General features: G+C 46.3%; 9 protein-coding genes and 11 non-coding genes across 34 annotated transcripts in view; 6 read left to right on the forward strand and 14 right to left on the reverse strand.

Annotated features, from left to right (window-relative positions):
• The first annotated feature begins 568 nt into the window (after window positions 1-568).
• Mefv (MEFV innate immunity regulator, pyrin) lies at window positions 569-10487 on the forward strand. The gene is made up of 10 exons (XM_026385313.2): window positions 569-845; window positions 2696-3322; window positions 5023-5375; window positions 5796-5891; window positions 7042-7272; window positions 7702-7724; window positions 9085-9200; window positions 9364-9396; window positions 9750-9786; window positions 9944-10487. The coding sequence occupies exons 1-10, from the start codon at window positions 569-571 to the stop codon at window positions 10485-10487; spliced, it is 2337 nt and encodes a 778-aa protein (XP_026241098.2).
• A 9845-nt stretch (window positions 10488-20332) lies between these two features.
• Window positions 20333-30807, forward strand: Znf200 (zinc finger protein 200). 3 transcript variants are annotated; one of them, XM_026385253.2, is made up of 5 exons: window positions 20333-20405; window positions 20612-21427; window positions 22042-22133; window positions 22428-22545; window positions 28820-30807. In XM_026385253.2, the coding sequence occupies exons 2-5, from the start codon at window positions 21178-21180 to the stop codon at window positions 29515-29517; spliced, it is 1158 nt and encodes a 385-aa protein (XP_026241038.1). In that variant the 5' UTR covers window positions 20333-20405; window positions 20612-21177; the 3' UTR covers window positions 29518-30807. The 3 variants fall into 3 exon arrangements, with proteins under 3 accessions (XP_026241038.1, XP_026241037.1, XP_026241040.1); XM_026385252.2 differs by having other exon boundaries at window positions 20333-21427; XM_026385255.2 differs by lacking the exons at window positions 22042-22133; window positions 22428-22545 and having other exon boundaries at window positions 20333-21427.
• An 8562-nt stretch (window positions 30808-39369) lies between these two features.
• Window positions 39370-40314, reverse strand: LOC113180413 (olfactory receptor 1f45-like). Its single transcript, XM_026385312.2, has one exon. The coding sequence runs from the start codon at window positions 40312-40314 to the stop codon at window positions 39370-39372; it is 945 nt and encodes a 314-aa protein (XP_026241097.2).
• Window positions 40315-44973: 4659 nt separating this feature from the next.
• LOC113180376 (olfactory receptor 1F1) lies at window positions 44974-45876 on the reverse strand. The gene has a single exon (XM_026385258.2). The coding sequence runs from the start codon at window positions 45874-45876 to the stop codon at window positions 44974-44976; it is 903 nt and encodes a 300-aa protein (XP_026241043.2).
• A 6103-nt stretch (window positions 45877-51979) lies between these two features.
• LOC144257054 (olfactory receptor 1F1) lies at window positions 51980-52918 on the reverse strand. Its single transcript, XM_077803062.1, has one exon. The coding sequence runs from the start codon at window positions 52916-52918 to the stop codon at window positions 51980-51982; it is 939 nt and encodes a 312-aa protein (XP_077659188.1).
• A 7855-nt stretch (window positions 52919-60773) lies between these two features.
• Trnar-ccu (transfer RNA arginine (anticodon CCU)) lies at window positions 60774-60846 on the reverse strand. Its single transcript has one exon. It is a non-coding gene; the product is annotated as a tRNA-Arg (tRNA).
• Window positions 60847-65252: 4406 nt separating this feature from the next.
• Window positions 65253-65324, reverse strand: Trnap-agg (transfer RNA proline (anticodon AGG)). Its single transcript has one exon. It is a non-coding gene; the product is annotated as a tRNA-Pro (tRNA).
• A 536-nt stretch (window positions 65325-65860) lies between these two features.
• Window positions 65861-65933, reverse strand: Trnak-cuu (transfer RNA lysine (anticodon CUU)). Its single transcript has one exon. It is a non-coding gene; the product is annotated as a tRNA-Lys (tRNA).
• Window positions 65934-66578: 645 nt separating this feature from the next.
• Window positions 66579-66650, reverse strand: Trnap-agg (transfer RNA proline (anticodon AGG)). The gene has a single exon. It is a non-coding gene; the product is annotated as a tRNA-Pro (tRNA).
• A 1567-nt stretch (window positions 66651-68217) lies between these two features.
• Trnap-cgg (transfer RNA proline (anticodon CGG)) lies at window positions 68218-68289 on the forward strand. Its single transcript has one exon. It is a non-coding gene; the product is annotated as a tRNA-Pro (tRNA).
• A 107-nt stretch (window positions 68290-68396) lies between these two features.
• Window positions 68397-68469, reverse strand: Trnak-cuu (transfer RNA lysine (anticodon CUU)). Its single transcript has one exon. It is a non-coding gene; the product is annotated as a tRNA-Lys (tRNA).
• A 1181-nt stretch (window positions 68470-69650) lies between these two features.
• On the forward strand, window positions 69651-69722 carry Trnap-ugg (transfer RNA proline (anticodon UGG)). Its single transcript has one exon. It is a non-coding gene; the product is annotated as a tRNA-Pro (tRNA).
• A 5197-nt stretch (window positions 69723-74919) lies between these two features.
• Trnap-ugg (transfer RNA proline (anticodon UGG)) lies at window positions 74920-74991 on the reverse strand. Its single transcript has one exon. It is a non-coding gene; the product is annotated as a tRNA-Pro (tRNA).
• Window positions 74992-75832: 841 nt separating this feature from the next.
• Trnak-cuu (transfer RNA lysine (anticodon CUU)) lies at window positions 75833-75905 on the forward strand. The gene has a single exon. It is a non-coding gene; the product is annotated as a tRNA-Lys (tRNA).
• A 1568-nt stretch (window positions 75906-77473) lies between these two features.
• On the reverse strand, window positions 77474-77546 carry Trnar-ccu (transfer RNA arginine (anticodon CCU)). Its single transcript has one exon. It is a non-coding gene; the product is annotated as a tRNA-Arg (tRNA).
• A 1481-nt stretch (window positions 77547-79027) lies between these two features.
• On the reverse strand, window positions 79028-79100 carry Trnar-ccg (transfer RNA arginine (anticodon CCG)). The gene has a single exon. It is a non-coding gene; the product is annotated as a tRNA-Arg (tRNA).
• Window positions 79101-79696: 596 nt separating this feature from the next.
• On the reverse strand, window positions 79697-85237 carry LOC113180369 (putative caspase-16). 4 transcript variants are annotated; one of them, XM_077803061.1, is made up of 9 exons: window positions 85205-85237; window positions 84728-84868; window positions 84445-84640; window positions 84244-84332; window positions 82163-82385; window positions 81737-81853; window positions 81301-81375; window positions 80469-80572; window positions 79697-79919 (listed from the first exon to the last, which is right to left on the reverse strand). In XM_077803061.1, exons 5-9 carry the CDS (start codon window positions 82302-82304, stop codon window positions 79806-79808), a joined length of 552 nt encoding a protein of 183 aa, XP_077659187.1. In that variant the 5' UTR covers window positions 82305-82385; window positions 84244-84332; window positions 84445-84640; window positions 84728-84868; window positions 85205-85237; the 3' UTR covers window positions 79697-79805. The 4 variants fall into 4 exon arrangements, with proteins under 4 accessions (XP_077659187.1, XP_026241029.2, XP_077659185.1 ...); XM_026385244.2 differs by lacking the exon at window positions 85205-85237 and adding an exon at window positions 84954-85198; XM_077803059.1 differs by lacking the exons at window positions 80469-80572; window positions 85205-85237 and adding an exon at window positions 84954-85198 and having other exon boundaries at window positions 79698-79919.
• Window positions 85238-86313: 1076 nt separating this feature from the next.
• On the reverse strand, window positions 86314-92562 carry Znf213 (zinc finger protein 213). Of its 2 annotated transcripts, none has more exons than XM_026385249.2 (6): window positions 92220-92562; window positions 90355-90854; window positions 89560-89686; window positions 89085-89158; window positions 88788-88911; window positions 86314-87872 (listed from the first exon to the last, which is right to left on the reverse strand). In XM_026385249.2, exons 2-6 carry the CDS (start codon window positions 90751-90753, stop codon window positions 87214-87216), a joined length of 1383 nt encoding a protein of 460 aa, XP_026241034.1. In that variant the 5' UTR covers window positions 90754-90854; window positions 92220-92562; the 3' UTR covers window positions 86314-87213. The 2 variants fall into 2 exon arrangements, with proteins under 2 accessions (XP_026241034.1, XP_026241033.1); XM_026385248.2 differs by having other exon boundaries at window positions 92029-92562.
• Window positions 92563-104704: 12142 nt separating this feature from the next.
• Znf205 (zinc finger protein 205) lies at window positions 104705-116813 on the reverse strand. Of its 9 annotated transcripts, none has more exons than XM_026385591.2 (8): window positions 113244-113361; window positions 112787-112896; window positions 112459-112529; window positions 109652-109841; window positions 109341-109429; window positions 108701-108821; window positions 106265-106378; window positions 104705-105992 (listed from the first exon to the last, which is right to left on the reverse strand). In XM_026385591.2, the coding sequence occupies exons 3-8, from the start codon at window positions 112513-112515 to the stop codon at window positions 104932-104934; spliced, it is 1632 nt and encodes a 543-aa protein (XP_026241376.1). In that variant the 5' UTR covers window positions 112516-112529; window positions 112787-112896; window positions 113244-113361; the 3' UTR covers window positions 104705-104931. The 9 variants fall into 9 exon arrangements, with proteins under 9 accessions (XP_026241376.1, XP_026241372.1, XP_026241374.1 ...); XM_026385587.2 differs by having other exon boundaries at window positions 112459-112596; XM_026385589.2 differs by lacking the exon at window positions 113244-113361 and adding an exon at window positions 113051-113165 and having other exon boundaries at window positions 112459-112596.
• A 20392-nt stretch (window positions 116814-137205) lies between these two features.
• The window catches only part of Zscan10 (zinc finger and SCAN domain containing 10), a 6617-nt gene continuing 5980 nt past the window's right edge, over window positions 137206-137842 (forward strand). The window contains exon 1 of the mRNA XM_026385613.2: window positions 137206-137265. The gene's annotated coding sequence lies outside the window, so the exon portion shown is untranslated. The remainder of the gene's footprint in view (window positions 137266-137842) is intronic.

Consider the following 137842-nt stretch of genomic DNA (forward strand, 5'->3'; position numbering starts at 1 on the left):
TATTTATTGGTAACCTCAATATTTATTTCCAGCCTCACCAGCTTTCTTGAGCACCCAGGGAAAAGCTTGCAGTGCTATACCTGCTACCTCTCCCTCCCTCTCCATTGGCCCCAAAGGGTCCATGAACTCCATGAGTCAGGACAGGAGCCGTTGGCCAGAGATGCTGACCCTCAGCCTGGCTCTTTGTCCCCACCTCTCCTCCATCCTGAGGTCCTGGAGCAAGAGAAAACAGATGTAGAGTCTGGACTCCAACCCCAGAGGCTCCCTGATAGACTTGTCCACCTCTCTGCCATCTATCATGGAGTGAAGCTGAGAGTCTGGGCGCCACATGGATGGCAAGATGGAACCTTCTGCACTGGACAAGTCTTTGAGTCTGCGAGGACGCCATAGCTTAGACACTGGCCACACCCTCATCCTGAATCTCAGTTCCCTCGAAAACATCAAGCATTTCCTGTGCCTTTCGGTTATTTCACAAGCTGCCACTTCCTCATCCTTAGGTTCCAGGTCAGGGGGCTGCTTCTACTACCAAAAACCAGACAGCTGGCTCCAGTCTCTTCTGATCAGCGCCATGGACAAGACCCTTAGTGACCATCTGCTGAACACCCTGGAGGAACTGGTGCCCTATGACTTTGAGAAGTTCAAGTTCAAGCTGCAGAATACCAATTTGGAGAAGGAGCACTCCCGGATCCCCCGGGGCCATCTTCAGATGGCCAGGCCAGTGAAGCTGGCCAACCTATTGATCATCCATTACGGGGAGAAACATGCTGTACAACTGACCCTGAAGGTCCTGCGTGCCATCAACCAGCGCCTCCTGGCAGAAGAGCTGCACAAGGCCACTGGCCAGGGTAAGTGGTCCAGGCCCCATCCTGGCTCAGTGCTGATTGCTGGCTGCTGGCAGGAGCAGGGAAGCTGCCTTCAGACCAAAGTTCTCTGGCCTGAGACTTAGAAGACCCTGATCTACCGCAGCCTAGGCAACTTGGGTCAATCACATCCTGTCCCTCTCTGGCCTCTGTAGCTGGGTTGGTAAAGTGCCCTCAGATTATTAATGGCTCTAAAAAAAGATTGATATTCTGACTAGGTCAGAATCAGGAGAAAGAGCATTGGAGTACCTGTTCTTGGAGAACTCTTCAATCCATTTGCAGTTAGCACTCATGTGCAGACAGGTATCTTTGGGATAGTAGGAAGGGCATGCAAACCAATCATGCTAACAAGGTTCGTGCATAATAGTCTCATTGCTATCCACCTAATTTCAGTTCCTAATTTCTATTTTTTTTATACCAGTGATTGGACCCAGAGCTGCTTAACCCCTGAACCACATCCCTAGCACTTCTTTTGTATTTTACTTAGAGACAAGGTCTCACTGAGTTTTTTAGGGCCTCACTAAGTTTCTGAGGCTGGCTTTGAACTCACAATCCTCCAGCCTCAGTTTTCCAAGCTGGGATTACAGGAATGCACCACAGCACCCAGCTAATTCTTTTTTTTAACACAGGGTTTTTAAAAAATTCTCAAGAGGAATTCATCTCCATCTCTCTTCTTCCTTTTTTCGTTTTCTTGCTTTCTTCTCCTTCCTGCTATTCTTTTGTAGTAACTTTCTGATTTTATTATGATCTAATAATGTGGCCTATTTGAGTTCTACATTTAAAGACTTTTGTGACAGGAGAAGGCCTAATACATGATTGGTTTAAAGAAATACTTTTTGGTGTTTGAATTTTTCCTCTATTTCTAGACTTTAAGACTACATCAGAAATCCCTTCCAGGTATTTCTATGAGGAAGACAGTTTAAATGAAATAAAATTTCTCTAATCTTTGAAAGAGTAATAGAACTTAAACTATAATATGATCTGGTAGAATTTAATGAGTAGAATTTTTAAATTACTTTTTCATGTTCTAAAACCTGAGTATTAGCATCTTTGTGGTTTCTTACCTGTTCATGAGCCAGTTTTGGAAACTTAAATATTTCAAGAAAGCCAACCAGCAAACTGTTATAAAGAACTTAAAATTTGTGTTTGTGCATGTGTGTGGTGCTGGTGATCAAACCGGGCCTTATGGCTCCTAAGAACTTGCTCTACCCCCAGCCCCCAAGAAACTTTAATTTTGATAAAACCTTCTTCAAGCCAAAAGTAAGGTGCTGAGTACATATTATCTTTATTTCCTTTTGTAGACCTTGTAAGTAAGGCTTTCTCATCATTTATAAACAGTTAACAGTATCCTGAAATTTCTAGGCAAACTTTTTTAAAAATCACCATTTATACTTATCTGTGTGAATTAGAATTTTCTTTAATTTATGCAACAAAAGAAAAATACAGACTCTTTTATAAGTTCTGATTTCAAATTTTTGTGCCAGATACCTTAATTCTTTTTTATTAATTGATTTCATAAAGTGAATATTGTACATCTATAGTAACACAATCTTATACCAATAAACCATAGTTTTTTATTTCTCTGTGTTTTGGAGTTTTGTGTAAAATTTTAGTTGAAATAAATTCTTCTGCTTAAAAAGTTTGAAAAGTAGTATTGAGAAAAACAGCAGATCGTGTGAGTGTTCTTACTAGTGGTACTGGACTACTGCTGTCCAGCATGTTCAACACTTTGCCTTCTGTGATGCTGAATGGGATCCCCTCTCTCTCTTCCACCCATTAGCCCTTGGCCCTCAGGGTGGGACAACTTCATTCTTGCATCTGGTTTGTCTTTCCAGAATATCCAGCACAAGACAGTGGCACCGACACATCCACAGGATCTTCTCCTGGAGAAAATAAGCTCAAGAGCCAGAAGGAACCAGATGGCCCAGAAGGTGATGGACAGCAGCAAAGTGGTGGGGGGGCAGCCAGCCTGCCGTCCAGCCAGCATGAGGCAGGGAGGGGGCCTCAGAAGAAGTCTCAGAGCAAAAGGAGGGATCAGAAGGGCCCTGAGGTCCTGGACGTGCAGGGAAAACCTCTGGCCAGGAGCACAGGGCTGCCCTCCAAAAGAAGCCTGGCCCTTGCCCAGCTGCCAGGGGAAAAGGAGATTAGGAAGAGTGCCCAGCTCCGCAGGAATGCCAGCTCTGCAGGAAGACTCCAGGGTTTATCCAGCGGGGCTCCAGGGAGGAAAGAATCCAAGAAATCTGAAGTATATTTACATTCAGTGAAGCCGCGACCCAGAAGTTTTGAATTTATCATTCCTTCAGAAGACAGAGAATCCTCAAATGCAGAAACTATTCTGACTTCTCTTGAGAAAATGAAAAATGCAAAACCAGACTCAGCAGCCAGCCCCAGGGGAAGAGTCATTCTGGATGGAGAGGCTACTGTGGCTCTGGAGAAGGGCTCCACAAACCCAGAGCATTCCAGGGTCCTAGAAGGGAAAACAGTCATGAACACACTATGCAATGCATTATTGGCAGGAGAGGAGAAATCCATATCACCTTGGGAGGAGCGTGGAGTTGAAGGTCCAGCGACCCATGAGACCCTGGAGAAGATGAAAGGCCGTGTGTTCCATGAGTCCTCAAATCCAGAAGTACCTTCGTCTTCAGGTAAAAAGGGATCCCTGGAAAGACCTGACATCCTTAGGAACGGTGGCCTGTAAAGGTATTCCTCCTGAATTTCTTTTTATTCCTCCTACAGTGAATCACTAGAGGATTCATGGATACCTTCTGGGGTATCTTTGCAGTTCATAAACCCTGAAAATGCACATGTATATGCACACATCATCACAAAATGTTGCATCAAATTTCAACTTTTTCTTGGACCCTCACAAATTCTTCTTTAGCATGTACAGGCTTCATGGGCCCCAGATTAAGGATCCAGAGAAAATTGGATAAAAATATTCCCTTCCCACAAATACCCAGGGCTGTTTGTGATATGGCTGGATTCTACCATTTCTCTTTCACTGGGCAAGGAGGAGAGCAGTTGACCAAAACCATAGGTCTCTCTTTCTGAGGAGTTAGTCATCAGGATTATGTTTATTCATGAGTAACAGAAAACCCCAAATCATGGTAGCTTAAGCAATACAGACTTTGTTCTTCTTTCGCACAAATGACACACAGTAACATACATTTGTCTGTGACAGATACATGGGCCAGACCCCCAAACTTTGCCAACTTTGCTCTGAAATTCATGGTTTCAGATAGTGACATCCTCATTCCAAGCAGCAGGATGGAAGGGCCCAGGGGAATAGCATCACTTAGGGAAGGTTTCTAGAAATTTCTAGAGGTTGCTCAGGACACCTCCTTTTCATCCCTTTGTCTAGAATATGTTCAGATCATCACTTCTGACTGCAAGGGAGGCTAAGAATCTGGGGTTATTTGGGTTGGAGGAAGTCATCAATTCTATCACAAGGGGGGGTGTGTTTCCTGAGGGTCACTAGAAGTCTTGTTTACAGATGTGATGTGAATTCCTGGGACAATGAGTGCAGGGAGAGACAGACTTATGTATTGCATATGTTCCTATTTCTTCTTGTGTCTCCTGTCATTTCTGCTTTTATGGGGTTACTGCTACTGTCTCAGAGCTACTTATAACTTATTCTTCATGGTGAAATATATGCCCCAAAGTCTTAAAAAGTCCCCTTCTTTGCTTTCATTTAGTGCTTCTTGAACTTGAGTGTGAGCAGTGATCTGTTTGCTCCTTCACACAACACATTCCAGCCTCCAGGCACTCTGCAGCAGATGTGGAGTCTGTCCTCAAGAAAGGCACTACATCCCCCACAAGTTACAGGCAGCTGGAGAGGTTTCAAGTAACAAAGCAAATACTGTCCAGAATTTCTTGCTCTCTCTTGTTTCACCCACTAGACCCATATCTGTGCAGAAAAATCTGTAGCAAAGGGATGTGGGGCTTTCTTAGAATGAATGCCCAAGAATCCCAAGAACCAGAAAGAACCTAAGGCCTAGCCCTTGTTCTCAGTTCCAGGGGTCTGTTGGTTGCCTCACTGAATGGAAGGCAGGGCAAGATGTGCAAGGAAGTGGACAGATCTGAGAACTCAGGCATCCTCGGCACAGGTTCACTCTCTCATAAACTTGGATTGACCACTCAGGAGATTTTTCCATTGCCATGTCCCCAGGGAGGCCACAGGACAAGGCTGCATTTCCCCTTTGCCACACACCAAAAGGAGATCTGCTTGCTGGTACCTGTGTGCTGGATTCCTGCAGCTGTCCAGTTGCTTCAGGGGAGCCTAAGACCCCTAGAAGTCACTTGCCTAGCTGCCAGCAGTGCCAGGCCTCACTCAACAAGAACAGCTCTGGAGGCCTGAGCCCTGAGCCCCTGCCACAGTGCCAGCGCCACATGAAGCAGGTGCAGCTGCTCTTCTGTGAGGATCACAGGGAGCCCATCTGCCTCATCTGCAGGCTGAGTCAGGAGCACCAAGGTCACCGGGTACGCCCCATTGAGGAGGCTGCCTTGGAATACAGGGTAGGTGCTTTGTACCTGGAACTTGGACATCTTGGGCCTTGCTTCATTTTCCTAACCACTCAGGGATATGGGTGCATAAGCCAGTACTCTTGGGCTGTGTGCGGCAAAAACTATACAAATCAGGACAACAAAGAAGGAATCGGCCTGTTTATGTCCAAGGGGATCTTTTGGGATTCAAGTGTGACTGGATCCAGGGGCCTTCTCAGGGAGTCACTGGGACTCTCTGTCACCACCTCTTGGCTCTGTTTTCCTTGGCAACAGGTTCAGTCTTCCACTTTCCTGAGCACCCTTCTTCATGTTCTTGATTGCAGCACCCTTAGCTTGGCCCCTGGAAGCAAAGTTGGCACCCTGCTAGAGTTGGTACCAGCTAAGGATGACGGGAGCCAAGTGTAAGTATCTCAAGAAGTACTCTTTCTCCAGGAGAAAATTCAGAAGCAGCTGGAGCATCTGAAGGAGCTGAGGAAATCTGGAGAGGAGCAGAGATCCCAGGGGGATAAGAAGACAGAGAGCCTCCTGGTAAGCCAGGTGCATCCTATGGTCAGCCCTTGCCTCTTCATGTCTGCAGAAGGAGGTAGGGGACAAGGAGTGAGCAGGGGTCCCCAAGATTCTGTTCTGCTTCACAGGGCAGCAAAAGTGGGCAGTCCTGGGCTGCGGTTGTGGCTCAGCGGTAGAGTGCTCACCTAGTACATGAGAGGCCCTGAGTTTGATCCTCAGCACCACATATAAACAAATAAAATAAAGGTATTGTGTCCACCTACAACTGAAAAAATACTTTTAAAAAATAAGTAAATAAAATAAAGGTATTATGTCCATCTATAACTAAAAATCACATAAAAATAAATGTAAAAGGATGGGCACTCCTCGGGGGCAGGAAGGTAATGGTATTCAAGGGAAAGTTTATCCCTAGAGAGGTAAGACAGAGAGGGACTGTCTCCACGGATCCTGTGCAACAGTCATGGAAGCCAAATTCACCTACATCCAAACAGATGGATACCCACATTCAGAACCACTGTTGAGACTGCCTATGCTCCAGCACTTTGGAGGAGGGGAGAGGCCCCCACCCTGGAACAGGTATGGGGGTCAGTGCCTTAACCATTTATGACCCCACAACCTATGCCATTTTTGTGCTGGCTTTCAAGGCTGTGGTGTCCTAGTTTCCCATGGCCACTATACACAAGTATTTATTGCCTCGTGCAGTTGTAGAGGTCAGAAGTCTGGAAACAAGGTTGGTGGGGAACATTGGTTCCCTCCCTCCTCAGCTTGTAGATGGCCATCTTCCCACCTGGTGTTCTATCTATGTGTGTATCTGTGTCCGAGTGTTCCCATTTTATAAGGACACAATCATACTGGATTAGGGGCCCACCCTAGTCCATATGATTATATTTTAATTAAGTACATCTGCAAGGACCCTACCTACAAAAAAAAATCATTCTTTAGTACTTTGGGGTTAGGACTTCAATATATAAATTTAGAAGGGAAACAATTGAACCTATAATGTTCGATATAAAAGCACTTTACAAGAGCTAGCCCTTGTTCTAGAAGGTTCTGGACGGTTCCAGATAATATTTCTGCTCTGGTCCCCAAGGTGGGCTTCTAGGGACACTCTGGATACACATGTTCACCCATAATATAGATCTCTATACCTCCCTCCTTCTCTGTTCCCCAGAAACAAACTGAAACCCAGAAGCAGAGGATCCGGTGCCAAATGAAGCAGCTGTGCCAGTTTCTGGAGTGGCAGGAGCAGCTATTTGTGACCTGGACGGAGGAGCTGGGCCAGACCATTGGCCAGGTCAGAGAGACCTTTGGCACTCGGGTATCCCAGCACATCTCCCGCCTCGATGAGCTGATTGGGGAGTTGGAAGCCAAGCAAAGCCAGTCAGAATGGGAGATCATGCAAGTGAGTGCATCTGGGCCTGGCCTTCCCCTGTCCAGTGTCCAATAGGAATGTAGGCTCCCATAACTCCCATCTGCTCTGCCCAAGCCAGGGAGTAAGGCCCTTGAGGCCTGGGTGGGACATGGTCTTGGTGACCCATGATGCTATGGGCTCCCCTCTGTCAAGGTCTCTCAGGAGCCCAGAGTAACCCTGGCATTGCCCAGAAGAGATGAGAAAGGCTTAAGTGCAATTCCACTGCATTGCAGTGGGGCTGCCACCAAGTGATTAGAATTATGACTGAGGAGAAATATTCCAGCTTACTGATACTCCGGAGCTGAGAGTCTGGTAAGAATAGGGAACAGCTTAAAATCTAGGAGTCCAGAAACAGAGGCTAGGAGTCAGCACAGCCTCTAGGAGACTGGTAATGGAGAGCTTCCCTCTTTTTTCTCCTAGGACATCGGAGTCACCTTGCACAGGTACAGACAGGTTCTGTGGTGTCCCCTGGGGTACCTTGCAGGAAGCTTTTGGGCAAGACAACTCTAGGTGGGACCTGGGAAGCCTGCAGATTCCTGGGGCCTTCCTGGATTTGCACAGGGGCTACCAGAGCCTGGACAGGAGGGAAGGAATGGAATGGAAGACTGGGGAGATTAATTGAGTCTAGTCCTGATGAATCAAGATTGTGACTTCCTGAGAAAACTCCCGGATGAACTGTGCCCCATGAAATCCACCTTACATAAACTGCCCCTGCAGAGCCACCTATGACCTCAAGGAGGGAAGCACTTTCCAAGAGTCTCTGAGGAGCCACTTCAGAGGTGGGCAAAGCCCATCAGGCAGGGGAGGGGAGAGGAACAAGGAGGAGGCTGCATTTTGGAGCCAGCCTGGGAGCTTTATGAGATCCTGGTATCCACAGCCACACCACTTAGATCCAGGTGTCTGAGAGTGGGACCAAGGCATTAGAAGGGTTTTAAAAAATCTTTTGTGGTATATAAAATTTACCATCTTAACCGCTTCTAAGTGTACAGTTCAGTGGCATTAAGTGCATTTGCATTTGCACACACAGCACACCATCTATCTCCACAATTTTTTCACCTTCCCACACAGAAATGCCATGCCATTAAATACTAACTCCTCACTCTCCTCCTTAAGCCCTGGACAACTACCATTCTGCTTTCTGTCTTTATGAATTTGACTATTCTAGAAATCTCATGTGAATGGGATCATATGGTATTTGACCTTTGGTGTTTGGCTTCTCCCCCTTGAACATAGGGCCTTCCAGGTCAATCCATATTGTGGCATTTGTCAGAATTGTATCCCTTTTAATGCCAGAATAATATACCATTATATGTGGGTATCACACCCTGTTTACCCACTTGTCAGTTGATGGTCATCCTATTTAAATGGTATGACATTTCTCCACATCCTCGACAATACTTGTTATTTGCAATTGTTGATGTTTCTGTAACAGCCATCCTAATAGCTATGAGATGGTATTACATTATAGTTGGGTTTTTATCTATTATTTCTATTTCAATACAAAACATATAGAAATATAATTAATTTGACTTAGCAGTCTGAATTCTGGTAATATCAATACCACTTTAAGGCCTCTATTTACACTTGTGATTTTGATATCAGTTGTTCTTAAACTTTCCAGTAGATATTAATTTGCAGCCAAAATTGAGGACCAGTATCAGAAATCTAAGTCCAAGGAGGACTCTGCATAGCACAGATTGGGCTGGGTGTGCCCCATGAAGATTGCACCTCACTTCCAGCTCATGGGGACCAAGGCCACCCCCTTGCTTCAGTCCTCTCTGCCCAACAGTCTCTTGTCTCTAGGGCCAAGATGATGACTGACCCTGAGCCATGGGATGCTCCTCCAGAAGTGAAAAAAAAGATACAACTGCTCTATCAGAAAGCAGAGTTTATGGAGAGGAGCACACGGTACTTCACAGGTAGGTGGGCTTGGAGGAAGATGAAAGGGGCTCCACTTCCTTCCCAGATCCTCTCTTCTCCATTTCCCAAGGCCTTTCTGACTCTGCCTTCAATTTCTCCTCATCTGTTCCTAGACAGCTGACCTAACTGAAACCTTTCTCTACTCCCATTCCCCCTTTTTAGAAACACTGCGATCAGAAATGGAAATGTTCAATGGTGAGTGTGGTGGTGGAAGTGTGTGCTGACCAGGGATTATTGTGATAGTTCCTTATGCTGCCAGCTTAGGGGCATTGTTTAGAAGAGAGAAAAACACCTGAAACAAAGGTGGGAGAAAAGTTGTAGTAGGCCTCACAGCTCTGCACAGTCCTTTGTACCTGCCTCATTGTCAAATTAGCTCACCAGACCAGTCTCCCAGGTGGGTATGGGTGTCTGGGAGGCCTTGGGTTACACCCAAGAATAGGATTCAGAGCTTGGAGCAAGGGGATACTTGTCTTTCCTGTGGAAACAGTGTAATTCAGGCCCTCTGAATGGGGAGACTCAGGACGCTTTCTCCTCTTTCTCCTCTGTAGTTACAGAACTGATGGCTGCTCAGGCACATGCTGGTAAGTGTCCAAAGTCAAAACCAGTGGCCTTGGCCTGCTGAGTCCCTGTCTGTCCTCCACTACAGTCTAGAAAGTAGCCCTGTCCCTGTTTCCTGGAGTTGTGGAGAACCTGAGGGGATGTTGCCCACACACCCCCAGCTTAGTATTCTCTCCACAGCTAGTGTAATCCTGGATCCAGCAACTGCCCACCCCAACCTTGTCTTCTCTGATGACATGAAAAGTGTGAGACTTGGAAACAAAGATGAGCGACAATCTGACAGCCCAGAAAGATTCGATAACTGCATCACCCTGGGTTCTCCCAGTTTCTTCTCTGGCTGCCATTACTGGGAGGTGGAGGTTGGAGATAAGACAGCATGGATCCTGGGAGTGTGCGAGGCATCCGTGTGCAGGAAGGGAAGCATGACTCTGTCACCAGAGAATGGCTACTGGGTAGTGATGATGAAGCAAAATGAGTACCTGGCCTCTACCTGTCCTCCAACCCGTCTGCAACTGAGAAAGCCCCCCAGGCGTGTGGGCATCTTCCTGGACTGGAAGAAGGGAGATATTTCTTTTTATAATGTAACAGCTAGATCGCACATCTACATATTTACTGGCTTCTCTTCCTCTGGACCCCTTCAACCTATCTTCTGCCCTGGGAAACATGATGGAGGGAAGAACATGGGTCCTCTGACTATCTGCCCAGTGAGTGGCCAGGGGCCCCACTGACTGCCCAACACTGCATTTCAATTCCAGCTCTTGGCCTGTGTCTTGCACTCATGCACTCAATAGTCACTAATGATATACCCACTGGGTGCCAGTTACTGCAGGGAATGTAATGAATTTAAAAAAAATAGTCCTCTTGTCCAAGTTGCTTGCCAAATCACAGCAGAACTAAACTAGGAATGCAAATACTGGCAAATCAAGGATGAAGATATCAAAGTACCAATGATGTACAGAGGATATCAGAGAAGAAAGTACATGGCTATTGCATGTTAAGTCCTTGGATGAATTTGCACTCTAATATTCTTCTCTCCTTTTCCTCCTCATGGCAAGGATATGTCCCTCTTTCAGTCTTCCCCTGTCTTGAGAACATGGAAAACTAAGCAGACTGGATCGTTACAAAAGTACATGTGTATCTGGGTTAATGAACTATGTATGATTCTTAAGAGTATTGAGTGGACCTAATAAATTAATTACATCATAATTGCATCTGATACTCAGATGATCACAGTGGGGTCCCATTCCCCTACTGCATACCATAAAAGAGATAATGCTGTTACAGTAGAAAAACACTTAATACATATTCCAAGTGCTAAATTATTCTGACTGGTTTCTATCAGAAAATCTGTGAGCTTATGTAATAGTAGATGTTCTGGTTACATATGTCCCCCAACTCACCCCCCATTTAGAGAGATGTAAAGAAAAAGGATTAATAAGAAAAATGGTGGCTCACACTTGTAGAACCAGATTTTGGAAAACTAAGGCAGGAGGATCACTTGAGCCCAGGAGTTCGAGGCCTGGCTGCTAACAATTTGACCTTGACTTAAAATAAATATTTTTTCTTTTTTAAAATTTGTTTAAATAAATAGTTTTAAAAGAAGAAAAACTCAAATGAAGATCAAACTTCAAACTCCTCTTATCTCAACTCCTCTATCTTCACCCTTACAGTCTAGACTGGACCCACAGGTTCTCCATCATTAGGACCCCAGCCTGCAAGCACACCCTCTGCTTTCCGCGTGGAGTTTATTCCACCTATGGAATCCACGTGCCCACACAGCTCACGAGCACTATGCTGTTCCCCATGAATGATATAATTTGTGACTGGTTTCTTTCACTTAGGATAGCATTTTCAACATCCATCCTTTTGTAACATGTATCCGTGCTTTATTCCTCTTTATTGACAAATTAAAATCCATTATATGTATATACCACATTTGGGTCATTCCCACTCTTCAGCTATGATATAAATTATGCTGGTATTTGTTTACATTTTTGTGTGGACACATGTGTTCAATTCTCTTGAATTTATATTGATATTGACAGATGAAACTGCTTGTTCTGCCAAAGTGTTTTCCAAACCTCTGGACCATTTTACATCCTGCCATGTATGTAACATACATATGATGCAACATACATCATCTACAGGCTGTGAAATAAAACAGACCCCATTATAAACATTGTTGTCTTTTTTTCTGTTGCAAAAAAAAATGTATTTGATTACTTGAGTAAAATTATAGTGTCTCTGCTGTTAGTAAGTATTAAATGTTAAAGAAAATTGGTCCCTCTTTCTTTTCAACTTTCCAGGAAAGTGCATGTAGCAGTCCAGTTTTTTTTCCATACCTGATACAAAATAAACAAACACTATACCTGCTCTCTTGATCAAGAATCAGCATTTGCTCTTCTAATGAAAGTGTCATTTCTTATTGTATATAAAGAGCATCATCATTTTCTCCACTGAAGGTTGTTCAGATGCCATACTTGGCAGCACTGTGAAATTTCAGCACACATTTTCTATGGTGAATATACCTACAAGGCAAAATGTTAAGTCTCAGTTTCAACTACCAAAACAACACTCCATTTTTTTTCCATAAAGAATTCTGCATGAGGGCTGGGGATGTGGCTCAAGCGGTAGCGCGCTCGCCTGGCATGCATGCAGCCCGGGTTCGATCCTCAGCACCACATACAAAGATGTTATGTCTGCCAAAAACTAAAAAATAAATATTAAAAATTCCCCCCCTCCCCCCTCTTTAAAAAAAAGAATTCTGCATGCTATTATATTACAGAAACTTGTATTAACACTGAAGAGACTCAAGTAAAAAGCACAATACAAAGAGCAGTTCAAAATGGAAATGATTAAATCTACAAACCAAAAAAAGGAGGTTGAATTTTAGAATAAAAAAAATGAATCAAAACAAAACCCAAACCTTTCGAAGAACCAGACTGTTCAGTCTGTACTTCCAGTTCTTTCCTTAAATTTGTTTTAAAAGATTGGACAATGTGTTTGCTGATAAAATTTTGCAGCAGGATCAAAATGTACATTTATATACAGACTTTTGAAAAGACCTAAGGCATCACAGGCATGGCAGGTTCATAGTAAACTAGATACATAAATTAAGACGGTTTATCAGGGAAACTTGCAATTGCTATAAATGTTATAGCAAGTTTATAGCACTCTTGTCAATTAGTATTTAGTTCAAAATACAAAGGACCAAAGTTAATGCTTGCATTCTGTTCTCAAAGCAATGTTATATCACTAATAAATAAGATTTCTTAGAACTCTAGAAGTTGAACAAGGCCCAAAAGTACGTCTTCATAATTTTGTAGTTCATAATCCTCGGGGACCAAAAGGTAGGGAGACAGAACAAGGGGTAGGAGGCCACCATAGGTCGCATTCTGAAAAGGAACCCTATGTCTCTAGTACCCAGCTGCTTTAACTTGTGACAGCGTCTTTGCTGTCCTTCCCAAAGCCGGTGAAGCAGAAACTGGTTCGGTTCGGTTCTTGTTGCTTGCCATCTTCTCTAGGGAGGCCAGGGGAGCACTGGTCTCCCGAGTTGTGGAACTTCTCCAGATCTCCCTTCAGTCCCCTAATAAGTGAGCGGCTCCTGATGCCACCTTTCTGAATGACGGCTTTTGTCATTCAGAACAGTGGTAGGAGAGCTGCATACAGATTCTAGAAATCGGAAGGATCTCCGATTCCTGACCTCACTGCCAGATCTGGAATGTTTCTGGGAGCTGACAGGATTGCCTGCTAGAACTGTCAGGGGCCATCACAGAGAGCGGCGACCTGACGCACAGGGGTGACGCTTCACCTGTGTGCGCCCAGGTGTGCCTTCTCGCAGCAGGGCGAGTCCACTTCGGGTCGGATTGGAAATGTGGAGGCTTCGCCTGCTTCCTCCGCAAATGTGCTGGCTCAAACATCAGCTGGGGCGGAATAAAAAAATCAAGAATAAATCTCAAGATTTATTCAAGAAATCCAGGAGCAGCAACTCCCCGGCCCGCCCAGGCTCCCGGGCTGCAGCGTCCAGGTGTTCTGCTGTAATTCTGTTGTCTTTGTAAAATCACAATCATTCCAGTATGTGTGAAATGGTATCATTGTGTTTCTGATTTGCATTTAATATATTTTATTTTTTATTTTAAAGAGAGAGAGAGAGAGAGAGAGAGAGAGAGAGAGAGAGAGAGGGAGGATTTTTTAATATTTACTTTTTAGTTATCGGCAGACACAACATCTTTGTTTGTATGTGGTGCTGAGGATCGCACGCATGCCAGGCTGCCAGGCCAGCGCGCTACTGCTTGAGCCACATCCCCAGCCCTAATATATTTTAAATAGAATTTCCTTTCTTCACTTTTACTGCTGGATGATTAAATATTAATTTCTTAACTCGCCTTCAGATATCTGGGGTTTTCCAATGACAAAAGTAATAATTTTAAAAAATATTTTAATTTTTTAGTTAGAGTTGGACACAATACTTTTATTTATTTTTATGTGGTGCTGAGGATTGAACCCAGGGCCCCACACTTCCTAGGTGAGTGTTCTACCGCTGAGCCACAACCCCAGCCCCTCAAAAGTAATGCTTGTTATTTGGAAACTTACAGATTTATAAAACAAAAAGTAAACAAACAAACAAACAAACAAAAACTCTAAATTGGGCACAGTGGTGCACACCTGTAATCCCAGTGACTCGGGAGGCTGAGGCAAGAGGATCACAAGTTTAAGACCAGCCTCAACAACTTAGCAAGGTCCTAAGCAATTTAGTGAGACCCTGTCTCAAAATAAACATAAATAAATAAAAATGATTGAGAATGTAGCTCAGTGGTAGTGAGCCTCTGGGTTCAATCCCCAGTAATGGGGGAAAAAATCCCCTCTAATCGTACCCTTTAGGAATGACCACTATTAATTCCTACTGTATATTCTTTCAGTTTAAAAAATGCATTTTTAAATTTTATTTTGGTGCTGGAGATTGAACCCAGGGCCTTGTGTATGTTAGGCAAACACTCTACCAACCGAGCTATATCCTCAGCCCATTTTATTTTTAAATGACATTATGTTTTACACAGTTATGTAACTTGCCTTTTTTAAAAATTTCTTTCTTTTAAATGGTTGTATTTGGGGCTGGAGATGTGGCTCAGCGGTAGCGCGCTCGCCTGGCATGCGTGCGGCCCGGGTTCGATCCTCAGCACCACATACCAACAAAGATGTTGTGTCCGCCGAGAACTAAAAATAAACAAATAAATATATATAGAATTATATTTAAAAAAAAATAAATAAAAATAAATGGTTGTATTTGAATCCACAGACTAAGCATATAATAATTTAACCAATATTTTGACATTTTAAACAAGGTTTTATCATCTCTATAGGCTTCTTTTTTAATATTTATTTTTTAGTTGTAGCTAGACACATTACCTTTATTTTATTTATTTATTTTTATGTGGTGCTGAGGATCAAACTCAGGGCCTGGAATGTGCTAGGCGAGGGCTCTACCACTGAGCCACAAACCCAGCCTCCTATAGGTTTCTTTAAAATAAATTCTGAGAATTGAATTTTTTTTTTTAATTTTTTATTGACAAACTCCAGGCGCCCTGTGCAAAGAGAGTCAAGACTGGAGCTGTTAGGTGTAGGGCTGGGTGGGTGATCCTATAATTGGAAGACCTGCCTGCACACTCCAGCCTCAAAGGAAAAGAAGGCGCACTTCCTGGCCAGTGAGCCAGATTTGGTAAAGAGGGCCCTTGCATCCCAGGCTTCCCTCCCCCACCCAGCCCTAGCCCCCCTTTAAAAAAATTTTTGGAGGGTACTGGAGATTGAACTCAGAGGTACTTTACCACTGAGCCACATGCCTAGCCCTTTTTATTTTTAATTTTAAGACAGGATCTCACTAAGTTTCTGAGGTTGGCCTCCAACTTGCCATCCTCCTGCCTCAGCCTCCCAAGTGGCTGGGATTACAGATGTGTACTACCCCCACCTGACATGGCAGGCTTTTCAGAGCCACTGGAGGTGGGGCCTTGCAGGATGCCCAGGAATTCTCCAATTAGGCTGGCATGGTAGCAGCCCATGATCCCAGCTACTCCAGAGGCTAAGGCAGGAGGGTCAAAAGTTGCAAACCAGCCTGGGCAACTCAAGGAGACCCTACCTTAAGATTTAAAAAAAGGGCTGGGGATGTAGCTCAGTAGTAGAATGCCCCAGTACGACCAAAAGAAAAAAAGAGTTCTCCAAGTTAAGGGATTCCAGGCTGGTGAGACCACATGACCCACAGCTTGCACCAAGCATGATAAAATCTCAGACACCAGGTTTTCAAAACCAAATTGAGCTAAGCTTCCTCTTTTCACTTCCCTGGGGTAGGCTTACCCTGACGCACCAGATTCCTCACGACTTCCTGTGTTGCATTTGTCTGTTGGTGCCACCAACGAGAGAAGAAAGCAATTTCCACATAGATGAAGCGACGGCTGGGATCCGCCTGGAGAGCGGAGATCACCGAGTCTAGGATGTACTGCACACCCGCGTGCTGGATTTCATTGTGGATGCCATAGAAATACTGGTCCACGGTCTTGAGCCAGCCCACGTCGTCATGTGTGTGGGCCACCAAGTGTACATTGAGCTTGTTTGGCTTCACTCTCGGGCATGTCTCGTATCCGGCGGCTCGAGCGCCCGGAGCCGCCAGCAACAGCAAAAACAGAAAGGCAGGAGCCGCGCACGCAGGGCGCGGGAGTTCATCCAGGGCTCGGCGGCGTCCTGGCAGCCGCCAGCGCAGACCCACGAAGCCTGCGCGCGGCGACCCATCGAGAATTGAATATTTGACAAAAATTATGGACATGCTACTTTTAAGAATAGAAAGGGCCATAGTTTCCTCTTAAATAATTGTATTAGTTTGCTTTCAGAACACCGAATATTATTATTGTTGCTATTCGGCCCTTTTCTTTTTTCCTTTTTGAAGATGTCCTCTCTAAATTGCTGAGGCTGGTCTCAAATTTCCAATCCTCCTGCCTCAGCTTCTGAATTGCTGGAATTACAGATGTACACCACCACATCCAACCTGAATGTTATTTTTTATGAGGAAATGTGACTTAAAATAAAATAATAAAATACAAGATTACCAAAAAAATTAAATAATTCACTTTATTTTACAAAAAAGATTTTTCCATTTATTATTTTAACTTTAATTTCTTTAATTGTATATGACAATGAGCATCATTTCATGTTAAAAGGTTAAGATCTGGTGTTATTTCAAAACCACTGATGGTATATATTTTACTGATCAGTTTTTAAGAACAGGATGCCATTGAATTTAAAAATATTTATCATTCTATTTATCTTTTTTCATTTTCAGATTTTTTTATTTTTAGTTACTGAATTGATAGTCATTAAATGAGACAATTTTAAAAAGTTTATTCCCCTCTATTTCTACCCTCTACTTACTAGTAACCATATTAATAATAGTCCAATGTGTATCCTGCCATACAAACATACACAGGGTATTTTCTGTTTGTTCCAAAAATGTAAATATGTGTTATATACATATTTCTGAACTTGCTGTTTTTCATTTAATATTCTTTTATTTGGGGTACTGAACCTAGAGGCACTTTACCACTGAATTATACCACCATCCCTTTTATTTTTTGTTTTAAGACAAGGTCTCACTAAATTGCCCAGGCTGGCCTTGAACTTGTGATCTTCCTGACTCAGCCTCCTGAGTCACTGGAATTTCAAGTGTGTCCCTCATTTAATGTCCTGTGGCCACTCCTCCAGGTCTATCTGCAGTTCTGGTCCATTCTTATTCATAGCTATAGTTTCTGGGGTATGAATACTCCACTTTATCCAACTATATCCTTGCTGATGAACTTGGATGTTGTTCCAGTTTCTGTCATTACCAAGAATTCTACATGAAATTTCTTGAGACTAGATTCACAGATGAGATCGCCAGAGTCAAAGGGCACGTATCTGTACTTTTAGTTTTAACGTATACTACAAGATGACTTCTCACATCTCACAACCAACAGAGGGTCTATTTTTTTCATCTTCTTCATTGCTTGATAGGTGAAAATGGCTGTCCCTTTTTAAAGTGATAATCTTGACTACTAGTGAGATAGGGAATAGAGGAAAATAGGTGTGGAGAAACAGTTCAGGCAGACAGCTTATGAGCTAGGCTCACGCAGAGGATGCTTCTGATTCAATCACAAGTATTCTTTCATTGTCTGACTGGGCAAACCATCAGTCCACCTAACCACAAGGTGTCCACACTCTTGAGGCAGGTCCAGTTGGTTTCTCTCACAGGCACACTACAATCTCCTGACCTTTTTTATTTTTGGCTCATTAAGATGGATTAGCATGTATATTCACACACCCGTTAACTGCTAAAAAGCTGAGCAGGGTTCTACTAAGGGACCTCCCAATTCCACAGAACTGATCCATATTCAATCCCTACTTAATTTCTTTCTTTTAAATGGTTGTATTTGTATTAATTCCCTTAAACAACATAAACCACCAGACCATATGTCCTAAAATGTAAGATGTCACTAATAAACCTGGTAACAGCTGATAGGAACCAAAAGGGCATGCAGAAGCCCCAAAATTTAGTATAAATAATGGAACAAATGAACAGACATTCAAGCCAGCTGATACCCATATGCCCACATGCCAGAGAGCATGAAGAGGACCTGGACTGGCATCCCCACTCTTCTCATCATCTGCCTGATCCTCTGCAACCTGCTCACCACACTCAAACTCTACAGCAGCCTCTTGACCCTGGTGAGAAAGGCGACTTCTCCTCATCCAGCAGTCAATTCCACACCAGAAGCCTCCATCCGTTCCTGACATGATCACTGCGATCTGAGTGAGTGTGCATCTGTTGGACTTAAGGCCTAAGACTTTAAATCTAGCACTTAATCTTAACATGCAGAGGGAGTGTCTGTAATAGGTCTGTCATGATTAAGTGTTTGCAGTGCTTAGAGTTAGCACTAGAATTGTTTGCTTTTAATTGATCATGTATATTGAAGTGCCCAGCATTAAAGACTATCATTTCCTTGATTAAGAACCTATACAGGGGCTGGGGATGTGGCTCAAGCAGTAGCGCGCTCGCCTGGCAGGCGTGCGGCCAGGGTTCGATACTCAGCACCACATACCAACAAAGATGTTGTGTCCGCCGAAAACAAACAAACAAAAAGAACCTATACAAAAAAACAAAACAAAACAAAGAACCTATACAGGGCTGGGGTTGTGGCTCAGCGGTAAAGCACTCCCGTAGCACATGAGGCCCTGGTTTTAATCCTAAGCAACACATAAAAATAAATAAAACAAAGATATATATATATATATATATATATATATATATATATATATATTATAATTACTATACAGTAAAATTGTATTGAGTAATTTTGAGTTTTGAGTGAATAAAACACTGAAAAGGGCAGAAGCACGTGGCGATTCTTTCTCGCTCCCCTCAACTGCAGATATCGCACTTTTGCCCTTGGCGACAGTGAGTCAGCTATAGCTAGCTAAGAAAAGCACTGGTTTTTATTTTTACCTTCATCATCCTGCTGAAGGCTTGGTGTGACATGGAAGTTGTCCTGACTCTGCCCGGTGCCTCACCGGGAATGAAATGATTACGGAAAAATGCAGAAAGAAAAGTTGCTATTCCACCTCTATGGGAGGCTGAAATTGAGAAAGGAAACGGAAACGGCTTGAGAAGGAAGGGCTAGGATTTCTCAAAAGGTGCAGGTCCAAAAGCAGGGTAAAAGTTGGCAAGCCAGGGGCTGGGGAAGTGGCTCAAGCGGTAACGCGCATGAGCGAGGGGCGCTAGGTTCGATCCTCAGCACATTAAAAAAATAAAATAAAGATGTTGTGTCCAAAATATTAAAAAATTCTCTCTCTCTCTCTCTCTCTCCTCTCTCACTCTGTCTTTAAAAAAAAAAAAAAAAGATGTTGTGTCCACTGAAAAAAATAAATATTAAAAAAAAAAATCTCTCTTAAAAAAAAAAAAGTTGGCAAGCCGGGATTGGGGAGGGACGTCCAGCTCTGCTCTACTGGCCCCACAGCACCAAGACACTGCCAACCCACACCCGCCACAGCCAGACCGCCTCCGCAGTTCCCGGCCTGCCCGGAAGCTGCGGAGCCCCCGCCCACACCTTCCGGTGCAGAAGACAGCCGGCTTCCGGTAGGACCTCCGCCCTGTCCCGCCCCAAACACCGCCTCCTCGTGGTCTCCCATTGGCTGTGTGGCCCAAAACTACGTTTCCCAGTAGACCGTGGAGTCATGCTGGCTGAAACGGGAGGGGTGTACCCCGTCATGGTGGATCGGAGCTAGCCCCCTCCTTTCCGTCTTCTGAGCGGAACCGCGGAGAGAGCGGCTCCCGCCGGCCTGGCTCCGCCTCGCGCCCTGAGGACTCTGGCGGCTGACCTCGAGTCTCGCCTTACCGGGCGCAGACTGCGCGCTCCGAGCGGGGAGACCAGGCTTCCCCGCCGGAAGCGAGTCACCGGACGTGGCGTCACAGAGCAGGAGGCAGCCGGCCTCCCAGAAGGCACCGCACTGGGCTGTCCTCCCAACTGAAGGCGGCGCGTTCCAATAGTTGCCGGCGTCTCCTCTTCTCTTGCTGGTTTCCTGGTCTGTCAGCCGTCCTCAGCAAGCTCCTGGGGGCGAAAGGGCTCCGAGAGGTGAGGGCTCCGAGGGGCGGGAGGCAGGCGGAGGCACCAAGTGCGATCCATTGCAAAGATCTAGGCGTGTAGGAAGCCGGTGCGCGCCCCCGGCAGTGCCGCCGGCCGAACTTGGCCATCGAGCTGTTCCTCGGCCGGTGGGAAAGACCCCAGAGTGGGCCTGGCCCTGTCGGCCCCGGGGTGATGTTCCTCGTCACTCTCAACAGGGATTTGGCAGAGCAGTCATGTGGCCTTTCGTTTGCTCCCTGGGAGACATCAGCCACCTCCAAGGGGTACCTGAGCTGCGGCCTGAGGGGCCAACCATCAACCTGCTTCTAATCATTCGCCCTCGGGGTTGGACTCCAGATTTTTCTGTTCCAGCCCATATTTCTCTGAGCAAGCATAAGTTAAACTACTTCCCAATGGATTTTGCACTTCATATTTCTGGGGAAGATGTCCCTTGGCCTGCCGGCCGCCTTTACCCACTTCTCTTTGGTTCTTGAGTTTTGATTTTTAATTTTGGAGTCTTCCTTTCAGACCGTCTTTAAAAATATGCTATTCAGGGACCTTCTGTTTCAGATACGACTTCCCTTTCCGGCTGTCTTTGCTTTCTGGTTTAGATCTTGTGTGTCCTCGCCACCCAACCTGTATATTGGAGCATCGTCATGCCCTGCTTTGTCTTGTGGGTAATCCATGGTTTCTCTGTCTGCAGCTTTGCTCTCTGGCAGATTTTATTCCGTAAGAGGTGGCTCTAGAATCCCCCAGAAACGAGTGTGGTCTTTTATTGCAAGGCATGATGACTGCAAAAGTGGTTCCCATATCCCCAAAGCCAAAGCAGTCCTTTATAGTGAGAGTTCCTCCAGACTCCAAGCTGGGCCAAGACCTCCTTCAAGATGCCACTAGTGGGCCCAAGACCATCCACCAGCTGGTACTGGAGCACTTCCTTACCTTCTTGCCCAAGCCAAGCCTGGTCCAGCCCAGTGAGAAAGTCAAGGAGACCTTGGTTATTATGAAGGATGTGAGTTCAAGCCTTCAGAACAGAGGTGAGGAGCATGTGCTTGTTTCACTAGAAGAGACGGTGGGTGGTACGGGGGGCTGAGACAGACTTCTATATTAGTCAGAATTAAGAAGAGGATGATGGGTGTTTAAAAGGGAGCTAATTTTAATATGTTGGGGTACTTGCTTTCTTCTCAAGCTAGAGATTAAGTGATATGACAAATGTGTGTAAAACCACAGAGTATGAGGTGTGTATATCTTTCTGTATTGTCAATTTCATCCAAACATTCTGGGGGGAATATCTTTTTAAGAATAAGGAAATAAGATGAATTATCAACTTAACTTCAGTTTATGTGGGATTTTAGAGATTTTGTGCTTTCTTAGGGCATCTTTTCACTTTGCTGAAAACCCCAACCTCTTCTGTAGTGACTCTCTCTTGGAGATTTTGAAAGGTGTTTAAGGGAATTCTTTTCATAATGAGAAGACACCAAAGGTTCAAGACCTGGGGTTTATGGCTTAACTTTTTCAGGGCTCACTGGAGAAGAGAAGGCTGTGGATTGCCTGCCAAAGGAACAAGGACAACTTGGCTTGAATGTGTAGGCCACATGTCTGTATTAGAGTCACTGAGTTTTTCACTAACTATAGCTTCCTCTTTTCCCAGTGCAACCTCGTCCCTTAGTGAAGCTTCTGCCCAGAGAAGGAGTCCAGCAGAAACAGGAGACAGTGTCTCTGTGTTTTAAAGCTGACTCTGAGGTGGGTTTAGTTCTACCACTCACTGTCTGAGTGCATCACATTCTCTGCTATTGCAGCCTTCCCTTCTTGGCCAACCCATGCATAACCTTCTTGGGAGCCAGCCTTCTTGGATGTTTCTTTTCTGCTTTCTTCTGGCTCCTCTTAGTCTGGCTGTCCTATCTCTACTGCTCTGTGTGGAGTTTATAGATCCCTTTCGCCATCCTTTTCTTTGATCTTTGTACCTAAGTCTTCCTTGCCACAGGGCTGCTAAGGAGCCTCAGTTACTAAGAAGAAGGGGGCTTCTTGTTCTTTCAGGAGCTGGTGGTCTTTGAGGATTTGAATGTATTTCACTCCCAAGAGGAATGTGTGAGCATGGATCCTGCTCAACAGCCCACATCAGAGAAGGACAGTGTTGGAGAGATGATGTTACTAAGTAAGAAATCAAGTATTTTGTGTATTCAGATTGTGTGCTATAGCAAAAGTGTGTCCTTCATTTCTGGAACCTTTGAGGTACTATTCACACTTGCTAAAGCACAAGCACATTTATGTTTTCCTTTGTTTTATTCCTTGTGGCAGATCCTAGCCACAAAATTCCAGCTGTGGGTGGCCATTTTCCCTGTACTTGAAGGCACTGAGGGAAGAAAGGATTTCTTTTAGTAAGCAAGATCTGCAAACCAATGGAAAATGTGGGCAGACTGTTTTTGAACCCTTTTTCTGGAGTTTGTTCTCCCAAGTATATTTTGAATTAGTGTTTTCATTGGACACATCACTATTTTAAGTCCCTCTCTTCTCTCTCTTTTTTTTATGTTTAGTAGGTGTGAAATCCACTAGTATAAGTGAAAGTATACCTCACTTTCAATAAAAATAATACCTAACACTGTACTGAACACTTATATGCTAGGCATTGATCCATATACTTTGCGTGCATTTATTGTTTTATGTACTTCTCACTTTATTACTGTGGGAATTGTTATTACTATATAGATGACAAACTGGAGTAAAGAAGAGGTTAAGAAACTTTCCAGAGGCTCATAGAGCTATATCTCCCACCCTTTTAAAATGTTTTTATTTTGAGACATTCTCACTAAGTTGCTTTGGTCCTCACTAAGTTACTGAGGCTGGCCTTGAACTTGCAATCCTCCTTCCTCAGCCTCCCATGTGGGTCGGGATTACAGGCGTGTGCCACCACCCACAGCTGAAGCAGGGATGTGGACTAGGGGAATCTAGTATCAGAGTTTGTAGTCATGACCCAGAGCTGTGTGGCCTCTTGGCCACATTCTCATAATTTTATCAGTTTCCTGTAAGGTCTGTGAATGGGACTGCCTTTATTTGTCCTTATTTTCCAAATATCCCCAGTGCTACATGTGAATTGATTTGGAAGCAGCCTTGCTGTAACCTGCTTAGACATGCTTCAACTTTCCTCTAGAAATATGTTGCTACCCTAGAAGCAGATGCCTTCTGTTTTTCTGAGTGCCTAATACTTTTAACTTTTCCCTCATCTGAGGCTGAAGTTGAGCAGAGAGTAAGATGGGGGAGTTGCCTGGAGTCACACAAATAAATTATTACTGTAGAACCTTCAGCTGCATTGAACTGTCTGCTCAGAGCGAGTGATGTATAATGGGCCTCCCACTGGATGCTTTCTCAAATATATTCTTTATTGTAGAGATAAGTATAAAAAGATTAGATTTATTACTCTGGGTTTTTCCTGGGTCTTGGGCAAAGCTAATATTATTTTGTATGACTGATTATCAGGTATGTTGACAATCCTTTAGCCATGTACTTTGGAGCCCTAAAACCTAATCTTCATCTTTCCCACCTCCATTTCTCTGCCCATACCTTGAAGGTTTAAACTTAGAGTCATTCACCAACATTTCATAAATGCTACGTGCTTTTTCCTTAGGCAGGGTTGGAGTTGATATTCAGCACGTTACAAAGATATGTAATGCTCCATTCCTTCCTTCTACCACCCTCCTCCAATGTGGTTTGTCAGACAAGTTGATTACTTTACTTTAAAAGATAAGCAGTGTGGAATTTGTATCGATATGAAGAGCTGTCACAAGGTTAAGGCAGGATTTAGATCTGGTGATGGAATTTGGAAGATGCATTTGATTTTAGATGAGATTAAATCTATGGCAAGAAATAAAATGATTGTCTTCTGTATCTTTGTAAATTGGAAACTGGAAGACAGAAGGATATAGAGAATTGGAAATCAATCAGCATATAAGTGATGGTTGAGTCATATTTAATCATTTGCAAAGGGAAAAGTATAATGGTTGAATCTCATAGAGACAGGAGCCAAAGGAGAGTCCTTAACATAGGAAATCAGAGAATATGTGTATCAGTCCAAATGAACTGCATAAAGGGGGTTGGGGAAATAGCTCAGTTAGTAGAGTGCTTGCCTAGCATGCACAAAGCCCTGAGTTCAATCCCCAGCACCACCAAAAAACAAAAACCACTAACCCCAAATGAACCGCATAAAAATAGGTGAAAAAAACTGTTAAGCAAACTTGGGTTAAAGAGAGAAATACAAATAAGAATTGCATAATTTTTCTAAAAGATACTATCAGAATCTATGATGTAACCTAAAATGATGTTCAAAAGAAAATTCATGGCCACTAAATGTGTATTAATTTAGAAAAAAGACAATAGATCAGCCTCTGATTTAAAGTTATAACAACAGTAGGGTAAATTTAAAAAGAATATAAGATTAGAAATTAATGAGTTAAAATGAGGGAAAAGCCTGGAAAAATAGAGTAAGTAGAAAAATGTAAGGGGTTGGGGATGTGGCTCAATTGGTAGCTCGCTTGTCTGGCATGCGTGCGGCCCGGGTTCGATCCTCAGCACCACATACAAAAACAAAAGATGTTGTGTCCACCAAAAACTGAAAAATCAATATTAAAAAATTCTCTCTCTTACTCTCTCTTAAAAAAAAAAGAAAAATGTAAAATTTTCAGAGGAAATTAGAATTATCAAAAATTAGCCCCCGATTCAAGAAAGAACACCAACTTCCAACAGTTTCACAGAAGATTTCAGGCAGTTCAGTTTCACTAAAACTTCCAGAGTACAGAAAAAGAAGGAAGATTTACAAATTCTATAAAATTAGTAGAACAAAAATACCAAAACTTGATTTAAAAAAATTGCTGTAATCAAGTAATATTTAGTCTGGGAATGCAAAAGTAACTTAATAAACTATTAAGAATTGAAGAAACAGCTGAGTATTGTGGAGAATATTTGTAATCTCAGCAACTCAGGAAGCCGAGGTGGGAGGATTGCAGTTTGAGGTCAGTTTCAGCAATTTATCAAGATCCTAAGCAACTGTCTCCAAAAAAAAAAAAAAAAAAAAAAAAAAAAAAAAAAAAAAAAGCTAGGTTCAATCCCCAGTACCAAAATAAATAAATTAATTAATTTTTAAAAACTACCTCTATTTATATGGTATAATTATGTAACTGGAAACCTCCAATAATGTCTAAAAACTTACTACAAATAATAAGAGCATTCAGTAAGGCAAAGGAATGTGAAATAAATGAACAAAAATCATCAGATTTTGAAATGCAAAAGAAAAAAATCATTTGAAAGGTGTGGTGGAAGACTCTACTAAAATAGTAACATTAACTACCTAGGAATAAAGTTATTTGCAAAATATATGAGGAAACTTGGAAAGGACACAAAAGTAGAAGAAAAAATAGGTTCATTTTGGCTTATGGTTTCAGAAGTGTCAGTCCATGGTTAGCTCTTCTCATTGTTCTTGGCCCTGTGGCAAGGCATCACATTGGGCAGGGAGTAGAAGCTGGAGCACAGCTGCTCACCTCCGGGCAGCAGGAAGCAGAGAGGAAGAGGCCGGGGTGTCAATATTCCCTTCAAGGGGACACTCCCAATCATCTAAGGTACTTCCACTAGCCCCCCTCCCAAAGGTTCTGCCACCTCCCATATCACCACAGGCTGGAAACCAAGTCTTTAACATATGGGCCTTTGAAGGATAGTTAGTTAAGACCCAAACCATATCACCCTGTCAGATATTAAAACAGCCCACAAAGTCTCCATAATTCAAACAGTGTGATATTGGCACATGAGTAGATGGATTCCAATGGGATGGAATACAAAGTCCAGAAATGACTGCAAATACATGTAAAGTCAGATCTCATGTCAGCAAAGTAAACAGAATTTTATTTTATTATTTTTTTATTTATGAATTTGTTTGTTTGTTTGTTTTGTAGTATCTGGGATTGAACCCAGCTTCACTTTACCACTAAGCTATATCCCAAGCCCTTTTTTATTATTTTGAGACAGGGTCTCGCTAAATTGTAGGCTACCCTTGAATTTGCAACCCCCTTTCCTCAGCCTCCCAAGTAGCTGAGATCATAAGCATGCACCACTGCCCCCAGCAAAGAGGGACTTTTGGGCAAAAGGTATTGCGACAGGTGAGAAGCCACTAGTGAATCATTACCTTACTTAACATTACCAAGAACTCCAAAGGGATCAAAGGTCTTTCAAGCAAACTAACACAAAAACAAAACCACAGTTAGAAAATATGGATGAATTCTTTTGTAACCTTGGGATAGTAAGGCTTTTGTAATTAAGGTTCAGAAGTCTAGCAGCTTTGAAAGAAAAATAACAAAATACATAAAAATTAAAACTTGTGCATGGCAGAATAAGAAAAAATATATAAATAAAATACAATATATTGGAGACAGTGTTTGCAACTGAGGCAGAAAAAAAAAGTCAGAAGAATAGCCAGCAAACAAAACTGTGAAATCTTGAAAGACTGATGTATTTTTTTTTCTGGTTTTAATGTGGAGTTATAGAGGAATAGTTCAATTTTTTAAAATATTAATTAATGATGATTGACAAATTAATGATGATTAAGTTCTATAATAATTAATGATGATTAAGTTCTATAATATATAAAATGTATATATTTATGAAATTAATAATAAATTATTTTGTAAATTAAAATTACAGTGATGCATTGCTTTATAACTGTGAAACATTTTAAAATTTTATATTGGCAAGATGAAGTAAAACTGATAACTCATACAATAATGGTTATATTGACATTGATACAGTGCTGGAAAGTAGTATGGTAATTCATATCAAGAGCAGTGATGAGCTAGATCCTGTGGGCGCATGCCTATAATCCCAGTGACTTTGGATGCTGAGGCAGGAGGATCACAAATTTAAGGCCAATCTCAACAACTTAGCAAGACCCTGTCTCAATTTTTTTTAAGAAAAGCTGGAGCCAAAGCGTGGAGCAGGTGGAGCTGGCAGCGCAGGCCAGAGGCATGGAGTGCGGGTGGTCATAGGGAGTTTTTTGGGAGGGGGGCTGGGGATGTGGCTTGGAGGTGGAAAAGAAAGAAAGAAAGGGTGGGGGAGGGAGGGAGGGAAGTAAAGGAGGAAGGAAGGAAAGAAGGAGAAAAAACAGTGTTAAAAATTGGCATATGCAGGGCTGGGGTTGTGGCTCATCGGTAGAGCACTCACTGCACATAAGGCATTGGGTTCACTCCTCAGCACCACATAAAAATAAATAAAATAAAAGTATTTTTAATGTTTTTAAAAAATGGCATATGCTTTAACCCAGCATTTTCATTATTCTAAGATAGTAATTTAAAAATAATTAAAAAGAAAAAATCTATTGAAGTGAAACTGCTATAATGTAGCAGAGATTTACATCCCATCTTGTGGATCAGTCACATGAAGGGGTTGGTTTCAACCTTTTACTTTATCCTCCATCTGTTCTCCAGAATTTAGAGCTTACTTGTCACCCCACCTATTCACAACAGACTTTTCCCACTTTGCTACCTACTTTTTATAATCTATTGTTTTATACAGACATTATTTTGAGCTATAATATAAAAAAAGAGAAGGCTATATATCATAAGTATACAGCTCAGTTTTTCACAAAATGTACACAGTTATCTAACACCCACAATTATTGTTCTTAGCACCCCAGAAATTTCTCTTGTCTCCTCCCAGTCATTACTCCCCTTCCTTCCCAAAGAAAAACTGCTGATTTCTAATGCCATAGTTGCATTTTATTGATTGTAGTAAATTCTTTAATAGCCAAATACCAATCACTTGTGTGAATATGCAGTGCCTTCTTTAATTTTGGCCATTTTGAATTGTTTCCAGTTTTTTCTTTCTTTCCTTTTTTTTTGATGGTGGTGCTGGGGACTGAACCCAGGGCCTTGGGCATGTGGAGCAAGTGCTCTATCAACTAAGCTATATCCTTAGCCCTCCAGTTTTTTTCTTGTATATGATATTGTAAAATTGGTAAAATATTGCACTGTTTAGCACAGTAAAAACCTGAAACACTTCATTCTATCACTAGACTCCGAAGATTATGAACCGTGCCCTTTATTATGCATATCCTTTACCCCTGGGGGGGGGGGCGTGTCCTTAGCTGAGTGCTCCTACACAGAATATAAGGTCAGTATGAACTTTGTGCCAGTTGAGAAACAAATATGTGAAATCTTTTAGTGCATTCCCACTCACTTTTTAAGAAAAGTGAAAAGAGGACTGTGGGAGACAGACTGACAGTCATCTATCATGTGCTCAATAAGAGTAGAAAAAGAGGGTTCATGATGGTTATCTGCCAGACTTCAAATATCTGACTTTCAAGGTTATTGTTTCATAAGATACCCAGCTTGTCTTTTCCTGCCTGGTATTGTTCTGTCCCTCAAATTTATTACAGTTTCTCTCTGTTTCCACAGCCAATGACAGTCCTACAAGTGAAGATCTTCAGAAGGGAAATTGCGGAGAAAAGTCTTTGGATGGTGATGGAGTGGATTGTTCCTTGGTCTCTGAGCAACCTCCAGGTAGCCAAGAAGAAAGACTAAATACATCCATTCCACAGCAAAGGAAAATGAGAAATCTTTTAGTTACTATTGAAAATGACACTCCACTAGAGGAGCTCTCGAAATTTGTGGACATCAATGTTATTGCACTTACTCGGAGTCGGAGAACAAGGAGATGGTACACTTGCCCACTGTGTGGGAAGCAGTTTAATGAAAGCTCTTACCTTATTTCCCACCAGAGGACTCACACTGGAGAGAAACCCTATGACTGTAGCCACTGTGGGAAAAGCTTCAATCATAAAACAAACCTCAATAAACATGAGCGAATCCACACAGGAGAGAAGCCTTATTCCTGTTCTCAGTGTGGGAAAAACTTTCGTCAGAATTCTCATCGGAGTCGCCATGAAGGAATCCATGTAAGGGAGAAGGTATTTAAGTGTCCAGAATGTGGGAAAACCTTCCCAAAAAACGAAGAATTTGTGCTTCACCTGCAGAGTCATGAGACTGAGAGGCCATACGGTTGCAAAAAATGTGGGAGAAGATTTGGTCGGCTGTCAAACTGTACCCGGCATGAGAGGACCCACTCTGCATGTAAGACCCCAAAGCAGAAATGAGATTGGGAATCATCCTGCCTCAGCCTGAGAAGTTTCACAAGGCTGCCTAAAAACACACAGATATGTGAAAACCTCATTATAGCCAAATTTGGATAAATACCCATGTTGGCTAAACCTCAGTTGTTAGAAAATCCACAGAGAGGGAAATATCTTCAAGGGCTATACCTCAGTTAGCATCCAGACTTCCTGGACTAAGGAGCTTTCTTTGTGAAGTTGTACAACAATATATAGGTCACAGATCCTTTTCCCAAGAATTTAAATTTGAAAGAGTCTGGGGCTGCTTACATGCAAGGTGAGCTGGACAGTCACATCTATTGAAATAGATCTCTTTTCCCTTGCATGGGAATTCACACTTGAGAAAAGAGAACACAAAAGTCTTTATCTGGAATTGATCTCCCAGAAAGAACCAAACTACTGGTTTGTTAAGTCAACAGCTTCTAATAACAGTTCCTATAACGCTTGCATAACATCCTGATATGGCTTGAGTGTTGAATTGTTTACTCTTTGATATAGGAAAACTAAAGCATTTGAATGTCAAAAGACTTACCCTCATTTGTAAGTGATCTAAAATAATTATAAATTTCAAAAACATTTGCAATTTGGGGCTAAAATGGGCTGTTTTATAGAAATCCTTTTCACATCATAATTTGAAGGTCTCTCTACTATTCTTGATTCTTTACAGCTGTTAATCTCAGACAGCTGCCTCATGCCTCTCCCTTGCCAAAAGAGGTTCAGATCACTCAGGTCTGACCATCCAGCACCACTGCTGTCTGGGAAAGCTCTTTAGGATCTTTTCCCTTTGTGATCCAAGGTCTTAACTGCTAGGAAGGAAAACCTGGAAGCTAAAGAAAAGTAACAGACCTACAGACAGGAAAAAGTTGGCTTGGATCCACAACTAGGCATAACCTCCCTTAGGCTTAATTCCCCTTTACACAGTCAACAGACCTTTGAATGGTCACTACCTCACAAGGCAAAGTGTTTAGAGACTATGCCTTTAGTGGTTAGCTCCATTGTTTCTCAAGAAATGGGATTCTATGGGTCTTCTTGTAGTGGATGGTCGTCATCCTTCCTCCTGATAGCCAGGCCCTCCTGTGCGACCTGCCTGGAGTCAAGAACAGTGGTGCCTCAATGGAACTCGTCTCACATTTTGATTAGGGATTCTTGGTCAGTTTTGTTTTTTTTCCCCAAAGTTTTACTTGGTTATTCTGTGTGGAATGGGTTCAGCCTATAAGCCATTTGGGAAGATTTATTAATTTTCACAGATTTTTGTTTTATACCCAGAAACATGCCTTCTTACTTAGTTACAGTATTCCTGTGCAAATTTTTCTATTTTTTTCACTTAAATTCTATCCAATTTTGTTATTTTTCATTTTTCAAATTGGTTAATTCTCTTATATAGGAAAGTTTTTAAAAAATATTTGTGTGCCACCTCACTGAATGGTTTTTTTCAATAATTTCTCAGGAAAAGTTGTTTAGTTCTTTTGTGGTAAACATTTACCATCTACAAATAATAGTTTGTTTCTTTCTGCCTATTGGTATTTTTTTGTTTCTGTTTTTATATTTTTAACATGATTCTAAGGTTTGTTGGTACAAAGTATTCTGAAAAAAAGGACACTTTATGATTCAGTTCATCATAGGAAATCATAATTTCAAAACAAAAATCCTAAACACTTAAAAACAGAAAAATTGCCCTTTATATACTTCCTATATCAAGTCAACAGTGATCTTTAAAAGAAGGGACAAAACTGGCTACCCACACATTCTAGTGATTCTTTGGAAATCCCCACACACTAGGATGGGGTCTCCAGGCTGGTTCTGCCTGGGCCATTGTTGCCTGGTGCTGGTGGGGCAGGCCTGCTGAACCTGGGGCTCCTCCAAGGTGACCTGGCCTGACACCTTCCAGTATTGGCCTGGGTCCCTGGAAATCAAGCAAATTAGCTCAGTAAGGAGCTCATTAACGCTTGAGTAAAAAAGGTGAACACAGCCATGTCAAGTTTCCCAATATAGCTGCAAGCACAAGCACTAGAGAGTGTGAAGAAACAAAGATCCAATTCCAAATGCAACTACAAATAGAAAACATCCATTCCCAAAGATGCTGTGCTGGAGTGTCCTGTAAGGCAGAAGTGGGAGGACAGACCAGGAGATCTAACAGTGCATAGGTAGCTACAAACTGATGAGCACTGGATTCTAGCAGTTACAGGTGGGTTTTCCAAGAGGAAAACAGCTACAAGACATGAAAAAAATGTTCAGGCTTACAAGTAGCCTAAGAATTACAAATTGAAGACAAGATGTCTTGGGGGGGTGGTTTTGGCAAAATATAGCTGACAGCTGAATCCACCCACACTATGATAATGTTAAAAAACATTATTCCTTATCTCAGCCATTTATCATCTGTGTCATCTAAGAATAATAATGACATATAACTCTAAAAAATTAGAAGCCTAAATGATTGGATAAATATAAAAAGTTAACAAAGCTAATAAAATTTTCACTAACCTTAGTTGACAGGGTGGGTCTCCACTTTTTCCATTCTCTGTTGAGTTCACATCAGTTTTACCTCCAACCCAGCATTCCCTGAGCAGCTTTTGTCAGGGTCACCAAAGATATCCGATTTCCCCAAGTACAACATCCAGATATCAGTTTATTTTAGACTAGCAGTTGACATTCTTAATCATACACTTTCTGAAACTTCCCCCACTAGTTTCACAGGACCCTATTCTCCTCTGGCTTTGTTTTTTGTTTGTTTTTGTTTTTTCTTGACTAGGGATCAAATTCCCTAGCCCTTTTTATTTTTTATCTTGAGGCAGGGTATTTCTTTTTTTTTTTTTTTAAATATTTATTTTTTTTAGTTCTCGGTGGACATAACATCTTTTGTTGGTATGTGGTGCTGAGGATCGAACCCGGGCCGCACGCATGCCAGGCGAGCGCGCTACCACTTGAACCACATCCCCAGCCCGAGGCAGGGTATTTCTAGTGGCTGAAGTTGGCCTTGAACTTGTAATTCTCCTCCCTCAGTCTTCCAAGTGGCTGGCATTACAGGCCTGTGCCACCACACTCGGATTTGTTCTGCATTTACTGAAGCCTTTAATCTGTGGTTTCAAACTTTGCTGCCTATTGAAACTACCTGGAGGGCTTTTAAAAAATATATGAAAGCTCAGAGAACACACTAGACCAATTAAATTGGAATTTGATGGGCACAGACATTGATATTTTTTAAGGCTGTATTTGTAAAAATTAATGATACTTGCCAAAGCATAGTAAGGAAGGCTATTTAGGATCATCATGATAGGGGAGAGAAATGGCGTTCAACTCCAAATACAGCACAAACAAGTGGAGATTTATAGCCAAGTAGTATGGTCAGGTTCAGTAGATGAAAATTCACTAAGAGGAAGTGTCAGGGGCAAGGGACATTCTAACTAGACTGACTTGACAGGATTCTTGCCAAAAACAAACCAGGGTGATCAGACATCTCCTGGGGATGGTGTAGAATGAGGGACCTGATCACATTCAGGATAGGATATTCTTGGTAAACTGACTTAGCAGGGTTCTTTTGTTGAAACAATTTTACCAAAAAAAAAAAAAAAAATAGATGGGCCTAGGAGAAGTCTGACTAAAGTTTGGCTAATCAGAGAGTCATTGTCAGCTTCCAGGTGATACCAGTGATCAACCAGGAGACACAATTCTAAATTTTGAAGGGCCCCAGGGCTCAGTCCTTAGCCCACTTCGTGTCTTTTCTGTGAGGTTTTCAACACAATAGAATTATCAAAATAGTTTCCAAAATTACCAATGTCTGGGTCAAAGCCCAGAGGATATTATTCCATTTGTCTGGAACCAGACGGAGAATTGCTGTCAGTTATCTCACCCAATTTCATGGTGCCAAGGACTATACATATAATTAACATTCAGAATACTTCATCTAAGAACAGCAGAACAGTCTTCTCAGGCTTACGTGGAACATTCACCAGGACAGACCACATTATAGGCTGTAAAACACACCTTAGCTAATCTAAAAGAATAGAGGTCATCCAAAGCATACATTCAGATCACAATGCAATCAAACTAAAAAACAATAAGGGAAAGATAACTGAAAATCCCAAAATGTCTAAAGATTAAACAGCATTCTTCCAAATAACAAATGGGTCAAAGACAAAGTGTCAAGAAAATTTAAAGATATTTTGAACAAAGTCCAAATGAAAGTTGTGAGATACAGTAGAAGTAGTGGTAATAGGGAAATTTATAACAAAGAATATACATATTAGAAATACAAAGTTCTAAATTTTGTTTGTATGGTTTTAAATTAAAGCTTTTGTCTGTGACAAAAGACCAAGAAAATCAACTTAAAAGTGAGAAAGGTTTATTTTGGCTCACTTCATTCCATGGTCATTTGGCCCTGTTTCTTTGGGCTTGTGGCTGCACAGTATATCATGGTGGAAGGAGTATATCATGTGTATATCATGTGCTGGAGGAGACCTGTTCATGTCATGACAGCCAGGAGGCAAAGAGGAAGGGACTGAGATCCGATCCCAGTACTTTAACTTTCTTCTGCCAGGCCCCACCTCCTAAAGGCTCTGCCGTCTCCCAATAGCACCACAGGCTAGTGGCCAAGTCTTTGGGGTACACTCCAGATCCGAACTATAGCAGAAAGCGTCCACCTTAGGAAACTAGATAAAGAATGGCAAATTAAAACCAAAATAAGTAGAAAAATAACTATTTAAAGAGCAGAAATAAATGAATTAAAAACAATAGAGGAGGATCTGGGACTGTAGCTCAGTGGTAAAGCACTTGCCTAGTATGCATGAGGCACTGGGGTTCCATCCTCAGTACCACATTAAAAAATAAAATAACGGCATTGTGTCCATCTACAACTACAAAAAATTTTAATAAAAAAAGAAGAAAGTAAATAAAAATGAAAGCTTGTTCTTTCACAATAAAATCAGATGGTATAGAAAAAAGAGGGAAGATTCAAATCACAACTATCAGAAATGAACTAGAGACAACTACTGATCCTTTGGAAAGGATGAAAAGAAAATATTATCAAAAAACTTGATGGCTATAAACTTGATAACCTAAATGAAATGGAGTAATTCCTTGGAACACAACCTACCAAAACTCAAAAGGAGAAATAATCTTAATAGGCTTATATCTATAAAATAAATTTAATAACTAATAGCCTTACAAAACAAAGCACAAGGCCCAGATGGTTTTACTGATGAACTCTACAAAACATTTAAGGAAAAAAATCATGCCAATTCTCTACAATCTCTTCTAGAAAGTAGAAGCAGAAGGAATGCTTCCTGTCTCATTCTATGAGGCTAGTATTACCAAATACCAAAAACAGATGCAGACCAATGTTTTCCACAAATGTGCAAAAAAAATTCTCAACAAAATATTAGCAAATTAAACCTAACAATGTTTAAAAGTAATTACATACCAAGACAAAGTATTTAGTCCATGTTTGCAAGATTTATTCATTATTCAGAATCAATTTTATCAGGCTGGGGATATAGCTCAGTTGGTAGAGTGCTTGCCTTGCATGCACAAAGCCCTGGATTCAATCCCCAGCACCACACACACACACAAAACATCATAACAGAATGTTATCCATCCCCTGAACAGGCTAATGAACAAAAATATTTTTATTAGTTGACAAAGTTTCAAAAAGAGTTTTTAAAGAGATTCCTGTAGTTATCCAGGCTAATGAAGACAAATAACATGATAATATTAATAGATGTAGAAAAACATTTAATAAAACTCAACATTCATTTGCAATTTTAAAAAATGCAATCCAGACACAGAGGGAAACTTAAATGGATAAATAACATGCACAAGAACTTAATTCTGACATGATACTGTGCAAAGATCGGGAATGAGGATATGCCTCTCACCACCCCTATTCAACTGAATATAGGAAGACTTATAGACATGCAAGGACAGTGAACCCTTAATGAATTCAGGAGACTTAGCCTTAAGCATCAGTGCTTGCTAACATTGGAAAAGACAGGACCACCACACATTATGTGCCTTCTAGTTGAAGAACACACCAGCCTCTGTCTTGTCAAAAAATTACAGTTGAATCTGATCAAGCCTCTAGATCCAAATCCCATTTAAAGGAAATAGAGTGGACAGAGAGGAAAGATTTATGATGAAGATGCATTTATTAAAATCCAGACTGTGGGAGATTCTACAGAACAAATAGATCAGTTTCTTCAATGAATGTATTGCAAGGATAAAAGATAGAAGGGTAACTTGTAGTTTAAATGAGAATCTAAATAATAGTTAAGGGACATAACATATGATTGTAATGTGCAGGCTCAAAATCTGGATTCAAAAATCTGGAAGAAGACTTTTCGTGAGAAAAATTGGAAGTTTTTGATAAGGTTAAATAGTTGCTATTATTTTCTAAGGCTTGATAAGGCTATCTTTTTTTTTTTTTTTTTTGGTGTAGATGGACACAACACAATGCCTTTATTTTTATATGGTGCTGAGGATCAAACCTGGGTCCCACCCGTGCCAGGGAGTGCTCTACCACTGAGCCACAATCGCAGCCCCTGTTGTTTTTTTAAAGAGAATCCTGTAGTTACGGATGTAGTAGTAGAGGACTTGCCCACTCTGTGCATGGCCCTGGGTTTAAACATCAGCCCTGCAAGAAGACTGGAAGGGAGAGAAATACACAGAGAAATAATTATAATTATTAAAGATACACAGATAAATAATTATAAATGAAATGATGCCTGAGATTTAAAAAATGGGGGGAAATATTAGTAAATTAAACAGAGGTAGAAAGGAAACAGTATTTCTGTGAGTGGATAATTACTGCACTTAAGTAATGTGTATGTGTGTAGATCAACTTATCTATGCTCTCTTGTGTATATTTTAAATTTTCCACAATGAAGTATTTTTGTTGAAAATTCAGTACTTGCCTAGGAATGTAGCTCAGTGTTAGTGGCTTGCTAGCATAAATAGGGCTCTGGGTCCTGTCTCCAGCACTGCAAAAATAATCAGTACTGTTTTATTAGTTGACAAAGTTTCAAAAAACTTAAAATGCCCAGAAGTTAAGAAAGCAACCTCACTCCCTGATAGAAAACAATTGATCAAAACTTTTTGGAAGGCATTGTAAATATGTATTAGTGTCAACTATCACCCGTCTAAGAATTTATCTCCAAGAAATAATCAAGGACGCCTGCAGGAATATATTTTGAAGACTGGACTAAGGACATATTATTTATAAATGTTGAGAATGAATGGGAGGTTGACAGCCTGAAGTGTGAGGAGCTCTGCTGGCCCACTACCCAGTGAAATTGGTGCAAATTAGCTTTAAAAGCAGCCATAGCCTCTGAAAATGGTCCTAGTGGCAAACAGCAGCAAAAGAAAACATCTATCAAAAAAAAAAAAAAACTATGAAAATTCAATGAGAAAGGTGAGACTGGTATTGAACCAAGACCATTCCAGCCATCTACATTAACAGCTCCGGGAGTCAAAAACTCCATCCTGAGCTGCAGCATTTAACAAAGCAGGACAATCTCTCCTGCCATCTCCAAGCTAGAAGGTTTCATTCTTAGAATGAGCTCTGCTCTATAGCATTCCTCCTCCTTCCCCCAGCTGCCTGCTGCTAAGTCCCTGGTGAGCACAGTAAACAGTTCCCTCCTTCCACTCAACTCCCACAGGCACATGGCATGCTGAGAATACTGTAGCCCCAAAGGCCCTTCCTTTGGATCAAGGGACTGGGTTTCAAGCAATGAGAGGCAAACTAAGAAGACCCCAGGCTGCTGCATCTCTCTCTACCCACCAAATTCTCAGTGCCCAGAGGGAGTGTCACTCAGAAAGCATCTTGTCATTGTTCCCACCTCCAGCTCCAGAGTTCTGACTTGGAGATTTTTGACTGGGAGGAAAAGCAGGTCATAAACAGCTCCTAATCTCTTTCCAAAGAAACTATCTTAATTTACAACAGTGCATGAAGTTTAAACCTAAGGGCACTCTCAAGAGCAGTGGAGGTTTTGTTGAAAGAATTGGGAGGACATTCTTGGATCTAATCCCAGACTGTATAGGCTAGCTAGTTTGCCAGGGAAAGCTAGAGAATAAGATAGCTGGGAGGAGCCTTCCACAGGGTCAGAACAAATATCAAAAAAGACCACAGAAACTATTCCTTTAAATGAGTCTAATTTGGTTAAACTCTTTTGTAGAGGAATTTATGCTCTATTAAAATAGTAGTGCAATCATCTGTAAATTACTGCATTTAACAACTAGTGTGGTCATCAAGAATGTAAGAGAGCCCCACCCAACTCTAGGTCATCCCAGGGTGATTGGCATGCCCAAACTTGCACTTCCATGAGGAGTAACATCAGAGGCTCAGTGCTGTCAATTTAGAGGTTGGAAGATTAGATTTCGTAAAATAACCTAGCTGTTGCTAAATAAATAAACAAGCAAATAACAAGAACAAATCCCTGAGGAGAAGGGAGAAGTACCCAGAGATGCTACAACATATCTTTCAAAATGTCTAGTTCCAACAACAACAACAAAAAAAAAAGTAGAAAATATGCCAACAAACACCCCAGAAGATTATGACCCACACACCAAAAGAGCAGGACCAGAAATTGCCTGTAAGAGTGACCTGATATCAGATTTACCAAAAATATTTCAAAGTAATAATTATTAAAATGTTCACAAAACTAAAGGGTAGTGTGATTAAATAAGTAAATAAAAGTACAATGACAATACCACATGAAATAGGGGATAAGGAAATAGAAAAGGTGAAAAAAGAGCCAAATGGAAATTCTGGAGGTGGAAAGTATAATAAATTAAAAATTCAATACAGGGCTCGACAGATTTGGACTATGTATTGGATGGTTTTCCATCACTATGACAAAATACCTGAAAAAAATCACCTTAAAGGATGAAAGATTTATTTTGGCTCAGTTTCATTGGCTTCAGTTCGTAGTTGTCTGGTCCCATTGCTGTGAGCTTGTGGTAAGACATAACATCGTGGTAGGGAGCACATGGTGGCGCAGAGTTGCTCACCTCATAGCAGCCAGCAGAGGGAGAGAAAAGAAAGGGGCCTAGGACAAAATAAACTTCCCAGGTGTGTTCTAGAGTCTCTACCACCTCCTAATAGTGTCATGAGCTGGGGACCAAACCCTCAACATATGAGCCTTTGGGGGACATTCCACATCCAAACCATAACAAACTGATGGAAGGATTAGCAAACTTGAAGGTGAAGTGATAAAGATTATGCAAGATGAAGAACAGAGAAAAATGAACAGAGCCTCAAAGAAATGAAGACAACATTAAATGCACCAAATACGCATAGGAGTATTAGAAGGAGGGGAAAATATTTAAAGAAATAACTACTGAAGCTGGGCATGATGGTGCACACCTAATCCCAACAGCTTGGGAGGCCAAGGCAGGAAGATGAAGAGTTCAAATCCAGCCTCAGCAACTTAGAAAGACCCTGTCTCAAAAAATAAGAAGGGCTGGGGCTCTAGTTCCATGGTAGAGCACTTGCTGAGAACTCATGAGGCCCTAGATTTCATCCAGTATTGAAAAAGGAAAAAGAAAAAAGTCTATATCAAGGCTTTTTTTCTTCCAAGATAGTCGATGTTTCACTTACAAAAGACAAACACTAAGTTTCCCACAGTAGAAAAAAATGGAAAAGATTTTCTTACAAATTTGTTCCCTCCATGATTTTTGAAGCTATTTTTTTTTCAACCAAGAGATTTATTGCGGGGGGGGGGTGCCCAAAGGGGAAGAAAAGGAGAGGAAGAGAGTGCCAGGGACCAAAAGGGAGTTCTGACCAAAAGGGAGTTCTCCTTTGAAGAACTCCCTTTTGGTCCCTGGCAAGAGAGCAGCCTGAAGTTCTTATTTTTGAGTAGATAAAAGTTTCATGGTAACCACTTTTTTAAGGGCCCCTTTCAAGTCCCTGTTCCTCAGGCTGTAGATGAAAGGGTTCAGCATGGGGGTCACCACTGTGTACAGCACGGTGGCTGCAGGGTCTTTCTCAGCTGAGTGGGAGGAGGAGGGGTTGAAATACAAAGATATGATGGTGCCATAGAAGAGAAAAACTACAGCCAAGTGGGAGCTGCAGGTAGAGAAGGCTTTCCACATTCCCCTTGTGGAGGGGACTCTCAGCACAGCGTAAACAATAAGAATATATGACACCAGGATGCAAATAAATGGAGCTATCATTAATAGCCCTGCTTCAAAAAGAATTGTCAGTTCATTGAGGTGTGTGTCTGAGCAGGAGAGTCTCAGGAGGGGAGTCACATCACAGAAGAAGTGGGGGATGGCATTGTCTGCACAGAACAAGAGCCTGGCCATCAGCAGAGTGTGCAGCAGAGCATTCAGGTTGGCGATGACCCAAGATCCAGCCACCAGCAGGACACAGAGCCCATGGGTCATCTTGGTTGTGTAATGTAAGGGGTGGCATACAGCAACAAAGCGGTCATAGGCCATCACGGCCAGAAGGAAATTGTCCATGTCAGCAAACACACAAAGAAAATACATCTGTGTGAGACACCCAGAGAAGGAGATGGTCTGCGTCCCTAGGATGTGATTGGCCAGCATCTTGGGGACAGTGGTGGAGGAGAAGCAGATATCCACAAGGGACAGGTTGCTGAGGAAGAAGTACATGGGGGTGTGCAGGTGGGAGTCCGTGCTGATGGCCAGGATGATGAGCAGGTTTCCCAGGACCGTGGCCAGGTACATGATCAGGAAGAGCAGGAAGAGGAGCCGCTGCTGCTGGGGCTGCCTGGAGAGTCCCAGGAGGAGGAACTCGGAGACGCTCGACTGGTTTGTGCCTCTCATGGTCTGAGCCCAGCTGCAGAGAAGAGAAACAGGTCAGAAACAGAAGCTGAGGGTTAGATATAACAAGTCATGCTCCAGCCTTGGTCATGTTAAGGAAACCTGTATTAGAATTGCTGATTCCGGATCTTGTTTCTACACCCTGAGCTTCCAACTCTCAGTCCTACATGGTGCTGCTCCCACTGGACTCTTCCTTTTGTTTACAAAATATAACAAAAACAACATTCACAGCCCTTCTCTGCTTTTAGGTTGGTCTCTGTTAATGTTCCCAGGCTTTCTCCCACAGGTTGGTAGCTCACAGGGACAAGAAAAAACAGCTGATTGTTACTGTGTTTACCTCAAGTTCCAGACAATGGACACGTGGTCCTTGCTATTTCTCCCTAAATGGAACATTTAGCAAGGGAGGCCTCAGAGAACATCACTCATTAGTAAAGAAATATTAACATCTTCCCTGTTAGGCTAGTACCTAGAGGGGTCAAAGCGATTGCTATCCCATAAGTCACCTTGGAGTTGCTGGTCAATGTTTCTCTTTATTCTAAGAATTAGAAAGACTGAGAAATACAGGCAGGTTCTGGGTGAGTGAGGAGCAGATATTCATAGGCTTATCCCTCCATACAGGAAGTCTATCTGGGGAAACCAGACAGGTATTTACAGTAGCATCCATGGCCACTGGGATTAGACTCCCTGAGAGTCTCATTAGAGACAAACAGAAAGTAATTGCCCATCTACTTCCTGGCCTCTGTGGACCAGAAACAGTGACAAAGTGTACCATCTAACTCCTGAAACTTGATAAAGCAATCTGGGTGGGAAAAATTCCCTGGGACCTCAAATTTCATCATCTTGCTGAAGAGTCCATAATTAATAGATTTTTCTACTTATTTTCTTATCTTGAATAAGATATTGCAACGTTGTCTGAATTAAATTCCCTTTTAAATTTTTTTCATATCTGGTTCTTTACTATGTAAAGTTGGTGACACATTTGCAGATAAGGGACTTGAAGGAGTGGGAGGGGTAGCATTACAGAATTGGGCTTGGTTCTTCAAAGCATTTGGGATAAAGGGTAACCTTTTTGTATTTGGGGGAGATTATCAGGAGAGCATAGCATGCTATAATTGAGGAACCCCAGGCTTGTGTTAATCAGCTTTTCCTCACCAACCAAAATACCTGACATAAACAGCTCAAAGAAGGAGAGGTTTGTTTTATCTCCTGGTTTCAGAGGTTTCAGTCCATGGTTGGTTGACTTCAATGCTTTGGGCCTGAGAAGAGGCAGAACATGGTGGTGGAAGGGCATGGGGCAGAAGAAAGCTGTTCCGCTCATGACACCAGGAAGCAGAGAAAGAAAGAGAAGAAGGGGCTAAAGATACAAAATACACTTCCAGGGCATGCCACCAATGACCTACTTCTTCCAAAGCATGGCCCAACCTTCTAAAGTGTCCATTGCCTCCTATTAATCCATTCAGATTTAATCCCCTAATGGATTAATCCACTGATGAAGCTAGAGCCCTCATGATCCAACCACTTCCCAAAAGTCCCACCTCTGATCATTGCTGCACTGGGAACCAAACCTTCAGCATATGAGTCTTTAGGGTTCATTTCATATCCAGACCATAGCAATGCTCCTGGAGTAAACTTCTCTTGAGATGACTTCCCAGCCTAATCTACAGGCCTTCAGAGGCATGGACTCCAGCAGCCTGGTTTATACTCCCTCACACCCTCCCCAGTGACGATTGATGATTGGACTGGGGAACCTTGGACTTGGACTGAGGGCTGCCAAATCATGATCAGTGGAGTTTGGGCTGTACATGTAAATCCAGAGGCTTGCAACTTTCTCCTGGCTGACTCACAGCTGAAGGAGCAAAATCCATGGATAAGAGCAAAATACACGCATGCATGCACGCACAAACACACACACATAATACACGTGCACATACACACACGCATGCATAATATACATGCACATACACACACATCAGAATAAGAGATGAGAATGTGGAAGAGTGAGGCACAGCACACGAAGAAGAGCTCATGTGGTAAGAGAGGAAGCAAGACAGCAAGAGGAGCCCTTACTCCAAGAAGAGCCCAACAACCTGGGTTCATGCACTGCCAGCTCCTGGCCAATTTCACCCATTTAAGGATATCCAGATTGGACATTGGGCCTTCAGTTCCTTTGGAACTATTCTGGAAAAACAGAAAATAGGAGTCCAGAATACCTCCAAGACCTGTCCTAACTAGAAAGGGCAGATACCTAAAGGACCCAGAGCAGTGGAGTGGGGAGGACTCCTGGGACCTTCCAGGTGCCTGGGTTTGGTGGGCACCAGCCCCATGGTGCCTTTTCATGCCTCTTCAGGGTAAAAGAACCAGAGCCACCAGCTGTAGAGCAGAGGCCCTGCTCCATGTTGGGATTCCCAGGCAGCAGTACTGTGAAAGATGGTGTTATGTGTGGTTTGGATGTGCTTTGTTTCCCAAGGTGGAGGAATCTTATTTTCAGAAAAGGGTCTGGACTCCAATTTTACCCCTCTAATAGAAGTAGATACATTAACCCCCACACCCTGGGAAAAGACCAATTTCTCAATTCACACAATCTAGCAACATTAGATGGAAGAGGTAGGAGAATGCCGGGCAAATCCAAACCACAACAGCCCAGGTAGAGACTTTATTATGAAATATTAGAATTCCAGCAGAGAATGGACTAAAAAGACAAAGGCAGTATATGCACAAGAGAATGAATATATGACATTTGTGAACTTTGGACATGGCTGACACCATTGGGTAACTGAGATCCTCTGTCAACAAGAGGAAGAAACAGGACTCTGTGATAATAAAGGCCAGTGTGATTTCATGGAAATAACAGGAATGTGACCCAATTTCCTCCCCTGCTGTTGAAGTGGATCACACCAGTTATCTGTGGAAATAGTAAAGGAACCAGATTCCTGTAATTCCAGCTACTCCGAAGCCTGAGGCAGGGGGATTGCAAGTTCAAGGTCAGCTGGGGCAACATATGGAGAGACCTCGTCTCAGGGTAAAAAATAAAAAGGATTGGGGTTGTATTCAGCAATAAAGTACTCCTGGGTTCAATTCCCAGTATTCGGAAGGAAGGAAATGTTAATAGATGCAGAGTTTTGTAAACCTGATGTTCACTGCAGTGTAATTTACACTTGTGGGGAATTGAATCTGCTCAAAGTTGGGAATTAGCCAAACAAGTTATAATACAATCCACCTTGTGAAATACCAGACAACCAAACACATCACATTATTAAGGTGTTAGATGACTTGGGAAGTGATCAGTGGTGAAAAATCAGAATGCAAGACAGTAGACAATTTGTAGCCAACTTGAAGTCAACTTAAGTGAAAATTATTTTCATGTGCTTTTAACAGTATTTTACAAGTTACTTTAATTTTCTTCCTTAAACTTTCTGAAATATTTTACAATGTGCAAATATCATATTTCAATTGCCACATATAATTTTAAAGCCTCTTGCTCACTTAAGTATGTCAAATTGAAAGATGGTGTTTGTTCATTCATCTATTCACTAAAAATAGGTCGCATGTGTGATTTGTGTTGGAGCCACGCGTTGCATGGGGCACCCATGGTGCACAGTGTGTCTGAGTCCTAAGATTACATCTTTGAGAGGACCTTGAAGATGAAGCAGGAAAGGGAAGAGGAAGGAGCCATAGCAGACTAGATGGCCTCACATGTACAGTAACTCAAAGAGTAGTTTTCTTGGGGAGTTGGAAAAGGGAATGAAAGTCTCAGCCCAGGAGAACTGGCAAAGGCTTCAAAGAACAGGAGACAGTGGCTTGGGTCCTGGAGGTCCAGGGAGGGTTTGCTCCATGGAAAGGAGCAAAACAACAAATGATGCTTTTCCCCTCAAATCAAAGGTGTATATTTTGCTAAATATGCCCCCACTGAGTAAGACAGTCAAATTGGAGGATGAGACACTATTGTGAGGTGGCTTCAGATTTTAAGTGAGAACCGCGATTGTGACTATGGCCAAACTACAAGTCTTTCAACACAGTGTTTTGCCCCACAGAGAACTTCTAGGGGCTCTATTTTTTACCTCTGTTGGGTTCACACACATCAGACCTCACCTTGAGGGTTTCCGGACTCACTCTTTCTCGCAAGCAAACCTAAGAAACATCCACAGCAGCATGATGATCAACTCAAAAACCATGTTAGAATCTCTGGGGAACTGGAAGGAAAACACTATCACCAGGACTCACCCAGAGATTCCAATCTAACTGGCTGAAGTTTGGCTAAGCATCAAATAAATATTTTCAAAGCTCCTCAGATGTTACTAACATGCAGCCAGGACTGAAAACCAGTGTTGTCGATTCTGAGAGCATTTTCAAAAGGGAGTAAAAAAATACGTGTGTGCTGTGTAGATTGTCAGAGGGACAGCATTTAGCAAGGAAATGCTTGACTTTTCTGTAAAAGCATTTAAAGCACAGGAATTAGAAACAAATATCTTTACCTATGTAGGATAGCAGTGTTGAAGTTAAATCAGAACTCACTGAGTGTATTATACTAAATTCTTTGAAAAAACTTTGAGAAATAGATCACTACATTTTGATGAGTTGACAAAGATCTCTGGGCCTGGGAATGATAGATAGCTCCATGGTGCTTTCATCAGTAAGACCCTATCCTCCCGCCCACTGCTTTTCTTAGAGCCCCTTCAAGTCCCTGTTCCTCAGGCTGTAGATAAAAGGGTTCAGCATGGGGGTCACCACTGTGTACAGCACGGTGGCTGCAGGGTCTTTCTCAGCTGAGTGGGAGGAGGAGGGGTTGAAATACACAGCGATGATGGTGCCATAGAAGAGGGAGACCACAGCCAGGTGGGAGCTGCAGGTGGAGAAGGCTTTCCACCTCCCCCTTGTGGAGGGGACTCTCAGCACAGCACAGGTGATGTGGATGTAGGAAGCCAGGATGCACACAAACGGGGTGATCATGATCAGGGCGCCCTCAGTGAGAATCATCAGCTCATTGAGGTGTGTGTCTGAGCAGGAGAGTCTCAGGAGGGGAGTCACATCACAGAAGAAGTGGGGGATGGCATTGTCTGCACAGAACAAGAGCCTGGCCATCAGCAGAGTGTGCAGCAGAGCATTCAGGTTGGCGATGACCCAAGATCCAGCCACCAGCAGGACACAGAGCCCATGGGTCATCTTGGTTGTGTAATGTAAGGGGTGGCATACAGCAACAAAGCGGTCATAGGCCATCACGGCCAGAAGGAAATTGTCCATGTCAGCAAACACACAAAGAAAATACATCTGTGTGAGACACCCAGAGAAGGAGATGGTCTGAGTCCCTAGGATGTGATTGGCCAGCATCTTGGGGACAGTGGTGGAGGAGAAGCAGATATCCACAAGGGACAGGTTGCTGAGGAAGAAGTACATGGGGGTGTGCAGGTGGGAGTCCGTGCTGATGGCCAGGATGATGAGCAGGTTTCCCAGGACCGTGGCCAGGTACATGATCAGGAAGAGCAGGAAGAGGAGCCGCTGCTGCTGGGGCTGCCTGGAGAGTCCCAGGAGGAGGAACTCGGAGACGCTCGACTGGTTTGTGCCTCTCATGGTCTGAGCCCAGATAAAGAGACAACAGCAAATTCAAAACCTACATAAGGATGTTTAGGATGTGATCAGTTTCCAGGCAGGCCCACATTTGCAAATCTGTTCAGAGTTGCCAAAATAGGGTGAACCCCACCCAGCATGTACAGTTTCCAACACTCCACTCCAATGCTCTTCCTATTTGACTTGCTGATTCTTGTTTTGTATAGTTTTTAAAGAATTTTTTTCACAATACCTTTCTTTCTTTATTTTTATGCAGTGCTGAGGATCGAACCCAGTGCATCACAGGTTCTAGGCAAGCACTTTACCACTGAGCTACAGCCCCATCCCCTTGTTTTGTATATTTAACGCCAAAAAAGCACAGAATCTCAGACCGTGTGTCTTTGCTTACATTTCTCATTCTCTGTCCACCACCCTTCGTAGCTCATAAAGAAGCAAAAGAAATGGCTTGTTATTAATGAATTTCTCTCAAGTGACAGCTAATGAAGTCAGGACGACTCTACTACTTCCTTTTTCTGTCAGATGTGACAAATGAGGTTCCTGAAAGAAGTCCATGTCTTTAAACAAATATTTATGTCTCCACTGCTGCAACCTTACCAGGGAGCTTGGAGCTATGGCTACCTGTTTCTCTTTACCTTGACATGACTGGCTAGTGCTGCTCTGTTTTGTAGGGATTGGGGTCTTGGAAATGTCAGCAGGTCCTGAATGAGTGAGGAGCAGATATTCGTGGACTTAGTCTTCCCTGCAGGAATGCTGTGTGGGGCAATCTCAGGGCAAGCATTTACAGGAGCCTCTTGGCCACTGGGACCAGATTCCCAAAGAGTCTTGTTAGAGACAAGCAGAAAATAATTGTGCCACCTACTTTCTCAGCCCCTTTGGACCCAACAATGATGACAAAGATTATCATCAAAGTTTAGAGGTAGCCTGGCACGGTAGTGGTGGCACACACCTATAATCCCAGCAGCTCAGGAGGCTGAGACAGGATTGTGAGTTCAAAGCCAGCCTCAGCAAAAGCAAGGCATTAAGCAACGCAGTGAGACCCTGTCCCTAAAGAAAATACAAAATAGGGCTGGGGATGTGGCTCAGAGGTCAACTGCCCCTGAGTTCAATCCCCAGTATCAAAAAAAAAAATTAGATGTAATTCTTTGGTCAAAAACTAAAGATATTAGAAATGAATTCATAAGATATAGACAAATCTGTATGAAATCCCTTGGGACTTCAAGCCTCATTACTTGGGTGATGTGAGTCTGTGCCCACTGATGTGCAAATTAGTTGTTTATCCCCTTTCTTCATTCAGTCATGGGTGTATTCCTGTTTTCTTGCAATTCTTGTTTCCTATGTCTGTACACCTTCAGAGGAAGATTACTGACACCATATCTTCTCCACTTGGAAAATGGAAATAGTAAGAACACATGACTTAGATGGGCTTAGTCTTTGAACATGTTTGAGATGAAGGGCAGCCTAACCCTGACAGGCTGTCTCTGTGATAAAACAGCACACTATAGTTTACAAACTTCAGGCTTCTGGAGTAGATGCCTTTCGGATGTCTCATAGTTTACTCTTTACTTGTAATGGAAACCCCTGGTCAACACCGGCTCAGTGGAGTGAGTGGGGCACTGTGGAGTTGTTCAGCTGGGGTGTTGAAAACTGGCAATTGCACCTTGGCATTGATCTACCTGAGAAGGAAGTTGTGAGCTTAGATTTTGCAAGATGATATCCAGATAAGTCTGAAAGCTGAGAATCGTCTACCACTAAAAATCCTAGCATCTAGGAAGAAAGTCTTTCATGAAAATAGCTTTTTAAAATATTTTTAGTTGTAGATGAACACAATATCCTTATTATTTATTTATTTATTTATTCATATGTGGCTCTGAGGATCAAACTCAGTGCCTCACATGTGTTAGGCAAGTGCTTTACCACTGAGCTACAACTCCAGCCCAAAAAGAGATTTTTTTTTTTTTTTTTGCTATACTAGTCAGCTTTCTGGCACTGTAACAAAATACCTGATAAAATCAACTAAAAGGAGAAAATATTTATGTTGGCTCATGGATTCAGAAAGGTCTGTCCATGGTCTTTTTGTCTTGCTGCTTTCAGCTTATAGGACAGGGAGCATGTGGCAGAGTAAAGAGAAATAGAGAAGAAGAGGCCAGGGTCCCAATATTTTCTTCAAGGACATGCCCCTGGTGACCTAACCTCCATCTATGAGGCCCTCCCCTAAAGATTTTACCACTGTCCAACAGCGCCATCTGCTGAATCATGCCTTCCCCACATGAGCCTTTGTGGATGTTTAAGATCCAACACATAATAGCGTTGCCCAAGGAATCCACCCAGCAGCATTTTTCCGGGCTCCTCCTTAGCAAAAAGCAAGGGTAACTGTCCCCACTGGGGGTAAGTGCAGAAGGTTAAGAAAGGACTTGAGTGGAGTCTTAAACTTGAAAGGGAGATTTCCATACAGAGGAGATGAGGAAGGGAGAAAAATGGGGGAGGGTGTTCTAGGCAAAGGGAAATAGATGAGCCCACAAAATAGCCTTGCCTCTTTGGGGAAAAGCAAGTAATATATCTGGAATTAGGGTGGAAAAGATTGAGCAGCTTAGAGGCTCCGCCACGCTCTACTCACTGCACAAACATCCTTAAAGAGAACATCTAAAAGCAACTGTTGCCTCTGTTCACAAAACATCCAGAAAAGCCAGAGAACCTGGAGAACTGTCTCCCACCAAGTATGTAGCAATTTACACTCACAAAGTGTTATGGTTTTTTGTTTGTTTGTTTGTTTGTAGTAGGGAACAGAGGCATCCATTACAGACTGATCTTTCTAGGAGTACGGTGTATTCTCATGCACTGAAAGCTTTTTTTTAATCTTATTTTTATTCTTTTTAAAAAAATTTTTATGTGGTACTGAGGGTTGAACCCAGGGCCTCACGCGTGCAAGGCAAGCACTCTACCACTGAGCTACAACCCCAGCCCCTGAAAGCTTTTTTGAAAAGAAGATCCTGATTCAGCAGGAAAGAACCTTTCATCCAAGTAATCTCTTTCAGAAAGTCTAAGAAGCAACACAAGCCAAAATGAGGTAGAGCTAGGAATACTGTCACTAAACAAAGCGTGCTTTCAGAGGAAAAAAAAGATGACAGAGGACAAAGATCTTCCACCACGAGAAGGTTAAACCCAGAGTGAGTGTATAGCATTCATGAATTCCTATGCCGTCCAAAACCAACAGTAACTCAAAAGGTAAAAGCTATGAACACATAACTGAATGTTAGTTATTAGAGTTTACAAATAGGGCTGGAGATGTGGCTCAGCGGTAGCGCGCTCCCCTGGCATGCGTGCGGCCCGGGTTCGATCCTCAGCACCACATACCAACAAAGATGTTGTGTCTGCCGAGAACTAAAAAATAAATATTAAAAAAATTCTCTCTCTCTCTCTCTCCTCTCTCTCTCTTTAAAAAAAATAAAAATAAAATAAAATAGAGTTTACAAATAAATGAATGAATCAAGAGAAAACAAGGTCTCTGAATCTTCCAATCTTCATAGATACCCATTTGAATTCTATTTTATAGATATAGATTTATTGCGGGGGAAAAAAAGTTTGATAGATGTCTGTTCCACATAAAGAGACCCCCAAAAACACAGAGGAGGTTGCGAAGGAAGAAAGGCAACCCTGAAGTTAGCACTCATGGGGAGAGCTGCCAAGACCCAGTGGGGTTATCCACCATGGGTGGGTGTATCCACCATGGCCCCTACTTAGTTATTAATAGAGGATAAAGGGAATTTGAATGCAGATAGCAGTAACCTGAACCTTAGGTGGGTCTTGTGTAGGCTCCTAGGAATATAGGTCATGGACATCAACACTGCACTGGACAGGACACAGCAGACCCAACAAGATCTAGCTTCAGGAGCTGCCTTATGTGCTACCAGCTCATCAGACCAAACCAGTAGGTGCACCCAATTTCCAGTGTTCTCTCATTCATAGTGTGTCCCTTTCTCTTCCCCTCCCTCCCCCTTTCCTACCAGACTTTCTCTCTCCCCCTGGTGGGATAAAGCAGTGCTCTTGACTCCCTTGACTGAATTCTGGGTGCTTTAATTCCAAGAGGGAGGCAAATGAGGTTGGGCAGAAATAAAGAACAAGCAAGAAAGGATGGTGATGTTTATTTTTGCTCCAAGCTGAAGAAATAGGTCGCTCAGGCTTCCTGTGGCAAATAGGAACACAGAGATCTCACACAAGGAAGCATGCAGCAGCATCATGATATTCCAGAAACAGCTGAAATTGTTCCCTTGGGGATGGAGAGGTTTCAATGTGTCCAAGCGAGGGAATACCATGTCCACCAAAATCACATTCCTAAAGCTTTACTGAGGAAAGAAGAAGGAAGTGGAGAATAAGAGCCCAAAATTATGTGGATAAATTGCATTCGGCTTCCTTCAACTATATTCCAGTATAGAACTTCAGTATTCTTTGAGCAATAGGGGCCAATTTAATTTAAATTCATGTTATGATCTGTTGTTTCAGTGTGTGTTTGCTTCCTCCTTTCCTCTGTTCCCTCCTCCCTCCCTCCCTCCCCACCCCTCTCCTTTCACTCTCTCTTCTCCTTTTTCTTTTCCTCTGGTCTCTACTCTTTCCATTTTTGACAAGGGGTCTTGCTAATATTCCCCTGCTAGCCTAGAATGCTCCTGGGCTCAAATGATTCTACTGCCTCCAGCCTCCCAAGTACTGGGACTCCAGCCACTGCCAGTGAGTATTACCTTTCAAATATCAAAAATTCTATTTTCAATGAGGAGAGTTTAAAAACTTTTAAAGAATGTCCATTTTAAAAGTTAAGGCAGGGGGCTGGGGATGTGGCTCAAGCGGTAATGCGCTCGCCTGGCATGCACGGGGCGCTGGGTTCGATCCTCAGCACCACGTAAAAATAAAATAAGGATGTTGTGTCTACCGAAAACTGAAAAATAAATATTAAAAATAAATAAATAAAAGTTAAGGCAGGCTAAGCACAGTGCCTCGTGCCTGTAGCCCAACTGCTCAGGTTAAGGGTGGAGGATTGCAAGCTTGAGGCTAGCCTGGCCAACTCACCAACCCCTGTCTAAAAATAAAAAGGGCTGGCGGTGAGCTCAGTGACCTGTCTAGCACATGCCAGACCCTAGGATCCACCCCCAGCACCACAATAAAAAAAGTCAACAATACTCATTCGTTCGTTTTTGTTTTTCAACTGAAGATGATCATTGTCCTTGGTCTAGGAGCCGCGCCAACGCTTGGAGAGATCACGGGCGCAGAAGGTGCATTTGGGCCTGGGGGAATCGGAATCCACAGGAAGCCCTTGTGGAGGAGACAGAATAAGTCAAAGAAAAATTGAGCTGGGAGAACCGAAAGAGGGAGTCAGGGGGCTTCACAGGGGAGCAGGTGCCATTTGACTTAGTTCTTGAAGGCGCGGGTTGCAGTTGCTACTTAGAGAGGAGAGCCGGGCTGTAGGGCCGCGCAAAGGGAGCAATAAACGTCAGCTTATTTCCCCGACATCAAACACAACACAGCACCCCTAACTAAGGTCGGGCAGCCCTTCAGCAGGTTCCTGAACACACAGCTAAACCCGCCTCTAAGGTCAGGCAGCCAATCAGGACGCTGCCTGGGGTTCCCAAGAGTGTTTCTGCACCCCTTGAAGCTCAAGCCACGCCCCAAATCAGGCCTCTAAGTCTCATCCAAAACGCTATCACCCCCTTTAGTCCTAGTACTTCACTCCGCGGTCTTTGTTCTGTATCTCCGAACTAATACTGTGACCGTTTCTGTGACCAACCTTTCTGATTGACCATTATAGAGGACAAATCAAGGACGCTGAGGTAGACCCTCCACTCTGCCTGCATTCTAGAATCACAAGAGATTTTTTTTTTTTTTTTAAATCTCACTGTTGGGCCCCATCCCAGACATTCTGGTTGATTGGCACAGTTTTGGGTTTGGGATACTGTAAAAGCTTCCTGAGTGATTTCAGATTTCAAATGCACATGTAGCATGACGTTCCAAATAGACCATCTAAAAAGGAAAAGCTTGGCTTGGGCGCCAAACCACCGCTGCATCACACTCAAGTGGTAAAGAGCAAAGTTGCTTGGAATGAGATTCATTCTTGATTCTCTCATCACAAAGAACATGTCCTCCCGCCCACCGCTTTTCTTAGAGCCCCTTTCAAGTCCCTGTTCCTCAGGCTGTAGATGAAAGGGTTCAGCATGGGGGTCACCACTGTGTACAGCACGGTGGCTGCAGGGTCTTTCTCAGCTGAGTGGGAGGAGGAGGGGTTGAAATACACAGCGATGATGGTGCCATAGAAGAGGGAGACCACAGCCAGGTGGGAGCTGCAGGTGGAGAAGGCTTTCCACCTCCCCCTTGTGGAGGGGACTCTCAGCACAGCACAGGTGATGTGGATGTAGGAAGCCAGGATGCACACAAACGGGGTGATCATGATCAGGGCGCCCTCAGTGAGAATCATCAGCTCATTGAGGTGTGTGTCTGAGCAGGAGAGTCTCAGGAGGGGAGTCACATCACAGAAGAAGTGGGGGATGGCATTGTCTGCACAGAACGAGAGCCTGGCCATCAGCAGAGTGTGCAAGAGGACGTTCAGGTTGGCGATGACCCAAGATCCAGCCACCAGCAGGACACAGAGCCCATGGGTCATCTTGGTTGTGTAATGTAAGGGGTGGCATACAGCAACAAAGCGGTCATAGGCCATCACGGCCAGGAGGAAATTGTCCATGTCCACAAACATGAAAACAAAATACATCTGTGTGAGACACCCAGAGAAGGAGATGGTCTGCGTCCCTAGGATGTGATTGGCCAGCATCTTGGGGACAGTGGTGGAGGAGAAGCAGATATCCACAAGGGACAGGTTGCTGAGGAAGAAGTACATGGGGGTGTGCAGGCGGGAGTCCGTGCTGATGGCCAGGATGATGAGCAGGTTTCCCAGGACCGTGGCCAGGTACATGATCAGGAAGAGCAGGAAGAGGAGCCGCTGCTGCTGGGGCTGCCTGGAGAGTCCCAGGAGGAGGAACTCGGAGACGCTCGACTGGTTTGTGCCTCTCATGGGGCTGGAAACCTTGACCTGGAGACAGAGATGGATAAATTCCAAAGCTTGGGACGTGGTAGTTAAGATGAGGCAATTAAGAAGATTGCAGGGCTGGGGCTGGGGCTCAGTGGTGCAGCACTTGCCTGGCATATGTAAGGCACTGGATTCGATGCTCAGCACCACACATAATAAAATAAAGGTCCATCCACAACTTAAAAAAAAAACACACAGAAAGAAAGATTGCAGGGAGAGAGTATGGAACTTAAGTAAGACATTAAGAGTTTTGCTCCCTGGGTTTTGTCCAGTGACCACTCTCTTTGGGCCTCTATTCCTTTGTTAGAATAATGAAATAATTTCCTTGTGAATCAGTAGACAGCATCTCTGGAAGGACACCAGGGGGTTGTGACCTTAGGTTTTTTGTGAAGCATTTGTACTGTTTGAACTTTCTACCAACACCTTTTATTTCTAAGAAGTGAGATAAAATACTATAGAGGAATATTAATAGAATCTCTAGTATTTATAATGAGTTCTAGAGAAGATGTAAAGTGGTTTCCTAGAGAATGTCATGTACCAAGCTTTTAGCATTGAGTATTAGTGTCATCAATATCATTAGTGATGTTGCCTTAGAGAAAAGAACTCCATTTTATCTTCTGATATTTGAACATTCCTGACATGTGCTCTGAGGAGTTGATAACTGCTGCCGGAGTAATAATGATAATATTGCTACTTCTTTCTGAACTCACATTTACAGAGCACTTTACAGAGGTCTGAATCAGGCTTTCTTGGCTATTTCCACTGATGTCCCTGAATCTGACTTGTAAATTTTAAGTGGAAATGACCCAGAGGTATGGGCATAAACAGCCCATTTCTATTCCCCAGTCAGGATCTCAGAAAAAAACAATAGGGCTGGGGATGTGGCTCAAGTGGTAGCGTGCTCGCCTCGAATGCGTGCGGCCCAGGTTTGATCCTCAGCACCACATACAAAAAAACAAAGATGTTGTGTCCGCCAAAAACTAAAAATAAATATTAAAATTCTCTCTCTCTCTCCCTGTCTCACTCTCTTTAAAAAAAAAAAAAAACCACAACAGACAGATATTGATCATGATGGGTGATTATAAGGTACTGCCAATGATCTCAGGGCTATTTTTATGGCTCCACTTTTTAAAGAAGTGGCCAAGTACAGTGGCACACACCTGGAATACTAGTGACTCGGTCCAGAGGCTGAGTCAGGAGGATCACAAGTTCAAGGCCAACCTCAACAACTTAGCAAAACCCTGTCTTAAAACAAGAAATAAATAGGGCTGAGAGTTTAGCTTAGTGGTAGAGTACCCCTGGGTTCAATCCTCCCTAGTGAAAAAGGAAGGAAGGAGACAGGATTAAGGAGGGAGGGACAGAGGGGAAGGAAAGAAGGAAACTGAGGAGTGTCCTGTGAGGCTTCACTGCTGACAAGCAGTTATTGATGAAGGTCCACTAATCTGACTCTTACCCAGAAAGAATGGTGGTCCTCACGGTCACCAGACGTCCTGGGCTTGCTTTGTTTTTTCAGACCTGGACAGAAGTTACTGGTTTGAGGGAGGGGGACTTGTCCTTGGGGTTTTCAGGCTAAGTTTGCATGAACAAGCTGCTGGAGTGCTTGCACTCAGTCCCAGTGCAAGAAGGACATGCAGGAGAGTCACAGGGTAAGTGCTTTACAGGAACCTCCATGGCCACTAGGGCCATATTCCCTAAGAGCCTTGTTAGAGACAAGTGGAGAGTAATTGTCCCTTCTCCTCTTGGGCTCTTTGTGGTCCAACACCGTCAATAAAGACATGTCACCTGTGTTGGGTAATTTCTGCCTCATAGTTGGCAACATTGAAAATGATGCAATCTTGGAGGAAACCCTTCTGCTAAAGAAAACTCACAGTTCTGTATTGTATCTCCCACTCAAGCTGGGATGGTGTCCTTATTGGGAAATGTACCGTGAGATTAAAAGAATATCCTTTGCATTTTCATAGACCTGTGTGCAATTTCCAGATCCATCATTACCAGTTATTACATGCCATTGGGCAACCAGCCTCTACTTGCACAGGGGTCCAAGGAGGTCCCTTCCAGGAGGCAGTGGGACCTCAACTTGGCCCAGACAGGTTCTTGACTTATACCACTGAAAAGAATCTCAGGATGTGTCAAAAGCAAGGCAAGAAAGATGTATTCAAGTTCAGCTAAGCAAAGGTATACACACCTGTTGGCTATATAGTTTTAAGTAAGTGATAAAGAAGGTCTATATACATTGGCTGATAGAGTATAGAGCTGATGTGGGTAGAAAACAACACACACCCCAAAGGCAGGGAGCAGATGCCCCCTTGCCTCTTAGAGAAGAGGAGATGAGCATCCGGCCCAGCATTGTGCTCTCTGACTCCACATGGGGCTTTCCCAGGATGTAAAGTGCAGATTCCCAGGCAAGCGTTCGTGAAGATCAATCCCCTGTCAACCACTTCATATTGGGGGTTCAGGTGGTTTCTCTCTGGTTAAGCAGTCCAGCCATAAGTCAGCACAGGAACACTGTGTAACTCTTTGAATCTGGTGACTTTTAAACAGATTATGTTTTTGTCCTGCTTGATCTGGTGCAAACACATGCTCAGGTTTTGTTCAGCTAACTGAAGAGACAAGCATGGCTGGTCATGCTCATAGATCCCATCTCCATCTGATAAAGATTTCTTCCTCTCTCTCTGAGAGCCCACCTATCTCATTCTTTTAGGGAGGGGTACTGAGTATTTAACCTAGGGGCAATTAACCACTGAGCCACATCCCCAGCCCTTTTTTTATTTTTTGAGACAGGGCCCCTCTAAGTTGGTGAAACTGGCCTCAAACTTGTGATCCTCTTGTTTTAGGCCTGAGTCTCTGGAATCACAGGTATGCCCTGTTGCAGTAATTCACTTGCAGGTCAGCATGGAAAAACAAAGAAGAAGAAGAAGCAGAGCAAGCAAAGCAGCAGCAGAAAAAAAGTCCTTTATTGTGTACAAGCGATCTTTTTATAGTAGTGTGAACAAAGAAGGCAGCCTTCCAACATCAATAAATCAGGTCTTTCAGCTAATTAAACATAGCACATAGAAGTTTTACTTTCTAATCAGAAGTGACCCGCTTCTCATGGTTAATCTACTCTTGGCCCGGAGTATGCTGAGCTCTGCTCTTTGTTTAGAACAGATAAAAAAAATTTTTCTCAGCGCCCTCCTAGCCCCCTTGGCAGAACATCCCGTTTGCAGGCAAGTTCTCCCAAGGTCAGCAGACACCTCGCTTTCAAGCATGTCTGTTGTTACCTAGCTAAACCTTGAAGAAGCCTCTCGTTTGCGAGCAGACTCTCCCAGGGACAGCAAACATCTCGTTTTCAAGCATGTCCGCTGTTGCCTTCTATATCTTGACAGAATATCCTGTTTGCAGGCAGACTCCATCAAGGACAGTAATAGTAACGCAGTCACGTCTGATTCTCTACGATGCCCCACCACATGTGACTTCACCTATTTCGTTCTGTATTACAAAATCTCACCACCTGTAGAGGGGAGAGACAATATTTACCTCAGAGAGTTGGGATGACTCAGTGAGATAATTTTTGTTGAACATCTCATAACTCCTAACCTCATCAATGTGATGGGCTAGGGCCCAGTCACTAAGCAGAGACTGCAGATATTAAATCATATATGTATCCTTTACTCTCCGCTAAATACGTACCATTTGGGAATAGTGCCATATATTTATCTTCATATGTCAACAGTCATTTTTATAAGGGGTCATATGATAAGCCTTTTCTTCTATATCTTAAATTGGGATAAATGAGAAATGGGAGGGCTGGGGATGTGGCTCAAGCGGTAGCGCGCTCACCTGGCATGCGTGCGGCCCGGGTTCGATCCTCAGCACCACATACCAACAAAGATGTCTGCTGAAAACTAAAAAAGAAATATTAAAAAAAATTCCTCTCTCTCTCTCTCTCTCTCTCTCTCTCTAAAAGAAAAGAAATGGGAATCACTGTTGGGTCTATTTATAAATTGGTGGAACATGGACTCCAATGAAGAAATGAGAATTATTGATTCCAATAGGTATCAATCTTCACAAACTTTCCTCTACAGTTGTTTAGAAGGCAAGATCTGACTGTAAGCCAGAATGATACAGGAAAAGGAGTAAAGAAACAACTTATAACAGCAGGAATTAGAGTGATAGTATTATTGTGGATTCTACAGAACTTTTGAGTATAATAAGGGAATAATATGAACAACTTTATGCCAATGAATTGGAGAGCTTAAGGGAGATGAGCAAATCTCTTGAAAAGGGCAAACTATCAAAGCTACCTCAAAAAAAAAAAAGAATCAATTTCTTATTAAAGAAACTGAATTGTTCATTTAAAAAAACCCTTCCCACTATGAAGACTCTAGGCCTGCATGGCTTCCAGGGTGAGTTATACCAAACATTTAAGGAAGAAAAAAATACTAGTTCTACACAAACTGTCTCAGAAGACCAAAGAGGAGGACAAATTCCTGTATCAGCCTATGAGGCCAGTATTACAAAAGCAAACAAAAACATTACAAAAAAGAAAACAAAAACAAAACTATATACCAATATTCCTCATGAACAGTGATGCAGTAATTCTACAAAATATGTTTAGCCAATCCAGTCTATCTTATGACAGAGATATTAACCCTTCCTTCTTTGATTTTCTATTTGTAAATTAAAGTATATTATAAAATATAGTAAAAGGCATCAGATCCTAAGTGTTTGATTAGATAAATTTTGAAAAATGCATACAGTCTTTTAACTACAAGCTAAATCAAGATATAGAACATTTTTTATACTTTTGTTTAAAATGTTTCTAATTAACCTCTGAAAATCCCTCCCCAGTCAATACAACTATTGTTATGATTTCTATCACTATAAAAAAAATCTGACTGTAAGATATCCGTAAGACATTTGATCTTATACATCATAAATTTCTGGATTGACAAACTACAGAGTCAGTCATAAAAACCATATATCTGCTGTGGTGCATTGGCACACTCCTGTAATCCCAGCTACGTAGGAGGCTGAGGCAGGAAGATCACAAGTTCAGGACTAGCCTCAGCAACTTAGTGAGGACTTAAGCAATGGCAAGTCCTCGTCTCAAAATAAAATCTAAAAAGGGCTAGAAATGTGGCTTAATGGCTAAACATTCTTGGGTTCAATTCTCAGTACCAAAACACACACACGCACACACACACACACCTTGAGTCAGAAGTAGCAATCAAATCCTTTAAGTAATGTCTTCTGAAAACCATGTGTTCCTCTGACTAATCTTCTGTGGTGGCTCCCGAGAACTCAAGACTAAAACCTCAGGGTTTTAATGAGCTTTCACATCTTCATCAGACACAAACTTTTAGACATCAAGTTCTGTCTATCCTGTCTCCAGAATTGGCCACAAAACAAACCCATAAAACTAATTATGAAAGATAAAGTGGGGAGAATAGCAAAGGCATTATTTGCAAGTGATAGAAAACCAACCCATATCAGCCTTAGGAGAAATGGAATCTACTGGTTAATGTAATTGCAAAGTACAGTGTCTTCTTAGAAAGCCTTTGTGTTTCAGGAAGGGCTAAATTCAGGGACCTGAATAATGACACCAAAACCCTGCATTTCTCTCTCTCTCCACTTTGTTTTCTTCTGCTCTAGTTCATTCTGTAGACTCTCTCCATGTGGCAGCAAGATAGCTGCTCCAAATTTACATCCTCCTAGACTAACAATCACAGGGCACGTAGAACTTCTCTCTACCAATGTTGACCTATTAACCTCAGGTAATGCTGTAATCATCTCTTCTTGGGTCATGTGACCAACCCTGAATCAACCATTTTGAATGGGAGAGTGGGATATTCTGGTCCTCCTGGGTCATAAACCCAGTCCACACACTGCTGCCATGATGTGCTGCTCCCTCACCACAGCCAATACATCATCAACTCCAAAGCTGTGAGCCTTTTTTCCTTGTAAGTTGACTATCTCAGGTATTTACTCTAGAGGTGGAAAGCTGATCAACACATATTCCATGTGAAAATACAGTTCATTATCACCAGAACTAAATGGGTGAGGATAGGGCCTCCCCAAACAGGTCTGAAGAATGGATATGGGAAGGAAGGTCCATGAACCCAAATTCAGAACCACAATCCACTAGCACTAGTTCATCAGCAAGGCTGAGCAAAGGGGTTGGAGAAGGAACTTAGCACAGAGAGATAAACTAGTAAGGTGTTTTGAAAGTTGTTCAGGGAACTTGGAAAAACCTGTACTGAAAGACAACTCAACATCAATGAATACCCTCAACACCCAGATCTTGGTTTCTAAATGTCATTCCTTGAAAAATGGTGTCATGTTGTGTCATTAGCTACAAGGGAACCTGGAAAAGCACATAGTTAGCTTGTAAGGGTCCACAGGAAAGGCAGAGAAGGAAGGAGGGCTAGACTGAATACTGACTGAGACAAACTGTAGCCTGACATGTATAGTCTGCCTAATTATAATCTGGAAAAACATGTCAAAATGATCATGGCAAGACTGTAAGTCATTGGCCAGAGGAAATAACTGAAGACCTTCAAACTGAAAAGGAAAATAATATCAAAAGAAGTAGCTATGGGGCCAGGCATGGTGGCACATGCCTGTAATCCCGGCAGCTCCAGAGGCTGAGGCAGGAGGATTGTGAGTTCAAAGCCAGCCTCAGGAAGGTGCTAAGCAACTCAGTGAGACCCTGTCTCTAAATAAAATACAAAATAGGGCTGGGGGTGTGGCTCAGGGGTTGAGTGCCCCTGAGTTCAATCCCTGGTACCTCCCTAAAAGAAAGCAGAAAGCGGGAGGGGGCTCAGTGGTATAGCACTTGCCTAGTGAGGGGTGTAGAAAGAAAGGGGCAGGTTCCAGGTCAGCGGCCATCGCTGCTTGTCCTTTCCATTCCTTCCCACCTTGAGCTCCAGGCCTCCAGGTGAACCTAGCAGGTGGCTTCACCCAACCTTCACCCAACCACAAGCTGCACTAACCCTCCTTTTAGGGTTGGTAATTCTTTCCCCTATTCCAAGAACTACCCTGCCCTGTTTAGAGCAAGGGAGGGTGGCCCAGAGGCACCTGGTCTAAATTTGGTCCTAGACTCTGTAAGCCCCTTCCTAGAACCCCAGGAGCCTCTTTCAGGGAGGACTCCTGGCTTTCCCACACCAGAGTGCTCACTGAGTCACATGCCAATCAGGACAGAATTTGCTAGGCCCCAAATCCTGGACTGCCACCAAGACTTCCCCAGGGAAGTTCCTTCCCATCCCACAGAAACTATGAAGTCCCAGGAACAACACCTGCTTTCCACAGATATTGGCCATCTTTGACCTCCTTTTCCACATGGCTGGAGTCTTATCTCCACTCCACTCCCCTCATCTGGCAGGGAGGTTTGAGAGCCTTTCACAGCAAGCACTTACAAAGAGCTGGGACTTTGGAGTTACTTTTTGCCAAGTCAACCAAGATGCACTGACACTTCTTTTTGAGGCTGAACAATGTTAATGAAACAAAAGTTACCCACCCCACTCAGGAAACTAAACACTCAGCACCACGTTGGCCCCCAGGGTGGCCTTCCTGCCTCAGTCTGCACAGTAGCTGTGGACCTGTAACTGCAAGCACTCTTTTATTATTTTCTGAATTAAATGCTTTTGCCCCAGCTTACTTTCTTGCCATTGTTGTGATTGGGACATCGTTTTTTTTTTTTTTATTCTTTCCTTTATTGCGTTTATTTCCAGATTAAAGTTTTCCTTTTTAATGGTCTTTTGGTTTAATCTGCTTTCCCAATCCATTCTCGATGGAATATTCTTCACCTTTTTTGTAAATCAAAACTTCAGTACTCCATTAAAGGAACCAGGAACTGGACTACCCCAGGTGGGACTCGAACCCACAATCCCTGGCTTAGGAGGCCAGTGCCTTATCCATTAGGCCACTGGGGCAGCTGGCTAAGGATCTTCAGAGTACACTGAAAGGAGTAACCCATACCGATGGTTAAAACGGCTCAGGGATTGGATATTTATTGAAAAACATCTGGCTGAGTCCCTACAACATTCTAGCCTCAAATCAAGTCGCCAGGGATGCAGTAGAGAACCTGACATGAAGCCGGGCGCCCGCCGAGCTCCGCTGTAGACCGCGATCTCCTCTCCCTGGGTGCGTTTCGCTCCTCCACCCTACGGACACCCGCCGGACACCCGCTGTCGAGGGCCTCCCAGGCTCCCGAGCCCATTGGATTTTCCTTCGGATGACGAGCCGGCGAGCAATGAGAGTCTCTGCCGGCTTGGTCGGTGGACATTGGCCCTTAGGCTGCCCTCGGGCGGTGCTCCCCAGGTCCAGCGCTTGACCCAGACCCAGCAGCGCGCCCCGCTAGGAAGGACGGGCGGAACAGAAATAGGGAGGCGACCCCACCGGATCCCCTGAGCCTCCAGCACAGGCCAATGCCGGCGCCTTCTCAGCCGCGGGGTGCGCGCAGCCCCAGGCTGGACGCCACACCCAGAGCTTGACCCGGGACACCGGGCGGGGGAGTGCCGAAGGTTCACCTCGGACCTCGCTGTAGAGGCACCCGCGCTCGAGGGGCTGCGGAGCTCCAGACAAAAGCCCTTCCCCTTGCGGTTGCCCGGAGCGATCTCCTCGACATCGTGGGCACGACTCCTGAAAATGTGCTGGAAACCTGCCCTTCTTTGCTCTCGGTGGCTTGTAGTTTTCCAGTGGTGAAAACCGAGCAGAATCTGGAGCTGCTCGAGATCGCGTGCCTCAAGGGACTTTTGGGCACCTCAGAGGGACCACTCCTCGCATCACCCCAATATCATTAACGTTTCTGACCCTGGGGAAGCATCAGCCTTGGCGGTTTAGAACCCACGCGCCTGCGAGGCCGAGGCGCGTCCTTAAGGGGACCGGGGCCCTGGCTTCTTGTTGGAGCGCGCTTCCCTTTCCTATGGGCGAGATCTGGGGAGCAGCAGCTCACCACTTAAAACCCTTTGCGTTTCAGCAGAAGGCGGGAGAAAAAGGAAGCTCGGGTGGCTGAAGGTAAAGCTGAGCATTAACTGGTTCAAAGTCGGGGCCCTCTTTTTCCTGTCCGGGCCTGGAAGATGGAAGAACCACCAGCGATCCCTGAGCTGACGGGTCACTACGGGTCACTCTGAGACAAAAGAACAGGTGACAAAACAACTAGAGGCTGGCGATCGTGAGCCAGATCTGCCTTTACAGATTATTGAAAAGAAAAAAAAAAAATGTTCCGGTTTGGTGGCTCAGAATCAGGGATTCCAGGGCAAGAAGATCGCAGTTCATAAGCCAGCCTCAGCAATTTAGCAAGACTGTGTCACAATCAGGAATGGTTGGGAGCTGGGGCTGTGGCTCAAGTGGCAGAGCACTTGCCTAGCACGTGGAAGGTGCTAGGTTCCATCCTCAGCACCACATTCAAGGAGAGAAAAAAGGTTCTACTTAAGAATCCCAGTTGTCTTGAAGACAAACAGCCTTATAATCAGAGGGATCCCTTGGTTAAGGTGTACTTTCAAGTGTCCTACAATACTTTTACCAGGTTGATTCTTACACATTTGTTTTCTCTCCTTCTTTTTTTTTTTTTTTTTTGAGGGAGTGGGGGGGTGGGGTGGGGATGGGGCATGGTGAGGGTGGTGGTTTAGCTAAGGATCAAACCCCAGCTGAAACATGCTGGGCAAGGAGTTCTCCCCTGGAATCCATTGGGACAGTGCAGTGGAGGTGGGCCTGAGATGTGATTATGTTCTGCATATGTCCTAGAGAGACACTTAAGGGACCCAACGCTTTAGGACACCCCCTTTCCCCAGGCGAGACACTTTCCAGAAAAAGCTGGTGGCCAGATCCTAATGGAGTGTATTTCTGTGGACACTCATCTTTTCTAGGCACCTATTCAAGGCGACCCCGGCCACCTGGAGCAGGTCCTGGTCCACACTCTTAAGGCTTTGGGTTTGTTGTTGTAGTTGTTGTTGTTTTTGGTTTTTGTATTTTAATTTTTTTTTCAAAGATATAGCCAGGTGGTTTCTTTCTTTCTTTCTTTTTTTTTTTTTTTTTTTTTGAAAGTAGATACACATTTAAGGAAGAATGCTGGCTATCTCCAGAGGGAGAGACAGCCTTTTATTTTATTTTTTTAAATATCCAGCATTTTTTATTGTTTTCAGCAAGAGGATTGGTCGCAATAATCCCACCCATTCATGTCAATGAAAACTTTGAGACTTTCTGAGAGTGCTTTCTTTTGTGGTTTCCTTAAAGCTGTTAACAATTTTTTTTTTCAGTACTGGGAATTAAACTAGGGTGCTCTACCACTAAGCTGCACCCCCAGCCTTTTTTATTTTTTCTTTTGAGACAGGGTTTCACTAAATTGCCCAAATTGACCTCAGATTTTGTAATCCTCCTATCTCAGCTTCCAAAGTAGCTGGTATTACTGACATGAGCCACCAATATTAACATTTTTTTAGAGTGTGGATCATTGCTTTTTATGTAGTTTTATGTTAATTATATATGCTTTATTTTTAAATGATACATAGTAATTGTGCATATTTATCAGGTATGCTGTGACATTTCAATACATGTATACATTGTATACATGTGTAATGATCATGGTCATTGGCATATCACCTTAGACATATGTCATTTCTTTGTATTGGGGACATTCAAAATTCTCTGCATTAGCTATTTTGAAATATCCAATAAATTGTTGTTAAATATATTTACTCTGCTGTGCTGCGAGTATTAGAACTTAGTCCTTCTATCTAGGACACCCCTGTGCCCATTAACCATCCTCTCTCCATCCCTTCCTCCCACACATCCTTTCCAGGCCTAGGTAACCTCTATTCTATTCACAGTTCCTTTGAGAGCAGCTATTTAGCTTTCACATGTAAGTGAAGATGTCTTTTTGTGCTGACTTATGTCACTTAACATAGTTTCCTCCAGTTCCATCCATATTGCTGCAAATGACAGAATTTCATTATTTGGCCAAACATACTCCACTGTGTATATATGCCACATTTTCTTTATCCATTCTTTTTTTTTTTTTTTTTTTTTAGACAGGACCTAGGTTGCTGAGGGTCTCACTAAATTGCTGAGGCTGTCCTCAAACTTACATGCAGCTGGGACTATAGGCATGTACCACTAGACCAACTCCATTCACCTTTTGATGGACACCTAGATTGATTCTAAATCTTGGCTCTTGTGAATGGTTGTGCAATAAATGTTGAGAAATACTGATTCCAGTTACTTTGGATATATACCAATACTGGGATTGTTGATTCACATGACAGTTCTATTTCCATAATGATTGGTGATATTTTTTCCCCAGTTGAGTTGTTTGAATTCCTTTTGCTAGTCTGGAAATTAATCCCTTATGAAACAAATAATTTGCAGATATTTTCTCCCAGTCTGCAGGTAATCTCTTCACTGTTTATTGCTTTCTTTGCTGTTCAGAAGTTGAGCCCAGGGGGGTCTTAACCACTAAGCCAATCCTTATACTGAGACAGGGTCTGGCTAAATTGAACTTGTGATCCTATTGCCTCAGCCTCCCAAATCTCTGGGATTATATGCTTGTGCCACTGTGCCCAGTGTGTTCAGAAGGTTTTAATTTGATGTAATCCTCTGTCACATTTTGCTTTTTGTTACCTGTGCTTTTCACAACCCGCCCCCAACCTTTGCCCAAACCAATGTCTTGAAGCATTTCACGTATGTTAACAAATTTTATTTGGATTATTTATTTGGCCCTGGGGAATTGAACCCAGGGTGCTTTGCCACTGACTTACATCCCCAGTTCTTATTTTTTTTTTTTTTTTTTTTTTGTTGTTGTTGTTGTTTTGAGGCAGGGCTGACTAAATTGGCGAGGCTGGCCTCGAATTTATGATCTTCCTACCTCAGCCTCCAGAGTGGCTAGAATTACAAGCGTGTACCATTTGATTTGTTGACAAGTCTTAAAACCAACAACTAAAAGTTTTTAAGAGGAAACTAATTTTAGAACGGAAATGCTTAATCCCAGGAAGAGTAGCTCGCTACGGTCGGAAAAAGCAGAGAGCCTTCGCCCCTTATGGAGAGTAGCGTTGGGGTCGCTGGACTCCACACACACACACACACACACACCTCGACGCGGGGCTCTAGGACTCTCCCCAGGACCTGGCTGCGCAGACCCTTTCAGGACTTGGGGCGCAGACCGAGCAGAACTGGGAGGCGCCAGCGATGGGCGAGAGGGGAGGGCAGGGACTGGAGGGCGGCCACCCCTGCCTGGGCGCCCTCCTGCAGGTCCCAGGAGCACCAGTAAAAGTCCAACTGTCAGAAAACGACCTGGGCCTTCGAAGGAGTGCTCCGGGATTCTGCATCCCAAAAAGGGGACCTTGGGCTCGTCCGGGATTTGAACCCGGGACCTCTCGCACCCTAAGCGAGAATCATACCCCTAGACCAACGAGCCACCGGGAGGGCATCCTCTACTGCTCCTTAAAGCCACAGGTGTCCTGGGGCAGCCCAGCCGACAGCAGGGTTTCAGATTCGCTTAGCGGGAAGTTCAAGGTCACGGAAGAGCCCAGCTCCCCGGACGCTCCCAGTTACACAAAGTGGAGTCCCTCGTGTCCCCCCGCAATCTCCACCAATCCGATGTCGTCCAGGCCCCTCGCAATAGCTGCTACCGCAGGTGCGCCGCTTCGGAGTCGGCCCTTAGGTCACTTCACTAAACTCGCTCCCTACCGCAAAATATTTCACCTGTTCGGGGTTACAAAGGGACTCCCAACTGAGAACAGAGGAGTGACACCAAGACACTTGGGACATCTGCCCCCCAGACTCTGGGGATATAAACTCCGGGCTGACTATTTTAGGACTCCAAGGTAGTAAGCATGCAAAAGAGAAGCCACCGCCCAACGTGGGGCTCGAACCCCCCAGACTCTGGGGATATAAACTCCGGGCTGACTATTTTAGGACTCCAAGGTAGTAAGCATACAAAAGAGAAGCCACCGCCCAACGTGGGGCTCGAACCCACGACCCTGAGATTAAGAGTCTCATGCTCTACCGACTGAGCTAGCCGGGCTTCCTTAGCAAACGTTGCTGGCTGTAGAAATTGACCCAATGGCCTGAGGTTGCTGAAAGCCCAGTTGGGTTAACAAGTCGATCTGAAGATTTGGGCCAGTCTTCTCCTGAAGTCCACAGCTGCATTCGCCTTGATGTCCCCTCTGCACCTTCCAGTACCTCCCCTCAGCCACCCACCACCAAGATGTAGCTCTGAGGAAAGGGACACAAGGGTGAAAACTAAGATTGGGAATGTGCACAACCTGTCCCTATAAGCCCACGCTGGGCCCTACCTGGGGTAGGTCCAGGGGTAACATGCCAAGATTTCCCCTTCCGCAGAGCCTGGATTTCACCCCCAGGATCCCAGCCCACACCCACAATCTAGACCTCTACACCTCAAGGGAGACAAAAGTCCAGAAGCCCTGGACCCCACCAGACCACAGGAAGGAAGCCACCAGGCAACAGCGCTCTACCCCGGGAGAATCCAAGAGACAGCATGTGGAGAGGCGGCCTTTAATGGTGCAGGAAGGGCCGCTTCTTTACTGCCTCGAACTCAAACCAAAGGCAGTGGGAAGGTTCAGTTTCAGGTCTTTTTTTAAACGACTTTTCTAGAAGTCCTATTTTAATATCCAAATCCAGCACTGGGCTCTCAGGGCGTCAAAAAAGTGGGCTCGTCCGGGATTTGAACCCGGGACCTCTCGCACCCTAAGCGAGAATCATACCCCTAGACCAACGAGCCACGTAAGTCCTTTGGTCAGATACTCTATATGACCCTTGTGCGCCCTGGGGCCAGGCGAGTCGAATTTCAGAGCCGCGAGAAGAAGCAAGTTCAGCAGAAGTGGCGACAGAGGGCGCCCCAAACCCCAGCCTCTCTTCGCTCTCCACCAGGTGGGGAGCAGCCCCTTCGCCTAGGGGTGTCCCCTAGGTCCTGGCGGATCCGCTCAGAGCGAGGGATTCGCGCGCCCCCGCGCCGCAGCCCTCGCTCCAGTCCCGCCTGGTATCTACGCTGGGGAAGACGCAATTCCCGAGAGCGGGAAGGCTGCGTGGAGGGTCCTCGGGCCGTGACCACCCGGACACCCGCCTCGGCCGCGCCACGGCCCCGCGGTGTGGCAGCCGAGAGTGCGCAGCCAACTCCTGCTGGGTGCAGAAGTGCCTCGCCGGGCGCCGCTTCCTCTCCACCCTTCTCTCGCCCCAGCGCGGCAAGAAAAGAGCCCCGACAAGGAGCCCCGAACACAGGAGGGAGACTGGACCAGCCGCGCAGCGCCCCACCTCCGGAAGGGGTGTCCCGGGGGCAGGCGGGTCACGCCACCTACCCCGCTCCCGAGGCGGGCCAGCTTGTGCTGTAGCTCTGCCCTTCCCGCGTCCAGCCCGGCAGGAGTGGGCCGGGCGGGTCTCCGCCCCTCCCCTGGAGCGCAGAGCGCACTCCCTCCTCCCCCGGGAGAGAAGTTCCCGGGCCTGGGCGAGAGCGGCCCGAACCCGGTAGGACGCCCCGGATGAGCAAGCCCTGGCTTTGTCAAACCTGCTTCTCCTCGAGCTGGACAGGCCACTTCTTCCACTGGCTCAGTAGACCACCCATGCGGGCCTGGAGTTCCCAGTGCCATCCCGACCCATGACCAGGAGATTGAACCTCAGTGCTCTACCGACTAAGGGGTGTGTGGGGGATGGCGCCATCTGGTCCATCTGTTTTTTGATCCGAGGCTTCAAGGTAACGTGGCTGCTCCTGAAGAGACTTCTTGGATCCCCAACATCACCCCTGCCGCACAGGACCAGACCTTGGGGACTGAGCTTCCAGTTGCAGCCAAAGATCTGGGGTTGCCATCAGGGGAAACTGAGGTCGGAGAGGGGACCTCGAATCCCAGAACTGTAGGCGACCAAAACATGTCCCCTCCTCCTGTGGCCTCGGACCCGGACCAGCCTCTGTGCTGAGGGCTCGGTGGGACCTTTGGGGCTTGGGGATGGGGGCGCGGGACTTTCTTTATGCCTCTCTGACTCCTCCCCTAGCCACAAACCACCGCCCCACCGCAATCAGCCGCAGGCGGAGGGCTCCCCAGGAGAGCCGTCTTGCTCCAAAGTGCGTTTTTGCTGCTCACCCGCTTGGAGCAGGAATTTACCCCTCCTCCAGTTCGCGGGGAGCGCTCTTTCTGGGACTGCGTGGCTCTGTCTCCTCCTGGGCTGGTTCACAGGGAAATTGGAGTTCCATCCAGGACCTAGCTGTGAGGATGGGCTCATCCTCTTTGGAAATCAGTCCAGTCCAGGGAGATGGGGACATTTGTGAAAGAAGGGTTAGGAAACAGTTGTAAGTGGGAGGCTCGTTGGTCTAGGGGTATGATTCTCGCTTCGGGTGCGAGAGGTCCCGGGTTCAAATCCCGGACGAGCCCTGTGATATGAATCTCACTGTCGCTTAGTTATGCTACTTTTTGAGTCTCTTAACAAACATGTATCTGTACTGATCTGATTCCAGACCCTGGACAAAGGCAAAAAGTCCCGCCCAACGTGGGGCTCGAACCCACGACCCTGAGATTAAGAGTCTCATGCTCTACCGACTGAGCTAGCCGGGCGACTTATAAATACCCCCTTAAGAGCACCTAGCCTATATTATCCCTCTGGGAAACTACCCGAAATCTAGAGAAAAAGGAAGGCAGTCTGATACAGATGTACAAAGGGGTACAGCCTCCCTGAACTACCCATGTCTGGTGCATCGAGGCCCAAGGGGGCTGTGCTAAAAGAGCATTTCCTCTGGGAGCCAAATGTAACCCCTCCAAGCACTTCTCCCTTCTCCAGACCGGAAACTTGGGAGCCACTTTTAGTCAGTGAGGTCAGGGTCACAGGGTCCAGGACACTAGAGATAGATGAAACTCCCTGTATTGGCTCCTAGGTGGTGGGTCTCTTCTAGGTCTGCAACAGGTCCTGGGTCCAAATCCCACACCAGCTCTCACTTTCAAACTCTAATTTCTTGTCTGACCCGCCCCCACTCTACCCACTGCACCCCCTTGCTTTAGGGTGGGCACCATGGAGTGAACCAGGAAGGTGGAACCCCGGCATTGGGTAGAACTAGGGCCTTCCTCCTTTCCAGCCAGCTTCTGGAACATCCACCAGCCAATGAAAGAGGGCAAGTGCTCCAGTGTCTGGAATTGGTCCAGCCCAGAGATGCCCCTGCATGGGAAGGACTGCCGCACAATGCAGGTACCCAAGAAAAGACATGGCATTTTGGGGAACCTAGAGCCTCTGGGGAGATTTGTAGGTCCAGCCCAGGGCAGGGCGGGCTTTGCAGAGAACAGAGCCTCTGAGTCTCCCTGAACTCTGGTTCCTTCGCTGGGGCAGATGAGACTCGGCTTGGCTTAGGGCTGGGGTTGGTAAGTCAGAAAGGCAGGAAAGCCTTAGTGTGGGTGGCACAGGGAATCCCCTGTGGTTTTTCAACAGTGCCCAGCTCTGTTGTGACGCAAGTTACTGTGCCTCCACTGGGCTGGAGGGAGGTCTGGGTCATCGAGGTACCTCAGAAAATGGACGCTTGAGCTCCAGACCGTCCTCCTCTGCCTCTTCCCCTCAAGGCTTCTAGTACAGTCCTAGCTGGGCGAGGGTGGACAACAACTGGACCAAACCAATGTCAAGAATGCTGCTCGTGGGGCTGGGATTGTGGCTCAGTGGTAGAGAGCTTGCCCAGCATGCGTGAGGCACTGGGTTCGATTCTCAGCACCACGTACAAATAAATAAAATAGATGTCCAAAAAAAAAATCGTGTTGGCTTGTTGGTCTAGGGGTATGATTCTTGCTTTGGGTGCAAGAGTTCCCAGGTTCAAACCTTGGACAGGCCCCACACTTTTGACCCTTTGACACAGAGCCAGGGAAGAACTAGGGCTCATCAGCAAGACTCCAGACCTGAGCTGTCCTGGTCCTTTCTCACTTCTCTTTACCAAATGTCCCACTGGTTTGGCCCAGAGGGAAGCAAGGAGAGAAGGGTGTCTCCCGGTACTGCAGGCTCCAAAGTCCTAGGGTATTTCTAGATACCCAAAGCTGGGGACACCCTAGAAAATGGGCCTAAATAAAGCAGATTTTTGTTGACCCAAACTCCCAGGCCACACTGTATCTCTCCTGGGAAGACAAATCTAAACTGTGCCAGGCAACTGAGAGCAGAAGTTAAAGGTCATAAGGACCACAAGCAAAAGGAACTGTTTGGCTTAAGGAGGTTTTCCTTGCTTTAGATGTAAACTGTCACTCAGCAGGGTGGCACACACCTGTAATCCCAGCAGTTTAGGAGCCTGAGGCAGGAGTTCAAAGACACTCAGCAACTTAGTGAGACCCTAAGTAACTCAGTGAGACCCTGTTGTAAATAAAATACAAAATAGGGCCAGGATGGGGCTCAGTGGTTGAGGGCCCCTGGGTTCAATTTTTGGTACCATATAAACAATCCCAGATTCCACCCAAGCAGCCACCTCTGGACAGGTAGTGTGAGGCCTGGCTATAATATCTTGCTAACTATCTGGGGTCTTGAGCTTTAAGTGTTGGGGACAACTTGCCATCCTCCTGTTTTCAGTGTCCCAGTTCCTTAGGATTACGGATGTGTATCACCACACCTGACCCTCCAAATCATTTAAAATGGCTCTAAAAATCAGTCCCTGTTCACCTGTGAGCAGTGGGAAGGCCCCCCACTGGGACTTGGCCATCTAGAATGGTCAGTCAAGAGAGTAGGTCCTGAGGAAGTTCCCCACACCAAGCTGGGTCAAGAGGTTGAAGGGACCTCTTCCCTTAGCTCTGCCCCTGCCCTTGCTTCCCCTGAAGTCCAGCCTCAAGGCTGTTGCCCTTGAAAAAGTCACAAAGCTAGATGGAAGGGGAAACGTGGGACTGGCCAGGAGTTTGCACACACAGTAGTACCCAGGGCTCTCCCTTTCCTTCCCCAGCCAGGCTTCCTACCACCACACCACTCCCACAACTCCACCAGCCTGCCCTCCAAAGCCCCATGGTGGTCGGTGTGAGTCCTCCCAAGCTGGGGCTGGCCTCCCCGCCCTGCCGCCTGCAGAATTCTGACACACTGCCTGGATTAGAACCTGCTTGCCACAAGCTTTGGTTTAATGGAGAATGAAATCAGTAGGTAAAGTCACCGGGAAGGTCTCCCAGGCAGCAGGAGCAAGAGGAAAGCAGGGAGGTCATGGGCCTCCTTCTTGCCTCATGTATGAGTAAAGCTGGAACAATCCAGCCTTGCACTTTTAAACATTTCAGGGTGAGGACTGGACAGAGCACGGAAGAAGGGTTAGGGGTAGGCTACAGAGCTCTGGGAAAGACCAAAGCTCCCCAGCAGGAATAGTCGCCGACTGGGGCCAAGAACACCAGTCAGGGGTAAAGGCAAAGGAGGGCCCAGGAAAGTCCCCCACAATTCCTGGGCCACTCTAGTTGGAGTCACCAGTGCGCCCAACCCGAAGCCTCGCACTCACGCTGCACTGCGCCTGGCCCTTTGAAAAGGAAAATCCGAGGACCAAAGTCCTGGGCCCTCCAGGTGTCTCTGGCCTGGGGCAGTGGAGGCAGGGAAAGATCCACAAGTTTTCTCAGGAGCAGGCCTCTTTGAGGGTATCCACAGGCGCCCAGAACTGGGGGAGGCCGAATAGAGTCTGAGACAGAGCCGCAGAACCGCGCTGACAGGGAAGTGGACGCTGTACCATTTTCCCCTCTCCAGGACTGAGCGGGAAACACTATGCAAACAGACACCCACTGTTGCATGCTCAAAAGGAGCGTGGAGGTGACCAGAAACAGGCCAAGGAGTGTGATTCCCGCTAGGAATAAGGGAGGTCGAGGGTTCAAATCCCAGAGGAGATATTACTTTGGCAAGTGAGATACCACCATCACCATCACTTGGTGGTGGGAAGTTAGGTTCCCCGCTGCACTCAGGATGCCCTGACCCCTGTGATTTTGACTGTGTGTTCCTGCCTTCTGTGTTACTCCTTGCCCAGTGTTAGAAGTTATTCTGATGTTGGATCTTTAAGATTAAGATCAAGAGGGACACAAGATAGAAATAAACCTTCTATTACTCAAAGGCCTAGGCAGTCCAGGGAATGCCTGCCTGAAGGGCACACAGAGGTCAGTAAAAACTACAGCAAGGTGACAAGTTGAACAACACCCACAGAAACAAAATGTAAGAGATCCCAGCAAGCAGCTCCCTGAAACCCACATCCTGAAAAAAACCCCACATGCATCCTGCCACTACCTCAGAGACACCCTGGAAGCCTGCGACACATCCTGTTTTCTTGCAGAACTTGCTAACCCTAACCCACTCTTGCAAATCCATAAAAACCCCAAACCCCTGAGGACTCCTGCTGACACAGCTCTTGGAGTCTGGCTCCTCTCTTGGAAAGTGAATAAAACTTTTTTTCCCCCTACCTTAAAAAGTAATCCCAGACGACCCCTCCTCTTTTCCTTCAGCAGCGGGGATTAGGGTAGAATTCAGTGAGAACCTTGGGTGATCGATATAGGGGCAAGAACCCCGACTTGTGCGGGCGCTGGGTCCACCCTCCCGCCCGAGTGTAGTTTGACCCCTGATGTGCTGTCACCTCTTTCCCCCCCTTACCCAGACCACTGTCCCTTCGGGTAGGGCCAGACTTTCCTAATCTCTGAGTCCTGAGTGGGAGCTCCAACGTGAGTAGTTTGAGGGACGTGGGGCGCAGTCTCGACTGGAGACTCGCTCACTCCACGCATCCCTCGGCGGCTCCCAAGCTGTTTTTCCGCGCCTCGGCCGCCAGGCGGTGCTGCGGGGCTGGGAAGCGGCTCCGTCGCGGGCAGGTACTGCAGGAGGCGCGCGAGCGAGCCGGTATCTGGCCCGGTCTTGCGTTGTCGCCTCTGTCAAGGACCAGGGCGGGTCCCTAAAACCCCTTCCCACCGGGCCCGAGGTGGGCCTGTCCTGAGAGGACGTCTTTTCAAATGGTCCCCCGATTTGGCCCCAGAAAATCTGCTTTCTCCTCACTTCCTGGGATCTGAACAGAAACTACCGGGGCCACCCGGGCGTGAGACCCAGTGCCTCCGAGGTCCAGCATGACCCCGTGGTGGACGCAATCCATGGTGGCCCAACTGCCTCTGTCCACACCGGGAGCAGTAAAAGCACCCTTCCCCTCCCAGCGGGGGCTGTCGGCAGAGGCCTGGCCATACTAGGAACCCGGAGAGCCCAAACTTGGAAAAAGGCCACACACGCCGACACAGATGGTTTTTAATTACTAAACTAAGAAAATGACTCTAGACAGCTCCGAGGAAGCACATGTGACGTTTACATGCCAACAGGTGGAATCCGGCGGGTTTCTTAGATCATATATGGGGGGATAGTCCCTTGCGTTTAAGGCCGGGGTCAGCGCGTCGTGGGCTCAGCTCGCGCAGGTCCGCGCCGCGTCCTGTCCACGCCGCAGGACTGGGTCTTGTCGTCTGTCCCTAGGTCGGCGCGCCGCCCCACTCCCTTCCCTGCCCGGCAGTCCCTGACTGTTTCCACGGTCCGCACGCCCGCTCCTACCGAGCCGGCGTGGCCGGGTGTCAGAAATCCCCCGGGAGGTTGGCTCCTGGCAGTTCCTTGGCGCCCAGTGTGTCCCCGGGGGATACCAATAGTGACTACTACGCAGTCTCCTTTTTCGGGGTAGTGACCTGACTCTTTATTTTGAAGAGTTAGAGCAGCCAGGCTCGCTCCGTGGGTAGAGTAAGAGACTCCTAATCTCAGGTCGTGGGTTCCAGCCCCATGTTAGGTCCCCTTTGGCCAGCTCTCCACGCATCTCTTTCCTGTCTGAGCCGGGCCACTTGTTTTCAGTTACAGAGCAGCCCTCACCACAAAGCTCCCTCTGAAAGTGCCAGGCTTTGTCTTCTTGTCTTACAGGGACTACCACTACTGCACCTTAAAAATTGGGCTAGTGAATCAGAAAGGGGCCACCAGCACACACACACACACACACACACACACACACACACACACACACAACCCTGAGGTAAAGAAGGGACACTGGTGTGGGCAGTATATGTCCTGGACCTCTTGCCTGTATTCACTTCACCTGGCTAGGGCAGTAATCAATCCTCAGGTGTACAAGAGTACAAGAGGGTCACTCTTCCAGCTTAGGATACCCCAGTTTCCACGAAAACCCTTAGTCCCTGCCTGTATCAGCCATCTCCTATTTTCTGCATTCTGAAACTTGGACATCTGGGGCCTCACTCATCCTGGAGGGACTTCTCCTTCCAGGCTAGCAAATTCTTGGAGATAGCAAACAACTCCTTCCAGATTGTGCACTTCAAATCTGGGCCAGGACTCTCAGCCTGTGTCACCCAGAGTCGGGTATCAGACAACTAGGGACAGACTCCACACCCTGGAGCCCCCCGAAACTATTCAAGCTAGTCAATTGTAACCTGCTTATCTTTATAGTCCCATGAAATCCACAGTACGGGCTCTTGGGCTCTTGACTAGTTATCTCACCCCTTCTCCATTATGTTCTCAATGGCAGTTGTCTCCTCTGCCGGTTGCACTATTCCCGAATTACAGCAAAACCTATTCAACTGCTGCCGTTCTTCAGAGACCAAAGGCAGGAGCGCCCTGCACTTCCACGGTGACCCCTTCTTCTTGGCAGCCCCAACTCAGCGGCTCTAGGCCTCGGCGCGCTCAGACTCCGCCGCGGTTTCCTCCCCTTGGTTGTGCAAGGCAGCCTCTGAAGAGGAAAAGGACGTTCACATCCGTGGGCTCCGCCGGAACTTGACTTATGGTACCCAAAGGAAATTACCCGCCCAGAGTAAGTGCCATCCCTGGACCCCCGATGGTCTGGCACAGGACGGGGACCCGTCCAGGAGGCGGGGAGGTGGGTTTGCCCTCCGCTCGGTTGCCCCGGTTTGGGTTCCGTTTCCCCAGGGGCATCTAGAACTTCTAGGTCCAAGGATCAGACTGGGTGAGGCCCAGGCCACGCGAGGGACAGCTGGCAACGCCGAGAGGTCGCAGGCTTTCGGGAATGTGCTGTGCCTGAAAGAGTCAGCGTCCCCTGGGCACAGGATTTGTGGGTGGGAAAAAAAGCCGGGCTCGTCCGGGATTTGAACCCGGGACCTCTCGCACCCAAAGCGAGAATCATACCCCTAGACCAACGAGCCGCCGTGCCGGGACACTCTGACGCTGGTCCTTGGAGGCAGGATCCGGCGGCCCCGCCCTGTCCCGCTCCTGCGCCCTGCCACAGGCAGGGCTTCCGGGTCTCGGCCGCGAGCTAAAGACCAGGGCCGCCGCCTGCGGGGCAGAGGAGCCAGCGAGGCCCGCGTGAGCTCTGGGGTCTTTCCGGGTGCACCTCAACCCAGACACCTCACCCCACGGGGCACCTGAGTCGGAGATCCTGAGCAGGGGACAAGGGACTGCCACCTCCCGACCGGCCGGCATGGGCGAGCTTCGAGCAACGGAAGGAAGCGGAGGTCCCCCCGGACCCCACGACTGCGCCCCTCCCCTGGACCAAGACCCCTGCTGGCCTGGGCGTGGCCCCGAGACCCGACGCAGGGGTCAGAGCTGGGTCAGGGGCCGTTTCCTCCCGCGCGCGGCCGTGCGACCCTCCCAACGTGGCCTCCTCTCGCCCTGGAGTCAGCAGCTCAGCGCAGCCCAGAGGGGCGAGGCGTGCTCCCGCGGCGAGGTCCTGAGCCGCCCCAGGGAAGGTGGAAAGGGAGGCGTAGCGGGTGGGTTGACCCCGGTTTGGGTTCCTCTCACCGCGCTCCCTGCTGGATCGCCTGGCCCCCGACCTTCCAGCTGCCCGGAGCTGCAGCGGCCGCAGACACCGGATGCACAGCAGACAGGGGCCTCGTGGCACAGCCCAGGCCACACGAAGTGGACCCGCCAACTCAACGCTCTGGTTCTTGGGGTGCGGCCCGTCTATGACCTGGGCAGTCCTCCATAAGTTGATTTGGAAATCGTGTAGAACTCCAACTAGCGAGTACGGAGGGGACTGGAGAGACCGCCCGGCTAGCTCAGTCGGTAGAGCATGAGACTCTTAATCTCAGGGTCGTGGGTTCGAGCCCCACGTTGGGCGTAACTTTTCTTGGGAGAAGCTAACCACTGCACCTTAAATACTCCTTTCAGATGTCGGCTTGTTCACTGCATTTAATTCCCTTCCAGACACGAAATTAGTTGCCGCGTCAGGGAAGACAGACGTATACGTTACCGCAAGCCCCCAAATCTCTCTTGGGCCACGAAGCACATTTTTTTTTTAACCAAGGATTGAACTCAGGGGTGCTTAACTACTGAGCCACATCGCCAGACCCTTATTTTGTATTATTTTTAGAGACAGGGTCTCGATGAGTTTCTTACGTCCTCGCTAAATTGCTGAGGCTGGCTTTGAATTTGGGATCCTCCTGCCTCAGCCTCCCCAGCCAGGGGGGCATTGCAGGCCTGCGCCACTGCGCCCTGCTTGGGCCGCACATTCTTGTCCCATGATTTTTCAAATATTTAAAGCTGAAATTCACATAAATTTCTACATATACAACTACAATGCACCAATTAAAAAAAAAAAGTGTGGAAAGAGAAAAAAGAAAAAAATCTCCAGGTACACAGAGCTATCAGGAGGACCCTGTCAGTGTTGTAGTACTTGTCCCGACAGGGACTCTGCTTTTAGGGACTTCCTTGAAAGTTCTATAATCCCAGCAGTGGTTAACAAGCCAAATCAAGAAGTAAAGCCAGTTGGGTGCCATCTAGAGTTCTGTTACTTACAAGGTTGAGCCTCAGCTGTAGAAAATCATGTTCAGAGATCCAGGGCCTTGTTAAATATCTTGCAGCTACAGGGTTGATATTCTTTTTTTAAAAAAAAAATCAAACACACATTTAAATTCTCATGTTGCAGAATGACAAAGAAATTTGAATTTGCAACTTCAGGAGCTGTTTTGTGTGAAAGGTATGGCATTAGTTACGAAGGTGCAGCGTCAAATGCTTGGGGATATCAGGGTGGAAAGTATTAAAAAAAAAAAAAAACAGAGAAAATACTATATAGTATTATGTGCCCTCCTGACCCTCAGGTTACACCATTATCAACTCACAGATAGACTTGTTGATCTGTTTCCATCCAGCCCATGATTTTTTGGGGGGGCGGGGGGGTGGATACCAGATATTGAACCTGGAGGCATTTAACTCCTGAGTCACAACCCCAGCCCTTTCTTTGTATTTTTATTTAGAGACAGAGTCTCATTGAATTGCTTAGGGCCTCCCTAGTTTGCTAAGGCTGGGTTTGGAATTGTGATCCTCCTGCCTCAGGCTCAGCCCATGATTTTAAAGCAAACCAGTTGCCCTGCAATTTAATCACTAAAAAAATTATGCGTTTATAAAAGACAAGGAGTTTTTTAAATATATGTAACTATAATACAACAGTAGTACACGTTGGTACTGAACTTTTTTTTTTTTTTTTTTTTAATCAAGTAGAATGGATGGTTCTTGAAATAGTGTAAAGGACACAAGCACTCCTCTCTTAAAGCTGAAAACACACACTTCTATGAAAACATCCCTTGTGTCCGAAGGGTCCAAAACCCCCACTGGCTGTACACGCAGAAGCAATTATCTACACTTTCTTTGCTACTTGTCTTGGATAGAGGCCTAAAAACGCACCTTTTGTACCCCGGGTGGGACTCGAACCCACAATCCCTGGCTTAGGAGGCCAATGCCTTATCCATTAGGCCACCGGGGCTGACAAGTTAAACGGCTTTCTGTTCTCGAACCAGTCTTTTCCTCATTTTTGGTGGTTCCGGCAAAATTTTGCTAGGCTCTGTGACCTCATTCTGGCCTTTTCCTATCCCTCGACTTCGATTCTCGACCTGCGCTCCAGTTCATCATCTCGCCCACTCCCAGGCGTCCTTGGGACCCAGCTGTGCAGGAGCTCAAAGACGTGCGACACTGAGTTTTATTTAGGGTTATGCATCGGCCTAGGTGGTATGCAAGTCGCTGGGGGAGCCAGAGATCCCAGGTTCAAACCAGGATCAGCCCTTTAATCCAGGGGTACCCCTGCAACACGGGGACGGCTGGTACAGGAAACAAGGTGTCTGTGAGGCCCAACGCTGGAGGGAGGGCACCATGAATGTCCAGTGTCCCGCAACAGACCAGCACCTACCCGGAAAGGCAGAGCGTCCTGTGCGGGGGCCGCGGGGGTCTCCACCCCGATGCTCCTCTCCCACTGTCCCTGGGGCCGCATGTTACCTGGTGGGGCCCCTTTGTTGTTGTTGTTGTTGCTTATTTTGTGGTTTTAGCAGATCGCCAGCCCCAAGCCTCTAGCTTCCCTCTGGCCCGGCCGGTGGAATCTGGGCGTCGCAGCCGAGGCGGGGGGCTCGAGCCCCACCCGCTGCCTTTGCGTAGCTCTTCTCTTCCCCTTTGGGTCTCTTAACCTCGGGAAGTTCCTCTCCCGGGAGTTCTTACTAAACCACTGCGACGTCACAGCCGCCCGCGGAGAAGGTGACTCCGCACGACCCCAGGTCGCCCGCGGGCGCCTCTGCACTCGGGCTGAAGCGGCCTTGTCGCCGGCGTTGCCCTCGCGGTGGGGCACCCGCCATTGGCCACGGAGGGTTCGTTAGCCAGAGTCCTTGGAGAGAACGCGGGCTCAGCAGGTAAATTCTCCAAGCGAAATGTCAGCTCAACCTCGGTGAGTATTTAAAATGTTGGGTGTGCATTTACACTAACCATAAGGTCCCCTCGTTGCCAGAAACCGAGATGATCTATCGGCTTTCGTCCCACATATTTTAGAACAGTGAGCGCACGTCAATAGAATTGTTATTTTCGTCATTTAGAAGTGTTCAATTCAGTGGCCTTAATTAGATTCAGATTATTGTGCAACCATGATCACATAATTTACTAGGTTTTCACATGCACATATCCTTTGATTCCCCAGGAGCAACTCCCCACCGCACCCGCAAGGAACCCGAACCCTCCCTCGCCTGTCAGTTTTCATCGCCTGAACTGTAAACCGCACAGCTCGCTGTTCACGGTTCTGCGCGGCTCTGCTCGGCAGTGCGCGGGGGTCAGGCAACCGCCTTTGGTCGCCCGTGCTGCAACCTTGACCCCGGTCCTCAACTGCAGATGCGGCAGACTAGGGGCGATTGGGGACAAAGCCTCTGACTGTAGAGAGTGTCCCGAGGGAAGGAAAACACTTCCGTGAAATTAGAAAAAGATTACCCGCAGCGACCACGAAGGGACTCGAACCCCCAATCTTCTGATCCGGAATCAGACGCCTTATCCATTAGGCCACGCGGCCCCACTATCTCAGATGACTCAGTTTTTTCCATAAAGCATATTGAAGCGCCTGCGCATTGTGCCCACGCGCATGCTCAGAGTAGAAAAAGACCCACCCTTCGTGGCAAATGCGGGCGGAGTTCTCAGTGGGGATGCTGCGCAGGTTTCGCCTCCCGCCGAGAGTTCGAATCAAGATGAACCTGCAGGTCCCCAACCTCTCCCAGGTATCTTCTCTGGCTCCTAGAGACCCTTCTGACTTCTTCCCGCACCTGCCCGCCTTCTGCTCTGCGCTCTCCTGCGCTCTCCCCGTCACTTCACTGGTGAATCTGCAATCGTCTCTTTCAAGAGTATCTGAGCCCGCCAGAAAGGCAGAGGCGGTTTCTCCTTCATTTCCATGGCCCTAGCGCCAGGAAGAGAGGAATGTACTCCCGGGCTGGTCCTACTTCCAGCCCAGCCCAGCCCACGTTGGTTCCTAATTCCGAGACACAGGGCACAGGTCCCAGTCCCGCCTCTGGTTCCGAGGGGCACAACTGCACCTTTACCAAGTGCCAGCACTTTACATCCATCATAACACTTATTTCACAGATCCCCGAGAGCAGGCACTGACCCACACAAAGCAATCATTAACAGGTATTTATTGAACGCCAATTAAACGCCCATGCCCAAGCTGCCCGCCCCTTTGTCCTGAAGAAGTCAAGTTGTGGATCGGGCGGCTGCAGCAGGGCCCTTAGGCCTGCAGGCAGAGCCTGCGCCGGAGGGAGCTGCGGATCTCCAGGCAGGCCTTGCGGAGCTCATTGCAGTCTGGCCCCAGCACGTCCAGCTCACACACCCGCCTGTTGACCTGAGGGGCCACACTGAGCCTGTGCCCAGGATTCTAGGCACTATGGAGATCAGCCTGGCTCCCGTTGCAGCCCTTGCCTGCTGTTTTGTAAGGCCTGAAATTTCAAATGCTCCTTGCTCACCCTCCAGTTCCCCTCTAAGCCAGACGAACTGAATCCCACTTAAACACATTAGGCTTCACTTCTCTGCCAGCCCACATAACTTTTTTTTTCTGCATAAATATTCAAATAAGCCAATTCCATGCTCCTGCTTAACCAGGAGCATCTCACCTCTTGTCTCTAGGAAGCCTGCTTCCCATAGTCCCTGCTGGTTCGGTTTCCCAGTGCATCTCCTGTAGCCCTGCATGGCATTCAGTGACCTCTTCCCCGAGATTTTAGTATATGTGAGTACCAACTGCTGCTGCTCGCATCTGACCAGTGTCAGGGGTCCTGAGTTTCATTACCTAAGACTGTTGAGGGCAGGGAATCCCCCCTTCATCAATGGGGCTGATGGGAGGGGCTCAGGAGAAAAGTCAATCAGCCCCTATCTCCTGGTCACCCCACACACACACCTCGGTCAGCAGCTCCAGGAGGTCTCCCCTGGGGTTGGCTCTGAGTACCTCCACCAGCGTCTGGACTAAGTCAGAGCCCTTCTCATCCCGATAGGCCACACAGCCTAGGTCAGGGAGTAAGGGTCAGAGTAAGGCTCAGGCCCCTACCTCTGCCTCTCAAACCCAGGGACCCACTGTGACCAGACATGGAGGACAGCAAGCACAGAGGATCCAGAGATCATGCCAGAGAACAAGGTGTGGGGCAGGAACTTCTTGCATTTGGACCAAGTTGTTTCTCAGTGTTTGCTGAGTGACTATATATATATACAGATTCAATACTGAACAAACATTTGCTGTGGATCTACTAGGTGTCAGGCAGGGCCCTGAAACAAACAGATCTTCCCTGCCCTCACAGAAGTTCCTGCCTAGAGGAAATGGTGCACGTGCACAGATGGCATTTGACATATGCCCACCATCATTGCTCTTAATGAGCGAAAAACTGTAGAAAGGAAGCCGAGCATGATGGCACATGCCTGTAATCCCAGCAGCTCTGGCGGCTGAGGCAGGAGGATCAAGAGTTCAAAGACAGCCTTAACACTTAGTGAGGCCCTAAGCAACTCATGAGACCCTGTTTCTCAATAAAATATTAAAAAGGGGTGGGATGTGGCTCAGTGATCAAGTGTCCCTGGGTTCAAAATCCCTGGTACCAAAAAGGAAAAAGAAAGAAACTAGGGAAGGAGATGTCTTAACTGCAACTGGGCTGGTTACTCTAAATCCCAACCCTGGCCGCCACTAAGGCCAATCCAGCTCTCAGAGCAGGAAGCTGGGCCCAGTGTAACTACATACTTCTTACCCTCAGTGGCTGCATAAACTGTCAGGATGTCTGCTTGATCAGAGCTTCCTGGAATGGGGCCCCTGGAGGGGCTGCCTGGAAGAGAAGTCATCTCCAACCACCAGCATCCTAGGCTCCCGCAGGCCCAGGTTCACCCCATCTCCCCATCAAGGGCATCACAGGGCAGTGGAAATCTAAATGTCAGCCCTTTGTTTATTAACTATAACCTCAGAGAAGCTAGTTCATCTTGCTCAAGATTGCTGCCAGGCTCAATTAAGGGGAGTAGCACTCACCTCCCAAAGACCTTTGTAATTTTTTTCCTCTCTTTCTCTTGGCAAAGAGTGGGCAGAGGTGAGAGCAGGACACCAGCTAAGATCCCTGGAAATGCTCTCTGAACAGTTCCCACCCTGGTACCAGACCTGTCAAACCCAAGCTATGGAGGGAAGGCAAGACCCACCTTGGGCATCAGTATGGATCTGGAGGACATCTGCCTGTGTAGGGATAGCTAGAGGTGTCCGAAGCCAGCGCCAATACCAGGGGAGAGCCACTGGCCCCACACCAGCGTCCCTGTTTCCTAGAGGGGTGGTCAAATATCTTCACTCAGTGGGTACCAAGCATCCAGACCTGATGTGAATAGTGGGGCCAAGCAAGAACCCAATGGCCAGAGCCCCGTTTCAGGCCTGCTAAGCTGGAAGTATTCAGAGTGATGAAAGACCAGGCTGAGGTCAAGGGCTCAAGTCTGTAGGCTGTCCTGTAGGACAGGAAAACAATGCTCAGGCTTCCTGGAGAAGGTGGACAGCAAGCATGGGAGGCTGAAGGCTGACAGAGGAAAGCCAGAGAAGAAGGCAACTTGGAGGCCGCTGCTCACCCCCGACAGGCTTACCCCCACGGCAGGCCTGTAGCAGGAAGATCTTGGGTCTGCCCCGTAGTGCTCGGCAGTGGCTCAGCTCCTGTACCAGTGCCTCTGGCTGCACCTCTTGCCCATCAGCCCCCAGCAGTTGCCCCTGTGGCCCCCCATGGGCCATCAGGGCCACAAGGGCACAGCTCACAGGGCTTCTACAGGTGTCCAGCTTCTCTCGGAACTGAGCCAACTCTGCCTGGAACCCCTGGAGTGGGGACAAGGTTGAGCCTTGGGCCACAGCCTCCCCAGGCCCTGGCTGTCCTTCAGGAGACTGAGATGTCTTCTCCAGTGTCTGCCCACCCAACTTCCATCTGCCTCCAACCTCAGGCCCAGGGAGGAAGCCCTAACTCCCTGTTGCAAGTCCTGGCATGGGCTCACTAGAGGTGATGTGGAGGTCTAGCTTCCCAGAGCTGATTCTCCTCCTGTCCTAGTGAGGAAGAAGTACAAAGGCATGAGGAGAGGGTAGTAGGATGATAAATGTCCAGAAACAAAACCACAGAAGGCGGGAATACAGCTCAGTTGGAAGAATGTTTGCTTCACATGCACAAGGCCCTGGGTTCAATTCAGCACCACACACACACACAAAACAAAACAAAAAAAAAAAAACAGAGCTTTGAATTGGGGAGCAGAGACCCAGTCAGCAAGGGAGACCAGCCTCTCCAAGGCAGGAAAGTGACTGCCATTCATGCAGCAGGAAAGATAGAGGTTAAGCCTATGGGTGCACTTCCTGTGGGTGATGTGGAAGAGGCCCAGGAGGGGATCCCCAGAGTCCTAGGGGAGGGGTGTCCTTTCTTCAAAGGTACCACCAGAAGTTCTGGGCTTCCCCTCACCTGAGCTGTAGGGTCCATTCTCAAGGTGATCTTGAAACCCAGGGCCCGGCACAGGTCCCCCAGTGCCTTCACATCATGCTGTGCTCCGGGCCGGTCTTGGATCACAGCCAGGAGGAGGGCAGCCTTGACCCCCAACAGGTCATACTGAGCCCTGGGACTGGGTTCTGGCTATAAAGAGGGTTGAGGCACATTCAAAGTGGTCTAAGGGGGCTCCAAACTCCTAGCCTTCCCTACCTGGGCATGGTCTGGCTCCTCCCACCTGCAATGGCAGCTGTTTGAAGGAACCCTGCCTTACCTCAGGCATCCAGGGCTCCACACCTCCCAGGCATAGTGCTCCCCTCAAGGAGCTCTGAAAGAACGGGCAGTAGGTGTCCCCAGTAGACTCTTCAGCTACCCTGCAGAACAGCTGGGAGTGTGGGGCCCCAGGATACCTCAGAGGGGCTTCTCAGTGAGGGATCTCAGGGGAGGGGCACAATCCAAGCAGGTGACGGGACCCTGACTCCAGGGGAAGACTTGGCAGATTCCTAGCTACTACAGGCTCTTGGGGGTTAACTGCCAGAAGGGAGGGAGGAGGATGAGGAGGAAGGATAGTCCTAAGCAAGACCTCAGGTCTAGTTCAGGCTCCAGGTCATTGACTTCCCTGGCCTCAAGTGGACAGTAGCTATATCATTACCTCCTGCCCTGCTTCAGGGATTAGTGTGCGCAAAGGCAGGGACCTCACTAGAATGGAGCAGGCCTATGGAGGAGGGTTCTCCATAGGCATTTTCCTGTCAGAGCTATGGAGAAGAGCTGAGGCCTGAAGGATCACCTAGAGGATCACCCAGCCACCACCCAACTGTGCAGTGAGAACTTCAGACCCCAGGACCAGACCTGAATCAGTCCCAGTCCCTCAGTGACATTAATCACTGCCTGGATGAGTGTCAAAATGGACAGCTGGAAATACCAGTTTGGATGCCCAGACCACAAGGAAGGCCACTGCTGATAGCCTAGGAGGGACAGGGAGGCATGCCACACAGAGAGAGCTGCTTGGGCAAGGGCATGGAATGGGAGGCAGCCTGGATGTCTGGGGGTCCCATGTGAGGCAGAGCTGTGCCCAAGGCCTATACAATAAAGGTTTGTAGAATAAATGGGGGCCAGGTATGTGAAAGAATTTAACCGGAACTAGCTCAGGACAGCCCAGTAGGGCCAGGGTGACCACAGGACCACCATCCCATCCCCTTCTAAGGCCTCCACCTCTGTCAGCAGTCGCAGCAGGGACCAGTGAGGAGAGCGGCCACAGAGCTCCCTCAGGCCAGTGAGGAAGACTCCGGGCTCCAGGGCAGCTGATGGAGAAATAGCACAGGGGCATCCTGTTGGCCAGAGTGGGGAGCTCTCCTGCCCATCCTCTGCCCCAACTTGTCCACCCCCAACCAAGGTCCCTGCCCAGACACTTACCACCACAGCCACTTGAGAGCAGGAGGAAGACTTTGGGGCAGCCCCTCAGAGCCCCACAGTGACTCAGCTCCCGGACCAGCAGCTGTACGTGCCTCAGCTGCCCACTGGGGGCCACTAAGGCTACAAGGGCACAGCCCACAGGTCCCTTGTGGGCATCCAGCTGCTCCCGAAACCACACCAGCTCCTCAAGAAAGCACTAGGGCAAGAGCCATGGCCTGGCCTGAGTCCATGAAGGTCCCAAGTGAGATGGGTGCTGGGGGTGGGGATGAGGAATGAGGCTTACCTGAACAGAGGTCTTCCTCTTCTCACAGTTTTCAAAGCCCAGGGACCGGAACACACAGTCCAGGGCAGCAACAGTAGCAGTGGACACCCCATGGCTGCTGAGTGTCAGGGCCACTCTTGAACCCTGCAGGCTGTATTCCCCCTGAGGAGGTAAGGCCAAAGCTGGGCCCGGCTGGGGCTCTGCTGGGTGTCAGGAGCAGGCTGGGCCAGGTGCAGCCTCTCATTACCTTTCTCCCCAGGCTGTCTTGAGCATCAGCCAACTGTGAGGCCGCCTGCAGGGTCCCAGCCACCAGGAAGGCCATGGGGGTCAGGTGGAGCTTTGTCTAAGCACCAGCTCACCTCCTTGGTCCTGACTCACAGTATGCTGGGTCCCAACTCTTGCCCTTTCCACAGACTGTCTCCTATCAGCTCTGTTTATGACCTGAGTTGGACTCTGCCCCCAACCCCTGGAAACTTGGGCTCCACTCCCCCAGCCCACCTCTGTTCCCTTGCTCCAGCTGATGACTTCCTGGCTGACATTGATGAGCAACACATGAGCCAGGAACCTGTGCCCAGTTCTATTCTTAGCACTTGGCTCACATTCCTATCTGATCTTGTTACACCAGTGTCTCCTTTTGGAGACAGCCACCGCTCTAAAAATGTTCTCATACAGCCCCCACCACTCCTTACATCCCTAACACCCACATACACACACATACACATGCAGACAACAGCTCTGAGCCCCCAGAGGCCAATATCACTGACTGGAATCAGCCTTGTCTACAGTTCCACCCTGGTTGCTTCATCTGGGAAATGGGGACAGTCATGACCACAGATGTGCTAAATTGGGGGCTGGCTGAGAAAGGGTCCCAGGGCAGAGGCTGGCACAGGCAAGCCAGCTAGTGAGGGACAGGAACATCTTATCCTACCTGCCCTCACCTCTCCTCAGATGGGCCTGAGACAGCACCAGGAAAACAGGAAGGGACCAGGGTAGGAGGAGCTATACTCTGGTAACCACTGGCTCTGTGTGGGCCTGGGCAGTGGGGAGGTTGGCTTTCAAGGGCTGTCTGGGGAACAAGGGCAGGGCCCATTTTGCCCTGTCAACCTTTTCCCCTAAGACCCTTAAGCACAAGACAGCTTTAGCTTCTGGGACCTAATGAGCAGCAGGAGTATTTCAAGCAACCAAGACAGCCCCTTTCCAGCCCCTTGCCCATTTCATCAGTGGGGCAGAAGAGGGCCTGATAAACACCCCATGTCCTGCTTGGCCCCCCACTCTGCCAGGGCAGAGAGGTGGCCTAGACCAGGGCAGGCCCTGGCTGACACAGTGGAATGAGAAAACCAGGGTATATGACTGACCTTAGGGATCAAACCCACCTACAAGCCCAGGATGTGGCTCCACCTGCTGACCACACAACACAAGCCGGTAGTATGACCAGGCCAGGAGGCCAAGGGTAGAATTCCAGGTACCCCATCCCCACAGCAGACACCTAAAGAGAAGACAGGCTGGGCTCAAGAGTAAAGTGCTTGCCTAGCATGCATTGAGATTCTGGGTTCAATCCCAAGTACTTAAAAAAAAAAAAAAAAAAAAAAAGACACACAGACTAGAGAGAAGTTTCCACATTTATTCAAACCCTTCCGGAACCCTCAAAGTTGAGCTCTTTGGGAGCCCCTAGTCTGTATGTGTTGTGTTATTACACATACAGACCTGCACAGGATACAGACCACAGAATGGAATGCAGTGCTTGAGGAGTCAGCAACAAGGTGCTGAGTGCTGATGGAGCATTAGTGTTGAGTACCACAAAGAACATGCCTCTGGAAAAGTGGACAGTAGGGGACCTCTACCCACCCTGTTCTTGATTTCCTGGTTGGCCTCCAATTGCCAGAGCCACTGCCACCACCTCCAGAAAAGTAGATGGGTGGTTCTCAGGGGCCTGCCGCGGAAGGGTGAGTCTGCCAAGAGCAAAGGTAGGCAGCTTCTGTGGCCAGGCCAGGTCTGGAAGCAGGAGGTGATGAAAGCTGAAAAGCTCCTGTGGGCACACCCAAGACCCAGATTCTCCTAGGTGTGAGCTGACTGTCCCTCCCAAAGTCCAGCAGCCCCTGGTGCCAAGGCGGGTTCTCCATACCCACTGGAAGGCACAGGCTGGTAGGGCAGAGGAGCTGGCTTACAGACCCACGTGAGAAGGTAGGGAACAAAGAGACACTGGCCAGGCAAGGCTGAGGGGGTCCTGGGACACAGCCCTAGGCCCTGCCTGAGTCCTCAATTACTTTGTGCCCCAGCCAGGAAAGTTCCAGACTCCAGGAAACTAGAGGGGGCGGGGGACAGAGCAAGAAGAGGAAGACAAGGTAGCAGAATTTCCACTCAATGGGAGCAGGACCGGCTAGTTCTGAGGGATGCCCCTGCCCCTATGCAGGCCTGGCAGTGGTGGAAAACCAGTGGAGAATCCTCAGTGTGGACAAGGAGGGGTCACAGGGAGCACCTGCCTTGCTCATCCAGTTCCTACTGGCCACTCACCCTACGGGCTGGGCCATCTTGGCGTGCAGGCTCTGGTGGGCAATGAGGTGAGCACGCTGCTTGAAGCTCTTGTCACACTCGCCACAGCCGAAGGGCCGCTCGCCAGTGTGAACACGCCGGTGGTCCAACAGGTAGGAGCGCAGGGAGAAGCTCTTACCACAGTCACTGCAGCCAAAGGGCTTCTCGCCCGTGTGGATGCGTTGGTGGTCTGCCAGGTAGGCGCTGCGGCTGAAGCTCTTGCCACACTCAGAGCAGGAGAAGGGCTTCTCACCCGTGTGCACACCCTGGTGACGCACTAGATCAGAGGAGCTTCGGAAGCTCTTGTCGCACTCGTGGCACTTGTGTGGCTTTTCACCTGTGTGTGTGCGTTGGTGCCGTGCCAGGTCCGAGCCCCAGCGGAAGCGCTTACCGCACTGCCCGCAGCTGTGAGGCTTCTCCGCAGCTAGGTCCCGAAACTGACGCCTGCGAGTGGGTGGCCGACCCCGACGTACCCCTACCAGGGGGCCTACAGCTGCTCCTGGCCGGTTCTCACTCTCCCAGGCCTCAGCCTCTTCCGGGCTCCAGGATACAGACACCTCACTGCCTGTCTGGCGCGGAAGCACCAGCACTGCCTCCTCCAGCTGGGTCTTCGAGCTCTGGCTTTTGAGCCCCAAACCTGCAAAGGGGGAGGAAGCAGCCTCTTCAGTCCTACTTGGTTCTAGAGCTAGTGCTGAGTGCTGGGTCAGACATGCAAGCCCCAGTTCCCTCATCTACAAAACGAGATAGTGATGAAAAGCCAGTAGTAGAGTGGTTACCAGTGAGCCCCAGAGTGTGGACCCTCTGGGCAGATCCTATCTGCATGGATGCCTCCTAATCATGACCCTCCACTAGGTCCCTTACCCAACCAGGTCCTTAACCCATCCAAGTACCCTGCTTCTATACCTGGAACTAATGGTCCACTCTCAGAGCTCACTGAATGGATTCAGCTTGATTTCGTGAACCACCCATTCTTGAACTAGTAGAAATGGAGGTATTAAGCAATGTGGTCCCCTCACTTTACAGGTTCCAGTTCTCCAAATTAAAAAATACACAGTAGTGTCAGTCAGGGAAGGATCTCAGCCAGGTTCACAGGTTAGTATCTGGCTTGGAAAGGGACCCCAAGTGTGTGGCTTCAAATGGCAAGGTGTTTGGACTTGGAGTGCAGCCCAGCCCTGTCAACATTCTTGCAGCTGGTGAACCAAGGTGGCCTCACAACAAAGCCTCTTTTAACTCTGTCCTTTAGTGTGCAGTGATTTCTCTGAGTCTCAGGTCCCTCATCAATAAAATGGGAAGAATATTTCAATGCACCATGTTGTGTGAATCAAAGGAGAAAATGTCCTTATAAGCACTCAGCACAGGCTGGCACATCTCAAGCACTTGTCACATGATATACCTGTACAGGTACAGAGAACTGAACATCAGCACAAGAAAGGAATCAAACAGGGCTCTAGAAGAGACCCAGGAAAAGACCATTTTGGAACTGGCCAAGGGAAGAGTGGGAAGAAAGACTGGGAATGGCAGCAAGATGAGGTGCCCACCTAGACCCACTTACCCAGGGCAGCATTCCGGGAATTTTCCCGCTTTATGTCCCAGAAGAGATTCCTTTGGGCAGGGTCCAGAGAACCCCATTCTTCCCGTGAGAAATAGAAGGGAATGTCTCCCAATGCCACAGGTCCCTGGAATGAGGAAGGAAGATTGGGCTCAGGCTGCCTTGCTCAAGTCTCCCAAGCAGCTGTGGGTGGGGACAGGGTGAATCAGATGAAAAAGGGCTACAGGAGAAAGCAAGGAACATTTTATAAACTCAGCAGTGCTAAGGGTCTCAGAGAGGACAAAGGGACTGGTAACTCACATGGACCCCAGAGGCAAAGCAGGCATCTGTGGTCTCTCTGGTATTATCCTCTTTAAGAAGAGCAGGAAGCTGGGCTGAAAGAAAAGAATGGCGCCTCAGGGAGGCCACCTCAGACCTGAGACTGAGATCTTAGTCTCCCCTGCACAAGTGCACATGCACAGACACACATGCACGCACATACAGATATACATGTGTACATATGACTGGGCTTCAGAAAACAGAAACCCCTGGCTGCTACCTTCAGGGCAATGCTTGAGAAGGAACAAGGCCCCTGGCCAGCCATTCTGCTGGCGCCTATTTTTCTTTTTTAAATACTTTATTTCATTTTTTTTAGTTGTAATTGGACACAATACCTTTATTTTATTTTTATGTGGTGCTGAGGATCGAACCCAGGGCCTCACACATGCCAGGCAAGCACTCTACCGCTGAGCCACAACCCCAGCCCTGCCACCTACTCTTGTAGAGGGTTACTTACCATTGTGGTGGCTATGCTGCTCCTGGGGTACAGGCGGCTGGCTCCATGCCCCCACCATCAGCAGAGGCCCCCTGGCCTGGGATCTCTGGACTGCAGACTCAGGTTCCACCTCCTCTGAGGGCACATCCTGTGCAGGAACCACAACATGCTCATCAGCACCGAGATCAGACGGGGGAGACAGAGTTTAATCCCTGGGAAGGAGACACAGGACATGTCCCTCAGGAGGCTGGGGTGTTGAAAAGGAGAGCAATATGGAGCCCCATGAAAACCCCAGAGGAGAATGTAACGCAAGGCAGTGCTGTGTGCCCAAAGATACTCCCCATCAAACATGATGCAAGAACCAGCCCTACTGCCAGGTCAGAGCCTCACTCCCAACAGATCATCAACACCTCCCAGATGCTTCCAGTCTCAAGGACCCAACACACCACATGACAGCAGGGTGTTCACAGACAGCTCTACCTTCTCATACCCTTCTGGAGCTCTCATGCATATTACTGTATCCCCAGGGCCTGGCCAAGAGCAGAACATGAATATACATTTGCAGATCCTAATGAAGTTGAAACTTTTTTTCTGGAACAAGCCCACTTTGCCCAGTGAAACCACCAAAAAGAAAGCAATCATATTTACTTTGGACTCGTCTTTCAGAAAGGCAATATGTGTTATATCATGCTTTTGTGCTTACTCCCTCGGGCTTAGGGTCTCCCCTACCCTGTGAGCCTCCTGGAGATTCATCTCCATGGACATGGCCACTTCTCTTCAGCTCAAGACCATCTGGATCTGGGAGGGGCCCCTCACCTGCAGCCAGGCTTTCACTGGCTGCTTCTGTAGGTCTTCCACCAAGGCCACAGCTTCCTCGCCACTCCCTGGGAGCTGTCCCCGCACCTGGGCCTGGATCTCCCCTGGCAGCACTGTCAGAAACTGCTCCAGCACCAACCGCTCCAGAATCTGCTCCTTGGTGTGCAGTTCAGGCCTAAGCCAACGGCAGCAGAGCTCCCAGAGCTGGCTGAAGGCTTCATGCGGCCCACCCACATCCCCATAGCAGAACTGACGAAAGCGCTGGCGGCAGGCCTCAGAATCCTTGCTGTCTTCCTGCTGGACAGATTCTTGCTCCCAGGAGGAATCTTCCACCTTCACAATCAGAAGTCCTTCTCCCTCCTCAGGAGCCTGGTCCTGGTGCTCCCAGGGGGATGCCATTCCCCTGGCCTAAGGCTCAGGGCTGGTTGGCCTCAGCTGACCCTTTCAATCTCCCAGAGGGATCCCCTGTGGTGGCTGGGCTGGCATCTAGACACACACTCCTGGGGAAAGAGCAAACCAGCAGGATTTGGGGAAGGGTGGAATACATGAGCAAACAATCAGCTAAAGGGACATCCAAGATCCAGGGACTCCAGTACCCATCCAATGGTGCCCTGGAGCAGTTTTTAGGCTTTACTCTAATGCCTTATTCTGTTTTTTTTGTTTGTTTGTTTGTTTGTTTTTGAGGGGGGTAGCTACTGGGGATCCAACCCAGGGGTGCTTTACCACAGAACTACATCCCCAGTCCATTTTATTTTTTGAAGACAGGGTCTCCCAACTTGTCCAGACTGGCCTCAAACTTGCAATTATCCTGGTTCAGCCTCCCTAGTAGGTGGGAGAGTAGCTGAGATTACAAGCATGTACCTTGGTGCCTGGCTATGTTTTGTTGTATGTAACAATCTTTCCTACTAATAGAGGTCCACACCTCTATCACCAAGCCTGAAATAAAAACCCTGGGTTTTTTCTGACTCATTTGATTACAAAACTTAATCTCACTCACTTGTACTACTACTAGATCTACTACTGATATGAGCATATTTATGTTTATATTTATAGCACTTAATGTAAATGTTCACGTTTTATGGCAAAAAATACTAATGTATTTGTTGTTTGTAAAGATTCATTGAACTATACTTATGACATTTTTCCATGTGTATATTTCAATTAAAGTTTTTAATTATTGTATTTCTGTGTTGCCCCCCAATCCCTTTGTAGGTGTTACTTAATATACCATAGGGGCATTGTATTATCTTTCTCAAATTTGAAAACTTCTGAATCCCAAAACATCTGGCATTGGGGGTGTCAGAGAAAGGCTTTATAGATGAATGTGTGACATACTCGGACTTTGTTACTCTTTACACTTAAACTGCCAAGTTACATTTTACGTTGTTACCCTTCAAAATTCTGATAAGTGTATTCTGAATTTTTTAAAGCAATAAACACAAACATCTAAAAAAGGGAGAGTTTTAAAAAATATACAAATACATCGAAAAGACCCCCCTTTCTCGATGTGGTTGCAACTCTCCCTCCTTGACAGTCTGGCAAATGACGTCTCAGGTCTTTTCCTGTGCTTTTAATAAAAATGTTATCCTATCCATATATCGAAAAAAAAAGTGCTTGATGTGTTGTTTTACATAAATGAGAAGGTTTCTTTCATTAGGAGCACTATGAGCTTACGTGGTATGGGTGTACTTGGGTTTCTTAACCAATACCCAAGTAATGCATTCGAGTTGTTTCCAATTCTTCTCTATTACACACTAAGCACTTTATTCACTCTTCTGCTCTTCACGAGTCTCTTGAAAGGTACGCGCGCCATTCTCGTCCTCCACTGACAGGAGGTCTCCCCGGAGAGGCCAGGACTCACTCACCAGGGTCGCACGGCAGGACGCGGCAGGCGGGTACGTTGACCCGGCCGGAGCCCCGCGCTGTCCCCCAGCAGCCTTGCCTGCGCGGAGCTGAAGGAAAGCGGGCGCGCAGGGGCGTCTGCCCGGAGACCAAGCGGGCAACAGGGACGCTAGGACGACCCGCACTTCCCAGCGGAGCACAACCCCTTCGGCCTACGCCTCGGGGCGCGGGCCCCGGCCACCCAAAGCTCCGCTCCCGACCTTGGAGCCCGGAGGCCCGCGTCGCCAGTCCCCGCCCCACAGACACACCGCCCACAACCGCCCTGGTGTCCCCAGTTCCGCTGCCAGTCCCAGGCACCGGAAGCCCGCGCGGGGCTCGCCGGGAAACCACGCGGCGCATGCGCCACTGCGAGTCGCACCATTTATACCAAGCCGGGGACCGGACGTTTTCCGACGAACAGCCAATGAACAGAGAGAATTCCTAGAGATGGCCAATCAGCAGGCAGCAACGCCGCGTCAATACCCAGGTACCGGAGGCGAAGGGCTTGGGTGTGCTTTTCGGTTTGCTCTCCCTTCCTTCGACTGCGGTTTCCTTTTGCTTTTCTCTGCGCCTCCGGCCCTTGAACAGTGGAAAGAGGAAGCTAGGGCTGGCGTGACGAGCAGCGACCACACCTGGCCCAGCCACGAGTGGAGCGCCTGTTCCACCGGAAGGGATGCGCTGGGGAGGTTTCCTCCTTCCGCTCCAGTTTCTTGGCTCCAACGAGTAGGTGCAGGGCCCGGGGGCCGCGGCTCCCTAGACACGCTTCCGGAACCCTGGGTCCCACTTCTCCCAAGTCTTTCGCTGCCCTGCGGTGTCCCAGGCGGATCCCTGCACCCTCCCATCACAGCTCTGTCTGCGCAGAGCTGAAGAGCGGAGGGGGACCTGGGGCCCAGAAGCGTCCAAAGCTGGGGGGCCGTATCCGCGAATCTCCAGGTTTTTGTTTCCTTACATTTGGACCCGCTCGCACCCTCTCCATGCCTCGAGATTTCAGGCTCAAAATTTTCAGAAATGAAAAGCGCTTTCTTTTTTCGGTCATGCACGTATTGCATGCTTGATGTAGAAAATAAAAAAGATTGGAAAATTATAAAGGTATCCCTTTGCGTGAGGTTAGCTTCCTCACTCTGCTCAAATGTCACCCCCTCAAAAAGGTCTTCTCTAACTCTGAACAATCTCTACTCTGCCTTATTTTTCTTCCTGATGTTTATTGTTTGACATCACGTATTTGTGTAATTGTCTCTCACTACTCAACTGTAAGTAGCTACATGAGTGCAGACACTTTTTACTACCTTGCCTCGGGCACCTGAAAGCGTACCTGGTACGTGACGGGTGATCAGGAAACACTGGTGGGATGAATGAAGTTTTTTTTTTTTTTTTTTTTTTTTTTTAACAAAAATCCCTAATACAACCATCCACAAATAAGCACTATTCATGTTATAGTGTGTTCTTACAATTGTATATCTATGACCATATTTCTAAGACAAATCAGGAATCACTAAGTCATATTCTGTTGATTCAATAGTATAGATATCTTTTAGTGTCAGTATGTACAAATAAAATGTATCAGTTTTGTAAGCTGCATAGTATTCCACAGCATGGAAGTTCCATATTTTATTTAAAGCACTCTCCTTCCAGTAAGATAGGGGAGGGAGGAGGGGAGGCAAAGGCGAGGTACTGGGGAATGAAACTGACTATATTATGTTGTGTGCAGGTACAAATATGTAACAATGCATTTCACTATTATGCATAATTATAATGCACCAAAGTCTGGAAAGAGAAAGTAATTTAAAAAATAGGATCGGACATGGCTAGAGTTGTGGCTTGGTGGTAGAGTACTGACCTGGCATGTGAGACACTGGGTTCAATCCTAGGCAACACATAAAAATAAATAAATAAGGTCATTGTTTTAATCTACAACTAAAGAAAAATATTTTTAAAAAAATAGGGTCAGATATACAAACAAAAAACAAAGTACCTTTGGACGTTTAGATCGTTTACAATTTTTGGAATTTACAAATAAACCTGTATATATACCTTAGTGCATTTGCTTGAACACCCTGCTACAGCACTGACATTTGATTGAATTTTTAAGTCTGTAGCTTAATATTGGGGAGATACAATGTTTTTACAATAATGTTTTCCCATGCAGAAATATACAGTTGTAATATATTTTAGTAAAATTTTATAGTCTCCTCATTTGGTCTTTTTAAAAATAGGTCGTTTCTTTTTTTCAAGTTCGTTTATAATTTTATGATTGTGAATATTTTTCCCCATTGTATTATTTACTTCAAGCAGGAGATTAAAAACATAAGTAGTGGGGCTGGGGTTGTGGCTCAGCGGTAGAGTGCTTGCCTCGCACATGCGAGGCCCTGGGTTCAATTCTCAGCACCATATAAAAAATAAATAAGTAAATAAAGGTAATGTGTCAACCACAACTAAAAAAATATTAAAAAAAAAAAGTGTAAGTAGGGCTACGATTCTAGATCAGTGGTAGAGCACTTGCCTAGCATGTGTGAGGCACTGGGTTCAATTCTCAGCACCACATATAAAACAAATCAATAAAGTCCATCAATAACTAATAAAAATATATTTTTAAAAAAACACCTCAATAATTTGAACAAAATCTGATACAAAGATTTATTAAATCACACACACAAAAAATGTTACCTACTGAAAGAGTTAAGAGAGTCTCTAAAAGTTTCAGAAGTAGCAACTGCAGGAAGCAAATTCTACTTTTAGGATTGAGGGCACAAATTCAAAACTTCCCCCCTTTTCAATTCAAGGCGGAGATTTGGACCTCTAAGAGCCCACCGCTGTGACAAGTGCACACAGCTGGCAGTCAGGGAAAACTTGCTGGAAGTGAATGCCCAAGGTTTCCTCACCTGCTCTCTATCGGCCTGCACTGGGAAGACGGAAGTCCCTTTCTCCAGCTCCGGCCTTACAGCGTTCTTCTAACGCCCTCTACTGGCAAAGACTAATAAATGGGCCAGCATTTCAGGACCATTAAATTTCCATTCAATAATTTAGAGAAGACAGCAAGTCAATCACCTGGTCCTTCCTGGCTTAACCAAGGGCAGATTTTTTTTTTTTTCCACCATAAAGCAACGGGGTGTGTCTCTGCGTTAGCGCATTGGACGATGTAGAGGCCCTGGCTTGAGCGGCACGTGTTGGGAGAGCATGGCTCCGTGCATCATGTGCTGTGGAAGGTGACCAAGTGCGCTTCCCAGGTAGGCATTAAGCACCTGTGAGGAAACATGGGCGTTTCTCCAAAACTGCAGGCACTGAGCGGTGTCGGAGCCCTGTGTCCCTGGGATGGGAGGCTATCACGGGCTGCAAATTTAGGAACAATATTCTGTTTGGAGTTGACAAATACAAGCTGTAATGCATTTCTCATAGTGCCTATCCAGCCTTCCCCATCCTTCCCAGGTCCCTGGTGGCCATGTTTGCATTATGTGTGTAGAGAATCAGACGTGACTGTGTTATTATTACTGTCCTTGGTGGAGTCTACCTGCAAACGGGATATTCTGTCAAGGTATAGCTAGGTAACAGCGGACATGCTTGAAAACGAGGTGTCTTCTGTCCTTGGGAGGACTTGCCTGCAAACGGGATGTTCTGCCAAGGGGGCTAGGAGGGTGCTGAGAAAAATTTTATTATCTGTTCTTAACAAAGAGCAGAGCTCAGCATAATCCGGGCCAAGAGTAGATTAACCATGAGAAGCGGGTCACTTCTGATTAGAAAGTAAAACTTTTGTATGCTATGTTTAATTAGCTGAAAGACCTGATTTATTGCTGTTGGAAGGCTGTCTTCTTTGTTCACACTACTATAAAAAGATCGCTTGTACACAATAAAGGACTTTTTTTCTGCTGCTGCTTTGCTTGCTCTGCTTCTTCTTCTTCTTTGTTTTCCCATGCTGACCTGCAAGTGAATTACTGCTACAATGTGAATCTGTCCCACCAAATGGACTGCCATGGGGAAAGAGATAGTTGTTTGACTCAGACTGAGTTCACTAGCTCCTCTCTACTTGGAATCGAGAACTGGGACTAAAGGAGATTCCGGTCACTTTTCTGTGTTGTTGCCCTGTAGAGTAGATTCATGAACTGACAGTGTTCTTTCCTCTTGTTTTTTTTTTTTTTTAAACACCAGAGAAGCACTCGAGGCAAGTGGAGAGTGGAAAGTGGAAGCTTTATTTTTTATTTATTTTTTATTTTTTTTTAAAGAGAGAGGAGAGAGAGAATTTTTAATATTTATTTTTTAGTTCTCGGCGGACACAACATCTTCGTTGGTATGTGGTGCTGAGGATCGAACCCGGGCCGCACACATGCCAGGCGAGCGGGCTACCGCTTGAGCCACATCCCCAGCCCTCCTCTTGTTTTCTATATACAAGATCAACTGAGATTGTGACTCAGAGGTAGAGTGCTCGCCTGCCACAAGTGAAGCACTGGGTTTGATCCTCACCACCTCATAAAAATAAAATAAAAAAAGATATTGTGTCCACTTATAACTAAAAAATAAATATTTAAAATATCAGTGAATAAGAATGCATCCACAGGGGAAGATGGGAGTGGCCTGAGGGAGGCCACAGGAAAAAAAAAAAAAAAGAGAGACTGGAAAAGCTTCTTTGGTCCCAGGCCCTGCCTGAGACCTACATGTTCCATGAGACTGTCTTGTCTCTTTACAAAAAAATTCCCCCTTTTGTTTTTGCTGGCTTTCTTTGTGTCAATCAGAGAGCCTTAAGCATTACCTGGCCATTGGCTACATGAGTACCTTCTTGTCATATGTATGACCAAAATAGTATTTTACTTGCTGCAACCTGTTAATGGCAAGTTGCTGGAATTTTGGGGGGCTTGTTTTGTTTGTTTGGTGGTGCTGGAAATCAAACCCAGTGTCTGGTACATGTTTGACAAGTGCTCTTCCACTGAATTATCTCCAGCCAAGTTTTTGTTTGTTTGTTTGATGTTTGGTTTTGGGAGGGTACCAGGATTGAACTCAGGGGCACTAGACCACTGAGCCCCACATCCCCAGCCCTATTTTGTATTTTATTTAGTGACAGGATCTCACTGAATTCGCTTAGCACCTTACTTTTGCTGAGGCTGGCTTTGAATGGTGTTTGTTTTGTTTTTAAACTGGAAATGAACCCAAGGGTGCTTTACCACTGATTATATCCACAGTCCTTTTATTATATTTTGAGATAGTGGCTCACTAATTTGCTGAGGCTGGCCTCAAACTAGCAATCCTCCTTCAGCCTCCTGAGTTGCTGGGATTACAGGCCTGCGTCATTGCACCCAGCTCCAAATTGCTATTTTTGAGGGATCAAGCACACTAGTTTTCTAATATAAATTCCAAAACTTGGTGTCTTACAACAAAACAAATTTATTATCTGACAAATATGAAGACCAGAAGACTGAAATTTATCTCATTGGGTCCATTTCAAGATGTTTGCAGGGCTAGTTCCTTCTGGCAGCTTTCAGAGAATTCAACTGTCAATTCCAGCTCGTAGAGGTGCGGGCTTATGGCCCCTTCCTCTGTCTTCAAAGTGCATCATTCACTCAGCTTCTGTCAGCACCTCTCCTCCCTCCTGTAGTCAAATCTCCTTCTGACCCCCTTTTATAAAAACTCATCATGTTATAATCCTTAACTCTATCACATCTACAAAGATTATTTTTCTAAATAAGGAAACATTTTTAAGTTCTAGAGATTAGGAATACTTTGGGGTTATTACTCAACCTACTCTAAACCCATAGAGGATCTTTTCAAGTTGCATGGATAGTACTTCAATTTATAATCTCAAGTGAAATAATTAAAATTGCAGCTCTGAGCCGGTGTGGTGGCCCACACCTGTAATCCCAGCAGCTTGGGAGGCTGAGGCAAGAGGATCACGAGTTCAAATCCAGTCTCAGCAACTTAGCAAGGCTCTAAGCAACTCAGTGAGACCCTATCTCTAAATAAAATACAAAAAATGGCTGGAGATGTGGCTCAGTTAAGTGCCCATGGGTTTAATCCCCAGTCCAAAAAAAAAAAAAGTGCCCTGAAAGCAAACTAATGAGCACTTGAGTTTCCATCTTTAAGCACCACTACCACTGAGCTACCCAAACATATATACATATATATCCCCAGTTGTGCTTTATCACTGAGCTCTACCTCCAGACCTTTTTATTTTGAGTCAGGGTCTCATTAAGTTGCTGAGGCTGGCTTAAAACTTGTGATCCTCTTCCCTTGGCCTGTGTATATACCTATGTGTGTGTGTGTATTTTTTCCCCTTTTGTGGTTCTGGGGATTTATCAAGGACCTTGCACATGCTAGCCAAGTGTGATACCACTAAGCTACACTCCCAGCTACTCTGTATATATATTCTTTTTTAAAAAAGAAATTTAGATGTTGATGGACCTTTATTTTATTCATTTATTTATAGCGGTGCTCAGAATCAAACCCAGTGCCTTGCACATGCTAGGCAAGCACTCTACCACTGAATCACAACCTCAGTCCCAGTACATACATATATGTATATATATTTTTTTCTTTTGTTCAGGGGATCAAACTCAGGGGCACTCAACCACTGAGCTACATCCCCAGCCACATCCCCTGCTGTCTCAACCTCCCCAGCTGCTGAGATTATAGGTGTGCACCACTGTGCCCAGCTAGAGGACATACTTTTTAATGAAGACCTTGTGTTATGATTCAAATGTGATAAAAACACAAAATAATATAAATGTTCAAGGTATTAGTTATCTATTGCTGTGTAACAAATTTCTCTGAAACTTGGTGGTTTAAAATAAAAAACTGTTATCTGCATATGTGATGGTGCATGCTTATAATCCCAATGGCCTGAGAAACTGAGTCAGGAGGATTGCAAGTTCAAAGCCAGTGTCAGCAACTTAGTGAGGCCCTAAGCAACTTAGTGAGTCTGTCTCAAAATAAAAAAAGGATAGGGAGGTGGGGCTGGGACTATGGCTAGTGGCAGAGCAGTTGCCTAGCATGTGTGAGGCACTAGGTTCCTTCCTAGCACTGCATAAAAATAAGCAAATAAACACATTCTGTCCATCTACAACCACACAAAAAATAAATAAGTAAAATTGACTGGAGATAATTGTAGATGCAGAATATTTGTCATAATTAAACTGTGAAAAGCCCCCCACAAATAAAATAAAAAGAGGCTAAGAATGTGGCTCAATGGTTAAGTACCCCTGAGTTCAATCCTTGGAACAACAACAACAAAAAACCCACATTATCTCACTCAGTTTTAAGTTCTGGCTCAGGATCTTTTCAGATGTTACCATCACAATGTCAATGGGAGCCCCAGTCATCCTTGGATCACACACATAGCTATTGGCAGGAGACCAAAGTTTCCCGTGGGGGCTTCCCTACAGGATTGCTTGAGTGACACACTGTTTTTCCACTATGCAACCCATTTCAGTGCCTGTAGAATACAGGCAGAGGCCAGGCAATGATTCAAGGCCACAGTTTGCTCTGGCATGGGGCACTACTGAGTGACCCATTTCTAAATAATGTAAATATGTTCCAGGGGGGATGTAGCTCAAGTGGTAGCGCGCATGCCTGGCACGTGTGCGGCCCAGGTTCGATCCTCAGCACCACATACAAAGATGTTGTGTCCACCGATAACTAAAAAATAAATATTAAAAAAAAATGTTCCAGTTTTGTATTGGTTGATCTGCTCTGTCAGCCATATAACCCAAGACATAATGGAGCTTAGTGCCAGTGGCTGGTAAAGGGATGTTATATAGAGGGCTTATCAGGATGCTATAGAATGATAATATAAACCTGTTCCAGTTATCGATATGTCCCAGCTCCAAATTTTTCCTTCAGTTGCCTGCTAAATAAAGTGAACCCCGCCTCATTTTCCTTTGCCAACTGGCATGATGTTAGGCTTTGTCAGTAAAGGGCACTAGAGAAACACTGTAAGAGGATGGGGTTTCTCTTCCAGATTCTGGTGTTCACTAGGAAGACTTCTGCAATACCCAGGGGCTCCCCAGCCCAAGCTCCTGCAGCCTGGGAGGTGTCTGTAGCAGGAACTCCCACAGTATGAATTTGTAGCAGAGACAACAGGTGTCTGATGAGACATTGCTCTGTGATCATCCTTCAAGATGGATTTCTATCAAGTTTCACCTGTGGATACAACAGCCATTTCCCTGAAACTCAGTAAGCCTCAGACATGCCTACTCCACTGTTTGGGTCTCATCCTCTTCTATGAGTGCTCCAACTCAACCTAGGTTGTGGCTGTTGCTGCTATCTGCTGTGACCCTATGACTTAAATAGAGGTCTTCTCACTAGTCAACCCTTTCTGAATGCAATCTTTCACAGCTAATAATTCCATACATAAAAATTTCCCTGTTCAAATTGTGTGGTGACGCACACCTGTTCAAATCACTGTTTTCTCTCTTCTGTTTGGACCTGTCTGATAATTAGTACAAAGTGGTCTCAGGAGACAGGAATGTCATTTCAGCTCCTGGAACACCCATTCCATTTGCTTGAAACGTTCTTCCTCCAAAATCTTACAAAACAGCTTTTTCTCAGCCTTCATGATTCAGTTTAAATGTCTCCTTCCCTAAAAGGGTTAGTTCCTACCATCTTCTACTGCTTCGCCTAGTTCCTTTCTTTCTGGCATTCGCCACTACTAGTAACTAATGTATCATTTCTAGTTGTCAATTTCCTCCGCTGACAAAGGCAAAGATCTTGCCTGGATTTTTCGTCCTCAACTTTTAGCAAAAGGCTTGAAATGCAACCGTTCATTTCATATTTGAAAATAATTGAGATAAACCGGGCGTGGTGACGCACACCTGTAATCCCAGTGGCTCCGGAGCCCGAGACAAGAGGATCGTGAGTTCAAAGCCAGCCTCTGCAATGGCGAGGTGCTAAGCAACTCTATAAATAAAATACAAAATAGGGCTGGGATGTGGCTCAGTGGTGGAGTTGAGTTCAATCTCCGGTACCAAATAAATCTGGAGGAGATAAGGCAGCAAAGCCCCTCTTGTTCACGTTTCTTGCAGCCCTAACCTATCACAGCATCAAGAGCCACGTCCATCAAGAGCACCGCGCGCCTCAGCAGCTTCCCTGAAGATGCCTACATATCCTTCCTGGCCGCACCCACGCCTGCCTCTCCCGCGGCAATACCCTGGGCCACTGCTTGGGAGCTGGGAAGATGCAGAACCGCGAGCGGGAGACACGGGTCTCACGAGTTCGGTGTAGATGCCAAGGACTCCCTCGAAGCAGAATACTTGCAGGCTGTCGTGTGGACCGGAAGTGGCCCAGGGAAGTCGGAAGTGGTCCGGGCCCAGCCCGGCACCTAGACTTCGCAGCGCAGGACTCCGGAAGTCGGCAGTAGGAGGGCTGTAAAGACTCAGGGGTCCACGGGGAAGCCCAGCACCCGGGCCGCTAGGTCCTCTGACATCCAACGCATGAAACCCGAGCGCTTCAAAGGTAGAACCTCAAACCTTTGCCCGAGGAAACGCCGCAGTGGGCACAAACGTTAGCCGCGATTGGCCAGTTCTGCTGGAGACGCCCTCGCCCCGACATTTGATTGGTTGAGGGCATCAGGGGCGGGGCCTGCGGTTCTAGAGGTCCGGCTGTAGGGGGAGATCCAGGAGGAAGCTCCTCAGCTCCGAGGAACGGTCCCCGGCTAGAGATGAGCAGAGGCCGAAGACAGGGCCAGCCGGGCAAGATGGGGAAGCCAGCTGGGCCCTGAATACAGGCCGCAGGGAAAGAATGGGAAGCTCAGACGGAAACCCCCTGCTCCCTTCGCTCTCCAACTTGTCTTGGCGGCGCAGGTCAACAGTAAACCATTCAGGTTGAGTTCTATAGTGGCGGAGCAGCTGAAATGTAGGATGTGAGCATAGGCCAGGCCTCTCAGCCGCCTCACCCTCTACCCAGACACCAAGATGGTTCTCTGGCTTTCTTCCCCTAGTCTCCCACCCATCACCCATCCAATTATGAGTACGCTTGTATCTGATACTAGAGGCCCTTCCACAAACCAACTCCAACTGCTTCCTCAGTCTTATTTGCTCTTATAAAATATTTTCCAAAGTGCCACCTTCCACTGTTAACATACTTTTGCCAGACCCGTCCCAGAATGGTGGCTTCTAGGCGGATGGGCAGAAGTGGACATAGCCTCGGCAGAGGTGATGTGCAGGTTACTATCCATGGGGCCCTTGGAATCACATCCCTCTCTGCACTCTACCGTAAGAGGGGAAACGATTCTCCTGTATATTGTGATCTGAGCTATCCAGAAGCCAGAGTGAAGATTATAAATGACTGCCTGAATCATTCCACAACTCTGCGGCTGGCTCAAGTCCTGACACCTGGTCTCCAATGGGTCAGCCACACAGTCTGAGGAACTGAAATCAAAGTAAGGGAATACTCACTGTGCAAATGGGACCTCTGTGCTAAGCACTGTGACAAGTACGAACGCTTCCAGTGTCATTTTAACAAGCCTCCTTTTCACCTATCTCCCCTTCACTAAAAAAGCTCCCTGACAAGCCAGGTGCGGTGATGCATGCCCTAGTCCCAGCTGTTTGGGAGGTTGAGACAGGAGAATCGTTGAGTTCAAAGCCAGACTCACTCAGTGAGACCCTGTCTCTAAATAAAATACAAAATAGGCCTAGGGATGTGGCTCAGTGGTTGAGTACCCCTGAGTTCAATCCCCACTACCAAAAAAACCTCCCTGACAGCAAGTGCTTTACAAGTGACAGCCCCCCTCAGCCTCTCACACTAAGTCAAGCAGAGGAATCCCATTTCTGGCTGACTAGAACTATGAGGATAAGCTGAAGAAAGCAATCTGCTTGCTTTCAGCAAGACTCCACCAAAGCTTGCCTGGCTCCACCAGTCAACAGCTCATCTGTGTCCAGCTGACTGTATGCCCCAGACCACCCCCGTGTTCAAATGAATCCAATGTCCCTGGTGGTCAAGACCATTGACTGTTCTGCTTTTTTTTAGACAGTCCTGCCTTGTAATATAATATTACTAGACAGTAAACAGAGGCACATGGAAATAAGGATATTTCTTACAGGATAAAACACCAAACTGGGAGTAGTGGTCCATGCCTATAATCCAAACTACTCCAGAGACAGAAACAGGAGGATCACAAGCTCAAGGCCAGCCTAGGCAATCCAGTAAGACCAGCTTGGCACAGGTGTCTTAAAAAAGGGCTGTGGATGTATCTTAGTGGCAGAGTGCTTGCCTAGCATGCACAAGACCCTACTGCAGAATGAATTTTAAAAATACATGAAACGGGCTGGGGTTGTGGCTCAGTGGTAGAGCACTTGCCTAGCACATATAAGGCCCTGGGTTCAATCCTCAGCACCACATAAAAATAATTAAAGGTATTGTGTCCAATAAAAAATATATATAAAAAAAAACATGAGACATCCGATGCAAATATGACACCAATTTCCAGCTCTCTGGTTGCATGATTCTGGGCAAGTGACTGGACTTTTCTCTTATCCTGTTTCCTCATTTATAAAACTCAGATAATAAAATCCATTCAACTGCAGAGAGTAAAGGTGATACATATGGGGGCTTGGCTTCATGCCTAGAACAGTTAACAACTGGCAGCTATTGTTACTATTCCATCATTCTGTTCAAGCCATTACAATCCTTAGGAGCTGGAGCCAACCAGGGCTGCAGGTATCCTGGTGGATTTATGAAGAAGTAGAGTCTCTGTGGCCTCCCTGATGCAGACATTCTCATAGTCAGCTGGTATGAGTTGAATGTTACTTTAGCAGCTGAGCCACAAGTATAGCATAATAGGCAGAATCTACTCCTTCGAGGAAAAAGACAGTGGGAAATGGAAGCCACAGAGGTTAAAACAGAAAGACTAGGACTAAAGTAGAGTCAGGCAGGGGCAGGTAGGAAGGACAAATTACAAAGAACTTACAAAGGTCAACTAGGTAAGAAGCAACAGAGAAGAGGTGACAGTACATGCATAATGGAACAGGAAGCAAAGTGGTACCTGGTAAGTGGCCCCAATGGAAACGGAAGAAAAGGGCCAATCACAAAACAGCCACAGTGCCTGAAAGTAGATGGAGACAGCAGGAAATACTGAGCAGAAGTTTTTCAGACTGGCTATGTCCAACTCCCACTTCCCAAAGAGAGGAACCAAAGAAGAGTCCAGAGATTAGTGGGCAGTGAACTTTCTTGGGATATTATAGCAGCAGCAGACATCCCCACCAGGGGTCCATTTACAGGAGTGGCTGGCTTCAGACTTGGAAACTTGTCTGCATTCAGAAGCCTCTATAAATCTATAAAAATAAATCTATAAAATCTATAAAAATAGATTTATTCCAACGTTCTAAAATGGGCTCTGGCCAAAGGGACCTCAAATGTAGTCAAGGCTGAAGAAGATAAGGGTGTGCAAAACAAGAGCAGGTGAGTCAGGGATGAATGAGGACACATGATTGACCCAGGAGCCCCCCCACTCCCCGGGGTTCAGCAGTGCCCACAAGACAGAGCAGTAGTCCACAGCTTGAATTCCAAGGTCTTTAATTTGCCCTAAGTGCCTGTGCCTTCTCACCCAAGCTCCTCCCACGTTGCCATGCCCCACCCTGCGCCTGTACCTCCCAGGCTCCCTTCCCTCAACCCTTGGCTGCCACCACCTCCACCAAGGCCAGGAGCAAAGGCTGTTGCTCCTACACAGGGCCCAAATTCAATGGGGCTGTCCCAGCTGCCCTGGGTGCGATGCCTGCCCCCACCCTAGGTGGGAGCAGGTGGGGGTGCAGCCAGAGCCCCAGCAGCTGCCGCTCCCAGCATCAGCATAGCCAGGGCCTTGGGCCCAGTGGTGTGGATCTTCTCATGCCGGTGGAGATTGGAGCGCCGGCTGAAGCTCTTGCCACAGAGTGGGCAGGAGTAGGGCCGCACACCGCGGTGGGTGCGCTGGTGGGCAGTGAGGTGAGAGCTGTGGCTGAAGCTCTTGCCGCAGTCGAGGCAGTGGTAGGGCTTCTCGCCAGTATGCGTGCGGTTGTGTGCGATGAGGTTGGAGCGCTGGCTAAAGCACTTGCCACACTCTGGGCAAGGGTAGGGCTTGACGCCAGTGTGGGTACGCTGGTGGGTGACCAGGGCTGAGCTCTGTGTGAAGCACTTGCCGCAGATGGGGCACTTGTGCGGCTTGGCACCAGTGTGGGTGCCCTGATGTGTGACCAGGTCCGAGCGGCGCGTGAAGCGCTTGGCACAGCGGTCACACACGTAGGGCTTCTCACCAGTGTGGATGCGCTGGTGTTGGATCAGTGTCGAGTGGTGGCTGAAGCTCTTCCAGCACGAGGGGCAGGTGTAGGGCTTCTCACCGGTGTGGATGATCTGGTGCTGGATGAGATGCGAGCTGCGGCCGAAGCGCTTGCCACAGTCTGTACAGGCATAGGGCTTCTCACCCGTGTGCGTGCGCCGGTGTGTCACCAGGTGCGAATGCCAGCTGAAGCTCTTGCCACACTGCTCGCACTTGTAGGTCTTCTTGCCTAGATCACCATCAGGGGCCAGGCCCTCCTCACCGCTGTCTGTGGCACCCTTCTCGTCCTTGTTGGGTTTTTCTGGGTCATGGCCCTCCAGTGCTTTCACAGGAGGGGCTGGATTTGACTCTCTTGCTTCCAGAGGAGCCAGCTGTTCTGCATCTCTGGCCGACAGAGCGTTCTGACCACTGGCTCCCTGCTGCCCACACTGCAGGACACCCCCTGGGGCCCACCGGGTTTTGGTTGGCAAGGGCTTCACATCCCCTAGGGCTCCCATGGGTGCAGCTGGCACCTCCTTCCCCACCTCCAAGGTTCCTGGAGAAAGAGAGAGGGTTTCCAGAGAGACAAGCTCCTGGAAGGGCCCCAGAGGGTGGGGAACCCACAGGAAATTCAGGGGATGGATTCTGGGAGATAGGAAAGGGGAAAAGGAAGTAGGGGAAATCTGGAGCCAAGAACCACCCTTTAGGGAGGAGCCATCTAGTGGCCCTGCACCCACAAAAGACAGAAAGTCCATATCAACAAGGAGTACCCGGAATGACTGGGCAAACGGTCCTTCCCCAGACCAAGGCACAGACCAAGTCCCTCACCTGAACCAGGGCCTCTCTTCTCTTCCTTCTCAGCTCCCGTCTTCCGGCTGGAGCTGGCAGCCTCGCCCTTTCCCTGCACTTGGGGGGCCCAGAGAGGCTTGCTGAAGGGAAACCCTATCCAGAAAGAGGACACATTCAGCAAAGAACTTCTGGAACTGCCAACTGTAGACATCATTGCTCTAAAAACTGATGGGGCAAGAGGAGCAAGTGAGGTCTGGGGATGTGGCTCAAGCGGTAGCGCACTCGCCTGGCGTGCGTGTGGCCCGGGTTCGATCCGCAGCACCACATACCAACAAAGATGTTGTGTCCGCCGAAAACTAAAAAATAAAAATATTAAAAAAAAAAAAAAAAAGAGGGGCAAGTGAGGCTCCAGAAACATGAGGCAAAACAACAAGCGCTCAAAAATTGCTTCAGGCCAGGCAGGGATGGTGGCTTATACCCATGATCTCATTGACCCAGAAACTGAAGCAGAATTGCAAATTTAAGGCTAGCTCCAGCAAGATAGCAAGATTGTCTCAAAACACAAAAGAATGAAAAATGGGGTTGAGATTGTGGCTCAGCAGTAGAGCGCTCGCCTAGCATGTTTGAGGCCCTGGGTTCGATCCTCAGCATCATAGAAAAATAAAATAAAGATATATATATATATATATATATATATATATATATATATATATATATATGAATTAAAAAGGGCCGGAGGCAGTGGCACATGCCTGTAATCTCAGCGGCTCAGGAGGCTGAGGCAGGAGGATCCTGAGTTCAAAGCCAGCCTCAGCAACGACAGGCATTAAGCAATTCAGTGAGACCCTGTCTCTAAATACAAAATAGGGCTGGGAATGTGGCTTAGTGGTCAAGTACCCCTGAGTTCAATCTCCAGTACCAAAAAAAAAAAAAAAAAAAAAAGAATTTAAAAGGCATCTGGGAACATAACTCGGTGGCAGAACACCTGGGGTTCAATTACCAGTACCAAAGGAAAAAAAAGGTGTGTGTGTGTTGGGGGGGGGGGGGCTGAGGTGCAGCTCAGTGGTAAGCTACTTGCCTAACATGTAAGAGACCCTTAGTTTAATCCCCAGCACCTTAAAAAAAATTCCCTTCCCATCCCCTTTCAGGGTAGCACCCAACTGTACTCCTTCCAATGCTGAACCAACTGACTCCTGTTTCCCTGAATAAAGTCTCAGAATTTGAAAGGGAGGAGCCCAGGTTCTGAGGCCAGGTGAGGACAGCAATTCCCTTCCCTTGTCACAGTCTCCAATCAGTGGGCCCAGTAGCCTAAGACATTGGAAGGGCTATCTCACTCCTGAACTTGCATGTGGCTGGGAGGGTTGGAGGCTGCAGAAAGGCCAAGTGGGAGGGCCTGGGACAAGAGGCCAGGTACACTGACAACCAAGAAGTCATGAGACCAAAGGGCCCATATGCCAATTCCCTGGGGTGAGAGGCCCTGGGAATTCTAGTTAAGTCAGTAAGACAGCAGAGGGGCCTTGCCTGTCATGACTTGTGGGAGAAAAGGGATTTTTTGGATCAATGAAGTGGGTTACAGCCTCTCTGAGGCCTGCCTTGGGGCTACAAATAGATGCTAAGTTCTTTCTGATCTCCCAGGATTTGCCTGGACTTGTTGGTATTTGCCTGGACTTGTTGCCTGGACTTGTTAATATTCCCTGAGGAATATTAACAACGGGTAGTATGCAAGCCTAAGATAATTATAGGAGTGAGGATGACTGGTATGATCCCACAGAGATCTTAAGGCTACCACTGAAGTCAAGGGTGGAATTGCCAAAGGCCCAGATTGCACCTGGACTAGCAGGTATGCAATGGCTATTTACTGAATGAATGAATCACAATGAAGACCTCATCAAATTCTGTCAAAAAAACTAGTCTGCAACTAAGGAGTAAAAACCTGGGACTTAACTACCTGCCATCAGAGAAACCAAGGGAGCCAAGCCCCTCTGAGAAGCACATGCTTCCTGGGCTCCCTAGAGCCTATAGGGCCTGAGAGGTTAGCTGATGCCACCCATAGAGCAGCCCACAGACCTAGAGTCAAGCTCTCTGCAAACACCTACAAAGCTGGGGCTTGGAGAAGGAAGACAGAAATACTGGGATAAATTAGAGCAATGAAAGACTGGAAGAAAAGCAGAATCCCCAGATCAGTACTGTCCAAAATAGCAGCCACCAGCCATGGCTACTCAAGCTCCAATCTGAGCTGAGCAAAGTTAAAAAAAAAAAAAAAAAATTAAAAACTCACTTGCTCTAGCCACATTTCCAATGCTCAACAGCCACTGGGTTTAGGGACACCATTCTAGTGCAGATGCAGAATATTTCAATCCCTGTGGAAAGTTCTACAGAACACTACTCTCTAAATGAACAAAGTGGGGAAAGGGAGCAGAACTGACGTGGGGGGCCAGTAGGGAGGTAATGACCCTACTACAGGTGAGCCCTCACCCAAGGCCAGCCCATTTCTCTTCTGTAGCACGTCCCTATAGAAGTTCTGCTGGGTGTGGTCCAGACGTCCCCACTCCTCCCGGGAGAGGTACAGAGCCACATCTTCAAAGGTCACTGGCATCTGAAACAACATGAAGCATGTTGTCCAAGGTATGCTATAGACACAGTGGGGCAAACAGTGACACCAAGACATGTGGTGAGATTGCAGCCTCCCAACTGCTGCCTCCAGCTACCCTGACCTGATGGTCAAATATAAGAGACCTTTTTGGGGGAGAGTTGTTTCAATAACAAAGCAGTACTACTTAGGGACCACAGCCAAAGCTCAGGATCTCCTTCCTCAGCTCAGACCCCAAAGGAAGATTCACACATCAGAGACCCATCTCTCCACTTCCTCCTCCAGCTGTGGCCAGAATGACCGAGGACCCTAAGCCTGGAAAATGGTATTCAGATTCCAGCTGCACTTCAGTGAGAGTCCTGAGCAGCAGGTTCCAGGTCCAAGTGGGAAGGTCAGTGAGGCCATGACTTTACATGTGGAGCCAGCAGATCTGGAAGGGCTAAGCACCAAGTCGGGATCTGGGAAGGCCCCGCCTCCACTTGGGCAGCTAGAAGAGGAGGCAAAGAGACTGGCATAGACACTCACCTGGGACCAGGCAGTGAGAAGCGCTGCGGCCATCTGCCGATCTCGGGTCCTTCCCTCATGGGAAAGCATGGGGATCGGAGAAGGAAGGGCTATGGGAGGAGAGTGGTGACTGACTCAAACTGCTGGACGCTGCTGCTCACCCAGCCACTTCAAACTCCACCCCACCCCAAACCAAGAAGACAGGCGGGCATATGCACAGGTAGACATCTGCGTCTCTTTCCAGGTTAAGGACCCTCAGCCCTACCCAGGCTGGGCCTCCACCTTCCCCACAGTTGCCTAACCAGGCACCTTTGTCCACATCCCTCTCCTACCTCCCCCAGGCAAGAAGAGAGCTTTCTCCTTAGGGCCAGGACTTAGAGGCACCCAATCCCGTGCACCTGGAGCCCTGTCCTCCTGTGAGGTCCCCTCAGAGTGCACCTCTTCCAGCTCTGTCTTAATGTGTGGTATCTTCTTCTCCAGCCCAGAGAGCATTTCTTGACAGGAATGCACATGACCTAGAACCTGGGAATGACAACCCGCATCAGAACCCGGCTGGCAGAACTCACACCCACATGCAAGAGACAGCTTGAAGGGCTGACCTCGCTTTTTCCCTCCAGTTCACCTCCCAGCAAGGATGGAGTGGCAAGAGATGAAAGACTTGTCAAGCCATTGCCATAGTACACATAGTACTCAGAGGCACTCAACCACTGAGCCACATCCCCGTCCATATTTTGTATTTTATTTATTTATGTGTTTGTTTATTTATTTTTTACACAATACCTTTATTTTGTTTATTTTTATGTGGTGCTGAGGATCAAACCCAGGGCCTCACACATGAGAGGCAAGCGCTCTACCACTAAGCCACAGCCCCAGCCCCACTATTTTGTATTTTATTTAGAGACAGGGTCTCACTGAGTTGCTTAGTGCCTCGCTTTTGCTGGGCTGGGACTGGCTTTGAACCCGCAATTCTCCTGCCTTACCTTCCCGAGCTGCTGGGATTACAGGCATGTGCCACTGTGCCTGGCTGTTGTTGTTTGTTTGTTTGTTTTTGGTGCTGGGGATTGATCAAACTCAGGGACTTGTGCATTTGAGGCAAGCACTCTACCAACTGAGCTATATCTTTAGCCCTGGCTGTTTTTTAATATATGATAAAATCAAGTAGATTGGGTTAAATAGTGTCTCTTCAAAATTCACATCTACCCTGAAGCACAGAGTGTGACCTTATTTGGAAAAAGGGTTTTTGGTGGTTGTTGCTGTTGTAGTACTGGGGATTAAATGAGACTGGAAAATGGAAAATGAGATAATCAAGCTAAGCATCTCAAGATGAGCCAGGCATAGTGGTGCATTCCTATAATCCCAGCGGCTCAAGAGACTGAGGCAGGAGGATTATAAATTCAAAGCCAACCTTAGCAATTTAGCATAGCCCTAAGCAATTAGTGAGACGCTGTCTCTAAATAAAAATGTGGCTCAGTGGTTAAGTGCCCCTAGGGTGGGCCCTAAATTGGATGAGTGAGGTCATTATAAGAATAGAAGACAGGGACTGGGATTGTGGCTCAGTGGTTGAGTGCTCACCTAGCATGCATGAGGCACTGGGTTCCATCCTCAGCACCACATAAATGTAAAATAAAGATATTGTGCCCAACTAAAAATAAATAAATAAATATTAAAAAAAAAATAAAAAGAATAGAAGACACAATCAGGCCTCTCAAAAACTCTGGGCAAGGCATACATATCCTCTCACTGAGAGAACCTTGGTGGTTCTCATGTCACTCAAGGCAAGGCTGGCCTTCTATTGGGAGTCACACCCATCCCTGCCTCACCCTCCCCGGTGGTGTGTGTGTGTTCCAGTCGGTCCTGAAGGGAAAGACCAGCTGTCAAGAGTGTCCAGGGCAGACCTAACAATGCCCTGACTGGCCTCTGAGACTCAGCTGCTCTGCTGCCTGCCTAGAACAGTCATGAGGGGCATACACATGTGAGAGAAAGCCACCCACTCTAGAAATTTCTGGATAAACACAGAGTATGGGTAATTATTATTATTATTACTTTGTGTAAAGTTGACAGAATTCAACATCAACGGAGAATGTCGATCAGCAAGGCTTGTCAGGATCAAGGCACACATAAAAAGCTGTTATGAAACAATGGTAATAATTCTTTGAACTTCCACAGCATAAAAATGGTAGCACTAGTGTGGCGCAGTAGCACACACCTGTAATCCCTGCAGCTTTGGAGGCTGAGGCAGGTGGATTGTGAATTCAAAGCCAACCTCAGCAAAAGTGAGCGGCTAAGCAACTCAGTGAGGCCCTGTCTCTAAATAAAATACAAAATAGGGCTGGGATGTGGCTCAGTGATCTAGTGCCCTTGAGTTCAATCCTTGTAACCTCCCCCAAGAAAAACAACAACACAGAAGCACTAATACTGGATGTGAATTTTTATTAAACCACTACAACACTAGGCCAGAGGACACAGGCTTCTCTGACTTTAGCTCTAGCTGTGGGAGTTATCATTTCATTATCAAAAATTATGATCAGTTATGAGCTGACACTGCTTAGATGAATCTCATCCCATTAGTTCCTCTAAGATAGGAGGGAATGACAGGTACAGAATCTGCATTTTACAAAGGACAGAGCTGATTCCCACAGGTCAGAGGACTGGCCTGAGTCACATGCCTTGCCTGCAAGTGACTCAGAGTCCTCTAACCCCAAGGCCAGAGACCCCAGTCCTCCCCAGGTGGTAATTACATACACACACACAGGCAGCAGGTGGTGCAGGCAGGACTGGGAGCTCAGACCCAGAGAGGTGAAGAGAAATGTCTTGGGGAGAAGGAAGTGGGGCATAGAACAAGTAGGCACAATTCAGAAAAAACCTCACTGGAGGACCCCACAGAACACCCCTGCTATTCCATGTGCCTGTTGACTACCTTTATTCACTGAACAAGGCAAAACAGTTATACCATAAATGCCAAATAGAGGGTATTTCCCATCATGCCACCTTCTCTCCAATATCTCCAACCCACTTCCCCCATCCACCAGGCCTGCACCCCCAGTGAGTCTAACTCTTCCTTTGCCCAGATACCCTGCTTAGAAAAATTATCTTCTCCCAGCTTCTTTCATGGCATGCCTCTGCCCCCAGAACTTCTTACCTCCTGGGCTCTCTCCTTGTTCTCAGCAGCCTGGATGCTTCCACCATCTGCAGACATTTTCTATTTGAGAGCTAGGAAGAACAGCAAGTTATTTCTCCTGCTTGCTGGCCAAGCCCCCTCCTGCTTTTGGCCTTGAGCCTGAAAGAGCAGAAAGAAATCAGGCATCTTCAAGTGCCCTGAAAAATCTCCATGCTGGACCAGAGTTTCCTGGTCCTACCTGGAAATAAAGTCTGCTAGATCCTATTCAGCAGTCCTACTTTTCTATCATGTTTTTAGTTTCCTGCTTAAAAAAAAAAAAAAAAAAAAAAAGTACAAAGATATTATTTACCGTATGCTTTGTTGCTGAGCCCCACATTTCAGAGCAAACAGCTCAGGGAAAGTGGGGAAAAATTGAAATGGTAGTTCCTGTCATCAAGAGCAGAAAATTCTGCAGAGATCCTACAAAACAAGTGCTGGTGAGGTCCCACTTCTCATAGAAGAATTCAGACCCCGCTGACCCCAGGGCATGCACCCTGTGCCCCGCGTGTGCTTTAAAGCCCGCCTAGAAACCAGAAATCAACCTGCCCACTTAGCAGTTCCCCTGCGATGCAACCTCCGGCCTTGGGATGCCCATCCTGCTCATAGTTCTGGCGGACTATGTCCTTCTCCTTCCCAATCCCGGATCCAGGCCCCCTTCTCTCCTGCCAGCCGGAAGCCTTCCACCTTTGACCCTGTCCCCTCCTGCAATCTTGGCCACCTGTACCAATCCCGGCATCCAGGCGCCCTCCCCAGCATTCCCTTCTCACCGAGGTGCAAGATGGCAGAGGGGGCACCAGGGGCAGCCGGGCCCCTCCCCAGGGAAGGGAGGTTCTGCAGCCAGCGCTAGGCGGGCGGGGGAATCAGGCGGAGACCAGGATTAGGGACAACAGGAAGTCCCTTCCAGATCCCGTTCCCCACGCAGCGGCAGCCCTACAGGGTTCCCAGCTTCGAGGGTTCCGTGTCTGGGATCCCAGGCCTTGGCTGCACCTGCTCTTGGCAGGAAGGCAATTCCCAGATCAGCAATGCCTGCTAAAGACGATTCTTTTACCAAGCACGTATTTGTGATGCCCGCCAAGCAGGGGCACCGAAACGAAAAAATAGGGCGATGCGTTTTTAGAAAGATTCTGATAATGTTTCAAAGAGAGCATTGCAGTCATCCTTGAAAAAGTGGCGCTTTGCTGAGTAGAGGGAAGACGTTCTTTTTCAGTACACAGCACTTCTTTGAGGCCCCTGGATTCAATTAAGCCTCCTCTGATCAGGGGGTCCTCTGGGTCCCTCCAAGACTGGCACAGAGTTCTCTCCCTAGGAGTGAACTAAGGAAATAGGCTGGGACCACCTGTAGCCCATCCTGATGCCTACACCAGGCAATATGTGGGATAAATTTGGTTTTTCCAAACCTACTCCAGCTCGGAAACAGTGGTAAAGAGGCCTGACCCAACTGTCCAGGAGTTCCAGATGCCACCCCCTTAGGTTCCCTTTGCCTTCTGACCCTGGGTACTAAAGCCCCAAATGGGAAGGAGAATGATTGTACTTTACTTTCTGGGGTAAGGAACCATGTCTTCTAGGCAGAGCATGGGAGTGTCAGCAAAGAGGTGGGGTCCCGGTCCTGGAGTCTGCCTACAGGAATGTTCCTCCCAGAGATGATCCTGTGCTTGCCTCCTTTGACTCATCTCTGAGATCCCCTGCTTCGCGCAGCAAGATCAGTGTTACAGCCCTGTACTAGTTCACAGATGTACTCTGTGGGTTCACAGGATTTAATTTTTTTAAAACTTAATTTCTAACACTTAAAAATCAGCAGAGTTCTCATATAATTGATTTTTTTTTTTAAAAAATCAGAACATTTGGCAATACTGGACCTACATTCTTTTTACCCACAACCTGACTCCCAGGTGGTCATGGTCGACACTTGATCCCTTGTAGCATCTATTTGCAACTCCACTCTTGGAGACAAATATTTTAGGAGACCTTGGATTTGGCTTGATTCTACTGTCAACCTGAAGAAAATTTACCCCTGGGATTTGCCTCTAGTTAGTGTTTCCAGTCATTCTAAACCCAGGGTGAAGAGGGACATACAAAGTTGTAATCAAAGTCAATACTGTTTTCAATCTAGGTAGCTATGAACTGAAACAAAGTCAAAGAGGGTCCTGAAAAGATGACACAACTGCATTCAGTGTGTCCATGAGGAGCAGAACTGAGTCTCCAGTATACAAGGACTACCGCTGGAGAGGACCATGTCACCCCATGCAATCCCAAGAGAGCACAAAGTTCAAAATTAGTGCATGTGTCCCAATTTCAGGGAAAAAATAAAATAAAATTTTCTCCCCCCTCTCTTTTAATGTATTTTTAGTTGTAGATGGACAAAATGCCTTTATTTTGTTTATTTATTTTTATATGGTGCTGAGGATGGAACCCAGTGCCTCATGCAAGGCTATTGCTCTACTGCTGAGCCACAAGCCCAAGCCCCAGGGCAAAATTTCTTTACCAGCAAAAGGTACTGGTTTAGGAATACTGCAGGGGTAAAGGGTGTCTAGAGGCTTGAATCCTGCCATAAGATCTCCTAGACAAACTAAATGAAGTTTGAGCATTCATTTGGTTGTTCACAGAAAATTCCTTGAGCACCTACTATATACTTGATATTAACCATTTAACCCTTTCTTGGAAAGGAGAGAAATGCATTCCACAGCTGGTTTTAGGATCGGAGCAGGTCTGGGGGAGCGGGTTACCACAGTTTCTGTGTGGAAATTGCAGCCTCTGAAAGAGTTCAGAAAGGCGTAAAGCACACATCAAAAATGTAATGCCGGGCTGGGGATGTGGCTCAAGCGGTAGTGCGTTCGCCTGGCATGCGAGCGGCCCGGGTTCGATCCTCAGCACCACATACAAACAAAGATGTTGTGTCCGCTGAAAACTAAAAAGCAAATAATGAAAAATTCTCTCTCTCTCTCTCTCTCTCTCACTCTATCTAAAAAAAAAAAAAAAAAAAAGATAAAATAAAATCTTTAAAAAAAAAATGTAATGCCTTCAACAACCACAAATGACCAATGGCTGGACATAAGAAGAGAGTACAAGGGACTTCAGGGATATCCAAAACCATATTTGTTTAGAGGGAGTAGTTGGGGGCCAGTATTGCCAAAGTTCAAATATTTTTCAAGAGGAAAAAAAAAAATTCAATTTCTTCTTCTTCCTTCCTTCTGTCTCCTCATTCTCCTTGATTGAAACCAGGGCCTTGCATATGTTAGGACAAGCATTCTACCAGTTAGATACATTCCCAGTCCTTTTTAAATTTTTTATATTAAGATAGGGTCTTGGTGGGGCTGGGGATGTGGCTCAAGCAGTAGCACGCTCGCCTGGCATGCATGCGGCTGGGGTTCAATCCTCAGCACCACATACAACCAAAGATGTTGTGTCTGCCAAAAACTAAAAAATATTAAATAATTAAAAAATTAAAAAATATTAAAACTCTCTCTCTCTCTCTTAAAAAAAAAAAAAAAGATAGGGTCTTGGTAAATTGCCCAGGTTAACCTGGAACTTACCAGCCTCCCAACTAACTGGGACTATAGGCTTGTACCACCACACCTCGAAAGAATTTGATTTCTATGTGAAATCTCCTGAGTTTTAAATTTACGACAAAACGTTTAAATCTGCACACCCACAAACCCAGCTACTTAGGAGACTGAGGCAGAAGAACCACAAGTTCAAAGCCAACCTGGGCAACTTAGCCAGACACGCTGTCTTATAAGAAAAAATAAAAAGGGCTGGGCATATAGTTCAATGTTAGAATTGCCCCAGTATCACAAAGAAAAAAAAAGGAGGGAAAAAAAAAAAAAAACTCGGTACACGTCCAGCCTCTCTGCATTCAGCAAACAGGCCACCAGTTCAGGGCTGTACTTACCTACTTACCTCAGAGCCTGTCACAAGTATTAACTACCATGGAGAAAGGCGCCTAGTGGAGCTTCAGGTTTGGGAAACCCTCAACAAATGTCAACTCCTGGTGGCTGCCCTGAACTTGAGTAAGGAGAGGACACCACCTTTGGTAAATAAATCCCCATCTACTCGCAGAGATCAGCCTGACAGTTAACTTAAGTCTTAAAAAATAATGAAAACTAGAAACAACATCGTCTAAAACCAGAACAAAATAATACACTAACTAAAGCAGCTAACTAGAGACAGACGATGCGGATATGCGCCCTGGTGAAGGAAAGAGACAACCAATAGGGGAAATAAAGGAACACGAGAGAAGGGAAGTAAAAATAATAAATAGCAGAGAAAATTCTAAACGTTAACAAAGAAGAAAAGGTAATCAGCAGAAGTGCTCATAGGGTTTAAAATTTTTAAAAGAAGAAAAATAACTAAGGATGCCCAGGCCAGGGAGACCTCCGGAGGCAAGAAGGCGACCCCGCGACCCGCTCCAGTGAAGCTGACACCGCAGCAGGAATGCAAATTCCGAGCAGCAGGAGGCCGCAGAAGCCCGGGAGTCCCGCGCGCACCTTCCGGCCCCGCGCGCTCCTTCCGGCCCCGCGCGCTCCTCAGCCAGCAGGAACTTGATGCCGAGAGCTGTCTCCCAGGCAACGACGCCACCTCGCCCCCCCCCCAGCGCCACGGAAGACGACAGTGATTGGCTGTAGACAAGATGGTCCCGCCCCCTCCCCCCGTCCCGCCTCACTGAGCCACCGTCTTGAGGCCCTCACCTGCGCGCTCCCGAGAACAGTCCTACTCGCGGGGGGGAAGGGTCACCCTGTGCGTGCCTGGCCTGGCTGGTGTCCCCACGTTTCCTGTCCCGCTGCCCCACGGCAACTTCCGGTTTGCCCAGATATCTCCCGGCAATCTACCTGGCGGGCCCGGGCGGTGAGGACGCTGGGCGAGGGCACGCCGGTCCTGGACTGGACTTCCACCCGCCGACAAACTAAGACAGCCCGCTGGAAAGCCCCGCGGCCGCCGCGGGGCCTGGGGCTCAGGGGTCTTATTAAAGAGAGCCGAGCTGTGAGGACACGATCAAGATGCATAAAGCCTTACGACCTCGGCGCTCAGTCCCGCCTCCGGATCCAGCATCTCCCTCGCTCACCTGTTTTGGGTGCCGTTTTGTTTTAGAAAATAGAAGTAAGGGTGCTGAGGTTATAGCTCAGTGGTGGAGCCCTTGTAACCGAAAGCTCGATCCTTGTCCCCAATGCCAGTTCATGCCAACTTAATAATAAGGACACGGTTCTAAGTTAAAGGAATTTTTTTAAAATTGTTTTGCTGGCAAAGGAGAAACAGGAGACTCCTGTCCCTGTGATTCTGCCCATTAGGGAAAGCAGGGCTTTTTAAAAAGCTATTCAAAGGCTACAGTCCAGGTGTGCCCCGACGGGGGTTCCCAGGGCGCCCTGAGGGTATGTTAGGATTCATTTGTTAATTTGGGAGAAAGTCACTTCCTAGATCCTCAGGCAGACATCTCCTTCCTGTGGAGCCTGGATAACTCCAGGTGATCTTGTTTCCCCGCCCCCAGGTTAGGTGGGAGACAGGGAGAAGAGGAAGGGAAAAACATGAACTTTAAAAAATAAGTCTCAAGGAGCTGGGGCTGGGGCTCAGTGATAGAGCGCTTGCCTAGCATGTGCAAGGCACTGGATCGAATCTCAGCACAATAAATAAATGAATAAAGATTCATCAACATCTAACAAAATTTTTTAAAAATTGTTTTCAGTTACAGATGAACACAGTGCCTTTATTTTATTTGTTTATTTTTATGTGGTACCGAGAATCAAACCCAGTGCCTCACACATGCTAGGCAAGCGCTCTACCACTGAGCCACAACCTCAACCCCTAACAAAATTTTTTAAAAAATAAACAAATAAGCCTCAAGCCTGGCGAGGTGGCGAACGCCTGTAATTCCAGTGGCTCGCGAAGTAGAGGCAGGAGAATCACTAGTTCAAAGCCAGCACTCTGCAACAGTGAGGCACTTCTCAGCTCAGTGAGACCCTGTCGATAAATAAAAAAATACAAAGTAGGGCTGAGGATATGGCTTAATGGTGGAGTGCCCCTGAGTTCAATTCCCAGCACAAGAAGAAGCAGCAGCAGCAGCCCCAGAGCAAGGAGGGCTATAATGAAAGGGTAAAGTTTCTAAGCTGGAAAGCTTGAATGTAAAAGATCAGGTATTATTAAGTTCCTCTGTAACACCCAGATTCCTGAGATAGTTAAGACAACACCCTACTGGCCATTTAGCCTAGGGCCCTGTGCAGTTTGTCACAGGGCCTGAACCAATCAGTTTGAATGTGTAACCGGCTTACGAATGACCAATCACCCTCGCCCAACAATGAATGTGCCAATCACGTCTCAGAGTTGTTGTTCAATTTCCCCGCGCCTCATGATGATTTGTTCTGATGTATGCAAAGACTCCCACCCTCCCCAAAAAGTGTACTTAAGCTCTGCTTGACCTTTGCTCTGGGCTCTGGGCTGCTCTCCCTTCTTGAGTAAGCAAGGAGCCCCAGCGCGCTGGAATGGATCCCCAATAAATCCCCTTTTGCCAATTGCATGGAGTAAGTCTCTTGTGTGGTCTCTCCCTCCGACGTTCCGCCGGACCCCCCCTTACAATATCAAAAGGTAAAGTGACTGTTACATGCTTGCCAAGCATGCATGAGATCCTGGGTTTCAGTCCCAGCACAATGCATAGGAGGTATGACCTGCGTCCCTTCATGTTAAGTGTGTGTGTTTGTCTGTGTGACATACATGTTAAAGATCTTTCAGAATAAAGAACATAGAAAGATCATAGCAGGCCTGTGATCCAGTTACTTGGGAGACTGTGGCAGGAAGATCACAAGTTCAAGGCCAGCCTGGGCAACTTTGTGAGACCCTATCTCAAAATAAAAATTTAAAAAAGGTATAGAGGTGTATCTCAGTGTTAGAGGGCTTTTCTAGTATACACAAAGTTCTAGATTTGATTCCTAGCACTGCCAAAAAAAAAAAAAAAAGAAAGTCTCACTCTGGTTTGGATGCTGGCCCTTTGGGGTGGAAGTTAGGATAAATTAAGTTACTTTCCATTAGAGGTGGGTGCATTTCTAGGAAACCAGGACATGTCATCATCCCAAAATACACTTTGCTGCTGTAAAGTTTCAGGCTGTACTTCCTCACACATCAGCCAAGATACTGAAGTAGGAGGGGATGGAGGAAAGTAGGGGACATTCTGACTGGCTCAGCACTAGAGGAACTTCATAGAAGGTGCCTCCTGGGAGCAAATGGCAGGGGTACACACGCACCTACCCTGATGTCCTTTTCTGCTGATGTCCTCAGCTTTTCATCTCGGAGGTCTCTGTGTGCCCTGTCCCCACCCCAGCCTTAAGAAGCCCTCCTCTGCATGCCCTGGTGTCTTTCTTTAACACAAATTTCTTTTCTGTTTTTTTTTTTTTTTAATTAAATGGCTGTGAAAAAAAAAGTAGAGTTTTTTGTTGTTGTTGTTTGTTTTTTTGCTTTCTTTGTACTGGAGATTGAACCCACAGGTGCTTTAGTGCTTTACCACTGAGCCACATCTCCAGCTTTTTATTTTATTTATTTTATTTTATTTTATTTTTTTATAGAGAGTAAGAGAGAGAGAGAGAAAGAGAGAGAATTTTTTAATATTTATTTTTTTTTTAGTTTTTGGCGGACACAACATCTTTGTTGGTATGTGGTGCTGAGGATCGAACCCGGGCCGCACGCATGCCAGGGGAGCGCACTACCGCTTGAGCCACATCCCCAGCCCCTCCAGCTTTTTATTTTTATTTTGAGACAGGGTTTCACTAGGTTGCTGAGGCCTTCACTAAGTTACAGAAGCTGGCCTTTTGTTCCTCCTGCTTCAGGCTCTTGAATTGCTGGAATTAACAGGTGTGTACCACAATGCCCTGCTCCATTAGTTTTTATTTTGATTTTATCTCTCTCTTCTCTTTCTCTCTCTCTCTCTCTTTTTTTTTTCTTCTTCTTATTTTAGTACTAGGGATTGAACCCCAGGTGCTAAATCACTAAGCTACATTCCCAGCCCTTTTTTTTTTTTTTTAATATTTTAGTTTTCAGTGGACACAGCATCTTTATTTTATTTGTATGTGGTGCTGAGGATCGAACCCAGCTCCTCGAGCATGCCAGGCGAGCGCGCTACCACTTGAGCCACATCCCCAGCCCTCCCAGCCCTTTTTAAAATTTCTTTGGAGACAATTCTCCCTAAGTTGCTTAGGGCCTCGCTAAGTTGCTGAGACTAGCTTTGAATTTAAGATCCTCCTGCCTCCCTCCCAAACCACTGGGACTGCAGGTGTGTGCCACCACACCCAGCTCTCTCATCTTTTAAAAAAATTGTATTTTTGTGGATGTTTATAATATAAGAAAACATCAGCTAATGATAAGACTAGGGTTCCTTAGAAAAATGGCTGATTCTAGGGTAAGCACGAAATGCACAAATCGAGCCTGAAGTGTCTAGTAGACCAGAAAGTAAGAAAAATGCTAAAAAACAAACAAAACGACAGGACATGATTTCAAAGAGACACAGGGAGCCAAGTATAGTGGTGCCCACCCATAGTTTCTCCTGCCCTTCTTTGGAGACTGAGAAAGGAGCACTGATTGCTTGAGCCCAGAAGTTGGAGACCAACGTGGGCAATACAGTGAGACCCTGTCTCAAAAAAAAAAAAAAAAGTGGGGCTGGGGTTGTGGCTCAGTGATAGGGCACTTCCCTAATGGGTAGGGTGTTAGGCACTGGGTTTTATTCTCAGCACTGCATATAAATAAATTAAGTAAAGGTCCATCAACAACCAAAAAAGGGCCTGGGGTTATGGCTCAGTGGTGGAGCGCTTGCCTAGCATGTGTGAGGCACTGGGTTCAAGTCCCAGCACCACACATAAATAAATGAATAAAATAATTATCCATCAACTTCTAAAAAAAAATTTTAAAAAAACTAAAAAATATTTTTTTTAAAAGGGCAGGGGGAGCTGGGGATATAGCTCAGTTGGTAGAGTGGAAGTACAAAAGGAAGGAAGAAAACTGAAGTGCTGAGGGCCATTACCAAGTAGGTATTGACGCATCGTAATCCTTGCCAGTGTACCCCATGTTAAATGGACTTGCCTTGGAAATTTGCTGCGACCTTGCTTGTGTGTTTGAGAAAGATGACCCTGCTCAAGGTGATCGAGGGTGGATCCAGGTTTGAGGAAGTATCCTGCAGGTTTGAGGAAGTATCCCGGTCCTTGGGCTTAGGGTGTTCCCGGTTTAAGGCGTTTCCCGGTTTAAGAATATGGGTTTTAGGGAAGTTGAGGTTGAAGATTATTGCTGCTGGGATTAGGGTGTTCCTGTTGCTTGTTCCCGTTGAGTTCTCGTGAGATTCAAATGGGATTTTGGAAAAAGCCTCGTGGAGTAGGTGAAGTGTGCGGCAGAACGAGACTGCCCCTGAACGTGTGTGGAGGCTGGTGTGAGATCCGGAATAAAGAATTGCTGTTTGAACCTACAGAGCTGTGTGGTGGCTCGTGATTCTGTGCCAAGCCGAGTCATTGGCACTTGGCTTCGGCATTTGGTGGCCCGTACGGGGAACATCTGAAATTTGGAGGTGAGTAAATTGCTCGCCCCTGAGGGAGAGCAAAAAAAATGGGTAACCATTTCAAAAAACAATGTGTTCTTGTTGTGATTTATTTTGTTTTTATTTCAAGTTGCCTGTTCCTAGAACTTTCTCAGGCAAACTGGGGAAAATGGTTGACTCAAGGTTTGAAGTTGTTCACCTCCAAGGAAGAGAAATTGTTAGAGGAAGGAGGCACCCCAGTGAGACCAAGAGCAGCTAGGACATATGTTGATATAATACAAAAATGTGGCCCATGGCTTTTTAAAGACGAGTTATTAAGTATATCAATGGGACCATCATGGTATCCTGTAGAAGGATTTTTCTTCAACAAGAAAGAGATGGCTACTTCTGTTTATTACGCTTGTCTAAGATCTTGGTTTTTACAGACATCTGATTAATTACCAAGCTAAAGTGTTAAAATATCAACCACTAAATATGAAATCAAGTACTCTTTACTTATTAAGTTCCATAAGGTAATATATTTAAACATTATGTGTGTTTGCATAAATTGGTAAATGGAAAAAGGTTTAATATTGCTTTGGTCTGTGTCTTTGCTGAAACAAGGTTACTGAGTGTTAAGATTCTATCATGTGTAATTTATATACAAATAGTATAAGAAGTTTCAGTTGGGTTTCAATTACAGCATAATAGTACCTTAAAAAACATGAAAGTATTTCATCTTATTAAAGTGGAGTAATTTTATAAGGGTTGTTTCAGAATGTGAATTTATAAAAAGGGTTAATAGCTAGAAAAGAGATATAAAAATATTTAAGATGTGGAAATATATTTTAATATAAAAGGTTAAAGGAAAAAGAAATGTTTCTAGATGAGATAATTTTTGTGTGGTAAAGTAAAAAGCTGTCAAATGCCATTTAAAAAGATTTTGAGGAAACTAGACTTACTTTAAAAGCTTAAGAAAGGAAGAAAGAAGAAAAAGATATTTGTACATGGCAGATTGAGACAAAGCTTCTCAATGGAGTAAAAAAGAGCCTTTGGTTGAAGGGCAGCCATGTAAACTAATATTAAGCGATTTAAACAGAATCTAAGCCTCGTTTTAAAGAGTAAAGCTGTAGGTAGTGAAAAAGTACATTTAAAAGTACAGTATACATGATAAATGAAAGGCTTTAAAAGGTTAAATTGAAGGTGGTCGAGATACCTTCTTGGCGGAAAAAAAGATTGCTTTGCTCATCAAACTATTAAAACGTACTTATTAAAGCAAAAAGAGGGAATTGGAAAGGGGTATATATCCCCCAAAGATAAACTTAAAATAACCCTTTTTACTCTAAACTTTCTAAATTTGGATTCATCAGGACTTAGTGCTGCGGAAAGACATATGTATCCGAAAAATGTACATAAGCCTAAGGTACTTTGGAAAGATATTCTAACAGGACAATGGAAAGGTCCCGACCCAGTTATTGTCTGGAGTCGGGGTTCCGTTTGTGTGTTCCCACAGGGAGAACAGCAGCCGATTTGGATTCCAGAGAGGTTAACCAAAACAATTTCTACAGAAAAAGAAGATGATTTGACTGAAATCCATAACAGCTGATATCCAGAGCTCCAGCTTGGCTATTCTTACATCTGCGACAGTGATTAACCACGGTGCTTTTTTTCAATATCTATTTTATTATTGCATTTTTCCCACATCATAAAGTTCTATTTTATTTTTTGAGCTCATACAAACCTAGGTTAATGTTTTTCTGATCAGTTTTGTTTTTTGACTGTGTTTTATTTTTTGACTGTGGAGTTTTTAAACATTGCAATGGAGATTTCACTTAGGTATAGCTACAAGGCCTTTACTTATTATTGTCTTATGTGTTGTATGTTATGTGTGTACTGTTTTGTGTTGCATGTCAGTATGTGTGTATGTCCATATTTTTATTTGAGGAGCGCTCATGAAAAAATGGATCCGAATTTTTTTTTTTTTTTTATTTACGTGATTTAAGTGGTTTAATCTAAATTAGGTAAACAGCTGTTAATGATTGTTTTCAAAGGTGGTTAACAGATCTGTTTGCTTGCTATTGTTTTTAAAAGTGATTAACAGATCTGTTTGTTTACTTTCACTTTTCCTTTTCATTATATTTAATAATTCTGTTCAGGATAATGTCTCTTTAACATCATTGCCAGAATTCCCATCTCCATCCCAGTGCCTGTGAAGACTAAGAAAACCAAACTACAGCTTCTATGATCACAGTAAACTGTATAAACTGATGCATCAATGAATATAACTCAACAAGTAATGCTCAATCAAGGACTTGATTTACTTTGGGAGGAAATGGACATATTGATAGACTCTTCCACTTTGAACTGCCTGCAGAACTTGCCTGGACTATATATCAGTTGCATGCATTGTGAACTATCGTCTGGTGCAGCGAATTGTGGTACTGCTGGCATATTTTTGCTGATGGTGTCACCAGTGATGCAATTTCCTTGCCAGCGCACCCCATGTTAATTGTGGTAACACTGGCATCTTTGCTGATGGTGTCACCAGTGACGCAATTTTTCCAAAGGAGCCGTCAATTGGCTTGGTGTCTTGGCATTTCTGTGTCTTCCTCCCTTCTACTAGTGATGGTCTAAAATTTGGGGGCCAACAGAGGTGAGGCAAGAACCTCACCCCCCCACTGGTGCTTAGGCCTATCCACAAGCATGGCTGAATGCTGGACCGGTAGTCAGTGACGGGTTGATCTGGTTGCAGTGGATTCAACCTAAGACAGGAAGTTGACGCCCAAAGGTCAGCTCTCCCATGACGGGTAAGAACCACATGTTGAATTGGACAACCTACCAGGCACGGTCCTAAGCCACATTGCTTGTTGTTTAATTAATCAGAAGGGGGGAGATGCTGAGGGCCATTACCAAGTAGGTATTGACGCATCGTAATCCTTGCCAGTGTACCCCATGTTAAATGGACTTGCCTTGGAAATTTGCTGCGACCTTGCTTGTGTGTTTGAGAAAGATGACCCTGCTCAAGGTGATCGAGGGTGGATCCAGGTTTGAGGAAGTATCCTGCAGGTTTGAGGAAGTATCCCGGTCCTTGGGCTTAGGGTGTTCCCGGTTTAAGGCGTTTCCCGGTTTAAGAATATGGGTTTTAGGGAAGTTGAGGTTGAAGATTATTGCTGCTGGGATTAGGGTGTTCCTGTTGCTTGTTCCCGTTGAGTTCTCGTGAGATTCAAATGGGATTTTGGAAAAAGCCTCGTGGAGTAGGTGAAGTGTGCGGCAGAACGAGACTGCCCCTGAACGTGTGTGGAGGCTGGTGTGAGATCCGGAATAAAGAATTGCTGTTTGAACCTACAGAGCTGTGTGGTGGCTCGTGATTCTGTGCCAAGCCGAGTCATTGGCACTTGGCTTCGGCACTGAAGTGATGCAGATCCTTCCTCAAGAAGTGGAACAAAGCTCCTTGCTCCTTAGGTGTGAACTGCGTGTAGTGGCTTCCTTCCAAAGAACAGGTATGAAGTACAGATGAGAGTAACTCACAGTGGAGAAATATGACAAACAAGACCTCTGCCAGGTGATCAGGGTCACCACCAACATTGATATCACAGGTTGACAGTGCATGTCCTTTATAGGAAGTGATGAAAATGGCACTTCACCTCTGTGGTCTTCCCCCCTAACTAAACAACAACCCCTGTCTAATCATGAGAAAACATTAAAGTCTGGCTGAGGAGCACCCTACAATACCTGAACAGTTCTCCTCAAAATCATCCAAGTCAGCTAGGTGCGCTGGTGTGCACCTGTAACTTAGAAGTCTGGGGCAGGAGGATTGAAAGATCAAGGTCATCCTCAGAAACTTGGCAAGACCTCCTCTCAAAAAAAAAAAAAAAAAAAAAAAAGGCGGGAATGCAACTCAATGCTAAAGCACCCTTGGGTTCAATCCTCAGTACCCCACCAAAAACGTCCAGGTCATCAGAAATAAGAAATGTCTAAGAAACTGCCACGGTTAAGAGGATCCCCAAGAAGTCATGGCTCTGCATCTTAAGCCCTACACACCTTGGAGACCAACATGGGCAAATGCAGTGAGACCCTGTCCTCATAGCACCTTATTATGTTCTCAGTGGTTGCCTGCCTGCCCTCCAGGGCCTAAGCAGCAGGCCTACAAGGAGGGGCTTCTGCTGTCCCAAGAAAGCCCCCTATTCCCTGCACAGGGGCCTGATGGGATCCTCGCTCATCTGCTCCTTACTTCTCTTGCCTGTCCTCTGGTGAAGGACCCTCTGTTGGGGCCTGGCTACCTCTGCTCCCCCAAGTGGGTTACAAGCACAGCTTGGTCCTTGGGGTGAGGGTTTGAAGCTGGTGCAGACACTAAATTGAGGATTTGGGGCCAGAGACTGGGGAGGTGCATGTCAAGCTCTGACCTGGCTTTACAGCCTGAAAAGGGGTCCTACTACAGCCACCTGGGCAAGCACCAGACCCTGGTATTATGCTTACATCTCCTTGGGACCCAGAGCCCAAGGGAAATTGCCCAAAGCTGGGTGAACTTCAAGGACCCAGCCCAGTGCTTCCTGGGGTCCCTTGCCCAGGAATAGGCTAGGAATATGAGGACACTGCAGCCTTGATGGTCTTTTGCAGGAGGACCTGGCCCAGAAGGAGGAGGGCTCCCAGGATTCCACAATGACAGCTCTTCACCTCATAGAGAGAGCACTGACTCTTGAACATAAATTGCTAAACACTTCTGTGTTGTTCATGTTTTCCAGAGAAGTTTGCAGACACAATAGAAAAATCTATACTTTAGGGTTTCCCTGTTAGAGTCTGTAAACAAGTCTGGATAGCGCCTGGCAAAATGCCAGAGGGAGTGGTTTGTGAAGTAAGGCCAGCGAGCCATTAAGTGTGGAGATTTCTTATTGGTTGACTGATGTATCTAGTTTATGCTAATTAAGATAAGCTGTGTGGAATGTATAAATACCGTTCCTGTCCTACAATAAACGGCTCCCACTCCTGCTGTATGGATCTACACAAGTTGCTTGTCACTCCCCGGTTATTTTGCTGCAGCTGGACTGCAGCATTTCCCCTTAGCATTGTACATTTTATAGGTTTGAACAAATGTGTGATGACATGTGGCCACAGTCACTAAACCTACTTCATTTTTTATTAAGCAGATTCCTAAGCATTAGCAGAATTACCCAAATAAACATCCTTTACGCAGTTGGCTCTATAGATTTCACCTAAACACTGCCTCACAAGGCTCTCAGCACCTGGTCTTTTAGATTCAGCATCTGCAGAAGAGCAGTGGCCCAAGCATGGAGCTTGCTTCGGGTCTCACTGGAATCATACAGATCAAATCTCAGTTCTGTGTGAGCTGCCATGAATATAATTTCTTGCAACACAACTTTTGGAAGAAATGGGAAATCAGAAAGTTCAAGATCATTTGATAAGAAATGCATGCAAATATTTTATGCTGCATGATAAATAAGAATCATAAGCCCCCTTTGCAATAAGAAAACTAAGGTATTTAACCCAGATGTTTGCCTTATAAGAAGAGCCTTAACTCCTTACAGGGAGTTTTGAGGTAAGGCCAATATGGTTCAGAGCAAACCACTCTGGGAACACCCATGGGACAAATGGTCAAATAGTGTGCTTGGGCCTGGGTTTAAAGGTCCCTCTCTTTCCTCTCTTTTTTCTTTTCTTCCTTCTTTCTTTCTCTCCCCCCCCCTCCCTCCCTCCCTCCCTCTCCCTCTCTCTCTCTCTCTTTCTTTCCCTCCCTCCCTCCCTCCCTTTCTTTCTTTCTTTCTTTCTTTCTTTCTTTCTTTCTTTCTTTCTCTCTTTCTCTCTTTCTCTCTTTCTCTCTTTCTTTCTTTTTTTTTTGTTTTTCCTCAGCCCACTTACAGCCACAACATGGTTCTAATTGCTGGCCTTCACAGACCTCCAAGTCTTCCTGGGCAGGCAGGTAGTTAAGGGGAGAGGCCTAACTTCGGAGAGAGTCTCCTCAAGCTAGCTGCAAATCCAGTTTCTGGGTCTCCCTTCCTTCCTCACTTCCTGTCTCTCCTTCATCCCTGCAGCAACTCTAGGCTCCTAATTGGGAAGCAGTGAAGTCCTTTTCAGGAGAGACCCCTGGCCTTCCTAAGTGACCTCAACTCTCCTTGATCCCTCTTGTTATTCTTCCTCACCCTCCAGCAGCCAGGATGGGGCTTTTCCTGCAGGAAGTGCCAAAGTTGTGATGTTAAAAAAACAAAAACAAAAAACAAGGATTCTTGGCTACTGAGTGCTCCCTTGGAAGTGCTCTGTCCAAACTAATATGTGCCCCAAGTGTAAAATGCAACCTGGATTTCAAAGACTTTGCATGAAAAAAAGAATGTGAAACATGTCAGTAATAATTTTTTGTATGGATCACATTTTGAAATGATGACATTTTGAATCTAATGAGTTAAATAAACTGTATTATTATTATTCATTTCAGGGGCTGGGGATGTGGCTCAAGCGGTAGCGTGCTCGCCTGGCATGCGTGCAGCCTGGGTTCGATCCTCAGCACCACATACAAACAAAGATGTTGTGTCCGCCAAATACTAAAAAATAAATATTAAAAAAATAAATAAATACATAAAATTAAATTAAATTAATTTCACCTGTTTCCTTTTACAGCTTTCATGGTGGCTACCAGAAAATTTAAAATTATAAGTGTGGGTCACATTATATTTCTCTTGGGGAATGCTGTTCCAAAGGTGCCCTCTCCCCTCTTCCCACCCCTGGGTACCTCACTCTGTTTGGCTTCCCCTTGCTTCAGGTGCAGATGCAAACAATTTTATTATGGTTTTGGGCTTGATGCTTTCACAAACATAACCTGCAGTCCTCACCATGGAAAGCACTGTAGCTTCCAAATGAAAAATGACCAGTCACATGCAGGTTGGCCAACACAGTCTGGAGCTGGGGTTCAGCCTGTCTCAGCCCAAACCTGCCATAGTGTCCAGATTCTCTCTTCCCTCCTGTATTATGACTAATGCAAGTCATAGGGGTTTAAAAGTAATTCTTCCCAGAGCTGGAGGGGTTCTCCCTTTGTCCCAGGAGAAGAGATGTCCCCAAAGAAGGGTCCCAGGAGTTCCTGGAAAGAAGGGGCAACTTGACTCAGGATCAGTGGGGTCCCTGGCTTATGTGATGGAAAGAAATTTCAGCACAGACAATTCAGAGGCATAGACAGAGGTTTATTTAGGAAAGAAGATACATGAATGGAGAAGGAGAACTTTTATTTATTTATTTATTTTAAGAAAGGTTTTCTTAGTAACCACAGTCTAAGCATTGTAATTAACACTAATATAATAATCTACAGATACTCGAATTTTGTCAGTTTCTCATTAATGCTCTTTAAAAATATATATATTTGGGCTGGGGATGTGGCTCAAGCGGTAGCGCGCTCGCCTGGCATGCGTGCGGCCCGGGTTCGATCCTCAGCACTACATACAAACAAAGATGTTGTGTCCACCGAAAACTAGAAAATAAATATTAAAAAAAAAAAAAATATATATATATATATATATATATATATATATATTTATATGTGGTGCTACCACTGAGCCACAACCCCCTCCCCATAAGGGCTATTATGAGAAGGTGGGCCCTTAAGGGATAAAGCAAAGAATGCATATTCAAGGGAAAATGTGGGTCATCTCCAGAGTGAGAGAGCATTTGGGGGGTTCTAGGCTCTTCTTTTAAAGGAAACTTGTGAAGGGTGGACATGGAAAGGTATGTAGGCACAACATAACTTTGGCAATTGAAAGCAAAAGTAAACAAAAAAGGGACAGACCTCCACAGATCAGCAAAACTTTGTTAAGCAGCAGAGGGGCACATTTTCAGGAGGAAAATGACAACTGGTTACAACAGGGGGTCTGAGCTTTATAGGGTTCAGTTAGACTTGAATCATAGCAGAATGTATCAGTGGGGCAGTTGGGGGGGGGGGCGGGGGGCAGCTGTGAAAGTTCAAAGCCTGTTGTTGCTGGGAAATGGTGAAAGTCCAGAGCACATTCTTTTCCTTCTCTCCCTGGGGCCTATTCTCCTTTTCTCCCTGGGGCTTGTTCTTCCATATCCTTCAGTGATCTCAAGAAAGTTTGTGGTGGTCTGGTCAGTCTTAGGATCCTCAGGCTGATGAGGTCTTCATCATCTGATCAGTACATAGTGCTTGAAAGTCCCTAAATTATAGTTTTCTCAGAATATCTCATCTTTCCCCCCACCCCTTGCTTCTCCCCCAATTTCAATCAGAATTGAACCCAGGGGCATCTTACCACTAAGCTATATTCCCTTTTGAGACAGGGTCTTGCTAAGTTGCTTAGAGTTTTGCTAATTGGTCTTGAACCTTTGTTGTTGTTGTTGTTGTTGAAGATGGACATAATAGCTTTATTTTTTTAAAATATTTTTTGTAGTTGTACACAATTGCTGAGGGCCATTACCAAGTAGGTATGACGCATCGTAATCCTTGCCAGTGTACCCCATGTTAAATAGACTTGCCTTGGAAATTTGCTGCGACCTTGCTTGTGTGTTTGAGAAAGGTGACCCTGCTCAATCACCAGGGTGGATCCAGGATTAGGGTGTATTCCTGCAGGAAGTATCTCTGTCCTTGGGTTTAGGGCGTGACAATAGGAGTTTTAGGGAAGTTGAGGTTGAAGATTATTGATGCTGGGATTAGGGTGTTCCTGCTGCTTGTTCCCGTTGAGTTCTCCTGAGATTAAAATGGGATTTGGAAAAAGCCTCCTGGAGTAGGATTTGGGATCGGATATTGGAATTGCCCCTGAACGTGTGTGGAGGCTGGTGTGAGATCGGGAATAAAGAATAGCTGTTTGAACCTACAAAGCTGTGGTGCCTCCTGATTCTGGTGCCCCCCCCAAGACATCGGCAACAATAATTTTATTTATTTATTTATTCATTTATATTTTAATTTATTTTTATATGGTGCTGAGGATGAACCCAGGGCTTTACACATGTGAGGCAAGTGCTCTACCACTGAGCCACAATCCCAGACCCTGGTCTTGAACTTTTGATCCTCCTGCCTTAGCCTCCTGAGTAGCTGGAATTACAAGTGTTGGTCCCTCTTCCCCAAATATCTATGGTAATAACTAGAACAATTTGTATTTTCAAGATAATCTTAGGAGACAAACATTGAAATATATCTCAAATATGTAGATTTACATTAAAAGTTTCTCCTTCAGGTAGGTGCATTGGCATACATCTGTAATGCCCAATACTGAGGAGGCTGAGGAAGAGACTGCAGGTTCCAGCCAGCCTGGGCAATTTAGGGAGACCCTGTTTCAAAATAAAAAGTAAAAAGGGCTTGGGATATAGCTCAGTGGAAGAGCACCCCTGGATTCTATCCCCAGTATCAAGGAAGAAGAGAGAGAGGGAGAGGTAAAGGGAGAAGAAGAAGAAGGAGAAGGAGAAGAAGAACAAAGGCTGGGATGTGGCTCAGTGGTAGAGCACATGCAGAGGGTTCAATCCCCAGTACTGGGGAGAAAAAAAAAAGGCTGGGGCTCAACGGTAGTGCACTTGCCTGGCTCATGTGAGGCACTGGGTTCGATTCTCAACAACATATACAAATAAATAAAATAAAGGTCTATCGGGGCTGGGGATGTGGCTCAAGCGGTAGCGCGCTCGCCTGGCATGCGTGCGGCCCGGGTTCGATCCTCAGCACCACATACCAACAAAGATGTTGTGTCCACCGAGAACTAAAAAATAAAATATTAAAAATTCTCTCTAAAAAAAAAAAAAATAAAGGTCTATCAACAACAACAAAAAAATTAAAAATTAAAAAATAATAATAAAAAAAGTCTCTCCTTTGAAGGGATTATCCCTTACTCAATGGGGATGAGACAAGCCAGTGACTTCTGTGAGTCTGTTAATGGATAGCACTTTGAGATAGGAGAGTGTGTTTTCCAAGAGCAGAAAAAATCTGAAGAGACTTTAATATGCTTTAAGACTTTTTTTCTGCAAAGTACTTTAAGTTAATAAGTGTCAATGGGGGGCTGGGGATGTGGCTCAAGCGGGAGCGCACTCTCCTGGCATGCTTGTGGCGCAGGTTCGATCCTCAGCACCACATACAAACAAAGATGTTGTGTCCGCCAAAAACTAAAAAATAAATATTAAAATTCTCTCTCTCTTTAAAAAACAAAAGTGTCAATGGGCTGGGGTTGTGGCTCAGTGGTAGAGCACTTGCCTAGCATGTGTGAAGCCCTGAGTTCGAGTCTCAGCACCACATATAAATAAAATAAAGGTCCATTTACAACTAAAAAAAAAAAGAAATATATATATATATATATATATATATATATATATATATATATATATATTTTTTTTTTTTTTAAATAAGTGTCAAAAAGAATACTTGGGGGCTGGGGATGTGGCTCAAGCTGTAGCGCGCTCTCCTGGCATGCGTGCAGCCCGGGTTGGATCCTCAGCACCACATACAAACAAAAATGTTGTGTCTACCAAAAACTAAAAATAAATAAATAAATAAATATTTAAAAAATTCTCTCTCTCTCTCTTAAAAAAAAAAAAGAATACTTGGGTAGTGGTCTTGTCCAGATGTGTGAACCTCAGGGGGCAGCACACACTAGTATAGCATCCCTGGTCCTTCAAAAGGACGAGTAATAGGAGGCAAATATTTCCCGAAAGAATGAGTGGCACCTGCACACAGAGCCAGAAACAGCCAGTCAGCCGAGCCCTTGGGGGCAAGGAGGTTTAGGAAGGAAGAAGGTCAAAAGCTTGCAGAGCTTTTGCTTTCTGCCTAAGGCTATTTTTGAGCCAAACTGGTTTTGGCTTTTCTGAAAGATTCCTTGGAAAGGTGACATTCCAGATTTAGAGACCTTGGAAATCCATGTTTACAACTAACATTAATCCCTCTGGTTGCATTCCCAGTCAGTTCTTCCAGGCTGTCAACTCCAGATGCCAGATCAGTCCCTTACCCAGAGACCATCTTACAGTATTTGTATCACTGACTTGGTGGAGTTCTCATGCTATCAGAAGAATCAGATAGCTAGGCACTGTGGCAAACACTGCAATCCCAGCAGCATGGGAAGCTGAAGCAGGAGGATGTGAAGTCAAAACCAGCCTCAGCAAAAGTGAGACTCTGTCTCTAAATACAATACAAAATAAGGCTGGGGAAGTGGCTGAGTGGTGGAGTGCCCCTGGTTTCAATCCCTAGTAACCCCCACACACACACCAAAAAAAAAAAAAAAAAAAAAAAGAAGAAGAAGAAGAAGAAGAAGAAGAAGATAAAAAACACATTGGCAGAGGAACAAGTCTCTTCAATTTTACCTTTGAGCAAGGGGAGGCAGTAAGTTGGAGACAGAAATAACAGGCTGACACAAAAAGAGGACAAAGGTGCACAGATTTTATGGCATCCAGTGGGCAGGATCCTGGTCTCTTGAAGTCACCCTATGTAGAGGTGGAGCTTCAGCTGCCCCTGCACTCTTCTTCAGGAGACCAGGTCTCATTACCATCTTAGTCTCCATCTTTGGGTGGGATATTTATTTTTATTTAATAATTTTTATGTGGTGCTGAGGATCGAATCCAGTGCCTCACACATGCGAGGCAAGCACTCTAGCACTGAGCTACAACCCCAGCCCAGGTGGGAATTTTATTATGTTAATAAATTTTTTTTTATTTTTATTTTTTTAGTTTTCGGTGGACATAACATCTTTGTTTGTATGTGGTGCTGAGGATGGAACCCAGGCCGTATGCATGCCAGACGAGCGAGCTACCGCTTGAGCCACATCCCCAGCCCATGTTAATAAATTAAAGGTAACTTTGTTGGGATAGGGGATGTCTTTTCAAAGACCAGGATTCTTTAGGGAAGATTCTGCACATGCGTTTTCCCCCTCAATATCTGAAATTTGCTCCTTAATGTCTGGGAAAGTTCCTAGTTAGATTTTGGAGCAGGAGAAATCACCAGCGTGCCTCAGTAGGTTTAAGTTCAATGATCTGGTTTTTCTTGGATCTGGCTTCTGGGTATTTCTAACTTTCCAATCTCCCTCTCCTGGTGTGTTAATTTTGTAGCCTTGAATACTGGTCTACTTTTGAACTCCTAATTTTCTGGTATGTCTGTAAAACCTCATAAGACTGGAAACTATTTTAACTGTTTCATGTCTCCCTGAAAAATTTTACTCCCTTACTCATAAGGGGTCCTGTTTTTTTCATGGGAGAGGGGGTTCCTGATTGCCTTAGTTGGCCGGCATCATGTCCTGGTGCAGCGTCCGCGGTTGGGCCAACTCACTAAGCCCCCAAGGGTCCAGGTATTCGGCCCTGTCCCAAAGGCCAAGGCCACATGGGGGAGGATGCCAAAAAGCCTTGGAGGAGGGGCGGGTCAGCAAGAGCGAGGGGAGTCTCATTCCACCCGCCCCGCAAAAACTCAAGCTCCCTCACTGACGCACGGCGTCGCCCCTTGTGCGTACAGAAGGACACAGAGGTCCTGCGCCATAGCTCTGCAGACCGGCGGAGAAACCGCTCCCGCTCTCGCTCCCGGCCCCGCCCCAGCCTACAGACACGCCCAACAAGGCGGGGTTTCCTGGCCCCGCCCAGGGCGGCCCTCAGGGGCGGAGTGCGAGCCGAGGCTGCGGAAGGAGGGGCCTGGTGCCTGGGCGCTCCGCAGGGGGCGCACTGGACACCTGGGGCTGTTTGTGGGAGAGCTGGGGGCTGGGCGGCGTCACGGGGCTGCTCAACCTTTCTTTCCTTCTTTCTTTTTGAGGGCGGGTACTGAAAGTAGGGACGCTTTGCCTGTGATCTACATTACCAGTTAATAGCTGAGGGCCTCGAGAAATTTCTGAAGCTGGCCTCAAACTTCCGATCCTCCTGCCACAGCCCCCGGAGTCTCCCGGATTACCGGCGAATGCCAGTGCGTAGGCTCTGGATTGCGCGCGAGGGACGCGAGCCGCAAGGAGATAGTGTCCACAATAGCGCATGGTCCAGTGAGGCCGGCGCTAGAGTTAAAGATAAGCTCGCTGCTGGTGCGTGCCGGTAAACTTAAGACCAGATAGACGAGGTCGAGGGAGGCAATTTCTGGTCCCGACTGACCGTGGGGTCTGATCCTACCGACAGCAGCCCCAATCACCGAGGGTGTTACCGCTCCCCAAGGCAGGCGGTGCGGTGGGGCGTGCCCAGGGGCCCGGGAGGCAACACCGATTCCCTGCTAGGAGCACCCTCCGGGATGCGGCCAAGGACAGGACCCCAAAAAACATTTCAGTGCAACGGAAAGGGCTTGACTTTGGAGCTGGCTCCAACGCGGTTAAGGAGGACACTTCCCTCCCGGGGAGCTCGGGTTTCTAGGCAGGATTTTAGGGGTCCAAGTGGACCCAGAGCTCTCTCTCTCTTTTCCAACACATCTCCTGTTCCATTTTGGCACCATCACTGCCACCCTGTGCCCTGGACTGCAATATCCGAGTGTAGGGACTCCTTCCTCACATTTAGTTCTATGTCCTTGGTGCTTGGCACACAGCACACCCATAGCAGTTTTATCACATGCATGAAAATACTAGCAAGAAAGACGGCACACAGCAGGCACTTTAAGCTGCTGCTCTTGTCCCAAAAGAAAGGTGCATACCGGCAGACCCCCAGGAGTATGGGCCTGTCCTGATTTAGAGTGGGCTGGAGGGGTAGTTCCGGTTCAGAGAATAGTTAGTCTCTCGGGTAGGGCAGGCTTGGAATCTGGGTTCATCACTTTTGTTTCTCTGGCCCTGCCCTCCCCCCCCCACCTTGTTCCCAGACTGGGAGGTTAAGGGTTAACTCGAGGACGCCCCTTCAGCACCTGAGTAGGATTGGGGAGGGAACTCACTTCCTGTCCCATTTTGCTGGAGTCTTTCCCCAGGCTGGCAGAAGGTGGCTTTGGCCCTGGAACACTGAGAAAACCCCAAGCATCTCTCCTCTGTACTGAGGATCCTGAGTGGTGAGTTGGGAGTCCTAGGGTGAGGTTCACAGCAGCTTGGAGAGACAATGGGGGGCGGGGGGCTCCACGTCTTGGTGGTGGGCGAGGGCCTGGAAATCTTGGGAGAATGTGGGTGGTCTGTGCAGCCACGGCCAGCCAGCTTGATGGACTTGTGGCAATGGGGGGCTTGAGGGAGAGTCCGGGAGGTCCTGTGACCTGAAGGCAGCCTCCATGTGTGCCCTGGTGGATTGATCAGCCTCATTCACTCAGCCCAGCACCCAGAGGGAAGCCCAATGGGAGGAAAGCCCGACCAACAAAGACCAGCAAATCAGGCACCTGCCACTGTGTGCGGGGAGAGGGATGATCCCAGCAGAGGATCCCATCTTCTGCCCCTCCCAGACTCTGGGCTTTCAAGAGGTCTGGAGGTCTCTGGGCAGCACCTCCACTTGGGTTTGCCCCACCCTCCTGGCTCTGCTTCTGTGTCCCCACCCCCACCTAGCCAACCCCCTGCAGATGTGCATTTTAATAGAGCTTTTGTCCTAGAGAGACCTGGGGGAAGGGACAGACTTTGCTAGGCCAACTTGCCTGAATTCCACCTCCTTGAAACCTTTTGGTGGGGGTTCACCTGGAGATTCTGGCCACTCTGTGTGGCTAGGCCTAAGGGCTTTGAAATCCTCTTATTTCTGGTTCATGTTGTGATATCTTGGCCAATTCAAGGAAAATCACACTGGGCCCCAGGCAAAACTATCCTCTCTTTTCCAGGTATTTGTGGGGCCTAGAGCCACATTCTCACTTTCTTAGCTGTGCCTGGTGTGACTGTGAGCAAGTCACTCTTGTCAGATAAAGAAATGATTTAGCACATGAATGCAGAGGGATGAAGTGAGTTCTGGGTACAGCATCCAGGCAGATAAGTGCTCATCACCTGCCAGCTGCTACTGTAGGGCCACTGGTGAGTCACTAGTTCTCTAGTTAGTTTGCAAATGTTGCTTCTAAAACAACAAAGCGAGGGCTGGGATTGTGGCTCAGTGGTAGAGCACGTGCTTAGGCGCGCTGGGTTCAATCCTCAGCACCACATAAAATTAAATAAATAAAATAAGGTATTCTGTTCAACTACAAAAAAATTTTTTTTTCTTGAACATTTATCAGACCTTTTCTGCCCCAGAAAAATTGTTACATGTATTCCTCAATTATTAATTTTTTTGGGGTGGGAGGGTACTGGGGATTGAACCCAGGAGCACTTAACCACTGAGCTACATTCCCATTTATTTTTATTTTTATTTTATTTTTTAATTTTGAAACAGGGCCTTACTAATTTGCTGAGAGCCACACTAAGTTGCTGAGACTGGCCTTGAAGTTGTGTTCTTTGTGTCTCAGCCTCCGGAGTTGTTGGGATTACAGGCGCGCACCACTGCCCCTGACCAATTCTTAGGACATCAAGGTAAGATTTCCATTTTGTTACAACTACTAACAGTCATTTGAAGTCATCAGCATTTTTAATGCTGGATGAATACAGACTGAACTAGATACAGTGCCTATTTGTAAGCCAGGGGACAAAATACACTCAACCATGATGGATTGCAGCACAGTGACCCACAGGGACTGTGTTGTGGGATCCCAGAAGGGAGGCACCAATGGGGGATAAGGAGTGGCTGCAACAGGAAAAACCTCCAGAGATTAAAACGCAGAAATCTAGGAAAGAGCCCAGGTTGTGGGAGGGAGAAAAGGGGGGCTTCAGAGCAGGAGCAGAAGCAAGAAACAAGGCCTGAGTCAGTTTCCCTGAGGCCAGGCTTGAAGCACAGGTTTCCTGTACTCTTTACCATCCCACCTCCCACTCTAGTCACCCCACTTAAGAAGATTTAGAAAACCCTGTCTCCTATAAGGAGACTCAACAAACTGTCCAAACTCAAAATTAGGCTAACATTACCAAAACTGGGTTACCCACTAGGGCAAATGTTTTAGTGTCTTCAGCTGTAAAAAGGGCAAAGATGCTACTGTCCCACACTGATGGCCATGAT

Source organism: Urocitellus parryii, chromosome 9, assembly GCF_045843805.1.
Source record: "Urocitellus parryii isolate mUroPar1 chromosome 9, mUroPar1.hap1, whole genome shotgun sequence".
NCBI lineage: Eukaryota > Metazoa > Chordata > Mammalia > Rodentia > Sciuridae > Urocitellus > Urocitellus parryii.

What these genes read in the sequence shown, in the direction of transcription:
- LOC113180369 (XM_026385244.2), bottom strand. Translation starts at nt 85,028, where the DNA reads ATGGCCTTCCTGGTGGCTGGGACCCTGCAGGCGGCCTCACAGTTGGCT. An exon ending in TGCTGCGACTGCTGACAGAG is followed by an intron (nt 82,386 to 84,243) that starts GTGGAGGCCTTA and finishes TCCCCACTCCAG; the next exon opens with GGGTTCCAGGCAGAGTTGGC. An exon ending in AGTTTATGCAGCCACTGAGG is followed by an intron (nt 80,573 to 81,300) that starts GTAAGAAGTATG and finishes TCCCTGACCTAG; the next exon opens with GCTGTGTGGCCTATCGGGAT.
- LOC113180376 (XM_026385258.2), bottom strand. Translation starts at nt 45,876, where the DNA reads ATGAGAGGCACAAACCAGTCGAGCGTCTCCGAGTTCCTCCTCCTGGGA.
- Mefv (XM_026385313.2), top strand. Translation starts at nt 569, where the DNA reads ATGGACAAGACCCTTAGTGACCATCTGCTGAACACCCTGGAGGAACTG. An exon ending in CAGAATGGGAGATCATGCAA is followed by an intron (nt 7,273 to 7,701) that starts GTGAGTGCATCT and finishes TTTTTCTCCTAG; the next exon opens with GACATCGGAGTCACCTTGCA. An exon ending in ATCGGAGTCACCTTGCACAG is followed by an intron (nt 7,725 to 9,084) that starts GTACAGACAGGT and finishes TCTTGTCTCTAG; the next exon opens with GGCCAAGATGATGACTGACC.
- Znf205 (XM_077803057.1), bottom strand. Translation starts at nt 112,515, where the DNA reads ATGTCTGCAGATGGTGGAAGCATCCAGGCTGCTGAGAACAAGGAGAGA. An exon ending in TTCTCACTGCCTGGTCCCAG is followed by an intron (nt 108,822 to 109,340) that starts GTGAGTGTCTAT and finishes ATGTTGTTTCAG; the next exon opens with ATGCCAGTGACCTTTGAAGA. An exon ending in GAGAAATGGGCTGGCCTTGG is followed by an intron (nt 106,379 to 108,700) that starts GTGAGGGCTCAC and finishes CTTTCTGGATAG; the next exon opens with GGTTTCCCTTCAGCAAGCCT.
- LOC113180413 (XM_026385312.2), bottom strand. Translation starts at nt 40,314, where the DNA reads ATGAGAGGCACAAACCAGTCGAGCGTCTCCGAGTTCCTCCTCCTGGGA.
- Znf213 (XM_026385249.2), bottom strand. Translation starts at nt 90,753, where the DNA reads ATGGCATCCCCCTGGGAGCACCAGGACCAGGCTCCTGAGGAGGGAGAA. An exon ending in GCTTTGCCTCTGGGGTCCAT is followed by an intron (nt 88,912 to 89,084) that starts GTGAGTTACCAG and finishes TCCTCATTCCAG; the next exon opens with GGACCTGTGGCATTGGGAGA. An exon ending in TTCCCGGAATGCTGCCCTGG is followed by an intron (nt 87,873 to 88,787) that starts GTAAGTGGGTCT and finishes CCCCCTTTGCAG; the next exon opens with GTTTGGGGCTCAAAAGCCAG.
- Znf200 (XM_026385252.2), top strand. Translation starts at nt 21,178, where the DNA reads ATGATGACTGCAAAAGTGGTTCCCATATCCCCAAAGCCAAAGCAGTCC. An exon ending in GTTTTAAAGCTGACTCTGAG is followed by an intron (nt 22,134 to 22,427) that starts GTGGGTTTAGTT and finishes TTGTTCTTTCAG; the next exon opens with GAGCTGGTGGTCTTTGAGGA. An exon ending in TGGAGAGATGATGTTACTAA is followed by an intron (nt 22,546 to 28,819) that starts GTAAGAAATCAA and finishes CTGTTTCCACAG; the next exon opens with CCAATGACAGTCCTACAAGT.
- LOC144257054 (XM_077803062.1), bottom strand. Translation starts at nt 52,918, where the DNA reads ATGAGAGGCACAAACCAGTCGAGCGTCTCCGAGTTCCTCCTCCTGGGA.